This window comes from Callospermophilus lateralis, chromosome 10, assembly GCF_048772815.1.
Source record: "Callospermophilus lateralis isolate mCalLat2 chromosome 10, mCalLat2.hap1, whole genome shotgun sequence".
In the NCBI taxonomy this organism is placed as follows: Eukaryota; Metazoa; Chordata; class Mammalia; order Rodentia; family Sciuridae; genus Callospermophilus; species Callospermophilus lateralis.
In genome coordinates, this window is record NC_135314.1 from 119,471,689 (window position 1) to 119,590,989 (window position 119,301).

At 48.2% G+C, this 119,301-nt stretch overlaps 1 protein-coding gene across 5 annotated transcripts; it reads right to left on the reverse strand.

Moving 5' to 3' along the window:
* Positions 1–9,064: 9,064 nt before the first annotated feature.
* Pxylp1 (2-phosphoxylose phosphatase 1) lies at positions 9,065–66,316 on the reverse strand. Of its 5 annotated transcripts, XM_076867679.2 has the most exons (8): positions 66,244–66,303; positions 65,689–65,938; positions 48,555–48,611; positions 38,762–38,894; positions 26,441–26,599; positions 25,436–25,562; positions 16,574–16,713; positions 9,065–11,766 (listed from the first exon to the last, which is right to left on the reverse strand). In XM_076867679.2, the coding sequence occupies exons 4-8, from the start codon at positions 38,838–38,840 to the stop codon at positions 10,829–10,831; spliced, it is 1,443 nt and encodes a 480-aa protein (XP_076723794.1). In that variant the 5' UTR covers positions 38,841–38,894; positions 48,555–48,611; positions 65,689–65,938; positions 66,244–66,303; the 3' UTR covers positions 9,065–10,828. The 5 variants fall into 5 exon arrangements, with proteins under 5 accessions (XP_076723794.1, XP_076723792.1, XP_076723793.1 ...); XM_076867677.2 differs by lacking the exon at positions 65,689–65,938 and having other exon boundaries at positions 66,244–66,316; XM_076867678.2 differs by lacking the exon at positions 66,244–66,303 and having other exon boundaries at positions 65,689–66,117.
* Positions 66,317–119,301: the final 52,985 nt, after the last annotated feature.

The window sequence follows — 119,301 nt, forward strand, 5'->3', positions numbered from 1 at the left end:
GACCCAGAGAAACTGTCAGATAATAAACCTTGATTGTTTTAAGGTAATTTGTTATGCAACAAAAGATATCTAACACAATGAATTATGCAGATCTTCTAAATACTTGCATGTTTCATTATTCAGTTTCAACTCACTAAACTCATTCGCAAAAAATCTTAATTTTAAGAAGCTGTCAAGCTCATAGTGGCAGATACTTTTCAAAATTCTAATTTTTTTCTTGCAAGCCCAAATTTTGTCTTTGGTATTAAATCATATCATTTGGTTTCCTTCTAGCGATGACCTCACTTTGCTCACTTTTTAGAAAAATTCTACTAAATACATCCAAGACATCTCTTGCCAGTTTTTTAAGTCAAAGGGTCTAGTTTAGCTAGCAACTCAAAACAACAGAATTACTTTACCTCAAGAATAGGACCTTGGTATGCAATGAAATTGCTTTATGAATATTTCCCATTTTGTCATACAGATTATTAAAAAGGCATGTACTCGGTTCAAAATTGAATAAAGTGAATACTCTTTACAGTTTCATTAAAGATGTTCTTAAGTGAAACTGGCTTCCCTATTCCCCACCCTTATAAGTATACCAGTGAAAAATACAGTCACATCATAGTTAGGCGCCACTGTACTGATTGATTCCTGATAAGGTGCCAGCAGTTGTAATTTTACCACCATTTTAAATGTCAATACAGTGAAAAATGCAAATAACTAATATTATTGTGGAAATGATTTTGACATCATAGATGCCCTAGAAGAGTCTTAGGGATCTCCACTCAGGGAGGGATAGTATACTTGCAAGGATGGGGGGTGGTGAAGTCGGTTTCACTTAAGAACATCTTTAATGAAGAGTATCTGTTTTACTCAATGTTGAACCTTGACTATATGTCCTTTAATATTCTATGTGACAAAAGAGGAAATATTCATAAAGCAAGTCCACTGTACACTGGAGGAAAAACCACCTTGTTGTTGCTAACAGAGGAAGTTAACCTCTGGAAAGTCTGAACCTAATGTACCTGTCTGATAGAGTACACTCTTGCTAGTGGTTATCACTCTTTAGGAGGGATTGGATGAGTGCACAGTTTAAAATATTTAGATAGACACTAAATTACTATAGGTTGTCTTTCTCATAAAGAAACATAGTTCTGGGTTCGAACCTCAGAACCACATACAAATAAAATAAAGATGTTGTGTCCGCCTAAAACTAAAATAATAAATATTAAAAAAATTCTCTTTCTCTCTCCCTTTAAAAAACAAACAAACAAACAAAAAAACCTGAGATACAGTGATGGAGAAGATAGGTCTCATTCCCTCTCACTCTCTCACCCCTGTACCTCAACTTTACTATTTCACAATCCAGTACCTTTCTTCTCCCCCCCCTCCCCCCACTTCCTTCCTTCCTTGCCAGAGGCTTTGAGGAAGGAGAAAAGTAAAAATAGCCCAGGGGCCTACTTAGCTTGGAGTCTGAGGAATGAGACTGTGAAACTGGGTCTGGAAGTCTTGGAAGAAGGCTGACAATCTCTAGAACCCGGGCATTTGAGAATATGACCAGAGTGGACCGAGGACACAGGAAATCTGTGTTCTTTGAACAGGAATCACAGATCTGCTTCCTCCCAGTTACTCTCCACACCAGTCTCCTCTGCCTGCAGCCAAGCCGCCTGCAGCCAAGCCTCCTGCAGCCACCGCTACAAGTGGGAAAAAATGCTGTGGGATATGGACGTCTGAGTTAGAAAGACAACAGGAAATGCGTTGGAGCTCAGGGAGGCCCGAAGCCATCGGCCATCGGCCTCTACCCGCTGGAGACGCCTGGGGGTGCGCAGGGAGCATGCACCCGTCGCGGGGAGACACTGGGGCAAGCCTCGTGCGCCAAAAGGCACCGCGACGCCTCGCAGCTAAGATCGGAAGCGGCCAGTCCCTTCCTTCCACAAGTCCGGGTTTCTCTGACTCACGAGCGACCCCTGGAGGTAGACACTCCGCAGAAGCCCGTACTGTTGCAACCCTCCAGAAACCGCCTCCACCGCCAGGTTCGCTCCACCTTCCGTCTACGAAAACGCAGGCCGTTCTGGGGCTGACGCCCCGCGCAGGCTTCTGGGAAATGGAGTCCTGTTCAAGAAGATCCTGGGAGTCGTAGTTCCTACTGTTCCCCGCGCGCAGGCGCGTTTCCGTGGCCTTGCTCCGTGGGCGAGAGACGTGCCCGACTCGGAACCCTGGTCTCTCTGGCTCCTGGTTGGGTGGGGAGGGGTTACCGAGTGGGACTTGACGGACAGTTTTTGCCCGTGATGTGGCCATTACCGCAGCCTGTGCTAATCCCAGCGATGGGGACTTAGGGGCAGGGCGGTAGGTCCCCGAGGACGCGAGGCCTCTGAGGCCAAACTTGAGGCGTAGGATAGGACCAGACCAGACGGAGGGACTGACGCTTCCAGGGCCGGGGCCTTGGGAGCCCCGAGGAGCAGGGCTCAGGCCTCAGTCAGCACCACTGCGACCTTGAAAGAGCCCGCGAGTCGCAGAGCAGATGCCCGGTATCCCCAGGCCGAGGAAAGCCGTTGTTGGTGTCGGAAAGGCAGCTTGTGACCCAAACTTCATTTGACCACCACTTTGGCTTCCCAGAAGGGTTGAGGGGAGGCCATTAGGACTGAGCAGTAGTCTAGGGAGCAGTGATGGAAAGGTGATGATGGGGTGGTATGGACTGAGCGGATGATAAGGGATCAGGGGGAGAGAGGCGTGGAGAATTCCCAGATTTCTGATGTGAGCGACATGTCTGCGGATGTTCTTGTCTAGTGAAATCCTTATTCATAATCTGTCTCAATTCATTAAAAGACCTGAAGGACTCATGGGTGAGCACACATGTGCAAATCATTCACAAAACATTGAGGGTGCACTCATACTGACCCAAACAAAGGCCATTCTTTCACAGCCCACAGCTCACATACCTATACTTACGCTATTGCTTGTGTCCTCCAAATTTCGTGTGTTGGAAATTTAACCCCTAATGCAGTGCTTTTGGGAAGTGGGACTAATCACTGGTGATTAGAATGAATGTCGTTTTCTGTGAAGCAGGTTAGTTATCTCCAGTGGATTTGTTACAAAAGTGAGTTTGACCTCTTCCTCTCTTGCACATGCCTTCTCACCATGTGATGCCTGCCACCATGCTAGGATGCAGGAACAGCCCTTATCAGATGTGGTCCCTCGATCTTGGATTTTCAGCCTCCAGGACCACAAATCAAATAATTTTCTTTCCTTGTAAATCACCCAGTCTCTGCATTCTGTAATAACAGCAGGAAACAGACTAAGACACCTGGTGAACACACTAGTGTGTGAATATACACAACCACATAGCTATTTGTGATCACATACACATACTTCCTGCCCCAAACAAAGGTCCTGATATATGAGTCCATTTCAGCTTAGAGATTTTGTGCCATCTTGGGCTAAGTGTAGCTTCCAGGCAAGAAAAACCCAGGTTAATTTCCTTAGGCCTGTCTAGAAATTTCACACACAAAACAGGCATTTAATCTTTTCTCTCTCTTAGCCACCTTTCTGCCACCCTGGCTTGATGGGAAGGATGGAGAAATGAGGCTTGAATCCAGATGAGGCTTTGCCTATCTGAATGTGTTTGCTGAGATTCTTCCCAGAGCATTCGTTCTTAACACATTTTTTCTGTGCTGGATTCTTTTTGAGAATCCAGTGAAAGCTATTAACTCTTCCTAGGCAAGCAATCATCTTTAAAGCCACACTATAATGAAAGCAAAATTGAGGCCCATCTATGGGGCCCTGGTTAAGAACCTCACTTTAAGTAGATGAGAATGTCCCTTTCTTGGTTGCCATCTGTCTTACCTCATTCAGGCGGCTGTCGCCAAATACCCTCTGCTTTCTCTGTTTACCACTCAAGAAGCAGCTTGTTTCCCAGCAAACTGAAGCTCCCTCTGGTGGCCAGAAGGAGTGAGTTCTTATCTCCACCCGTGTACATGATCTTCAGGCTTAGCAAGGACACACACACACACACACACACACACACACTGGGTCCAGTTGGTCTCACCCCAACTGCCTTTTTAATCCCTCTCATGAGCCAGCACATTAAAACTCAGCAAACGCTGGTTCACCCTGCGTGTCAAACATATCTCTGCTCCACTTCCAGTCCTCTCTGTCTTTCCAGCCACTGCTATGGGTGACCAGTTCCACACAGACCTTAATCTGATAGCATCTAGAGTCTTCTGCTTCCTTCCCTGGGGCTTCTCTGATATGCTGTGGATGGAGCCAGTAGGCAAATGTTTTCCCCTTTCTTCCCCCAGTGAATAGTTCTGAGACATACTTCAGGAGCTCCTCAGGAGGTCCTGGGGCTGAAGCAGCCAGTCACCCATGGGGTGGTCAACTCAATGGCATTCCCTCCAACTCTTCTTCACCCCTGTCCTTCATTCCTGCTCTCTGGGATCATATTCCTTAGGGGATCACCCACACTTAAGCTTTTTTTTCCTCAGACTCTACTTTGAGGGGAGCCCAGACTAAGATAATCCATTGTTAAGATGATCCTACTTTCTTGGAAATGTTGTATTGGGGGTGGGGGGAGTGGAAAAAGTAATGGAGGAGTCATAAATATGAACATCCATAACAAAGCTGCAGGAAAGGGATCTTTCTCTAGAGTGGAATGGACCCTTGACTGTAGCCTCAGTGTCAATTTTCACTTATTTACTTGTGGGGCAGGGGCCATGGAGTCATGGGGGAGAGGAAGTGTGTGCTAGAGGGGCCTGGGAGAGCTTGGTAGTCTGGGATGATCGGATTCTGGCCCTGGGTCTTCCAATTCCTACTGACTGTGTGATCCTGGGTTCCCATCTACCTCTGGGTCTCAGTTTCCTTATTGTAAGATGAGGATAATAAAGGCCTACTTCCAATGGTCACTCATACTGTGAGATGCAAGCTGTATCAGTTGAAGGCTTAGCCAGTGTCCAGTCCATGATGTGTGTTCAATAAGTGGTAAGTCTTGGTATAAAAGCCTCTGTCGTTAGCTGATAACTGGCAGAACAAAATATCTCCTACTGCTTCACATGTGCAGATGGTCACCTCTCAGTATCCACAGGGGATTGGATCTCCTCCACCCCCAGATACCAAATCTGCAGGTACTTGAGTCTCTCATATAAAATGGTGTAGCATTTGCATATAAAATATGCATATCCCCCAACACACTGTAAATTATCTCTGGGTCATTTATAGTATCTACTACAATGAGAGCCGTTGTTATACTGCATTGTTTAAGGAACAGTGACAAGAAAAATCCTACATGTGTTCAGGACATTTTCCCCCCAATAGTTTTGATCCACAGCTGATGGAAGCTGAGGTTGGCAGAATCTGTGGCTGTAGAGGCCAGCTGTACTTAGCTTAGACAATAAAATGGTAGACCTCTTAAAGGCAGTGACAAAAGGAGGAATTTGTCATCAATAGGTACATTAGCCCTTTCCCTGTCATACTGCAGTTTCCTGCCAGGCGAGCAGAGGTGTGTCTCCTAGGATTTGCTTGCCCTCCATGCAGGTCAGTTCCCAGGTGTGTGTGCAGGAAGTTTACCAGGAGTGCTCGGAGCCACCACTGTGGAGGAAGCACCGTGAGGCAGAAGCCTCAGCCCACCCCAGAGAACTCTGATGCTGGGGGTGCTTCAGGTTGTCTCCAGGCCTTTAAATCCCTGCACGCCTCCTTCCGCCGATGGCTCTCTTCACCAGGGCAATTCCCTGAAAGGCTGGCAGCTGCACACTGCCAGCAACTGAGGTGAGAAGTCCTGAAGTGGGCGTCTGGGTGGGACAGCATCTACCACACCTCCAGCTGTCCTGGGTGGCTTTTAAGAGAGGCATTCACTGCCAATTCTCTACCCAGAACTTGCTTTCCCTTTCTTCCTTAGTAAGTGGAGCTGATTTAATTTGGAACAGCATTAATAGTGTTAATACTTCGCAAGACTTCTTTGCCAAGGGACCCCCATTCTGAGCTGTGAGATGTCCTTGGGAATCTGGGTTTCTGATGGTGTCACAGAGCCATGGGAGGAAATGAAAGGCTTTATTTGTTTAAGCCACTGTATTCAGGTGTCTCTGTTGCATGTAACCAAATAGACCCTATTGGTTCAGAGACACATATCATACATCCTGCTTAGGAATATGATCCTTCAAGTTAAGAAGACACAGCTTGAGTCCTCAGCTCTGCTGCCTATGTGCACCTCAGACTAGAGACTTCATCATGCTTCCCTTTTCTATACTGTGGAAATTATAGTAGTACCTTTTAAAAAAAATTTTTTTTTTTTTTTGGTAGTTGTAGATCGACAGCACACCTTTATTTTGTTTATTTTTATGTGGTGCTAAGGATCGAACCCAGTGCCTCGTACATGCTAGGCAAGTACTGTGCCACTGAGCCACAATCCCAGCCCTACAGTAGTACCTGACTCTTGTCTCAACATACAACACTAGAGTCGTCAGCTTTTTCTAGATTGCTTTGGACTTTTTCAGGTGTTAGCACTGAAAATCTTGCATTTGTGCAAACTCCTCAGTGGGGCAAATGGGGACAGCTGGTCAACCTATTTATTACAACACATCCCCAAACCGCCTTTGCAGAGGCAAAAAGGCCCTGAAAACAAAACCAGTCTTTGATTCTTCCCCCTAGTGGTTGAGAAGAATATAACACTACTGCCTAGGTAAGTTTTTACATTATGTAGTTCTTAACAAAATCAGCAAGCCACAGATGGCTTCATGAAGAATTGGAATAATTCTAACCACTTAGACTTAAATCCACTACTGCCATCACCTCACTGTGTTTTAGTGTTCATTGATATGCACCAGAAAATATTCTATCTGGAAGGTCTACTGCAAAGATTAAATGGAATAGTGTAAGTAAAGCGCTTTTCCCAGCCACACCTCTTCCTCATAGAGGCCAGTCTTAGCTGGCAGTTGGGTGTCAGAAACCAGGAAGGCCTGACCAGCCATGCTGATGAATTCAGCTGGTTCCTCTTAAGCAGAAGCTCTTATTACTCATCTGAGCTGGCTCCCGAGAGCCACCAACACAATCCAAACATTCAGTTCAGTGGCCTTGAGCATTGGGAGGGAGCTGGTGTCCAGGCCAGCCTCTGTGCTGGCCTTTATGCTAGTAAAGCCAGGACTTCCAAGTAGAGTCCAGCTGTTTCTGCTGTCTATTTGTGGTTGTGTTTTAACTCTCTAGGGCACCCAGCCTGGTCAGCACTGCTGGCTGGTCAGAGGCTTCCTGAAGAGCCGGAGAAACACAACTGTGCTGCCCTGCTCCCCCTCCATCGGCCTTAGAGTTCCAGGAAAAGGAATCGCTTACATCTTCCGGAAAGTCTAATTCTGCCACACCCACGAAGACCCCCATGTCAGCTTAACTGTCTATTTGAAAGGCTATTAATTATTGATAGCCTATAATTAAGTTCTTCAGTCCTGTTCAAAGGGAAGTTAGAGAAAGAATACTTGTGTCGATCGGTACCTGTAGCTCCACTGAAAACTGCTCAGTTGGGCTAGAAAATCAGTAAGGCTTCTGGCTCCTGCTTCATTTCTATGCAAAGCCTTATGGTCCTGTTTTAATACAATGACTTTAAATTTCAATTTCATGCATTTTTAATGCGACTTAAAAATATGTCTCATTTATATCGTGGCTACTTCAACATAGAAATACCTCTAATACACTGTTAAGGGGAGCAAGTCAATGGGAAAGACTTCTAAGACATACTGTTAAAGGAAACCAGGTAATGAAAAAAAATATATATTTTAACAGAAGCAAGTCATAGAAGACTACAAAATGGTTTTGTTCCTATTTTTAACTTATATATATTTCTGCTTTTATATAGAAATTTCCAGGAAAATATTTGTCAAACAATTTATAGTGTTATCTCTAGAGGTTGAACTAGAGAATGTAATTCTGTGAAATACATATTTGGTCTTTGTCCCCATTTTCTCCTAAAGCCCTTGGAATATTCAAAGCATTAGTTTCTTTTTTGCCTACTTCAGTGAGACAGCTGACGGTGGGCAGCCCCTAGATAGCTTCCGCAGAAAGACAGAGGCATGATTAGAGGGTTGGGACTTTTAGCTCCACTCCCCAACCTCCAGGAAGGGAAGATGAACTGAATGTTAATTGATGACTGGTGCCCAGTGACTTAATCAGTCATGCCTATGCAAAGAAGTTTCCATCAAATTCAAAGGAAGGGAAGGTTGGGGAACTTTCAGGTAGCTGAACACATGGAGTTTCCTGAAGGTGGCAGGCCAGGACAGGGCACAGAAGTTCCTGGCCCCTTCCCCTTACCTCATCCTCTTCATCTGTAACCTTTGTAATGTCCTTAATAATAAATCAGTAAATGTTTCCCTGGATTCTGTGAATCACTTGAGAGTGTTAATTAACTGAACCCAAGAAGGGGATGGTGACAGCCCCAATTTATAGTGGGTCAATCAGAAGCACAGGTAAAACCACCTGAGGTTTGCCATGGGCATCTGCAGTGTGTGTGGGGTGGTCCTGGGGACTGAACCCTCAACCCACAGGATCTGACACCATCGCCAGGTAATAAGTTTGAGGACAGGATTGAACACCCAGCGGCAGAACTGACTGCTTCCTTAGTGTGTGGGAAAACCCTGCACATACCTGGTTTCCACAGTGTGTTGAAAGACCACAGTGGGAGTCTGAGCCTTGTTCTTTCCCCTCTGACAAGTGAAAATGTCACTTCTGCAGTTGCTTTTCAGTATTGTTTGATTATTTTCCAGTATGCATGTATTGATTTTAATCATAAAACCAAGAAAGGTAAATATATACATGTACATACCCAGAGTTGTCATGAATTAAGCCATTAGATTGTGGCCTCAAAATTGAAGATTATGCCCCTCAACCTCAGGTCAGTGTTTTCTGTCTTTGCCATGGAATGACATGGCTCACAACCAAGATTGGGGAGCATATTTTAATGCAGTCACAGGAGATAAAACATTACCTACATTTTTGATATTGTTATAGCCAAAACATATACTTTTACTGACAGATGTTAAGAATTGCTTTTTTTTTTTGTACCAGGGATTGAACCCAGGGGCACTTAACTAGTGAACCACATCCCCAGCCTTTTTTATTTTTCATTTTGCAACAGGGTCTTATTCAGTTGCTTAGGCCCTCATAAACTTGCTGAGGCTGGCTTTGAATTTGCAGTCTCCTACCTCAGCCTCCTGAGTCACTGGGATTGTAGGCGTGTACAACCATGCCTGGCAAGAACTGCTTTTTTTTTTTTTTTAGTCTTCTAAATTTGCTTTTATCTTAAAATCTTCAAGCTGTTTTTTAGCAGTTCTAATTCAGATATATTGCAAGTGGGTGCAAAAAATCTGAAGAGGCTTTAAATGCTCCAGAGAGGATATGATTCTCAGCACTAAACACAGCAGGTAAGATACATTTTAAAAATATTGTTTCTCACTTGGAAAGAACTTGAGTGACTTATGGGTACACATTAGTTGCAAAGGAAAAGTATTCTTCAAAAATTTATTTATAGAAACAGATGTGTTCAAATGCAACATTGGACAAAATCAAGAAGGGGCTGGAATTCTACCGACACTGGAGATCTCACTTGGACTTTACATTTCTTTGAAGAGAACTAGCACCATTATTTCAAAATCACAGATTTAATAATAATTGCTTCTAATATATAAAATACCTTAGAAAGATTAATTATCTAGTAACAAAGTTCTAAAAACGTATTTAAAAATCAATCGGAATTTGCCATTTGAAACTGATGAAAATGGTTTAAAAATTGATCCAATTCTAGGACTTGTCAAAAGGAATGAGCCATCATTAGTCTTTTGGAAAAAAAGTGCTTGAATTCAGCTTCTGGCCTTCTTCCAACCACTAAGCAGATACAGAAAATTGAATATTACTATAGGAATAAGAGCGTGTCTAAAACTGGTCTTAGAAAATATTTTCCCACACTATAAAAATACTAAATGGAATACAAAAATTTCAGCATACACAGCAAATAGACTACAGCAGACAGATATTTCAAACATACTTAAAACTATCTTGTACCACAATCATCATGAACATCAAGTATTATTCTAGTCATTTCTCTATGATTTGTTCGGATTTGATGTTTTGTTATAGTGTCAGACCAGATTCTGTGTTTCTAGCAGAAGTTACTGGAGGAACCATCAAATAATTCTTGGTATTCAGCTGGTTCTCAAAGTGCTGAGAGTGCAATTATAGTACAGCCTGATTTTAAATCAGGGGTCAGCACACTATACCCTGTGAGCCACCCATGGGCCACCGCCTGTTTTATAGGGCCTGTGCCCACAGCCACACTTTACTTCTTTATGTGTTGTCTCTAGTTGCTCTGCATTGCTAGGGCAGAGTTGAGAAGTGACAGAGAAGATGTGTGGCCTTTTGCACGGTGTAAAATATCTACTCTGCCTCTCTCTCTGCCTCTTTATGGAAAAACATTGGCCAACCCCTGTTTTAGACAAATCCCTTCTAGAATTTTTTCAATGGACAAGGACGAGGTAAAAGTGTCCAAGATTAAGAAAATTTGGCTAAGGTTTGCTGGTTCTATGGCAGGCCAAAGGAATACAAACTTTGATTGGCAACTTTGGATAGTGACTATTAACCTGGCATTCTGAGTGGTCTATGAAACACTACCTCCTTCTTCCTGTGTACTGGCCATTGTGTACTGAGTAACTCACGTACCAACTTATAACATGTGCTTAGTGTTCAGCCTGGACCGCCACTGTGGCTCCCAAACACAAGTTTTCACCTTTAAAAATCAATATTCTTGTACCTTTACCAACAGACAGAAGTAGAAGAGAACCCTGCCAGCCCTTGGTACCAATGTAGGCTGTACCATGTATCTTTAGACTCCTTCCCTGTGACAGGCATCGTGATAATTAGTACTACTGCTGTCCAGGGTCACAAACATGTCCCTTTTGACAAAGCGGACCAAGTTCTCAAGAGGACACATGGGCTTGGAAGAACGCTTGTGGTGGTCCTGGCAGAAGAAGGTGTGGAATGTCACGTCGACTCCATTGTAGAGAATCCGCACAGAATGTTCGCTGGGCTTTTCTCTGTCTTGCCAGAGCTCAAAGATGAGCCTGGCGGCAAACCTCGGGAACCTGGCTTCTGAAAGGCCCAAGGCACTGAGAACTGGTGACAGAGTGACGTCGTGGGCAGAGTAGAGGGCAAAGACCTCGTCCTTCCTGCCCTCGGCGATGCGCTGCATCCGATCGATGGTTTGATTGAGGATGGGGTGGGCACCCAGCAGCGAGTACCCTAGGTACAGTCTCTTCTTGCGCCTCTCTTTCTCGTCCTCTATCTGGTGCATCTTGATCACCTTGAAGTGCTCCATGTCGAAACAGCCGCTGCTGGTGCAGGGGAAGCTGACGTTGTGGCAGAAGTGACAAAGCATGGAGTCGATGGGGTTGGCGGCCCGGAGCAGCTTGGTGGGGACGTTCACGATCTTGGCCATCTCCCCGTAGGTCTGCTCCAGCTGGTTGTTCTTCAACCGCAGGAGGTACTGGCGACGCTGCTCCTTTTCCAGATACTGGTTTCTCACGGGGCAATAGCAGTTTCCGGAGCAGAAGAGCACACTTGGCTGGTGCCGGAAATAGATCTTCTTCCAGTCAAAATCTGGGAGGAAGCCATAGAGCAAGGCCAGCCCGCTCTGTAGGGTGCGGCTCCTCCCCGTGGTCTCTAAGTAAAGCTGGTCGGGGGACCAGTCATTTGGCAGGAGTTTGTGTTTCTTTAGGTAGATGTCCCCAAGTAGTTGGCCATTCTGCAAATGCTGCACGACTCCTGAAACACAGGGTGACAAAGGCCTTCCTTACCACCAGCTTAGCAAGGGGAAGGGTGGCGAGGGGAAGATCTGGAATGTAAGACAATGGGACGGAGCATGCTACAATGCAGGGACTGCAGGAACCGGCTCACACCAGCTGGTAATGGGAGTTGGGGGGGGCGTGAGTGGAATGGGCATGGCCTTTGGGGGAGCACAAGACCTTCTGCCTCCCTCCCTCCTCCTGGGCTGGCTCCTTTCCTGAGAACAGCATTGTGACAGTCTGAATCGCCCAGCTGGGGGTCATCTAGGCTGTGACTGGCATGATCCAAGGACAGCTTTCTCCCTCCTGCCTGGGATACAGCAGTCCTGTGTGTGGGGATGGCTCCCCAGAATCTGTCAGGTGGAGACGACTGTTGGTTGTCCCTCGCTGCCAGGAGACATTCCCTCCTTGACTCTTTCCCTCAGACTGCCCAACCAAAGCCTCTCTGCTAACCTGTTGGGGACACTCTGCCAAGATCTGCTCATCAACAAGGATGTGCTCTGTATGATTTGGAATGATCTTTCAGACATCCAGGAGAATATTTTTAAAAAGGAATGCTTATTGTGCTCCTTAAAAAAAAAAAAAGTATGTTTATTGTGCTCCTTAAAGAAAAAAAAAAAAAGAAGGAAAACACAGAGGCTGCATTTTGCATACAGAGACTTTGCAAGGGTGGACGGGACGTGGGTAGAAGCACGGACTTTACGTTGACAGTTGCGTATCATTTTCGTTTTGCAATGCCATGGCACAATAAATTCACTTCAAAGAAAAATGAAAAAGATTTGTTTTCAAGCAGGAGAAGGCAGCCTAAGACAAAAGCAAGCCCTCCTTCCAGTCCGCAGGATGTGAGGGAACTTGATCTCAGTAATGGGTGTAAACCCTTGGAGGGCATGAGCCGCACACGGGCCCCATGACCAGTGACTTCAATATTTAGATGCCAAATAGTTTGGACAGCCCCAGCCAAGACCAGGCAACTTAGGCTGGAAAGCCTGAGATGGGGCAGTGTGTTGGCCTGGAAGGGCATTAGCTCGGCCACAAGCACAAAGGGTTCTGGGTCCCCTTGTGAATGGAGAGCACTGAGAGAAGAATTCCCCCAGAGACCTGAGCTAGGCATCTGCAAAATGATTTGCAAACAAAGACAAACCGTGAATGATGAATATGAAAAATCTGAGTAGATTATATATTCAAAGTGGAGTACTTAACTGTGTGCTGGGACTTTCTCACCTCCACAAAAACCCAATAAAGAAGTCATATTACATCATTACTCCCATTTTCCTTATTTGATAAATGAGGAAATGAAAGTCCTGAGCCACTCAGACAAAAGTCAGGGCCCCATCTGGCCCCAGTTTTGTGCTCTTAACCCTTGCTCTGTGCTTTCCCCTACATTTTCATTCAGAAATATGAAGTTCTAGTCATTTAGGGCTTCTTCTCCCCTCCACATATAACTTTCTTTGCCTAGAGAGGCCCCCAGCCAACACCTGGCTCCATCTACTGCCTTTCTGCCTCTCCCAGCTCCAATTAGTGTTTCCTTTCTGTTCCCTTGTGCTGTGGGACCTCTGTGACAATATCAGCTGCACTTGCAGAGAGCCTGCCACAGGCTAGAACCCTGGGAGGCTCTCGATACACATATTATCTAATTTAATTTACTGCCAGACCTGCTAGGAAGAGACCAGGAGGCCCATTTCACATGTCTGACTTCAAGGCCTGTGTTGATTGCTAGGATCTGCAGCTTCCAGCTGCAGTTCTCTTCCAGCTTCTAGTTCTCTCCATGTGTGTTGTTCTGGAGTGGCCAGACAGACTTGAGTGGTGGGAACACGAGGTTAAGGGAATCATTCTGTGAAATGGGCCCACTGTGCCGACCCCCACATGCTCTCTTTTCCAAGAAGCAATTTACCTGCAGCCTTGCCTGGCCTAAGTGGACAGGATCTGTCACATTCCTCAGCAAACTACCTGTTACCCGCAGGAGAAATGCAGGCCAGAGATAATGTTGATAAAAGAAACCCAAGTTACCTTCAAATCCTGGAATTCAGGAAGATAAGGATAATTGCTCCTAACCAGAAAAATCTGTAAGAATTTATGGTTAATACAATTAGAACTGGTCAGCATGGCCAAAGTGACCTAGAATTGTCATGACAGTGTGACCTGAAAGTCTGATGTCACATGCTGCCAGTTAAAGGTCAAGAGGTGGACCTTGGCAGGACTCTCTGGAAATTTCTCTGGGTCCCCCAATAAAACTGGAGGGCAGGAGAGGCACATTGTCCCTCTCCTCTCTGAGAGGAGCCACGCTCTCCCTTGCCCCTCCCTTCCAATAAATTCTTTCCTGTTTCTCGGAGTGGCATGTCTGAACTCCTTCTGACTTGAATGCAAGAATCAGGGTTTGAAGCGGGACCTTTGTGCGGCTTTAGTTTCCTGAAAGGCCCCAGCCCTGTAACACAGCCCCAGGGATCCCTTTAGGACAGGCACAGAGAGGGCCTTGCTCATACTGGCTTTGCCGGCTCAGCCACCACCAGAGCAGAGCAGGCGCCCAGGAGCCATCTGATGCAGTCACTGTGGGGTGCCACAAGTACGCCAGGAAAAAATGACTCTTATGACAGCCATGCATTTTTAATGACATTTAAAATAGAAGATAAAAGTGACCATTAAAGAGAATGAAGGAACAGGAGTAAATGGTCCTGAAAAAATGATTCCCAGAGTAATGCTCATTGACAGAACAAAGATGAAGATACATCAGTTGAGAAGAAAAGTCCAAATGAATGACTGCCTCTAAGTGTGTGAGCTCCCCCTGCACCTAGCCTGGGCCACAGGCTGGATCCTCAGGCTGGGCCTCCTGCCCCCTCGGCTCGCTGCACAGTTTTTCTGTCATCTTGACCCCCTCGGACCTCAGTGGAGTCTCTCTCTCAAGCTTTTGGCCTTGTACATTCATCCCTGGGTGTGGCTCTTACTGCTACTAGTGGCAGACAACACCCAGCAAAAAGCCACAGTGAGAGGCAGGGGTGAGACAGCCTTTTACTCCCGGTCCCAGTCTCTGGAGGTCTGGCCGCATTCTTGCCCTTGGACTCTTTGAGTCACGCCTGAATTCTTATAATAAATTTCCCTTTTCACTTGACTTGGTTTCTGATGTTCACAACCAGACAGTGTAACCAGCAGTTCTCAGCAAGCGAGGTCCTGTCCTCAGGGAGGGCCACAGGCTAGAATCAGCACAGTATCGGGGAAGGGCCTTCCTGGGACCTCGTGGGTGGGGACAGGGGGCTAGACACCCTTCACGTGGGACAACTGTTCTGTCCCACACAACATCTGAATGTACCACAAGATACTCCCATGGAGAAAACCTGTTCAAACATTTTAGTCTAGAATATAACTCTGGCTTTTTGTGTCTATAAACATAAAATGACTTTTGTGTAACGTTAAACATCCACTGAATTTCCAGAGACGTGAATTAAAGGGATGTCTGTACTTTGTTCTGATTAGAACTTGAAGAGAATCCACAAACTAACATGTGGTGTCAATCATCTGCATTTGTAACAGTCACGGTCACCAAGGCATATTCAGGGAGGACACTTGATTACTCTATTTCCTACTGTAGCAGTTCCCAAGCATTTCTACTGATAGACACGGAGAACCTAGTTTCCTTTTGTTTGGTACAGCTGGGGCCCCGAGAGAACTTTTTTAAAAAATGAGTATCTAGAAGGGCTATATTATTTATACTTTTACTTCAGGATATTTGAGGGAGAATAAAATATTTGTGAAGAAAAGGGAGTGGTGGTCAGGCAGGATGAAAAGCCCTATTCTAAACTCACACAGAGGTCATGCACGTGGTACTGGCTTTGAACCCAACTCTCCAGCTAAAGGCAAGTCCTCCAGAGCCTTGTTTGCCCCTCTGTCACCTGCTGTCACTCCCCCAACAACTGTGGCTTTGAACACCTGGCAAAACCCAGCAGTCCCAACTCTAGGACAAAGATCCTCCTTCCATCTAAACGGAGGCCCCAAGATGCTGACAGAACGAGGGACCAGAGCATGGTGTCGGGCCTCTCCATATCCCCATGGAGGCTGGTGGCTGCACACAGGTCCTTTGAGGTCCCAGACTGAAGAACCAGGACCTTGAACTGCCAGGGAGAGAACCAGTTCCTTTTCTCCTCAGCAAATGTCACCCTGCAGCTAACTGAGTGACCTTCCCTGATGGTGACTCGACTGCACAGTGGTACGACCAGGCCACAGAGGCAGAGATAGGCTTCGTGAGGAGGCCAAACATCCCCCACGTGCAGTGGGATCGCCATACTGTGGCTCCCTGAGGTCTGCTACATTCAAGCAGCAGTTTGGTTTGCAAGACATAAGAACATGAGGCAGGTCAGATAAGCGATGGTCCCTCCTGGGTGGAGCAGTGTGCGGCCATCACGGTCATGGGATGAACATTAAATGACAGGGCAAAATGCTCGTCAAATATTCTGATGTCACAAAGCGGGTCACAGAGTGTGTTAGTGACATACTGCTCTGAGCGTGCGTGCACACACACACCCCCACAGGAAGAAAGGTCACCACTCAGGGTCTGCTTCCTTGGAGACACTCTGGTGCTTTCTTTTGGTTTTAAAGTCTTGTCAGTTCTCTTCCTGAACACGCATCGCTTTTGCAGTAAGAATAGTCATTTGTAATATCAAGAAAGCAGATGTTTATCAGCTACCTGGGAGTCTCGGAGCACCTCGAGGTGTGGGTCGATTCCCCTCTGAACCCTGCAGCACATCACCCAGAGTATCGGCTCTTCATGTGGACAGAGGGGGGGTAGGTGGGTCACATACCTGTCTGCGTGAGCTCCCCCATCTCACACAGGGCGTGGTTGGGGTAGAGCGGCATAGAGTTCAAGGGGCTTTCGAAAGAGGACCCTGATCCCTTGGACATGTGATTCACGAAAGCTTCCAGTTTAGGGTGGTAAGGTTTCCTAAAGAGAGGACATGGAAAACTGACGATCAGAGTGCGTCACACACAGCCCAGACTTCACATCCACACCTTTCTCACCCCCAGTAACAGGGTCTGGTTCAGTCACTTTTCTTTTTCTTTTTGTACTGAGGATTGAACCCAGGGGTGCTTAACCATTGAGCCACATCCCCTGCCCCATGTCCCTTTTACTTAAAAAATATTTTATTTAGAGATAGGGTCTTGCTGAGTGTCTTGCTGAGTTGCTGAGGCTGGCTTTTTACTCATGATCCTCCCACGTCAGCCTCCTGAGCTGCTGGGTCAGTCACTTTTAAATTGCAATTTCATTATGACTCAACCACGGGAACCTTCTCTGGAAGATCAGCCCGAGCCCCTCACTGCACCTAAGGTGGCCCTGTGGGACTTGTCTTTGCCCTGTTCCAGCTTTGTCCCCACCGGGCTGCTCTCGGCCTTCCCTGGAGGCCACTCAAAACTATGCAGCAGCCCTGCCCCAGGCAGGGGGTTGTCCTGTTCTCTCCCTTGTCACCTGCCCTCCAACTTCCCAGATCCTTCCACCTGGTGCTTCTTTGTCTCCTTCTCCTGCATCCCTGGGATCTGGTCTCAGGCAGCTTCCATCTGGATGGCAATGGGCCCTCACCAGCCTTCCTGCAGGTTAACTGTGCCCTTCCACTGTGGCCTTCTCCACGGCCAGAGGGATGGACCTCAAAGGCACCTCTGCCAGGTCACTGCCCTTCCACATTGCCACATTCTGGGAAGAGCTGTGCTCGGGCTGTTCTGGCCCCACCTGAGGCTCATCACTTGCCCAGCTGTCTTCTCTCCAGCAGGGTGCCCTGGCCACATGGGGCCAACTGGTCCCCCCAGCACACAGCACACCCCATCCTTTCCTACTGCACCCTTTCTACAAGTCCTTTCCTCCTAGAAGGTCCACCCAACCTTGACCTAGCTGACCCTAATCTTTACTTTTTCTGACCTCTGGAAACTGAACGAGACATCCAAGGTCTCTGTAGCTCTTTATAGTTCAACATGCATTTTGCACATACGAATGTGGAGTGGTGAGGAAGAGCTAAAAAAGTTTGTATATGAGGTCTGAGATGATCTACATTTCTGTACAGTCAGTGAAGATATATTTTACCTTTCAAAGTCACTTCCCCTGAATAATGAATGACCTATGAGCATATGAACATTTTCTTTGAATAATGAAATGGCCCATGAATGTGTCCACATTTTCCAGCTGAACAAAAATGAACAGAGACGTTCACAACAGAACTACACAGGGACCAGTGAGAAGCCAAGATAAAGCTTTCTAATAGCAAACCCCTGCTGTCTGAAAGCCCAATTAACTTTGGTGATGCTTTAAATATTGCTGCCAAAATGCGTGTATTATCTTTCAAAAACATAAAGCTGAAAAAAAATCCATCTTTTAAAAAACATGTTTTAAAATGAGAGAATATTAATCCTGACATGCAGAAGAGTTTAATAAATCACCCTGCATGGCTTCAGGGAATTATGCCTTTCCATAAAAACACAGAGAGAATTTCATTTTTCCTGAGGTTAAAGCACACAGATGTTTGCAAACTAGGAAATGAAATGCCCAGACTGACAATGAGGGGCATATGCAGATCCACAGGAACAAAGGCTGACCACAGACAGGAGTCAAGTTTCTGCTCCGGTTCACCATTTCAGGTTGGTGATTTCTGAGGATCTGAGACAGTTTTGCTGCCAATTTGAGCAATGGGGGAATTTCACTATTGAATGTTTGCTGAGATGTCCCAGGTTTTCAGGGCCTCTGGTTGCTTAATGATGCTTTGATATCTAATTGCATCCATCACTACTACTTTTATCGTATGGAAAGACAAAGATTCTCGGAGGGGAAAAAACTTCACTTCCAAAACAGATAACAGGTGGCTCAGTGACTTTAATAGAAGAAGGACTAGGTAACTGAGTCCCTGAATGTGTTCCCATCTGACCCCCTGGCCTTGCCTCCCTTTGCTACAGCTCCATGGAGCCCAGAGGACACCGAGCACAAGGTAGATGTGCCAAAAACACATGGGGATGGATTCAACTGTGAAGTGTCTCATCCTCATGCAAACACCAACCCTGAACACAAAGCCCTACGTGATCCGTAGTGACGAATACGACGAGTTCCCCTAGTGTTTATTAAAACATGCAGATTTTGATGGAAATCTTAAAAACAAAGGCCATCGTGGGTGAGAGTGCCAGTGGTACATGAGGATGGTAGAATCAACACCTGGAAGGAAACTAGAGCCCTGATGACCAGGTAGAGTCAAGATACATGACTGGGAACATTTACCTCATATCTTCACCCAAAAAAGAGATGAACTCTTTATTATTTAAGGCAATGCCTTTTTTTTTTTGCAGGGGATGGGGTGGGTACTGGGGATTGATTGAATCTAGGAGCACTCTACCACTGAGCTACATCCCCAGCCCTTTTAATTTTTTGAGACAGGGTCTTGCTAAGTTGTTTAGGACCTCCCTAAGTTGCTGAGGATGGACTTGAACTTGCACTCCTCCTCCCTCGGCTTCCCAAGTTGCTGGGACTATAGGCGTGAGTCACTGAGGCCTGGCTAAGGCAATATATTCTTGAGTCTCTTTGTTACCACGGCCCACACTTGTCCTGAATAATGGAGAAATGATCGTATCTAAGCGGCTGCATTTTCCTTCAGCAAAAATTCATTGCCGTCTCATTGGAAATCTGCTTTCATACTGAAATCTGAAAGAATCCACAGTGCTCTGATTTAAAGCCTTCAAATCATTCACTTCTGAGTCCTTTTCACATTTTTATGTGCCTTGCTCGTCCCTATTCATGCCACAAAGCTCGAGACAGAGCCCCATGGCCAATCTATACTCTCAGGAGGGATCGTGCTCTGCTTCAGTGGATGCTGAGGCATTTCTGAGCCCTGCACAGAATGTTCAAGTGCTCAGAGAGCAGAGTGAGAGCATCAGCACTGTTATCAGAAAGCCACGCCCCAAATCCACCTGGCTGGGGACAGGAATTGGTTCATACCAGATTTTTAACATTTATGCCAGTTTTAAAAATTATTATTTACAATCTCAACAAAATGAAATTCTAAAATAAGCCCCGTGTACCCTTCTGTCTTTGGCTTCCCGGGCCTTTTTGTTCTACTTGATGTGAGTAATGGCCGCACACGCCTCTGCTCTCCTGTGCTCTGCCGACCTCCCCAGTAGGCACACCTCCAGCCTCGCCCCTGGGAGGCCTCTTTCCTCTCAGTGCCAATTACATAATGGTGCTTCCTAGGCCTGCTTCTGGCCCTTTCCCCACTCTGCAGGTTCTCCCTGGGATCTACTCAAGCCCACAGCTTCAGCTGCCACCCACATGTTCAACACTGTCCAGTGAACCCGTCTCACAGCAAGATGATGCTCCCGAGCGCCCAAGTACTGGACGGTGTCACCTGAATGTTGGAAGATGGCTCCCTCGCAGCGCGGACGCCCAAAGTCACAATTTCCCTTCCCTCCGCCCTTCTTCCATGCTCTCTATTCCAGGGAGGGGCGGTGCCACCAGCAGATGACCCATCAGAATCTGGACACAATTCCCCCTGCTAATCCGCCTAACGACCCCGCATGGCCCTTCTCTAAGGCCCGCCCCTCCATCTCTGGGGCCCTTCCCTGAGTTCCAGCCTCCATCATTATTTGTGTAATGTGTGTGTGTCCCGGGGAGAGCTGGGAGTGCTGCAGCCCAGGGAGGGTGAGGGGAGCACCAGGGGAGGTCAGGCGGCAGAAGAGGAGGCCTTGAGGCTGTGTTAGGAAGGCAGGCCCCGCTCCCAGGGACTCCCTCTGGACCACTGTCCCTTAACAGTATTAACCCTGCCACCTGCTTCCAACCCCTGCTGTGCAGCGTGGTCACTTCATGCCTTCTCTCCCCTGCTGGCACTGGGAGCATTGGGGACAGCCTCATTTCCACCCCTTTGCACTCCTCACTTTGAGGACCCCAGCATCCACCCTGTCCTACATCCTCCGATGTGCACTGGTTGGTGTCCCTGCCCCAGGGGCCAGTTCTTGTCAGCTGCTACCTGACCTGCTCCTGCACACCCTTCCAGTTGCTGGCCCAGGGTGGCCTTCCCTGACCTCCCAGCTGTCCTCCTCTCCCTGCCCCTGTGGAGATGGGCCGCCCTCTTTTGGCTCATGCTCCAATATGGGGGCACCCAAACATTTCACTTCTTGCTCTTCTTCCACTTCTTTCTCTTCTTTCCTCGCTGCCTCTGCCACCTGAGCTGGTTGTCATTCAGGGAGGGCCACCAAACACCTGCACTAAGTTGGTCTCTCTGGAGGTGAGCAGACCCCAAGGGCAGAGATGGCCTTCCCACTGTGACTTTAAAGCCCACCCTCCCCTTCCTTCTGGGTCCAGCCTTGGCTCCTTGAACTCCCTCCACCTGCGACCCCCTTCTCCAGATCATCACGGGTTGGCTGCCTTGCTTTGTTTACCTTCCTGTTTATGTGACAGTGCCTGTCGCGTGCTAGGAGCACAGAACTAAAATGTGTTGAATAATTGTAGACTGAAGTGAATGTTTTTCTTCCTTAGATCTACAAAAGCACATTTGGTTTACATTCCTGAATGTAAAAAAAGGAATTAACTAAACATGGCACATGAATAATGAATACTTTCATGCTGGCTAAACACAGTCCTCTGAGGGATGAGATGGGACCCCTGTCATAAAGTGTGTGGCATTCGCAAAGAGGTACAAAACCTCTAAGAGTCACAGATGTGTCCATGTGGGAGGGAACTCTGAGGCACTGGCGTGGACGGGCCACCACCCCTGCCTGCCTGAGCTCCCCGCTGGCCCAGACATTCCCTTCCACGGGTGGGAGTAATGCGCACACTGCAGGCAAGGCTCACTGCCCTCGAGGACGTCACCAAGTCGCTAATTTGTGAGCTGAAATGGCAGCTGTAGAACCAGATCCACAGACCCCGGGCAGTTAGTCGGTGGCTCACTGTGGGTCCCCTGGACTGGGGCTCCTCCTCACACTGTATATGTCTCCAGTGGCGAGCTGGCTTGTCACTCGTATGTGTGTCTTTAAAGATGGAATTGAGTAAAAGACGTTAGGTACAGTAGCACCCCTTGTCTGAGGAGGGCAGGTTCCAGGATAACCAATGAATGCCTGAAACTGTGGATGATATATTTTTCTTTTTTTTCCTGTACAGACCCACTATGATAAGGCTTAATTTATAAGTTAGGCACAGTGAGACATTAACAAGAATAACAATAAAACAGAACAGTCATAACAATATACCCTAATAAATGTTATGTGCATGTGGCCTTTCGTTTATTTCTAGAATTTTCTCTCTAATATTTCTAGATTGCAGTTGACCATGGGTAACGGAAACTCTGGAGAGGGACCTCGGATGAGGGGGGGGCTACTGGAACTAAACATGCACACCCTGCCCTCTTCCACAAAGGACTTAAAATAGCTCCTACAAATAAAGGATGGTCAATAAAATGAAAATAGGCAAAGGGAAATGAAGACAGAGGCAGCTCTGGCAAGTGGTCACAGGAACTGAGCCTTTAAAGTAGGCGCTCCACAAAGGAGCCCCTCTGAGGGCCCTGTCATTGTGGTAATAGCATGAAGGTCCCTGGGACATGGCCTGGTCTGGTGACCAAGCCTACTGCAGAGGAGGAAAGAGGCTGGGCCCAGAAGGCCCCAGGCCGCTGTGGGCAATGACATGTGACCACTCATCAGGCTTAGTGGACTAGCCTAAATGCTTTATCCCATCGTCTCATTGGACTTCACAGGGGCTGTATGGGAGGTATCGTTAACCCTGCTTTTCAGAGTGGAGAATGGAGGTCCAGGGAGCGGAAGGGATTTTTGCCATCGTCAAACACGTTGCAAAGGCCTCCAGGGTTTCCAAGGCTGAGGCTTCAACCCATCGCCAGGAGCACATCACGGGCACCATGCCCTGTGATTCTCACTGAGGTCCTGAACTCATTCTGCAATCCACTCAGTCCAATAACTGCTGCATGCCAAGCTCTGGGCTGGGCCCTGGTGATCCAGGGACAGTCAGGGAGGGCAGAGACGAGCATGCTGGGAAGATGAACTGCACAGTGCCTGGCGCACAGGGGACACCCTGCCCTCTGCCAGGCCGGCCCTGACCAAGGGCACCCTTCTCTGCAGAGCAGTCCCCAGAGACCTTCTAGCAACAGCTAACTGGTCTAGGCACAGACCCCTGGTCTGCGTTGTGCTAATTAAATTCCGCCTTCTGGGAATGCAAAGCCCAGCTAGAGAAAGGGGAAGACCCAGGAATCCCACTCCTTGGTATTTACCCAAAAGAGCTGAAATCAGCACACTACAGTGAGACCTGCATTCCAGGTTTAGAGCAGCCACAGTTCACATCGCCAAGTTACAGAACCCGCCTGGGTGTCTGTCAGCGGGTCAGTGGATGAAGAAAATGTGGTACCTCTACACGGTGGAGCTCTACTCAGCTATAAAGAAGAATGAAGCTACGTCATTGCTGGTAAGAAGATGGGACTGGAGCATCTTGTGAATGGAACAAGCCAGACTCAGGAAGTCAAGGGTTGAGTGTTGTCTCTCATATGTGGAAGCTAGAGAAAAGTAAGAGATAAGAAAAGGTGGGGGCGAGGATCTCATGAACAGAGAAGGGAGACCAGCAGAATAGAGAAAGGAGATGGAGGGGGAGGGAGGGAGGAGGAGCAGGAGAGAAGAGGAACTGTGGAATGAAACCGACCAAACGATGCTAGGTGCATGTGAGACGAGATCACAGTGAATTCTACTTTCATGTGTAATTAAAATGCACAACTAAAAAATTATAAATAAGTAAATAAATAAATAAGAGGGAGAGCAGTAGGGTAAAGGAAGGGATCGGGGAGAGAAGAGGAAGGATAAAGAGAAATATTAGTGATTGACGTGCAGCAAATTATGTTATGTGCATTTATGAATCTGTCAGTGTGAACCCCACTATTGTGTGGAGCTATAATGCGCTCATGAAGGAAAGAAAAAGGAAACGGATGCTAGGAGTGGCTAGGGGAGAAGCTCATTATTATTCACAGTGCCCTCAAGGCTGCCCTGCACAGGCCTGGCCTAGAGGCCTTGTGGTCCACCTCCTTCCTGGCTGATCAAAGGACTGATGTCCAGCCAGTGGGCAAGGGCAGGGCTGTGCCAGCTGCTGACACACAAAAACCCTGCTGTGCCTGATGGAGATAAGCCACTCCCTGTGCCAACTTCCTCCACCCGCCAGAGCTTTGGTGCCAATGCCCAGCACAATGAGTGCCTCCACCTTGCCCCAGCCCGAGGCCAGGCGAGGGACTGGCTTCAGATATTTAACTCTTGCTTTGCTTTTTCTGACACCTATGCCATTTACCCTTCTTTTCAATGTAACCCACCAGGGCCACAGAGCCACCCAAAGGTGAGGGGGAGGCTTCTTGGAGGAGGAAGCATCTCGGAGGAGCTGTCAGAGTGGGCCAAGCGGGGGGGGGGGGGGGGATGGGGATGGGGACCAGGCAGTGAAGTGGCATGAAATGCAAAGGCATGAAGGGAGGGGCTGGGGAGGAGTCGGGGGAGCCCCCTGGGAAAGGGCAAGAGAGTAGGGGCTCAGCGTGGAGGGAACAGCGGCGTCCACTTGTCCTCTGACGTGGTCTGGACTCCCCCAGGGTGTTTTCCAACCCGTGAGACAATGGGATACACTCCCTTTTGCTGGACACAGGGAAGAAGATACGAATAGCCAGGCTGCCAGCCTGTGACCTCCAGGATGACAGAGAAGACCACCCAAGTGCCTCCTGATGCCCATACCTAAAATGGTTCACTTAATCTTCCCCACACTCCAGTGAGAGGGCTTGAGACGCAGAGAGTGAACCTGAATCAAGACCAGGTTCAGGATGCTTTTGAAAAACAGCCCTGCTGCAGGGAGGGGACCCACAGTTCCACCTGGCTGGCCCCACCCCAGAAACCTCCATCTAGATAATGCCTCCCACTCTGCCTGCCTGCCTCCAGCACTCCCCTCTGACCCCATTCAGGGAACCCTGCAAGAGATGCTCTGTGCCCAGACACATTCGCTGGGCGTTATTGCTAACTAGGCTTCTTATTTTAGGCCTCTGCCATTTCCATATATACAATTTCCACTTTCTGTTCAATTGTTTTTTATCTTAAGGGCTTTCAACCAAGACCAGGCTGTCTCTACTCCTGGGAAAAATAAATTGGTGGAAACACAGGGCTGGGATTGTGGCTCAGTGGTAGAGTGCTCGCCTAGGATGCGTGAGGCACTGGGATCGATTCTCAGCCCCGCATAATGAGTAAATGAATAAAAAAAATAAAGGTCCGTCAACATCTAAAAAACATTTTAAAAAATGGTGGAAACACTACCTCACATTCACGTGCCATTGCTCACACTCCCCAGCCCAGCCCGGCAGAGTCGTCCCCATTCCAGAGGTGAGAAGCTGAGCCCCCAGACCAAAGGAGCAACTGGGCTGGGCCAGGATACCTGAGCCACACAGCTCCCTGGGCCCCACCCAGCTCTCTGAAGCATGGCAGGCTGGACTTCAGAACTGGCAGGCTCAGGCCTCAGTGTCCCTGTTGGGCTACCTGAGAGAGATGCACCCTCCTGCTGGCCTCAGTCCTTTCATCTGTACCGTGATGACATTCAATGCAGGGCGGGAGCTCAGGCTCCCTGGTCCTATAACTCTCCACTGAACAGGACAGAGCAGATTGTGGCAAGTGACTTTTGAAAAAGGAGTCTTTACCTGTTAGCCATCAGAGTGCAGTCAATTTCTGGCCGCTTTGTCTTTGGAATGGCATACAGTGGGTACCTGTCCCCATGGCGAATCAGCACGTGCACAGAGACCAGCTTGAAATGATGTGGGGCGTGACCTGTGAGAGAAGCACAGGGTCCAGTCAACGCTTGATGCTTCTAAAAGGTGTCGCTCCTTTTAGAAGAGGACTGGTGGGGGGACCTGGCCAGGCCTGGGCTGGGAATGAGAGGGAGGCGGCAGCGGGGCCACCAAGAGGCTGCAGAGCAGCCATCAAGGGGCCTGAGCTGTGGGAGGGGCTGCTACGTTGGGTGGAGGCTGCTGAAGAGCCCCAGAGGTGGGACAGGGGATGTGGCTGGGGACTGAAGGCCTGTGAGATGTGGGCGTGATATTAACGTGGCCTCACTCACACGCAGAGACAGGGAGGCCTATGGCAATCCTGATAACCAGGCTGGTGCTTTAAATCCTCCATGAAACAGGGCAAACAGATATATATTCCACACCAGCCTGACACACGCTCAGAAAAGCAAAACTTGCTGGAGGAACTGCATTCTCCCACACCTTTATGGCAAGACACCAGCAGGGCATCCGGTGGACATCTGAAGTCCACCCTGGGTATACCCTGAAAAGCAGAGCAGCTGAGAGTGGGTGAAGCCTGGGAGCCTGGTGGGGGCCACTGCTCCATCTTGCCCACTAAAGACCGTGATAATGGCAGACACCTCTGGAGGGTACTCCTGAGCGGTGTGCTGTTCAGAGGTCACTTGCTCTCACCAGCATCTCACGCGCAGATCCCGCTGGCCAGCCTGTCTTATAGGGGGGCAGGCTAAGATTGGGGAACTCGCTACAGGACATGGCCTAGTGGCAACTGCTGGCTACAAGCCCAGGAAGGCCAGCTCCTTACTGCTGCGCTGCCCGCTTGGAGAACTGTCCCCACAGGGTGCCCATGAGGTATCAAGGTCCCGCCTACAGGGGCCAGGTCAGGGGCACAGCCAGGCCCACCTTCCATGCTGCGCTCGGCCACGCGAGGGATGTTGCAGTACAGAAGGGCTTCGTAAACGGGGTCTGTCACCGGGGGCTCCGTCACCGGGTCGGGCATGATTCTCTTTCGACTCTTGCTGCTTGCTCCATTCCTAGCTGCTGACATGGGGATCAGGTGGACTGCGGGGAAAGCAGAGCAGGTCACGGTGACACAGTCACCACGGGGCAAGGCCAGCAGCAGCCCAGGGTGGGGCTGAACTTCACCGTGAGCACCCATCCTCCTCTCAGAATGAGAGCCGTGGTCGGGTGAGGGCCTGCTGAGTGACAGATACTGGCCTCACCTCCTCACTTAATGCCATCTGACTGTCGCAGGCGTCCATCAGGTCTCACCTTGAGACCACTTTACAGGAGGGTGCCGGCGGATGTAGGTGGAAGGTGGAGCCTCGGTTGGGCTCACTCTCCCACCTCCAGACTCACTCTCCCTGATACAGCCTTCCGGTGTCAAGGGGGCAGCCTGTGACCTGTCCTGTCTGTCCACCTCGCTCCCCTCTTTCTGTCAGTGAGCCCCCGCCCCCGGTGGTCTGGTTGAACTGTCAATCACGGGGTCCCCGCCCCCTGGCAGTGTGGACCTGTGACTAGAGTCAGGAACAATAGTGAGAGGGCCCCCGCCTTCCCTTGAGAGGCGAGACAGACACTAGCAGAGGCTCGCTCTTCTCTTCTGGGCGCTGGTCGATGTGAAGGTGACTCGGGGTTCCCTAGCCACCTGTCCCTCCATGAACAGCCTCTGTCTCAGTGGTCCCCAATCCTTCCATGTTTGGGGAACATCCTGTTGCATCACAGATTTTTCTAGAACATCCTGCACAATAACAGTTGTATTTTCAGCATCTACCCTGTGAGGGAAATGAATGCAAATAAGGGCATCCATGGACCTGTTTAGCTTCTGAAAGGTTTATCAATCACTGGAATATACACATATGTCTGAGCAACTGCTGAGGCAGAGACCAACCACGAGTCCAAGTCAGTTTAAATTCCCTAACTTATTTTACATAAATATTTAAGATTTCCCTTTGCAAACATATGCTATAAGCAAAAGTTAAAAGATGGATGACACACTGAGAGGAAAATATTCGAAACATGTATAACAGACAAATCCCTGGTACCGATGATGATGATGATAATAATAATAATAATTTTTTTTTAAAAAGCAGCAAAGTACTTAAAAGCCCCCACAAATCACCAAAAATCATTATAAAAGAAAGAAAGAAAATAAATAAATCAGTATTGCCCTAAAAAATCATTGAAGAATATAGACAGGATAATTACAGGAAAATAAGTACCAATGGCAAATAAACATATGAAAAGATGCACAAGCTTGTTTGTAATTAAAGGATACAAAATGAAACAACCCATGGGATACAATTTTTTCCCCATCAGACTGGAAAGTCAGGTTTTGATGATAAGATGCAGTATCAGTCAGGGCGTGGGGAGCCAGACTCTTGTACACACTGCGGGTGAGAGTGGAAAGGGGAGCCACCCTGCCAAAGGAATTTGGCATATGCTTTACACGTGCACTAGCCCCCATCCTGTTATTCTGTGCCTCGGAATCTATTGCACAAATGTATCAATTCCCATGATCAAGGATGTATGGCCAAAGAAACTCACTGCCCCGGCTACAGAGCAGGGGAAAGCATCCAGGATAAATTAAGTGAATGAGCCACGTCGCTGGGCATCTATAGAATCCTCTTTGTGTAAACAACAACAACAAAACTAAATTTGTGACTATTCAGGCATTTGTTTAGTTTGTAAACGCACAGAAAAATGTCTAGAAGGATGTCCATCCCCACACAGTGACTTCTCTGAGGAATGTAGGGGATGGGGTGTGAAAAGTGTTCCTGGTTTTCTACAAATGTCTGTATTTGTACCTGCCTGCCACACACATACATTCATATTTATGGTAGGTACAGGTGACATGCATTTGTGTATTTTATGTATAGATAGTATTTTTTTTTAAATTAAAAAACCATTTTTTTTAAACTATGGATTTAACCCATGAGCACTTAGCCCTGAGCACATCCCCAGCCTTTTTATTATATATTTTATTTAGAGACAGGGTCTTGCTGAGTTGCTTGGGGCCTCGCTAAATTGCTGAGGCTGGCTTTGGATTGGTGATCCTCCTGCCTTAGTCTCTGGAGCACTGGGATTAAGGTGTACGCCACCTGCCTGGCTTCTGTTATTATTTTTAACATGTCTCCCTATATTGCTAAAGCAACACTCAAGAACTACAGGGTTGTCTTCAGCTCAAAAGTAGAGCCCTGGTTGCTCCTAGGACCCTTTCTTTCCACAGTGGAGGAGCAAGAAAGGCCAACGCAGCTCAGGGTCTGGAGCTCACTATTGAGTGGTCAGTGCCAGAGCTGGGGACTATCGGACAGCAGATGCCAGTGGTGGTCCCTTACTGGCTGCCCTTGTGGAGAGCATGCTTGTCAGCCCTCGCCTCTACTGTCTATGGAATGTGGCACATTCCCTCTGGAGGGTGAGGGACAGCAGAAGAGATCCTGTCAGGTGAATGGCACAGGACAGAGGGGTAAGGACTCCCGGGTGTCCCTGGCTCTCAACCACTCCCTTCTGGCACAAATGCCATGCCTCATTCCGACTCGGCTGTGGCTCTCAGCAGGGCTGTACCAGGGGGCAGGCCGGAGGTGGACCCAGGGCGGAGCTGTGCAATTGCCATCAGTTTTCCCTGACCTTGTGTCTCTCCCTCCTTTTACAAGGGCGTGGGCCAAGGGCAGGCTGCTCAAGATCTCCAGCTGTGCTTTCCAGGTCTCAGCGGCCTGTGGGCGTTTCCTGTAGCACTCAGCACTCCTCTCTCTTCATCCTGAATCCCGACCTCAGTGATCCACGGGGCAGCAGGTATGTTCCAGCCAGGGGTCTGCTGCCAGCCCATTCTCTGGGAGTCATTGTGACCTTCACAAAGACCGGCCAGTGACTTCCCTCCAGAGGGCCAGTCGATGCCTGTGGTCTCAGAGTTCAGGTCCCCATATTAAGGCTCTGGCCCAGAGCAGAGGAGAGGATCCTACCTGCACCCATCTTCCCCCAGTTCTGGCCTTAACCTGCCACACGCTCATCCCTCACAGGTGCCTCAAAACTGACCCAAGTGAAACACCATGGGGTGAGGGGCAGGGGTCAGCTGCTCGCTCCTGTGGACACAGCCCTGTCCTCTTCCCCTTACACCAACCCATGGCTTGGAGGGGACTGTCATGCCGCTTCTCTAGGACCCTGTACTTGCCATGGTCCAGGGATGGGGACCTGACTCTAAGCAGCTACACCAATAAGGGCCCGTTACAGGACAGACAGGCTGCCCCAGGCGGAAGACACCGTGTGGCAGCAGCAGTCAGGTGGCCTGCAGAACCTGCCTCTCTCTGCCCCACAAGGGGGATTCGCCTGTCAGCTCTGCCTCTCATTAGAAAGACCCCTGGTGGATTAAAGTCCAGCATCAGGGACCATTGGTGTCCCAGCGAATGTGAACGTGACAGACTTGAAGCTGGCTCAACTTCGTCTCTGGGACGTGCTGCCCCAAGAGTCACACCACTGACCACGCCAGCCAAGAGAGGTCGGGGTCCAGGCTAGCCCCACTACCTGCTCGGTACCTTCCTGGCTCAGGGCCCACCTTGCTCTTTGTTGGGACCTCAGCCCCAGTCTGGTCACCTCCTTAGGGGGCTCCCACCTCCTCCTTGGGACTCCACTGAACTCAGTGCTGAGCTTCCCTGCTGCCAGGAATCCATGGTCTGACGCCTGGGGCTGTGACTTCCTAGCTGTTGTGACTTGGGGCAGGTACCTCTGCCTCTCTCTGCCTCATTCCCTTAATCTGTAAGACAAGGTGACTAGACCTACCTCAGGGTGGTGGCTGGGATGTCCCGAGAGGTCACCTGTGAATGGAACGTGGTAAGGGACCTAGAAACGCCCTCTCTATGTTTGTCACCTGGAGCACATTATCCCTGTTCCTTGCAGGCTCTTGAAAGGTGCTCCCTTCAACCTGGGATCGGGAAGGAGTGCTGAGCCTGTGTCCCCTTCAGGGAGGCACCATGAGCGGTCCCCCTTCTCTCGGGTACCTCTGTCTTAGCTTTCCTGACTCCCTTAAGTCCATTCAGTTCACCTGAGATTGCACTTCCTCACCAGCTGAAACACACCTTGTCCTGCCACCTCCTGTCCCCCGTTTCCTCCTCACAATACTCCAAAAGGCTGTGGAATTCTCTCCCCCTCATCGGTCTGCCGAGGAATAGCGATGTGTTCCAACAGTCGATTCCCACAATTCCCCTGGTGCTCCTCAGCTCACTAGATTATCTTAAATGCCCACCCTGCCTCCAACCTGGGCTGAATCTAAAAACGGCTGCTGTAATTGCCAGATGAAAACCAGAACCACAACAGAGAGACCACACTCCAGTTACTGCCTCTGCCTCCAGTCATTCACGTTGGGGTGGAATCAGTTACCCAGGCAAAGTGTGAAAGTCAAGTTCACATCTGAAGACTTTGAGATGCTTGGTTTTACAAGATTAATAGAAGATAGCACAGTACACAATTAGCCTTTTTTTTTGACCTGTCCACTTTGGGCCATGATAGAACACCAACCTTTCCTGTTTCCCCATTTTTTTTTTTTTTTTTTTTAAGATGGGGATCTCACTAAGTTGCTGAGGCCAGCCTTAAATCTGCGATCCTCCTGCCTCAGCCTCCCAAGTAGCTGGGATTACAGGCCTGCGCCATTGTTCTTGGCTTCTTCCCTGTTCTTAGTGCTGCTTCAGGGTGAACCAAACTGGGTAAGACTGTAGCAAGGGACTGATGAGCCTGGTAGCAAATGATGAACTGATGAACTGATGAACCCCATGGCAGTTCCATGGCTGGGGACTGAGTACATCCTACCAAGGGTTCCTCACCCCAGCTATCTGCAAGCCTTTATCTCTTGCTTGCCTGATTCCTTGCCCGTCTGTCACTGGGACCTAAGCCTACCTATTGCCAGAGTTGGGGGAAGGGTTCCCCATGGTGGTCTGAGCTTGAGCCCCAGTTGTAGGAGGCTTCTTAGAGGTCAGGAGACCCCATATCCTTCACATTCCCTGTTAACTGGCCTCCACCCAATAGGTCATTGGATTAGATGATGTGAATATTTAAGAATCCAAATCATGACAAAAACTAGAAATGACAGATGTCTAGAACAGGCCTTGAGAAAGAACTAGGAAAGGAACCTGTCACTCACCTGCTTGGGTCCCAAATCCCCTTGCTTTCACCTTTGAGAATCTGATAAAAGCTACTGATCCTTGTCCCTGACAGTGGACTGTGTACAGTCTTTTGAATTTAGTTTCTGGGGGTCACAGGACCCCTGCAACCATAAGGGACAATACAAAAGCCCCTGGGTTCAGCCTAACAACATGATGTACTTGGAAACAGTTTTCTACTTTCAGTTGGCTCTTGAGAATCGACGCCACAAAAATTTCCCTTTTCACACCAAAAAGGGATCTTGACACTTCATTTAAACATGAGTTCATCCTAAAATAGTCAGTGCTAAGGTATAAAAAGAAAAGGAAAATCACCCACAAGCCTGCCCCCAGAGAAACCCACAGTGAACATTTTGGCATCTGGGTGTGGCTGGGTGTCTTGCTGGGGGTTACATGTGTGCCTCTGTCCCTGGTCCGGTGCAATGGTGACAGAGAGTCACTGAGGCCCAAGGACATTGTTCCTCATCCTTCCAAGAGGAGTAAGATTACTCTGGGTCTTGGAGGTCTGTGCCTCACTGAGACTGGCATGCCAACTGCCCCTGAAGGCGGGCTGGGGCTGCCTTCCGGGTAAAGGGTCAAAGGGGAGATGCAGGTGGGTGTGGCCTGCGCCACAAGTCTGGCCACAGGTCTGTGGGGACACAAGCTGCCCCACCCTCTGGTATCTACTTGGGGCTAAGGAGAGGCAGAGCTCTCGCTGGGTTCCAGCCCCTCCGCTGACACAGAGGAAAAGAGGAGACCAAGGAGAGGCAAGAGGTGATGCGGGAGCTGAGCAGCCATCAGAGAGGGGCCACATGACCCCAGGCAGAGGCGGGGTCTGCCAGGCCTGCTACAGCCGCGCCACAGGGGGCCAGGGTGGCAGGACGGCCCCAGAGCACCCTCCTGGCACCCGCCTCATGTGGACTCCTGATGGGGATTCAGACTCTGCCCTCTCCAGACAACCTCGAAGGCCACACAGACCGGGCCCAAGGAATCCTGGGGTTATAGCCGCAGGAGAACTCACCTTTTCCCTCTTTCCTGCTACAAAAGCGTCTCTCCCCTCCCTTGAATTATGAGAGATGTTAAAAGAGAAAGTGGAAGGAGAGGGAGGGGAGGGAGCAAAGGGAAGAAAAGTGAAGCCGGAAATCCAAACAAGAAGACATCTCCATGAAAAGGGGCAAGATGAATACAACTAGCAAATTTAAGCCTTGGTGATAACCATGGATGAGCTCTGACTGGACTCAGGTCAGAAACAGAGCTCTCATTTTCAATTCTCCATTCTTCTTGTCTCAGAGAGAGAGAGAGAGAAAGAGAGAGACAGAGGCAGAGATAGAAAGAGAGACATAGATGGACCTTACTGTGGGTTTTAGGGTAAAGGTCAAATATCTCTGATCTCTGAAAATCTAGAATCCAAAATGCACGAAAATCTGAAACTTTCAGAGCAGACATAATGCCACAGGAAGGAAACGCCACACCAGAAAACTCTGTTTCATGCACAAAATCATTAAAAATACTGTAAGAAATTAGCTTTGGGCTGTATGTAAAAGGTAAACACAAAACATGAGTGAATTTCACGTTAGCCCTGGCTCCCACCCCGAGATATCTCATTATGTGTACACATATATTCCAAAATCCAAAGGCTTCTGTGTCCCAAGAGTTCTGGATAAGGGGCCCTCAGTCGGTACAATGCCCTGGAGAGCCCTGGCCTGCTGAAGCCTTGCCACCCAAACAATCTTGTCTTCATGAGTCTGCAGGTTCACGCGCACCACAAGGGTATGCGCTCTCCTCCGTAAAATAAAAGGCACGCAGGACAGGAGCCAAGGGTGCAGGGCCTTGGGGCTGGTGGCGGGGCCCGGCTCCCTCTGCAGCCAAGGAGCTCACTCTCTGCTGTCGTTATTAAAATTTGTGCCTCAACAAAATTGCTAGAGCCATATATCACAGTCCTTCAGGGTCCCCAGCGGAGAGCACGCCCAGGTGGAGGGAGCCCGGCTGTGTGTGCCAGTGCTCCCCAGCTCAGAGGCGGTTTCCTTTTAAGCTATACGCTGTTCCACCAAATGTCGTTCTTCTCTTTCCTGGTGGACATCAGACCCCAAACACAGTACGAGAGGGACAGGGAATGGGGCTGAAGGCCACAGGGACAGTTTTGGTTCTGTGAGTAAGAGAGGTGCTAGGGAAAACACACACACACACACATTCACACACACTCACTCACTCAGAGCTGGGTATGTTGGGGCTCCTCAGCTGCCCCCTGAGAACTTCTGGAAGGTTACCTACCTCCCTTGTCCTTCTGCCTACTGGCCCCCAGCTGTCTCCCTCCCTAGTGACCTCTCTTCCTCTGTGTCCCAGAGCTTCACCCTTGGCCTCTCCTCTGTTGCCTCTTTCTGTGACTAACCCCACCCTGCCCTTCGGACCTGGCACCACGCAGACCTGGTACCATGGGCGCCAGGTCAGATGCTGACAGGGCCTGGGCAGGACTGCAGGAAAGGGGCAGCTCCTCCTCAGCGGCCAGATCCCCCTGCAAGAGGCAGGGGCCTCCAGTTGCTGGGCAGACTGGTTTTTTAAAGAGAGGTTTGCAAATTTATGTGAAATTGGTAAATAAATTCAAAAACTCTGGAAACACAGGCTGGGCCAAGCCAAGCAAGCTCACAGGCCACTGGGCTGGAGCAGCTTCCTGGGCTTCTCCAGCCTGGTTTGTGAATAGTGAACACGAAGTCCCCAGGGAGTGCTTCCTGCCAGCGTCTCTCCTAGGCCTCAGACCCGAGACCCCCGCCAGGCAGGATGGCCCCATTTGGCCCTGGGTACCTCCAACGACCCCAGGAATCTCACCGACTCCCCAAGCTCACCCTGCTTCCTGGGTGGCCTCAGTCTGCACCACTGCCAGAGCCCTGCCCCGCTGGTCTGTATGTCCTGAGCACTCTCCATCAGCCTCCCAGCCCAGGCCCCAGGCCACCAGCTCTTCATGGTTGACCTCACCCCATGTGCTGGGCATTTCCTTCTGCCCCTGCAGCACCTCCTTGGAGCCACCCTTGGCCTCTCGCTGCAGGAATGAAACAGCCTGGGTCGCATCGCCCCCCATCACCCCCTACCCTGCTCCTCTGGAGTGTTCTCACGCACTCGAGGCACACCAGGGAGCTTGCCCAAAGTGGGGCTCCCCGGGGTCCACTCCCACCAAGATTCTCTAGGGAGGGGTATGACCTGCTTTGGGAACAGACATTTCAAACAAGCTCCTCAGACAGATCTGATCCAGGTGCTCAGGAGGCCAGCTCGGGAAGACACAGAAGTAGGCTGTGGGCCTCCCAAGACACCAGCTGGAGGGGGACTCCCCTGCTGCAGTGACCCGTGAAGCCTCCAGGACACCAGGTGGTGGGACTGGGGGTGGGGGGCCCAGCCTTTGGCCCAGCTTCACAGCCTCACACAGGGGAAGCTCTCCCGCTCTATCTCTGCAGGCCCAGCTCCATCGGCCATGGCCACCCTTCCCCAGCATCACCCTTGGCCAACTCCAACTCTGCTTAAGGAGGAGTGGAGATGCCACCTGACTCCCCAGTCCTTGCTGAGTTCTTGTCCTCCGTCCTCCCAGAACACTCTAACACAGATGATTTCTAATTCATTTGACTCAGCAAACACATACGTTGAGATTACAGGTGCCAGGGGTTTTAAAAACGCTCGTTTGCCAACTCATGGGGTTGGGACAATCACCAGCCCCACTTTGAACGGGAGGGAGTTGAAGCATGAAGGGGGTAAATGACTTGCCCGAGCTCCCACGGCTGATGAATGGCAGGACAGGGACTCCATCTGGGCAGTCTGGGTCCAGAGTTGGTGCTTCTTCCCACCTAGCTGTGCCCCTGCCTCCTATCTGCCCTGGCACCCGGCGTGTGGCCTTCTGAATGTCTGCTCCTGACACTCCAGAGAGCTGTCTATGGCCCCTGAGGGACTTCAGTCCCGGCCCAGGAGGGAAACTCCAGGGATGCACATACTAAACTTCACACAATCTCAGATTTCAGAGACTTGAAATGGGACCGGGTCCTGTGACCTGCCTCATATTGAACCCTTCAGAGCTTGTAGACTCCAGTGATGGAGAACACCGCACCCAGGCCACCTCTGCGTGGCACCCCCTTCGGGAAATTCTACTTCACGCTTAAGAGAAACCTGTCTCCACGTTCACCTGGGCCACGCAGATCAGGTCTGACCCCTTGCAGAGCGGGCACTTCAGATTTTGAAGATATCCTGGTCTTTCACTTCTGTAGGCTAGCCTCGCCTCCTCCACTTGGGATCTGAATCTCTTGTCCACCTCCAATCGTTCCTTCTGAACCTGCTCTGATCAATCAGGCCCCTGCCCCAGAGGACCACCCCCAGATACGTACACCATGTGCTCCGTACAGATTAACCCCCATCATGGCCAATGTGCTCTAATAAAATATAAATAAATGGATGACATATTTCAAAAGCTTCCCCCTCCATCTCGTGGCTGAAGGAACAGAAGCTCTGGCAGCCTTCTGGAACACCAAGAGCCCTAGTTTCTGATGACAGCGCATTATGATGGGAGTGTGGTTTGCTTAAAAGATTTATGTTGGCTAGGCTTCCATGAGCCAAGGGTTTTTCCAAAATTCTCCATTCTCATACGGATCCTGCAAAACAGCAATCGTTAACTCTATTTTACGGGAAGGAAATGAGGTACCCAGATGCTTAGCGGGGAAGCTGAGCTTCCAACCCAAGGCTGGAATTCAAGAGCCAGTGTGCTCCTGTCACACCGCCATTTTGGGAATGCCAGTTGGAACATGGAGCACCAAGCACAAAATAAGCATCAAGGAAATGCTGGGGCAGAGGAGGGAAGTGGGGAGACTATAAATGAGCAGAAGAAGCAGAAACATAACTAATGATTCACGAGTCTTCACAGCCTGACCGTCTTTCCCTGCTGTGATGAAGGAGCCCCGCGATCCAAGAAGTCATTTTTCTACTTGTGGGAATTTTAACTACGATAACATCAAGAACTTGGAAACACAGAACAAATAAGGTCTGTTAGCATATAATGGACCTACTTCAAGAGACTATAAACTGTAGCTTAATCTTTTTTGTGTCCCTTCTCTACTAACCTCACCGCCCCCCCACAACATCAAACCCACGTAAGCACTTAATAAATGCATGTGGGCTCACTGCATTCCTTCCGTACCCAGAGGAAGAAGCACTTATTTAAGCAACCTAACTTCTGAATCATAACCTGGGTCTTAACGTTCTTGTATTCAAAACACCAGAAAAGAAAAACTACCAACCAGAGGAAATAAAATAGACGATCATTTCAGAAAACAAAACCATACTGCTTACTTCAGGCAATGAGAAGACCAAGTTAGAGTTTATGGCCTCAAGTATATTATTTAAGATTACTATATGGGCTAGTTTAAAATTCAAAAATTAGTCAAAAGGAATTATAAAGCAAAAGTTCCCTACATTTTATGGTAAGAATAAAAAAAAAGACAGTCTTACTCAAGTAAAATCTTCATAGTATGAATTAGTGCAGTTTCTTATACTGAAATAATAAGCAAGCAATAAAGCAATCAAATAAATAAAGCAACTGAACTTCATTTCTATAGAAACGAGAAAATTCCAGTTACACTTTACCTAGGAGTAGAAGAGAGGCAAGAACGTCCATTTCTTAATATCTTTCTGAACTCCGACGTACCCCAGAATAAAGAACTTAGAACCAGCCAGGCTAATTTACCCTGCAAAAATTTTCCTTAAAAAAGCGTGGCTGAAAATTGGCTCTCCTGAAACAGAGGTACTTTCAGAAGAGTTATATAAGCAAGACACACACAGGCCCATTCAGTGACGTGAGGACCAGCGCATGCCAGAGAACACAAGTCACCCACAGTCACCTCTCAGAACCTATTGGGTCTCGGGGTAAAACTCTGGGTTGACTGTAACATCCCACTTCTCTGACCAAAGGGTGGAAACTTTTTAATGAGAAATTATAAACAATTAAACTACTGAAAATCAAACCACCCTTTTTTTGGAAAGGATTCATAGTTTGCAGCTCATTAACCATCTGGAGTATTTTTAAACTTCTTGCGCCCACATTCTCTTGACCTCCTTTCCAATTCTGGAAGGATGAAATAAGTTATTTTAAATTTTCTTTACTATTAGAAATAGCTTGTCACGTGTCCCCAAGGTGCGCCTGGCACAGAGTCACGCTGGAGGTGAATCGGGAAGACCTGCTCCGAGCCTCCTCTTTGCTAAACCTCCTACTCCCGATGCCAACTCTCCCCACAGGAACTCACCACATCCCACCCACTGGCTCCTCTTTCTGTCACTGAAAATGAGACGAAATGCCACCTCCCCACAAACATGTTCTGGGTGGTGACAGGTGCCAAAAGGACAGGTCCTCTGTTCTATAGGGTGAGGTGGTAAAACAGACAGAAGTCAGGTGGCGGCAAAAGCACAATTCCCAGCATAGACAGACGCTTGCTCTGCTTTTAGTTCAGAAAGGGAATGAGGGCCAGCCTCGTTCCCAGAGTGGGCTTGGATTCATCCAGCCAACCTACGTTCACCTACTATGTGCCTGGCAAAGCTGGTTCCTGGGATATGGAGGCAAACGTGACAGGGTCCCTGCTATCAAGAACGGACAATCTTATAGAAGGAAATGACACAAGAATGGAAAATGCCGGGCTGGGGTGGTGGATCGGTGGCAGAGCACTTGCTTTGCACACGTGAGGTACTGGGTTCGATCCTCAGCACCACATACAATAAATAAATTTGTAAAACAAAGGTATTGTGTCCATGATTGCTGAGGATAGAGAGAGTGGGCACACAGGGAGGCTGGCACTTGTAGAGAACAGCAAGCACAGACAGGCCCCTGCAGGGCCACCGTCAAGGAGGTGGCAGGGCCAGGTCTGTGCTTGAGGACGTCTGCTTGTGGGGAGCTGTAGTGTGCACAGTTTGGGGCACAGACTGGACACAGGGATGCCACCAAAGGACGTGGAGGTTGGTGGACTGGCCTCACCAACGACGTCCTGTCACACAGAATTGCCCACGCCCAGCCCCCGCTGCCCAGGAGCCTGAGTTTGATGACCTCATGGCCCTCACCCTCCCACACTGGGCCTTGCCCTATACTCACAGAACTGCAGGCTGAGGCTCAGGAAGGCCAGCAGTGCAGCCAGGGCCAGCAGCAGCAAGAAGCGATTGCGGAAAAGCATTATTATTTGTTCTATTTTCTCTTCATGGTTTCACCTCTTCATGGAGCACCAGTCCTGGGGGAAAAAGCAGAGGCGATCGCTAAACAGGTGTCGAGCGTGGAAAACCAGGCCTGTAGCTGAAAACCAGTTAGCCCTGTCCCCTGACAGGGAGGTCAATGCCCTGGCTGGAGAACAACCACATGTTCTATCATAAGTTCTGGTCGCCAGATAAGACCAAGAGAATATTCCTGTCAAGTTGGTAAGAGGTGGCCAGTTCATGAATGCTTATCTGACAGCAATAGGGAGAGAGATATTTTTGGAAATGGAAAGACAAATCTAGGGTATGCTTGTTGAGTATTTACAATGTGCTAGACAATGCCACATCACCCCATAACAACCACTAACCTTTAAACCTCAACCTCTTTGGATGACCATTTGGCTAATCTGACCTTGGTCTTTAAATGAAATCATCAATTTGAACGTCAATCATTGAAATGTGTCTCACAGTAAAGCTTTCAGGGGTGGCTGGGATGTGCTGAAGGATTTGCTTCACACTAACGACCCCCATCTGCCAATCAGAGACCTCCCTCATCCTGGACCATGGAGACCACTGAGGAGGGGTCTTCCTGCAGCCCTAACCCACCCATTCTAATTTTCTCTGACCACATTAGAACTGTGCAAAGGGAAATTAAAAATTTTAAAAAAGTAGCTAAACGAGATCCTTAGTGTCCTGCCTGGGAAAACAGTGAAGGGCACTGTGGTCTTACCCTATTGGTCTTATACATCATGTTTATTTTCTGGTTCTCACAGTAGAACTTGAAAACCACAGTCTCTTTAGAAAAGATTCTGAAACCACAGTAAGGTTCTAACAGTTATTCAGTGTCCCTCAGAGCCCTGACCGTCAAGATGGGATAAGAGCTTATCTGCCAATGTGGCAAGGACTTCACACACTCCACGAATATACTAAAGGCCACTGAATGGCACAGGGGGGTGGCCTGTGTGGCGTGGACATTTGTTAAGCTGCTTTCTTAACAAGCTCATCTGCCGGATTGAATCAGGAGCCAGAGCCTCTCCCCACGGGCCCTGCATGGGAGTTTGAAAAACACCTCATTTAAAAAGGGACCTGTCAAAGTTTGTACCAAAAGAGAACATTTGCTAAGAGTTTGAAGAAAATGCATTTGTACCTCATCATTGGGCCGCTATGGCCAGCATCTGGCAACTCTGTTACCAACAGATCCTGCTTTACATCTTTAAATAGGGACTGCCTCTGTCCCTTTAGTTACCACCCCTGACCAAGAATCAAGTGCCCCAGCACCCAGACTGATTGGCAACTCCTTCTGGGGACAGTCCCCTCTAGGCCTGGGAGGGGACTCATTTGCCTCATGAGCTCTTTGACATTTCAGGCTTAAAAAAAAAAAAACAAAAAAACAAAAAAACTTCCCTGGCTATTCTGCCCATGATTTAATGTATTGGGGACCCCAAATAAAGTTTTCTGTTTCTGAAATTTGAACTCCCATTAGCTGCCTCCTGGAGGTGCTGGTAAGGACATCCACAGATCCAGAGGGCAGCTGGGCAGAGTCTAGGCTCAGTGAGGGCCAAGGCCAGGGTGTCTGCACTGCACCCCGAGAGGCTGAGATCACAGTAAAGAAACAGAATACGGGTTCATCTGACCATGGTTTCCTCCTGTGGTCACTCAGAGGGTGAGCCCTTGGTGCCCACGAACCCCAATTTCAGATAGCGTCAACCCCGGGGGACTCTGGCTCCTAATCCAGCCTGGTAGGTTCCTCATGCCTGGTCTCTGCCCCCTACCCTGGGCAGGCTTCACTGACCACAAGCTCCCAGAGGATAGATATGGAAGTGGCGCATGGGCCTGCAAACATCCATCTGCAGGGTTTTCAAAGCTACTCAAGAAAGGGTGGTGTAGTCGCTCGCCACCTTCCCCCCAGGGGTAGGAGCCCCTTGCCCTCTCTGGCCAGAGAGCCTACAGCTCAAAGCCCTACATTTCCATTCACTGAGCACTGTGGGAGGCAGCGGCCGCGTGGCCTGGGTATTGCCTGGCTCACCCCTTGCAGGGTGGGCCTGCACATATCATCCATCTGCAGATAGAAAACAGGAACCCAAGGGCACAAGGCAGAGTGGTGGTGCCAGGGCACAAAAGGAGCTCCCGATGCCCCTAGAGCTCCCCTGTATGGGTTACAATGTCCTTCTCACACACCATCGACTCTGGCCACAATCTGCTAATCAACACAGATTGAGTTCACCCTGGACATGCCCAGCTCAGCTTCTCACGCTCTTGAAGGGGCAGCAGCTTCTTCAAATGCCATCAATGACCTCCTGACACAGTGATCCTTTTAATGTGAAGAATGGGGAGAGAGAAGACTAGGGAAAAGGCTCAGAGCAAATTTAACCCTTTTGGTGTCTCTGCATCACCACCACAAACAAGTATGTTGGCTTTTCTTCATGGTTTCCTCTGCCACCTTCTTTTTGAATGTCCACCTTTGGTCATTCTCATTCTCCTTGGCATGAACATCTCCTAGAGTTGCTGCCTGGGAACTGGCCTTTGGGGCCTTTCTAAGTTCTACCCCTAGGATGGACCTATAGGCCTGGCTGTCCCTTGCTGCTATATATTTGGGGACCCTACAGGCAGCCAGAGGCAGAGAAAGGGCAAGGTCCAGGACTTCAGTCAATTATTCATCCTCTCTAAGGCTGTTTCCTCGTCTAGAAAAGTGGACTAATTACCTCAGGGGACTACATTTCAGGCTGGGTACAGTCCCCACCATAGCAAAGATATTCCAGAGACAGTGGGTGTGACCACTTTGTCTTGAGTCCTCAGGTCATTGCTCTTGCTTCCTTCCTCCTGGGAAATAAAGTTTAGAGTGGAAGTTTCTCAGCTCTTGTGGTCCCTCTGGGTGTGTGAACACTCAATATTTGCACGTTCCTGTCCACATCCCTCCTTCTGCAGCGATGGCTCAAGTCTTACCTGGGAGTCACTGTGGGAAATCACCCACCCAGATTTCTGAGTCTAGGTGGGGTCTCTTGCATTGTCACCTCAGAGGCCACACCTGCCTCCTGGTTGCTCTGTTTGCCCACAGGAGTTTGAGCACCTCTCTTCTGCTGCTGGGCCACGTCTGGCCTTTCAGTGACTTTCTGCCTCTAGTTCCTGGGGGATTACCACCTCTGTGACTGGCTGGAGCTAGTCAGCTAGGGTTCGACTTGCTATCCCTTTTCATGTGGGTTTAACCACAATGTGGTTCAGCCTTGTCTCCAGGTCGGTGTTGAGAGCCACAGCGGAAGGGGCCCCAGCAAACTTTCAGACTGCCAGCTGATGATTGGCTCACAGCGGCCCCAGCAACATCCAGCTGATTGGCTCCTCTGCGGTGAAGCTCATTGGGCTGTTTCCCTGCCCTTTCAGGCCACGGAGCTGCTCATTGGGGGACTTTTTGGCTCCGCCCATGCGACCCAGCCAATCAGCCTCAAGAGCAAGAGGATTGGGGGAGGTGTGGAGGCTGGTGGTGGGAGAGTGTGGCTTGTGGGAAGCCGGTGGTGGCAGTTGGGCTCTGAGGGTTTTTTCCTGAGGAGCTGTTTTGTTTGGCTTGTGTGGTTCTAAAAATAAAGTCAGTTTCTTTTGACAAGTGGCTCCTGAATTGTGCCCAGCCAGACTGCGGCAGGTAGGCATCAGGCAGAATGTTTTTATTTATTTATGTTTTTCTGAGTTAAATCTTAGGCTTATTGCATGGTGGATTTGTTATAGTAATGGCCTCTGGCTGTTTATGCTTTTCTACATCTATGGCCTTCCATAGTTTCCTCCTACACCTACTCTCAGTTTGGCCTATGGAACAATACCAGAAGCTTGAAGTGTACATATGCCTGAGGGCTTGTCTTCCTTTGCTACTTCTGGAACTCGGAGACCACCATATGAGGATGCCTAAGCTCCTCTACTGGAGGGTGGGGGACCATGTGGAGTGTGGGCAAGCACTCCAAGCTGAGGCTTTCTTCAAACAACCAGCCTGTCAATCATCACACACACACATGAGTGAGGCCATCCCCGACCACCCAGCTCCGCCTAAGCCATAGTAGACTGTTATCCAGAGAGTCTGCCCAGACTAGGAGGACTTCACAAAGCAAACACGATGGTTGCTGCTATAAGCCAATAGATTTTGGGAACTTGATACATCGGCTAGCAAAAGCTAGCTGATGTGATAGGGAGGAAATGCCTCACGTCTTCACCAGGAAATTCACAGTGGGGATCTCCAACTCCGTGACCTCATCTGTGGCCACCACGTGCAAATCTCCACCTTAATGACATTCTTTAACCTGCAGAGTGCTTTTGGGGAAAGAGGCTGTATTTAGTCTAGATGTAAAATACTTAGGGTATGTTGGGATGACCAGATGGCTGGGATCATGTAACTACTGCTTCTAGTCTTTGGAAAATGTCAGAGGAGAGTCAGAAGAGGAGCGAGCAGAAATCCAGAGAGTGTTGAGGGGAGGATGTCCGTGTGCGCACACGCGTGTGCACATATGCGTGTCCAGCACAGGAGCCAGAGTGCATGGGTATTTCCCCACTGGGGATGCTTCTTCATGAATGTGACTCCCCGGAGCCCTAATGTGGTGGAAACCACGAGACTCCAGAGACCCGCAGATCTGTTCAATCCCGGCTCATTGCCTATTTTCCATGCGCCTTCTTGACACACGGTTGACTTTGCTTCTCTGAGTCGTGGGATTCGGACTTTTAAATAAGATTGGAGACAAGAATATGAAAGGTGGGAGGAGCAGACATGGAGACAGGCAGAGCTGCGGCACGGCGTGGGGAAGACTGTGTGGGCCTCAAGCTCTGCAGCAGCCACACAGACCGCGTGCCTCTCTTTCTCCTCAACTGTGGGTTCTGCTCCATGCTGGGGTTCCTCTCCCAAACCCTGGCCACTTCCCTGTCACCAGCCCCATCTCTCAAGGAAGGCAGACAAACCTGCAGCCACACTGGTGGCCCTGCTCCATTCAGGTCTCTCCTGGGGTGACTCAGCTGTCCTGTCTCACCTTGCCCTGGGTTTTCTAGCCCGGAACATCTGTCTCAGTGTGTTGGGCCCCACCGCCCCCCCAAATCAACAGTCACCAGCCCACTGTCTCTCTCCAGATCTGCAGTCCCAGCTTGGCGATGAAGGTCATGATTTTCCTTAGTTACTTTCCCCCCCAAGACAAAATAACTATGATAGAATGCAAACTTCCCATGGAGTTGAAGGAGGCTGTGTTGATAGCGGGAGCTGAGACCCCAAGGGGGAGGGTGTGCACATGCCTATGTGCCTGTGTGCTTGTCTACTGTGGTTACCAGAGTGCAGGCCCTGCGGCTGGGACTATTTCTCCACGGGGAAATACCCACAGGGAAGCGCACATAGTTCCCAGAGCTCCTTCCCCTTTCCCACGCCAGGAGGACACTCACAACAGCCACGCAATCCTTGGTTTCCCTGCCTGCCATCTTCCTGCAGTCTCTGCTGGGGAGCTCTGTGCCCACCCCGGGGGTGGACTGCAGCTTCTCCAGGTCCCCACCACACGCAGGCAGGCCATACCAGTCACAGCCAGGACTCTAGGTCCAGCCAGGCCTGATGTCTACCCATTCACAGCCCAGAAAAAATAAGTTGTGGGACAATTCAGGGCTGCATCTGCAGCAGGAGGTACTGAGCTATTACAACTCCCTCGTCTCCTCATCCCCAAACAGCTATGAGCCTCATCACCTTCCATGGAAAGGATTCTCTTGGTTCAACAGGCACCATGTCCCCGTTCCCATAAAGACCTCTGTGGGAAAGACCGTTTTGTGTCCGGCTGAACATGTAACAGTGGCTCATGGTCAGTACCTATGGATGCAGGTTTAGTCCCCCGTACTAAACCCACATGGTAAAAATATCTGAAACTTAGAAATGGAGTAATTACTTTGAATTCCTAATTAGACAGCAAACAAACAAACAGAAAACTCAGCTCACTCAATCCCACCTCCCTACAAATCTGAGTAGCAAAAGAAATCTGAGTAGCAAAAGAAAAGATTTTAGAATATAATTCCAGAAACAGTAAGAGTTAATAAGCAGTTCCCATTATGTTATGGTAAATACCACTTCTGAGTTAAAAAGAAAAAGAAATGTGTCAAAGGCACTTTTATAAGCTACTACTCCACCACCCGAGGTTTCCACAGGCCAAGTTCTGGCCTTCCCCCCAACCCCAGTTTTTTCAACCTTTTAAGAACTGGAAATGCCACATCAGGCAACAGACCCCGATCTCAGGGTCCCCTTCAAAGGGACAGAACTGAGGGTTTCAAACATGACCACAACTGCTTGAAAGAAAATATGCACTCAATTATCTTTCATTTGTACAGTAAAAATACCATTACTGGGAATAGAAAGATGGTTTTTAATAAAGAAAATGCACCGGATGTCTTCTATGCTTTGATTTGGGGGGGGGAATAATCATTTGGGCCTAAATAAATATAACATTATAATAATGTTTTTATAATGCGATTGTGATCTAAATATGAACCAAGTGAAGGTAAAAGCATCATCTTATTAGTCCTCTCTCTTCAAGGTCACCCCAGAGTGGAGTTTAATTGCAAAATCAAAGATGCTTGGCTAAGAATAAACCAACCTTGAAGTTGGATGAAGATGGATGGATTTCAGAGCTTCCTGGAAATCCCAGGCAGTGGGATGGGCACCTGGGACGGAGGGGATGTAGTGGCACCCCCTTCTCCACAGAAAATCTTAACTGGGATTCTCCAGAAATCTTCACCATGGCTGATTTTAGGACTGTCAGCAAAAGAGTCTCTACAAAAGAGTTCAATGTAGTTAAACTCCCTATTTTTCTGTCGCTCTATTTTACTTGGCCACTGGCCTGGAAGAAATCATCACTCCACGTGCTGAACACCTCCTTACTAGTTTTTCACAAAATTTATCCAGTAGAGTAGTTTGTAAAAGTGTGTTTGCAATGCAAAGTGTGATTAAAAAAAAAAAAAAAAAGACAAATCCTTTAACAAGGCCTCTGGCCTTGAGCTGGGCTTCACAGGGATGCCTACATTTCTAAGATAAGAGAAGTTACCCATTGGGCTCCATGGTAACAGCTGGCAGGGGGAGGAAAGAAAGGGGAGAAGAAGTTCTCCCCTTCTCAAGTGCTGTCCTTGAAGGGTTAACTTGCCCAGACAGTGAAAGAAAAAGCTGCTTTTATGTGAACTTCTGAGCCCCTCCCCTTACATGCTGGGTATACAGTTCTGAAACTTCCTGAACTTGGGGTTCAGGGGATTAATTGATTACAGTGAAAGCTGTGCCCTCTGAACCTGGCTGCAGCCAAATAAAACTGTTTTCTGCTGTCTTTGGTGCCCTGCCTTGTCTGTCCCCTACAAGAGGGACATGAACTCACAGCATTCACGTTCCAGGGTCTCCAGCCAATGTGCAGGCTTGGTTCTAAAAGTAAAAGCCAATTCATTCATTCATTCATTCATTCACTCGATTCAAGATCACATGGTGTCAGAAACCATCGCAAGTGACCCAGGACACACAACAGGGGACATTTTTTTTTTTTTTTTTTTTTTTGCCATCTTGCAGGTCATAGCTGAAATCCAGTAAAGTATTTGTGGAAGAGTGATACAAGATCTAGGATGTGCTTTAAAGTATTCCAAGGGCAGGGGGTGTTGCAGGGAGACAAAAAGATTGAGGGGCACAGACCCAGGATGTGGGCAGCTGCTGAAGCTGCCTGAGGGATCCGACGTTCACCACGTGCTCCTCTCTGCTTCCATGGGTCTGGAGTTAAAAAGCTATTTATTTTATTCCTTTTTTTTTTTTTTTTTACAGTTTTAAAAGGTTAAGCGACTGGAAAAAAAAAAGGGAAGTTCACAGTCTGGTCAGTGAAGAAATGGGCAAGATGATCATTAGGCACTTGAGAGCAGAGGCCAAAGGGGAAGCAGGTCAGGATGCAGCAGGAGGTTTCCTGAAGAGGTGAGGCCACAACTGTCCAGCCACACATGCAGGGCAGTGCTGGGCCTGGGGACAGCCAGCTGCCCAGAGTCCCCACAGGGCTGGCCTGGGAGCCTCTGTCTTATGTGGGTGAGCTCCTGCAAGGCCGGGGCTCGCCTGTGGCCCAGCACCCACCCGTGTGTGGGCTGCAAGGGCCTCACTCCCTCTACCCAGGCCATTTGACCCACTGACCCCAAGGAGTCCTGCCATCCGTGGGACCAGACAACATTCTCACCGATTCGCTTTGCCTCCCAGGAGTCCCCTCTAGGCCCAAAGCTGACTCATCTGTAGGCTTGAGCAAGAGGAGGGGTCTCAGCAGTCATGCCACCGAGTAGTGTCAGATGGAGGGACTGACCTTCATGTCCTAGGGCCAGGGTTCTTCTGTCTCTTCCCAGCACCTGGCCTCCTCCAGGAAGCCTGGAGAGGAGCAGCCCTGAGCCTCCTGCAGCTCCCAGCAACAACAGCTTCTTAGAGGAGGCTCAGGAGCCTCGAGCACACCCCCCTCCACACTGCACTTGGCACCACAACTGACCTTCCCGGTGCCTCCCCCACCTGGGCACTCTGAGAGGTGGTACAACCCAAGTCACCGTCCCATGTAAAACAAAGTGGTGATGGCCACCTCTAGGGTAGGAAGGAACCAGTGTGGGAGGGCGCTTCCACTCATTGCTGCAGACTGATCCCCAAGCAGCCCCTGGGCCCCGGTGCTCTGGGCCCTGCTTTCAGGACCTGCTGGGACCCAACCACACTCCACAAATCCCTCCTCACTTCCCAGTCCTTCCCACTCAGCTTTGAGGGCGAGCCCAGAGATCGGGGGGGGGGGGCATGATGGAGTCCTGCTCTGCCCCGTCATGGGCTACAGTGGCCCTTCTATGACATGGGCACCATCACGGGGCCCTTCAGAGGCTGTGTGAGGGCAAGTGGGGTCAACACGTGTAAGGCACACGGCAGGGAACCCAGCTGCTAACGGGCTCTTCGTTAAGTGTCAGCAGTGACTTCTCTAGGGGTCAAGTGCCCCCCTCTCCCCCAGCTCCAGCAACAGAACGTCCCCTGGAAATGCCAGAGAGGGTCAGAGCTGGAAGAATTTTAAACATCACCTGGCTCAAGTCCTTGACCTGAAGGGGGACCAGGACAGGTGGGCGCTGGCTCAAGGCCCCAGACTATGCAGGGAACCTGGGCCGCAAGGCTCACACCACCCACCGTGTCCTTTCCTCAGACACACTATGTGGCCATGCCACTGTCCCCATTGTCTAGTGTCCTTCCTCTCACGGGCAGAATCCTCTGGGCTTTAACGAGAGGGCAATGACGAGTCCTCTGCCTCGTGCAGCTCATCATATGTGTCACTTCTTTTCACCACAGGTACGGACAGAGCTGTGAAGGGGACCTGTGGGCTAGAGATGATGTTTCCTAGATTCTTTGGCAACTAATTGTGGGCAAATGATCAAGTTCTGGCCAATGAGTTGTGATCGGAAGCTCCTTGGCGATGCCAGATGGAGAGGCGGCTGTCCGCCCACCCTGACCTTTCTTCTCCCCGCTTTGCACACTCTGCAACACTGAAATGGAGTTGAGCCAGCTCTAAACAACAGGGATGGAGATGGCACCCTAGGGCACCACAGAGAAGAACCCTGCAGGCCCAACACCACCCTTCTCCTCGACTGCCCACCAGCTGCAACTGTTCTACGAGAAAAAAAAGCCATTTCACAAGTTGTCAAAGGGGTCGCTGTCTCATGTCTCGGAAGCAGCCCAACCCACATTGTACCTAGAGCTCGCCATCAGCACCACGGCACATGGGTCCCCTTCACAGCTCTGTCCGTACCTGTGATGAAAAAAAGTGACACATATGATGAGCTGCACGAGGCAGAGGACTCGTCACTGCCCAGGCTGAATGTCCCTTTCAGATCTGATAAAAAGGTGACGTGATCATGGACACCTTTGTTCTCTTGGAACTTCACTTTTCATTGTAATTTAGTAATTCACACACCCATGAAGACTCTTGGCTCAGACCACAGAGCACCCCAGCTAACCCAGAGAGGCCCATCGACGTTCTCCAGGCGCACAGAAGCCCCAGGCTTGGTACCTGAGCAACTCCAGGGCATCATCAGGAAGCCAAGACCCTTCTCTCTCTGTGCCCTTGGCAACCCTCTGTGCTTGTCCAGCCCCCAGGCTGGCTTCTCTTAGGGTCACAAGATGGTGGCCATGCTCCTAGGCAACGCAGCCATACCTGGAGGCAGAAGGGGTAGTCCCGTGCATCTCCTCTCTCCTAGAAGCCCCTCCACCAGATTTCCCTGGCAGAAGAGGGTCACGTGCCCAGGCCCAAACCTAGCACTGGGAAAGGACCACATCAATGGGTGAAACCAAGATTCACCTCTTGATGGAGGTCTGAACGGAATCGGGCTCTGTTAGGATCAAGGGAGGAAAGGGATTTCTGTGACAACCCGCAATAAGGGAAGATGTGACAATGCGCACAATTACTCAAAAAAAAAAAAAAAAATCATTCTGAAGCTCACTGATCTGATGAAGGCCCTGGCACTAGCAATCTAGCAACCAACACGTACACAGTCATAATTATATGTCTGAAAAGCAGCGGAGCCGCCGGCTCAGGTGTGGTCAGGGCCCAGTCCAGAGCGGCCCCTGGCAACCTGCACCCGTTCTCCAGACGAGACCGTTCATCCCACGTCCTACATGTTTCAAAATATGCACCCTGAATTATTTAGCTACGACTCCTTGCCAGAAAGGATTTGAGGCCAATAATCTGCAGATTTAGCAATTTTAAGTTCATGGAATATCAAAGGTTTTTTCTACCCCCTTTTATTTGTGAACTACACATTCCAACCACGCTCTCCCTTGTGGCTTCTTTTTTTTTTTTTTTTTTTCCAGAAGAAACTGGTGGTTTCTTGGGGCCAGAAGAGACCTAACACGGCTTCCACACGCCAGCGTTTTCACACCCGCGTTCCCTTGGGTTATTTTTTTCTGACATTTTGGAAGAAGTCTGCGTGGGTCCCGCCTCACTGCCTTTCTTAAGTTATAGAAGCGTTCTTAATTTAGAATGTCAAGAGCAACTCCGAGTGCCTCAGCGAAGAGGGGGACACACAGTTGGCATGACTTACTCCCCACAAAGCCACTTTAAAAATATAACTTTTTTTTTTTTTTTAAGATTTTATTTTGCAAGCAAAACTGTGTCAATTAAAAGTTTCTTCAAATGTCAAGGAAAGCACAAAGGGATTAAATAGGCAGGCTGTAAAATTGGAAACGCAAAGTGGGATGTAATAAAGGTTTGGGTGATAAAAGTCACATTTTTTTTCAAAGCCAAAAAAAAAAAAAATTAACAATTCCTCAGAATCACAGATGTACAGTGCCAATCAGGGACACTCGAGTGCATGGGTTGGCAAGGCCACTTAGGTTTTCTGACGCCTGAGGGTCTATGTTGACAGTACCTCAGAGATGGGGGTTTTGCTCTGGGTGGACACAGGGGTGGCGGAGCCGTGGACAGGAGAGCTCGTGTTGGCCACTGCAAGGTGTTTTGTCTGATGAAGTCTTTTCCAAGTGAGGAGCTCACTTGTAGAGCTCTGGCAAACCCCTGTGCTCACTGCACATGGCCCAGTCGTGACAGGGAGCCGGCACCAGCATCTCCCTGGGTCCTTATCATTGCCAGTGCCCATGAGCAGGAACTCTGTGCCCTTAAAATGTTCTGGAATGCTGCTGCCTCACGGGCAGTGTGGTCAGCACAGGACGAGCCCTCCCATGCCCCTGGAGGTGATCAACAGGCAGCCAGCTGCTGGGGAGGCAGGGGGGGTGGGCTGAGGCAGGGACCTCTAGGGGCTCTCCCCATGCTGACACCTGAGGAGGCCCTGACCCTCTCCGGACTATCTGTGGCTCCTCTGCACTTAACCAAACGAGGAGGAGAGCCTGAACAGAGCTATGCGCTGGGCCCTGGAGTCACAGCCACTTAGTTTGGAATCTGAACTGTTACCTAGTCCCTGTCAGGGAAGCAATTACACTGTTCTGAGTTCCAGCTGAGGTCAAAGTGGCAATGAAACACAAGCTTCAAGGTCAATGACACTTAATGAGAAAGAAGCCGTCGACACAAGTAATGTCCAGAATGCAAAGCGATGGGCAGCTGTGATCCTTGTTAAGTCACCGGCTTCCACAAACCCGAGATAAACGAGCAAGTACTTGTTCTCATAAATTGAGTTTCTAAGTGTTCACAGTGAACCCCACAAAGAGCTCTCCTACTGAGTCAGTCACGGGGGGCGGGGGCACTACTAGGTGCAGTGCAGGAAGCCACAGCGGGAGGTCGGCTTGGACTGTGTTGGGTGACTGACTGAACTGTGCAGGTCACAGGGGGGTGTCTCTGCCCACAAACTCTGTGATCTCTGTGATACTCGACCACAGACTGCCACTGCGCTGATCCTGGCATAAGTGACTCAATCCGGTGGAGAGCTCAGCTTCCTCCCTTAGAGCCGGGAATATTCTTTTGTAAGACAAACCATTCTAACAGGTGGATTTTAAAACATAACACAAACTCTTCTTCCCCAAAGAAATGTCTTCCTCACTCTTCCCTGGGCCTCTAGAAGTCGCCCCCCATGCTCCAGCGATGACAACCAACCACTCACTGCCCACAGCCTCCAAGGGCCCCTGCTGGTCCAGCCTCACCCCCACTACCGACAGCTCCCGGCTTCACAGGAGAGCTTTGCTCCTTGGGGACTTGGAGCCTGTGTCCACGCGTGTCCACCCAGTCAGGGCAGACAGTCTGCTGGGCCGGTACTTGGGGAGTCAGCCCACAGGGGCGTCAACCCCCACGAGAAAGAATCCAGGATGGAGAATCTGTGACCCTCTGGAACTGCCTGGAAGAGGGATGGAGGGGAGAGCCCCTCCCTTAAGGGACATGCTGCAGCCACCTCACAGGTCACTTGGTGTTCTGAAGCCACCACACTGGAGAGCCACATGGGAGGCCACCCAGAGACAGGGATGCCCACGTGGCCCCAGCTGTCCCATCTCCAAGGCTGTGTGTCTCCCCAGCCCAGCCATCATCATGTGAGTGACCAAACCAGAGCAGCTATGGCTTGAGTATCTGGGTGAGACACCTGCAGGGCACCAGCGGCTGGGCCTAGTCCACCTCCAGACGACGAGGATGGTAGTGAAATGACACCAGGGTGATCTGCTATGTCGAGGCTCTCTGCCACTCTCTTCGGGGACTTTGTCAGGGGCTCAATCACAACTTGTGGAGGGAAGAGACGAACACTTCCGCCATCCTGCCTTCCTTGGCCGGCACACGCCTCTCCTCTGTCCCTCCAATCCCACCTTACTGCTCCTGGATCATCTTTCAATCACTTCCTCGGGGAAGCTGCACTGGCTCTTCCCTGACGAGAGCCGCATCCTGTCTCACCCTCTCTAGTCACCCTGTATCTCCTTCATGACACTTCTAGGGACTGTCATTACATAATGGAGTGACCACCCTGGAATACCTGACCCGCTGGCTGCTTCTTGCAATGGATCTGGAGGCATGTGACAGCAGGGCTGGCGCCTGTCTGTTCAGGAGCAAGTCCCCGCTGCTGTGCAAAGCTCGGCCCAGAGCGGCCGACTGCCTGTGGGAGCATTTTTGAAAACTGGCAGCTGCCGATCTCACTGTTAGAAGGTGCTAATTCTTAGGGACTCTTTAATACTGAGCTGGACCTGACCTGTACCCACGAGCCCATGCTCCACCATGCTCTCCAAAGCCCTGGTCCTCTGCACCACGCAAGCCCCAGGGGACCCAAGAAGCTGAGTGTCTTTTCCAGCTTTACACAGTCATTCTGCAGAAAAGTGAGAAGTTTGGAGTGGGCTCTGGGACACAGAGCCAGCTCAACACGACTTCCACAATCCCACGCAGCCTCCCGGATGCTCCCACCAATATTAAATGCTCTGAAACAATTGGAATCCCTCCATCCAAAGAAGAGCAAGGAGAGCCAGGCATGATCCACAGGGGCGCCTAGGGAGCAGGCCGCGCTTCCCAACAGTCCACAGAGGGGGTCCACATACAGCAAGAGCTCTTGGTGATGTCTGGGGGAACCCCCCTTTCTCCAATCAGGTGAGGGATGAACCCCAAGCAAACTTCTACTTCAGACGTTAACTGGGTTCCTGTTCACTGTACCAATTCTCTGCGCAGGGTGTTCCTTCGCTTTCCTTTCTTTCCCATTACTTATCATCCCCAGGACCTCTGGAGACAAGGAACATCAGTTAAGGTTAGGAGCACCCCAGGTGATCTGCTGGAGCTCAGCAGGATGGTGACGCTGAACGACCAAGCTTCTAAGCTTCTGAAAACGATGCAATAGCCAGGGAAAACGCATCTGACCTGTCGCCAGAGGACAAAGGAGAGAGAACCAGGCACGTGGCTGAGTTTTTCTTCAATGCATTTATGTACGTGTGTGTCAGAAAACTAGAGGCAGGGGATTGCAAATTTAAAACTGAGATGGCATTTCTCTCTCTCTCTCTCTTTTTTTCCCCCCCAGTACTACAGATTGAACCAGTAGTTCTTAACCCCTGAGACGCATCCTCAGCCCTTGTTACATTTTATTAATTTTTTTACTTTATTTTTTTAAATATATATTTTTTGTTGTAGGTGAACACAATACCTTTATTTTACTTTTACATGGTGCTGATGATTGAACCCAGTGTCTCACACGTGATAGGCAAAGACGCTCTACCACTGAGCTACAACCACAGCCCCTATATTTTATTTTGAGACAGGGTCTTGCTAAATTACCTAGGGCCTCCCTAAGTTGTTGAGGCTGGCTTTGAACTCAGGATCCTCCAGCCTCAACCTCCTGAGCCACTGGGATTATAGGTATGTGCCACCGCACCCCCTGCAAGAGATGGCATTTCTCATTTATCACCCTTTGGATTGGCAAAAAATTAAAAAGCTCACTCATCTCTAGTGAAAGTTAGTCACTAGGGGAAGATTTCTCTCACTCACTCTCCACGACAGATGGTTAACTGGAATGGCCTCTGCATCCAGGAAAGTCAACTCCATTAAAACAATAAACAAACACACCTGGTGCCCCAGGAGCTCGTATTCTGGGATCTGCCCTACAAAAAAATGCTCCCTTGTGTGCACAAAGCATTAGGAGTCACTGTAAAACCTGTAAACAACTGAAATGCTCACCCTTTGGAGAACTGTCAGAAAAGTGCAGTGTGTTGATGCAACAGAACATGATTTGGCCTTAAAAAGAAAGAGGTGGGCTTATGACCTTCCATGAAATACAGCCCCAATAAAAACAACAGAGAGTAAAACAGCAACGTAATAACAGATACAGAGCCAGCTCACTTAGGTAAAACCTACATTGTCTTTTTTTTTTTTTTGGTACTGGGAACTGAACCCCAGAGTGCTTAACCACTGAGCCACATCCCTAGACCTTTTTTGTAGTTTATTTAGAGATGGTCTCACTGAGTTGCTTAGGGCCTAGCTTTTGTTGAGGCTGACTTTGAACTTGCAATCCTCCTGCCTTCGCCTCCTGAGCTGCTGGGATTACAGGTGTGCACCACCAAGCCCAAGCCCTACATTGTCTATCTTAACATGTGTAAGAAAACAGGTAAACTTACAGAAAAAGATCTAGCAGAATTAAAAGATGGCCAGATTAATAGTGGCCATCTCTGTGAAGAGTAAAGGACTTACTATTTTTAATGCTCTGCTTGTATAATAAATTGTACACGACAAACAACATTGTATTACAACATCAAAAAGGCAAGCTATAACACTTTGCACAGTTTGATCTCAATTATTTTATAAAGGACATATGTCGCAAAATTTGGCTGAGCAATTTGAGGTAGAGGAGGGAGTGGGACTTCATATTTGAGTATTCTGTAGAATTTTGGAGCTAGTGTTATTTTGAAAAAAATGAATTTAAATAACTGCTACTTTAAGAAGGAACAATTGGGGGAGGAAAAGGAAAAAAGGAAAAATCACTGGAAAGAGAAAATTCGCACTAAGTATCATGAGTGGTTATGGCTGTGATTTCAGGTAATCTTGATTTTCTCCAAAACAAATTGCAAGACGGAAGCTGGCGGACCACACTTTAAAAAGGTGGTGGAGACTAGAAGACTTATTTTCTCACTTACGTGTTTCTGCATGTTCTGGATTTTCTTAAACATGTAGTAAGTTTTAAATTGGGGAAGACAATGCTGTCAACTTTATGATCATTATTAGTTTGTGATACTGGGGGTTGAACCCAGTGGCACTCTACCACATAGCTACATCTCCATTCCTTTTATTTCTTATTTTGAGACAGGGTCTTGCCCAGGCTGGCCTTGAAGTTGGCAATTCTCTTGCCCCAGCAGTCTCTTGCCGCTGAGATCACAGGCAAGAGCCGCCATGCCTGACTTAAATAATAATTTTTCACAAGGTAGTTCGGCAAGATCTTACAAGGAGGGCAAAGGACAAGCTGTAAAGAGACCAGTCGTTTGGAAAAAGTACCCCCTTTCAAAACTCAAAGCAACGTGGAGCCTGACGTGTCATTCAGATAACTGCAGAACAGCTGGGGTTCGCAGGGAGGGGATGGTGCAGAAGCCCCGTCCACCTGAGGACCCAGGGCTCCAGGGACGCCAGAAGAAAATGCAATACACAGACTACCAGCTCTGGGGCCTGCAGGGAGGGCCTAGGGGCACTTGGGACTGGGAAGACCAGGAAGGGCTGTTGGGAAGAGCAGAAACTGGGAGACCAACAGGGTGACGGCTGTCGGGCCCACCTGACACGCACAGGCGACAAACACAGGTGTTCCAAGGAGGGTCAACACATACAGTGGCACAGAGGTAGGGCCCAAAGCCCCCCTGTGCTATTTATTGGTGACAGTCCCCATGCACTGAAGCATCAGAGAGCAGGGTAGAGGGTGGCTGGGAGCACCAACCGTCTCTGAGCACATGCCCGACAGGACAAAGGTGGTTCTGTGGAAATGTCACCCTCCAGCTATCGAGAGATCTGCTCCCATGTGTTCTTCCCACCCTTGGGATGGCACCCTTCAACATCCTGGGCCCTGACATTCGGGGGTCACACTGGTTACACTAGTTGTTATACACCTGACAGGCCTGGCAAGACTGTGCAGAGCCCTCCTACACCGCTATCCTCCAAGCAACCCATATCCCGGGGCTGAGTGGCTGGGGTCCCTGAGTTGCGGTTTATGGGACCTCCCTGGGACCGAGGTCCAAGCCTTTTACTCTACCACTTTCCAGCTTGGGCAAGTTCCTTCCTGTTTCTGAGCTGCAGCTGCTTTTTCTGTACAGGGTGGTTTTACTTATTCAATCAACAAATATTTACTGAGCACCTACAAGAAGCTGGGGATTAGTAGCCCAAATTGGCTCGATGGGGGTTATATTCTGGTGGATATCACCTACCTCATGGAGCTGGCAGTAGGGGGCGGGGATTTAACAGAGGTACCTGGAAAACACTCAGGATGGTAATGATGCGCCTCTTCTTCAGAGTTATTCACATTCCCACAGCACTTGGACCAAGAAGACCCTCCAGGAACACCACTGGACGGGCCAGTCTCTGTCTATGGACTCAGATTAACCGACCTTGAAGCAAAGAGCTGTTCACTGAGCCCCTGGCTTAGACAAGCAGAAGCTCCCCATCCCCATGCTAGGTCAAGTTCACGATAATAAACAGAACTGGGAGGAAGAGGGCAGGAGGCCACCCTCGGGGCCACTCATCACCACAGGGGCAGTTGACAGCTTTGCTAAACTCTGGCTCAGCCCTCAGGTCCCTGGGGAAGGGGAGGGCAACACCAATCCCTGGCCCTGTTGGGAACTGTGAATGCCTCAGGAGGCGCTGACCACAGTGCTGGCCAAGTCACCCATTGGGTACAGGATGTAGGTACCTGAGGGACTGCAGGCCAACACCCCAGGGAGATGACTGGCCTCTCCACGCAGGCCAATCTATGGCCAGGTGAGCCCTACATGGCAGGTTTCAGGGTTAAGTGTCCATTTCAATGTGCTCGCGGTGGGGGGTGGACTCTGGGGCAGGGATGGGCAACAGCACCATCAGGACACATTCTGGGCGAGTGGTAAGAAGTGCTGGCATGAGTCCAAGTGAGAAAAACACCGTAAGCCAACTTAGAACCTCGTCCCTGGGGCTCCAGGAAAGAGCTCCATCAAAACCCTCCCTGGCAAGGCCCTTGATGTGTGGTGACAGTTCCAGCTCTCCTCTCCAACTTCACGCTGGTGCTCTGGTGCCAGACTCTATTTTTACAGCTTGAGTAATGCCTGGGCAAAGGACCAGACAGGAATTCGAGACACAGGGACGGGGCATGAGAGGTGATGGCACAAGCCACAGGGCCCACATCCTCCTCAGCTTCCCCCAGCAAACCCTTCAGAGCAGGGTCCACGATCCGCCCTCAGGCTCTGGTCCTGTCCCTCCACAGCCTCGCCCCCTGCAGCCTAGGCCTGAGTTCCGCTGGGGCTGGGTCCTCACCTGCCTTGTCCTCCACTGCTGCCCGCCCAGGCCCTGGAGCACAGTGTCACTGGATGAGTGGCCCCATCAGCCACTCAGCTGTGTGCTCCTTTTCGTGATTCAGGGCTTGTGCCTCGTTTACTCTCCTGGCCCCCAAGCTTTTCTGACCTGGTTAATTCCAGCTCATCCTTAAACTCAGGTCAACTTGGAACCAAGCCTGGGCAATGTCCTCCAATGTCGGGTAGCCTCAGTCCCCCAGAGCCTACCCATGCCACAAAACTCATCAACACTACAGAGGCTCAGGGGACCGTCCCCACCTGCCTGCCCCAGGGCTGGAGTGGGTGGGGGGTGGCAGATGACACAGAGCAGAGTAAGCCTCAGAGCTCAGCAAGTGTGTGTAGGAAAAAGGGGAGGTATGGAGGGGATCAGGTATCAGGGATACTGTGGACGGAGGAACACCTGTCACGGTAACCTACAGCAACTGAAGAAGGAGAAGGCACCAAAACCCAAGAGATGACACATATTAGCGGGAAGTAGTGGGAGATATTTCTCAATGAATGAGAATGGGCATTCATCCCCTCCAGTTATAAGCTGGGTCGGGGGCTGGAGAGAAACTCAGGAAGGTCGGGAGAGGGCGCTTGACAGGGGCTGAAGGCCACTTCCCCTGGGTTAACCTCCAACCACTGAGGTCACTCAACCGGGACCTGTTCTCACAAAGATGCTTGTACGTGAGCACGGCAGCCTAGGAGCCTCCACCTGCCCATGAGGAACAGCCATTCTGGAATTTGTATGAGCAAAGAGCAGATGCCTACAGGGTTGGGCCACGACACATATTTGTCTAGGCAGGGAGCCTTCCTTGGTGTGCCTGCTGACTGTTTACATGGCCCTTTTAACTGGGAGAAACGTGATGGGGTTCTGGCCAGGAAACACGGGGGACTATTGGGGAGGATCTGATTCCTGAGAAAAGGAGCCAATGTGTCCGGCATCGCCTCCTTTCTGAACCAGACATTTGCACCATGAAGGAAGGGCTGAGAGCATAACAGAAGAGTCAGTCTGTCCAGACATGAGCCGCTGAAACCAACACCAGCAGCCTCTGGCCTTCAGACACCTGTCACAGGAGAAAAGCAAACACCTACTGGTGTTAAGCTCGGAGGCAGAACTTTCAGTTACTTGCAGCCAAACACACTGTGCTAGTCAGCTTTGGGTTGCCGTGACCAAAACACCTGGCAAGAACAACTTAGAGAAGGAAAAGCTTATTTTGACTCATGGTTTCTAAGGTTCAATCGGTGGTAGGCCCACACCATTGCTCTGGGCCTGAGGCAAGGCAGACAGATCATCATAGCAGAAGGTGGGTAGAGGAAAGCTGCTCACCTCATGGTGGCCAGGAAGCACAGAGACTATGAGGCACCAGGAACAAAAATATCAATCCCAAAGGCACACCCCAGTGACCCACTTCCAGTAGCCACGCCCCACCTGCCCACCGTTACCACCCCATGAGTCCGTTCAAATGATGAATCCATCAAATGGACTAATCTGCTGATTAGGGTATGGCTCTCATAATGCGATCATTCCACCTCTGAACATTCCTGCATTGACACGGGAGCTTTGGGAAGACACCTTATGACACACATAATGTCATAATGACATAACGGACATGCCCTCCCACCACCCATCACTTATTTTATTCACCAGCCTTTACTGAAGCTATTTACTGCTCTAAGGGCGAAGCTTCTGAGAAGTGCTGGGTGTGGCCACGGCCCTCCAGGGCACCCCAGCTTGACTGGAGAGAGCTGCATGAGCCAGAGGGCCGTGGCACTGGGCAGAGGGCCAGCACCAAGGTGAGGAGTTCCAATCCCCCTTTCTGGCATTTGCTGCCTATAAAAAGGCTAGGCGAGTTGGTGTACACCTGTGATCCCAGAGGCTTGGGAGGCTGAGGCAGGAGGATGGCAAGTTCAAAGCCAGCCTTGGCAACAGCAAAGCGCTAAGCAACTCAGTGAGACCCTGTCTCTAAATAAAATACAAAATAGGGCTGGAGATGTGGCTCAGGGGTCAACTGCCCCTGAGTTCAATCCCTGGCATCCCTGCCCCCCCAAAAAAGCAAATAAAAAGAATTCGCTGTCCTCAGTCCAGTCAACTGCAATTACTTTCTCTAAGTAGAGTGTTAAACACCACCAATGAATGCAGCTGCTTCTAGATAATCAGCGGTCACGAGAGCAAGATGCACAAAAGAAAATCAAAATTCATATGCTGCTAACTTAGAAATGCTAGAGATCCTATGAGCTGGCTTGCTTAGATTCTCCTGCCTGCTGACGTTAGTGATCTCCTAAAATATACTTAGTTTCTCAGAAAGACAGTAATTTTTCACCTTGAAGATGGAGCCCAAAGGGAAAAAAAAAAATCAACTCTCTATGCCATGACCTTCAGCCATAAATGCCCAAGCTTTGATTTTTTCAGGTCTGTTTCCTAATGGAGAGGCAGACAGACAGACTGGCGACGAAAATGGTCAGGGCCTAGGATATCAAGGGGCTGAATAGAACTACAGAAGCGAGGGCACCCAGGGAACTAGACAAAAGGAGCCCCCTTTAACTCAACTCCCCCTGACAAACCAACCACTGGCATCATTTGCCATTCTCTATTTCCAAGCCTGGGGCGAGTATCAAAATGTAGAATACCATCTCATTCATTGTGAGTCCCAGTAGTTTAAAAATGAATAAAAAATAACCAGGCTGCCCACTAAGAGATTTGACCCTCAGTTTCCCAGGGACAGGGCAAAGGGTGCGTGAGCCATGCCCAACGAGGCGTGGAAGCGCTCAAGCAGCCACCACAGGCGGGTTCTCTGGTCCACAGCCCTCGGCTGCAGGCCCTGTGCCAACTCTGTTGTGGCAGGTGCCGGCCGGGCAGGCTGCCATGCCAACTCCTGAAGGATGCATGGAGCCAGAGCAGGGAAGGTCTGCCAAGGAAGGGCCTCCCCTTCCAGGACCCGCACCAATCAACACAGCCTTTTGGGCCAAGGAGGTTCCAGCTACAGCAGACACAGAAGCCTGGTGGTCGGCTCCTCCCCAGTCTACCCTTGGGAGCTGCTACTATCACCATTCCTTGCTCTAAAAGCTGGGTCTCTGTTGAGACGGTGGCTCATGGAACTGCAGAAGGGCCCCTGTAAAACAGCCACCAGGGCAACATTCTGTCAATGGGGACCAATAATAGCACTGTCACACCAGGTGAGGAAACACTGAGTCTATGGTCTCTTGTCATGCTTCCTGCTAACAACTTGTGGCCCAGAGTGACAGTTGAAACATTAACCACCAGCAGTGCCAGACACACACCAATCAAAATGAGTACCTGACTTAAACAGTTGGCAAGGTCATATGATACGGGTATGTACCAGCTAAAGATCACGCCCCCGCTCCCATCCCAATAATGGTCAGCACCTTCCAGGCCATACCCCAGCCTCGCCAGCCAGAGCACGAGGCCCAGAGCCAGGTGAGTGCCTGGAAATGCTCCCGCACTGTCACGCCTGCACTGTCACAAATGCCTGCACTGTGGAATACTCTGCACTGTCATATACGTCCTTCCCTGGGAACACAAGAGATCCTGTGCTTTGTATCATCATAAACTCATCATCTCAGTGTGCTCATCCGGCACCTAGGATGTATTTGTAAGGAGCTAACAGTGTTTAAGCATGGACCATATGCTGGGTGCTGTTCTAAGTTCTGTCACACACGATCTCATTTCAGTTTCACAATACCAGATAGCAGGAAGCAGGTATTACCATCACCCCAGTTTTACAAATAAAGAAACAGAGTCACAAGGTACAAGGATACAAGCTAGACATGGCAGGTCCAGGATTCAAGGCCAATCTAGCTTTGGAGTTCACACTCTTAACCGCTGTGCTGAAGACACAAGCAAACCTAGGCCCTGTAGCATCAAGAGAACCAGAAACCCAGGAACCCAGGAAACCCTTCCAGGGGGTTTCTGGGGGTACAGCACATGCATTGGTTTTGTTTGTGTGACTGGCAGAGTACCCTAAAGAAAACCAATACCTACTCTGACCCCTAAGCAGGAGACCATTTTCAAGTAATTATGTAACCACATCTGGTTATCAGGCAACTGTAGCAACAATATCCAAGTTTACATACTGATTCTCTGCTGAAGCGATCTCACTTCTAGGGAGAAGGATTTAACCACTCTGAGGTCCCATTTCCCTATTTCTAGGTAGATCCAGACTTGCCAGAATCCAAAGAGATCGCGGATTCCATCTCATAATGAACTCATACAGTTGCCTCTATGGTCAGATAGTATATAAACACAATGTATGACAACTGATTTATTTCAATAAAGCCAAATTTCTATACTTACTAATCTATACTTTAAAAATTTCTATATTTGTCTATACTTTTTAAAAAAGTCCTAATTAATATATTTGTATTCTATTCACAATATTAAAAAAATGATGGTTTATTTCTGTAAGACCTTTCCATTCTTATTTCTGAGCTTCCAAGCATTTCTGCTATAATTTGATAACCTTTCTCTGTTCCCCTGGATCCAAATGCCTCTTTCATTTTAGAAGCATAAAGAGTTAACAAGACTCGTTGGACCTAATGGTACTTCTGAATCCAGGAGTAAATGTTTTATTCTAATTCTTGTATTTGCTGATGACATATTTAGCAAGCAATAGCCTCATTTTATTTAGTAGTTAAAATGCTCGAAAGGAGACGGTTGTATCTCTGATGGCCGGTGCTGGATGCAAGAATGGTGCAGGCTGAGGAAAGCAAGCTTGTGTGGTTTTGTTGGTTGGAAAGACACAAGTCTCCAAGTAATTGAGGGGTAGGACAAATCGTGTTCAAACTACTTGTATATTTGGTAGAGATGATGGCTGTGCCCACAAAGAGAAGTGGAGGAGGGGAGGGGAGAGGAGGGGATGGGGAGGTCAAAACCAGATGAAGTAATTTTTACCTCACCCCGTTTTCTGAAGCTCTGATTTCTATGCTGTTGATGATAGTTCTCCCTAAAGAAGTTGGTAGCACCTAGAGACAGAGAGGGTGGCAACCAGATGACAAAGGGATGCCCTGCAAACAGGAATATGAAGGTCCACGTAGGAGGTGACCGCGAATATAAAGAGAAGTTTTGAGTTCCCACAGTCTCCATTACTAGATGGAACTCTTTCCGGCCAAGTGCCCAGCCCAGGTGGTTTTGCTGGTGGGAAACCCATGTGCTGATGGGTAGGCATGGGAAGGAGGGGATGCAGGGATGGACAGGTGTGGATGGACAACCCAGCCAAGAGGAAGTGGTGAAGACTGCTCCTCGCTGCAGCAGGAGCTCTTCCAGAAGGCCGGGCCACATTCTTTTCTCAGGCCCGTTAATCATTAACGTCCTCCACCATCCTGAGGTTCCTCCCCCCTTCACTAGGGATTGATCTTTTTACCAAAGCCAAGGACTTCCCCAACCAAAATCCAAGAAAGGGCAGAGCAGCCTGCAGGCTCTAGGGGTGCAGTGCAGAGTGGGGAGCATGTGGTCCAGTGAGGTGACCATGGCTCTCCTGCCTTCTTGAGTAGAGCAGACCCTGCAGTTCCTTCTGGGCTCCCAGATGCCTCCTCATGCAGCCCTGCAGTGGCTGCAAGTGAGCAGCTGCACTGATCCCTATGCTACCAGTGAGGCTGTCTCACAGCTCCAAGAAGGGTCCTTAGCAAGCTGCTTCTATCAAAAGTCGACCCACCCACCCCCCATCCTACTAGAAGGCTGTGTCTTCTTTACCCACCAAGTGCAGGTGCACAGAGCCTCTGAGCTGCTTCTTTTGACACTCCCCTGGGCTTTCTCCTCAGCATCTCAAGTGCAAGGTGGCTCCCCCAGGTCAGACCCCAGGCCACCCAAGCGCCACACCCCTCACAGACACTTAAAACTGCCCAGCACCCTCCTACCCGGTCAAGCTCAACTCTCTGCTGGCTTTGAACAGGGGCTCAGCACTTTGGGCCATTTAGTCTATCTCAGTGACTGCTCCTAATGGTAATCCTGACACCAGAATGTGGGCACACTTCCGTACCCACCAAGTAAGATCCTTGTCCCAGAAAGATCCTGGGGCTGAATCTCCCCTTCTGGATTTTCAGGACCTCAAACATTCTCTCATCCTTTCTCCTGCCCTTGAGATAGTAGTCTCTCTCTCTCTCTCTCCTCTCTCTCTTCCCCTCCCTTTCTCTCTCACTCACGAACTGCAGGCATCAATTAAACCTCTTCTAGAAAACAGATTTGTGCCAGCTGCAGGAATTCTGGGTAAAAGCCAGGCCTAAAGACAGAGGCAGTCTGGGTAAGAAAGATAAGCTCATGTCAGCCTGGGGCAGTGCAGGTTCCCACATCCAAATGGCACTCTGAATTCTAGTCCCTCCCAGATTCCTGAACAAAGGGGGTCTGGCCCGCCCTGGCCCAAGCTCTGACTGTACTCCCTCACTGCTGACCTTTCACACAGACAGAGAGATGGACTTTGCTCCATCTGCCCGTGAAGCACAGCCACTCCTGACAGACCAAAGCAGTCCCCAGGTATCAGCCTCTGCCCACCCCTATTATGCTACAAGCTACACTGACAGAAGTGTGCAAGGAGGGGCACTCTCCCAGCCCTCCAGAGGAAGCAACTTTGGGGTAGGGAGCACCCACTGGAGTGAGTGGGTGAGTTATACTCATATACCCTAGCCTAAAGTGGACAGTGGGGCTCTGTAAGTGACCCGTTCTCCTGAGAGTGTCCTCCCAGTGGGCAGGAATGGGGGATGCCCAAGAGAGCTAAGGCTGCAGCTCAGGTCCTTTAGGTTACACTGCGGTGGACTCACCTCTCAGCAAGAGGCCTCAGTAGCTCCTCAGGGTGCCCATGGCCCTCCCGACTCCACTTCTGGGATGAGGGCAACTGATTTCCTTCCTGGAAATTCTGGAGGCCCATTGAGGTTATAGACAGCTGTCAAAGACTCATATGGAGATTGAGCTCCTTGTCCACCCCCTCCAACACACAAATGAGTTTGTCTCTAGGGAGCCTGTGTGTGCGCAGAGGCGCACGCATGTCTGTATTTAAATCTGTTGAATTGAAGGATAACATTTTGAAAACAGCTCAGCACAATGGAAAAACACGGATCTTGGACTCAAGACACATTCAATTCGTTTCTTAACAAACACTGAGTAAAATACCAGGCAGGGGGTGCCAGGCAAGGCCCTGGGGCCACAGAGATGGGTCTATCTCATCCCTGAAGGTGCTCCTAGCCAGTAGGGCTCCTGACAGTCCGCAGCTCATCACAGTAAAGGACAAGAGGATGCCTACAGGAATTTGTGGACACTCAGAGGGAAACCTACTGAACCCCAGTGAGCCCTTGGTTGATTTTCTATTCAGTGGTAAAGGAATATTGAGTTAATTACTATTCAAGCAGATCAATAGAAAAAAACAAAAAGTTACAGATAGGGTAGTTCCACATTGCTCAGAGTGCTGGTGTTCTGAAATCCAGATGGTTGCCCTGTCCTGGCACCCAAATGTGGCCTCCCAATGTGGCCTCTGTGAGGGAGGGCTGGCCAGGAGCCAATACCTAAAAGAGAAGTACCCCTGACATGTCTCTTCTCTGAAAATGGGCAATTAATTTAATCCAAGACTTAATGAAAGCCTCCAAAAGGGATGGGGCGGATGCACACACTGGCTTCCAGGCTGTCACCATGCATCTCCACCTCTCTCCAGGGACGACAAGGCTTTCCAAGCCATCTGTTTTAAACCCTCTTCCCACAGATGTCGGACTGGGCACCAACACCTTTGAGGAGGATGAGCTGCTGCCAAGCCCCACTGCAGTCACGTCTCATTTGAAAGAGTGGGCTGGGTTCAGCACTGTCTTCTCCACACTCGGGGTCCACCCTCCTGCCTTCTGCGAACAGCAACAAATGCCCGCAAGTTGCTTAACTCTCACAGACCGCCCGCCCCTGGGCCATCCATCCCACATTTCCCCACTCACACCCCGATCTATTCCATGCCCCTCATGATTTTACTTGTTGCATGTTTCGAAAGCATCCTTGCCTTACCACGAACAGTGGCCACCCTGGCGGGGACAGCCTCGTTGCCCACAGTGCCCTTTGCAACCCCATAGCTGAAGCGGAAAAATATGGCTCCACGTTCTCCTGCATCGCTAATCCTTTCCCATCCACAGGTATAACTTGAAAGCCAGCTACAGCCGCAAAGAAAAGCAACCTGCTCTGAGCAAATCTAATTTTTTTTTTTTTTTTTGCATGTGACAAAACCGGTTTCTTTAAAAAATCGCGATATATTCAAGTTCTCCTGCAAAAGCAATGTGGGGTCTACACACACAGTCCCAACCTGAGCATGCAGGGAGGTTAACCTGCGCGCGCGGAGCGATCCCTCGGCGGGGCCGTGACTCCCGGAGCTGCCGCGCGGGCGGCAGGTAGCTGCCCGGAGGTGCCAGCCCCACAACCCAGAAAGGCCGACGAGAAGTTGCGGTCGCCTTCTTACCTGGACTCGAGCGGGTTCGGGACTGACGGGGAAAGGGAATCCCGGGAGCTCGAATTCTGGCTGAAGCGGGCGGCAGGAGTGCGGGGGCCGAGCAGGAGCGGGCTGGGGGACGGGGACCCGGAGGAGGCAGGCTCGGCAGGAGAGGCGCGGAGCAGGGGTGGGAGAAGCCGGAGGCTCCGGGTAGGCGAAGGCGGAGGCGAGGGCTCGGGCGCGAGCGGGGGATTTGCAGGCAGGTTAGACGGCGCCGGGGCTGGAAGAAGGGGCGCCGGGCCGGAGGGGGAGGGCTGGGACAAGGGGCGCGCGGGGGAGTGGCTTGGGGAGGGGGCGCGAGTCTGCGGCTGGGACTTGGGGAGGGCGTAGGGACAGGGGAGGGAGCTTCGTCGCTGGGCTCAGACCCGATGCTTGGAAACCCTCGCCAGTGTCCCCACCTCTGTCCTACCCGCGCGCTGCCCCTCAGTCTCCCAACCCTGGACCGTGGACGCCCGCCCGCCTCGCGCCTCCGCGCCGCTCAGCGCCAACGGCAACTGCCCCGGCCTGGGCGCGCGCCGCACTCACCGCCCATGGTCCCGGCCCGGCCCGGGCTCCGCCGCCGCGCGCCCGGCTCGTCGCCGGCTGCCAGCTCCTCGAAGCGGGAGGGGAGGCTAGGGCGGCGCGCATCGGCCTCGGGGCAGCGCGGGCTGCCGCAGCGCCCCCTACCGACCCCGCCGCGCCCCAGGCCCGGCCCGCCGTGCGCCGGGCACCCTCGAGCTCCGCCCCGCAGGCAGCGGTGCAGTGCAGGCGGGCAGAATCGTCGGGCGGGCGCAGAGGGATTTGGGAAAGGACGCTGCCTGGGAAAGGCTAAGCAGTCTCCAGGGGCCGGCCGGTCGTCAGAGCTCCAATGCGAAAGCACACGCAGTACCAGCGCGCAGACACCGCGGCCACCGACTCGCTGGGTCCTGCGCGTCTCGCAACGCTCGACTTGACATCAGGGAGTGCTCTGACGCGCGCCAAGGCCTGGAGACCGACCTGGCCCAGCCCTGGGCCCTGATGTGGGTGCTTTTGAGCTATATCTGGCCTGTCCCTGCCGATCTCATTGCCGAGGGGGGCGTGAGTGTTTGGGGTCCTCCGGGTGCCGCGCGGACCCAAACTGTCAGGATCCTTACCATGGTGACCCCGCGCCCCGCCCCAAGCCTATCCACGCTTCTCTTCCGGCGCGGACCACATCCGGCCTGTGTCAACTCTAGACCTCACTGCTACTCGGTCCCCAACAGTGTTCGGCCACTCCAGAGCGTTGCGCGCTCACGCACATACACGTATACACAGCTTCTCGGCCCAGCGGGGTCAGCTACTGAAGATCCATCTGAGTAGCACTTGCCGATGTGTGCAATCTCTTGTTGGACCTCGTCTTTCACTCAAATCCACATAGGTGACCCGATATTTTACCCATATTTCTACTTCTGATTTTCTGCGTAGAACTTTCCACCTCAAATCAGCATGTCCCACACCAAATTAAACCTCTTCTCAGCCCCCAGCTCTTTTTACGTCTTCCGTCTTGCCGTCCACTAGCCACGTGGGATGTCTTCCTCATTCTGAAAACTTCATAGCTAACCCGCCCCTTTCACCCTATTCCCTGGATGCAACGCTGCCCTCAGCCTTCTTACTGTCTTGAATACTGACATCCTGTCCCAATTCAGGAGCACGAAATCTCACTGCCTCCTTAAGTGTCAACGCAGTCTCCCACCTGGCTTTCAAGGGTGGAGGGAGGAGTCCTGATTGTCCTGTACTAATTCCAAGTTCTACCCTTTGGTTCGCTGTCTTCCTCTTTCCTAAGCAGGTTAGTCAGGATACTTTCTGCTGTAAATGACAGACAACCCTATTCACACCAGCATAGAGAAACCAACCTTTGGCAGCGATCCCAGCGACTTGGAAGGCTGAGGCAGGAGGATCACAAGTTCACCACACATCTAAACCCTAACGTCTGGTCTTAGTCCCGGAGTCTCAGGGACCCTGGGTCTCAGTTTTGCTTTCACCCATGAGTGCTGCTACCTCTTCTGGCCCACACCAGACTGCAGCAGATCCAGGCTTTCAGGCTATAATTCCAGCAGATAAACAGCTTCTCTCTGCCCACCTTGGGACTGGCGCTGGTGTGACAGAATTGACCTGCTATCCATGTGGTTCCCCAGCCACTGACCCATGATGGGTTGGTTCACTCTCTCTTGGCTAATTTCTCACCCTTTCACCCTCCACAGAGAACCATGGGGCACCCCTAGACTGCATAAGCACCACCTCTAACCATTTCTCTGCCAAATTTGCCATGCCGCCACCATTTTACCTTGCTACATCCTCCTGTGAAGACCCAGATGGGAAGTGGGGGAAGGCCCTCTCTGCTTTCGGCTTCCTCCTCACCTGTCCAGGATTCCTGTCTGTGCCTCCCCCCCAACAAGTTAAGACTAGGTAACAGATGGCCCTGGGGGATCCATTGGATACGGCATCATAGTCTCCAGAATCCTCCCCACCAGTCCCACCTCCCATTCTATATTCCCCCAGAATAGAGAGAACTCCTAGGACCCCTTCTCTTTTAGACTGTTCTCTTTCCCTCTTTGGTTTCTCAGTGGTACCCATAAACCTTACAGTGGGCAGGAGAGGCAGTGAAGAGCTTCCCATAGGAACAGTTATTCGGGGAAGCACCTCAAGACCATTGTCTCCACTAAATCTCCTTCCTCTGCAGTTGTTGAAGTAGGATGTCACCAAGCAGCTGGGGTCACCTGGCTGTACCTGGAGAGGCTGTGCCAGACAGCATAACTGACAGAGGAAGGCAGAGTGGAGAGAGGTAGCTTAGCTTCCTGTCATGCTTGATGCTGTTTTTTACAAGCACATGTTCCAGTGAATTCCCTACTTTCCCCCTAAGCAAATTAAAGTCAGATTTTTCTGTACTTTGCAACCAAGAGAGTCCTGACTAGTACAAACGTGTGTAGCACAGTGCCAGGCACACTAGGTCCTGCAAAACAATAGCAGTCACCATCATTAGTCATCTGGTAGAGCAGCAAGCTTTGCCCACGGGTGATTGCAGAACAGAACAGAGATGGGGAAGTGCAGGGCCACTGGCTCACGACCTTCCTTCCGTCTCCTACTGTCTTCAACCTGTTCCTTTGTCCTTTCCATGCTTGCTTCTTGGCTTCCAGGGAAACCCTTAAAGTCATTGAAAGCTAAACCCACTCATCTTATAAAAAAACAGTCCCAGCTCACCCAAGGCATGATTAGTCTGCTAGGTGGCACTTGCTTCCACTTTACACAAAAGATCCTTGCCTGGACTGGGAGCAGCTAGGATCGGGTGCCCATCTTCAAGTCAGTTCTAACCCACTGAGCAAAAAATGTGCAAATATTTGCACAGCCTCCTTTTTCCTCCTTTGTAGACTGAGAGAACAATGGATTCTGCTCACCCTTCCCCCTGCCTTGGGGGAGGATAAAGAGTCTAGGAAAGATACTGAGGTAACAGATGACAATTCTACGGATCCCTCCAGAAGAGGAATGGAGTGATTTATTCAAACTAGTTTCTAAGTTCCAAAGACCGTGCTGCGTGCTGCCCTTACAACAGGATTTCCGCACCTGCCCATGGTTATGCTGTTGTGTCTGGAATACCTGGATTGTAAGTATTATTTAGAGATTCCATTTACCAAGGGTTTCATTTCTACGATTAAAGGAGGAGTACTCATTCATTGCAGAAACCTGGGGAGATACAAAGTACACAAAAATAAAGATTAAAAATTATCCACAATAATCTTGTGTCAATTCATGTAGTAGAGAACATTAAACTAAGATATAAAAAAATTGTCCTGTCCACATGTCTACCCTATTCCTAGTCACCGCAATGCTGCAAGAAGATAAGTACCTTGCAAAAGGCTAAAGATCATTTTTAGAAATATTGCACTCTTTCTATCATATGTATATTTTTAAAACCCCACAAGCCAGGCCTCCCAGCTCCAGGGTGGTCTGTTCTCTATTATTTATGCATGCATAATTCATTTTACCTACTCCCAGCTGTGATCCATTCTCCCCACCCCCACCAGGCTTATTATACAAGCCCCTTCCCTCTCCTGAGAGCAACAAGGGAGGGCAAACTCATTTCCCCATCTATCTGGGTGAAATTTAATTAGAAAGGCAAATCTGGAAGAACAGAACACAAAAATAACCACATTAAATAAAAATAAAAGATGGCTCTGAACCTGACCTTGAGCCAAAAAAATCACAAAAACTGCAGTAATTCGATGAATCATGGGTTTAAATATTCACTTTTGTTATCTAAAGTCTGAGCCCTACTTAAAGATATTTCTAAGAAAATAAAGAAGAAGAAAGAAGCACTGGGGCTGGGGATGTGGCTCAAGCAGTAGCGCACTTGCCTGGCATGCGTGCGGCCCGGGTTCGATCCTCAGCACCACATACAAACAAAGATGTTGTGTTCGCCGAGAACTAAAATAAAATAAATATTAAAAAAAAATTCTCTCTCTCTCTCTTTCTCTCACTCTCTCTTTAAAAAAGAAAAAGAAAAAGAAAGAAGCACTGGATGAACTCACACTAATCACATTTAATAATCATAAAAGGAAAATGAGGGCAGTGGCTGCTTCAACTAAAACATTGTCCGGCACATAGTAGGTATTTTATAAAAACTGGATGAATGGCTGGATGGACCGAGTGACCAACCAGCCAATCAGAAAGGGATGAGAGGAGGTTGGGAACCAGGCAGAGATTTCTGTAGTCTCATGTCCTCTTGGAAGATATCAACTGGAGGTCAGGGTCCATGAGAAAGATGTGACCCAGAGAACCACCCAGATTTCCAGTTAGGACCCCAAGCAGAAAAGATGGAAGCTAGAAAACAGCTTTAAAGTGCTGAAAGTCATTGCCAACTTATGAGACATTTACACCCAGAGATTATAGGAGCAAAGAATAATCTACATGCCCCAGATTCGTGTGAGATAGTAGAAGACTCCCCGTTAGAATTCAGGCCTCCTGGACATTTCAGAGACCCTTGCTCAGCATCTCCAAAGAGAAGCCAAACAAACTTATCTTACAGTCAGTTTGAATTTTTCAGAAATTGCATTCCAAAGCCATTGGGGGTAGCTATTTCTCTCAGCATTTCCAGGCCACTTAATATTCATGGGAACTGGCTGAGTTGGGTTCTGACATCCAGCGTAGGCCTCCCTGCCAAGTATGGAACCAGAACATCCCGTTGCTGACTCAGTAGCCCCACTTGGACCTCCCACAGCACCACACACTCTGTCATGTCCCCAGTCCACTTGGTGTTCCCTGTCTTTTAGACAATTAACACCTCTGTCACTTTTTTCTACTCTGCAACCCAGAAACCTAGGAGACATTTAAGACACTGCTCTCTCCCTCCTTCCCTGTGTCTGCTCTTTTCCTTTTTCCTTCAATTTGCCCACTCTGGTCCTCTCTACCAACACTACAACCTAAACCACAAATGTGCTTTCTATCACTGTAGAGTCATTTTCTAGAATTTTCTATAAATGAAATCATATAGTATGTACAACGATATATGTGTGCGTGTGTGTGTGTGTGTGTGTGTGTGTGTGTGTGTCTGTGTGTGTGTCTGTGTATAATGCTGGCTTTCTTCACTTAGGGTAATTATTTTGTGATTTATTCACACTGATGCCTGTATCAATACTCATTCACTTTCATTGCTGGGCATTATTCCATCATAAGGGTGTACCTCAATTTGTTTCTTCATTCACCTGTTGATAGATGTTTTGGTTGTTTCAAGTTTGGACTATCACAAACAAAGCTACTGTGAACTTATACCAACTGTATACACTTGCATACTTCCATCAACAAGCGCATACTCTCTTTGCTTTTGTGTAACTATCTAGGAACGGCATGGCAGGGTCATGTGGTAGGCATATGCTTAATTTCTTTCTTTTTTTTTTAAAGAGAGAGAGAAGAGAGAGAGAGAATTTTTTAATACTTATTTTTTAGTGGATATGATGTGTCGGTGGACACAACATCTTTATTTTATTTTTATGTGGTGCTGAGGATCGAACCCAGCGCCTCGTGCATGCCAGGCGAACGCGTTACCGCTTGAGCCACATCCCCAGCCCAATGCTTAATTTCTTAACAGACTAACAAACTGTTTTCCAGAGTGATTATTCCATGTGACACTCTCACCAGCAATGTCTGGGAATTCCTGTTACTCCATGTCCTCACTGAAATTTGGGTGTGGTCAATGTTAGCTATTCTGGTAGGCATAAAGCAATATCTCATTAATTTGCATTTCATCAACATTTAATGATGCTAAATATTCTTTCATGGCCTATTTGCCATCTGTTCATCTTCCTTGCCAAAGTGGCTGTTCGATTTTTCTGACTAGTTAATTAGGTTAACTGTCATATTTTGGAGTTGTGAACATTTTTTTATATATTCTAGACACAGGTTTTTGTCAGATATACATTTTACAAATATTTTCTTTCCAGTCTGGGGCTTGCCATTTTTGTCTTCAATGTGTTTGGAAGAACAAGTTTTAAATTTTGATGAAATTCAATTTATTGATTTTTTTTTTTCATTTGCAGCTCTTGATTTTTGTGTGCTCTTTAAGAAACATTTGTCAAACCCAATGCCACTAAGATCTTCTCCTAACTTCTTCTGAAAGTTTTAAAGTTTTCGCTCTTACTCTCAGGTCATCTCTTACACTCAAGTTATTTTGTGTGCAGGGCATGAGATTAGGGTGGAGATTCAAATTTTTGTATTTGATTTCCAATTGTTCTCACATGTAAGCATTATTCTTCCCCTATTGATTTTTTTTAGAGAGAGAGAGAGATAATTTTAATATTTATTTTTTAGTTCTTGGCGGACACAACATCTTTGTATGTGGTGCTGAGTATCAAACCCAGGTCACACGCATGCCAGGCGATCGCAATACCGCTTAAGCCACATCCCCAGCCCCTCCCCTATTGATTTGCTGGGAAATGTTTGTGGGAAATTGATTGGCTTATATTTGTGGGTCTATTTCTGAAATCCATTCTGTTCTATTGATGTATGTGTTTATCTGTATGGTAAACTATACCATACAGATAAACACACATATCTATCTTGATTATAGTGGGGTTTTAATAAGTCTTGATATCAAGGAGCATAAATTCTGAAATTTTATCTTTTTTTAAGACTAGTTTTAATTCTTCTAGGTTTACAAATCTCCATACAAAGTTTAAAACCAGCTTGTAAATCTCTACAAAATACTTTTAATTTGATGGAGACTGCATAGACTACATAGGCATGTTGGTAAGTTTGGACATCTTAATAATATTGAGCCTTCTGATACACATAATTTTCTATTTGTTCAGGCCTTTTTTTTTTCCCTCTTAGCAGTGTTTGAGGGTTTTTATTTTAATGAGCCTTACAACATATTTTTTTGGTTGAATTTACTTATGAGGATTCTGTATTTTGGATGCTGTTATAAGTGGTGGTGTTCTAAAATTTCAATGTCCACTTGCCTGTTGGTAGTAGATAGGAATACAATTGATTTTTGCATATTGACCTGGTGTCCTGCAACCTTGATAAACTCATTTGTCACTTCTAATAGCTTTTTACAGATTCCTTAAGATTTTCTACAGAGATGATTGTATGGCCTGTGATAAAGCTGGTTTTATTTCCTCCTTTTCAATTTGGATGTCTTTTATTTCTTGCTCTTGCTACACCAGCTAAAACCTAATACAATGCTAATCTGGCATGCTGACAGTGACATCCTTGCCTTGCTCCTGACCATAGCAGGGTCTTTGAGTTTTTCACCAGTAAGTGTGACATTAGTTTGGGACTTTTCATAGATCCCTTTTGGTCAGGCTGGGGATGTTCCCTTCTAGTCCTAATTTGCTGAGAATTTTTTTATCACTAATGGATGTTGGATGCAGTCAGAACTCTTTACCCAGCTCAAGAGATGGCCCACATGTTTTTATTTGAGATCATGCAGTTGAGATCATCACATACTTCTTTCTCTCTTATATGTTAATATGATGAAATATGCTAATTATTTTAAAATATTAAACCAGCCTTGGATTCCTGGGCTAATCTCCACTTGGTCATGGTACATTATTCTCTTAATATACTGCTGTATTTGATTTGTTGGAATATTGTTAAGAATGTTTGCCTCTATGTTTATAAGTGGTATTGATCTATAGTTTTCTGGTTTTTTTTTTTTTTTTGGTACTGGGGATTGAACTCAGGGGTGCTTAACCCCTGAGCCATATTCCCAGTTCTTTTTAAAAAATTTGAGACAGGGTCTTGCTAAGTTGCTTTTGATTTCTCCTTGCTAAGTTGCTGAGACTGGCTTTGAACTCATGATCCTCCTGCTTTGGCCTCCCAAATTGCTGGGATTACAGGTGTAATGTATGTAGCAAAGATGTTATTTCTTCATTAAACATTTAGCAGAAATCACAATTAAGACCATTTGCATGTGGAGCTTTCTCTATGAAAATGCTTTTTTCTCTTTAACTGTTAGTTAAATTTCATTATTAGATATAAGACTATTCTAAAGTATTTGTTTCTTCTTCAAGCGCTTTGGTAGTTTGTATCCAGGATAATTTGTTATTTTCTACTTGTTATGGTGCTATTCCAAAATCATCCCAAATAAAACTCTGGGTCTTTTTGAAGTAAAGACAAAGGATTTATTCTGGCTAGGCCCAAGGGAGCAGAAATCAGACAGTTCTGCAGCCCAAGACACTGAACACTGGTGGGGAAGAGCTTCAAAAACAGAAAAACCACAAAGAAGTATGTGTGGGGCAGGGCAGAAGCAAGTACAATCACAAGACACACTTCTCAGAAATTTGTATCTTTTGTACATACTCAGGAAACAAGCTTGCATTAGCTTCATAGTTTAAAGACATTGTGGTCAGGGTACAAGTGGGGTTGTCAGCTTCTATGCAAGCGGGCTCATGAGAAAAGGGGGTTCAATTCTGCACAGGGTGAGATGTCTGAGCAGAATGGGGGAGAGCCTGCCTTAATTTCAAATCAGCCCATAACATACCAAATTGTCAAATTGGCATAACATTGTCTGTCACACTCCCTTTCTATCTTTTTAATGTCTATAGGATCATAATGATTCCTCCATAATGAATCCTCTCTTTCATTCCTGATATCAGTAATAACCTGCATCTACTGTCTGATTTTCTCTGTCTTCTAAAGACTTACCAGTTTTATACAGTATTTTAAGAACAAGCACTTAGTCTATTATTGGTTTTCTCTGTTGTTGTTTTATATTTCTTTTATTTCTTCTCTTACCTTTATTATTGACTTTCTTCTGCTTACTTAGTTCATCCCATCCCATCCCTCCAAAAGTTCTTCGAATACATGTTTAGGTCGTTCATTTCAGACCTTTCTTATTTTCAAGTATAGTCAGTTATGGCTACAAATTTCCCTTTAACCACTAATCTAGCTGTAACCCACAAATTCCAATATTGTTTGTTTTCATTCATATCCAGTGAAAATTACATTCCAGTTTCTCTTTTGATTTCTCCTGTGAGCCATGGGTTATTTAATAATGTGTTTACTTAGTTTCCAAATATGTGGGGATTTGCCACCTATCTTTCTGTTATAGATTTCTAGTTTAATTCAGTTGTGGTCAGAGAACATACTTTGTATGATTTGATTCCTATTGAGATTTATTTTATGGTCCATTCTTATAGTTTAGTTTGATAAATGGTCTGTGCACCTCTGAAAAGAATGTATTTTCTGTTGTTATTATATGGAGTGTTGCGTATATAATGAACTGACTAGCAAATAGGATTGAGAGTTTTTCAATTTTTCCAAATCCTCACTGATTTTCTATTTGTTCTAGCATTTACCAAGTGAGGAATTGGTATCGCTTATGGTCATTGTAGCTCTGTTTTCTCTTTTTCACTGTGCTCAGCTTTTGCTTCGAGAATTTTTGAGCTCTATTATTAGTCCATAAATGTTTAGTAGTATGTACATCTGATGAATTTCCCCTTATCATGATGAATTATGTCTTTATCATTTTCAATACTTTGTGATCTGAATATAGATTTTGATTAGAGTTCCATGGTACATCCTTTCCCAGACTTTCTCCTTTCATCTATCTTTATATTTTAAGTCTTTTTGATGAGCATAATATAATTGTGAATTGCTTTCTTATTCCATTTCACCTTTGAGTATTCCTGTATCAACACAGAAGCTCTGGGGGACCCTCATATCCAAACCATAACAGTCCCCCTTGTTGGGCCTGTCCAGCTGTTGCCCTGCTGCTGAGTGACCCCTCCTCTCTCCTGGTTCTGAATCCCTGGCAGAGTTTGGACAGGCCCCACCAGCACACATAGAGGACAGCAGGTGACAAATACTACCTATACTCCTGATGAGGCTAATCACTGCCTCCAGACGTGTTGGCTGAAACGCTCATTCCAAGCCCACACCCAGAGACCTCTGCCTGGAAGTTGGGCAGAGACATAGTGCAAGTTTTTTTTTTGTTGTTGTTGTTTGTTTGTTTTTTAATATTTATTTTTTAGTTTTCGGTGGACACAACATCTTTATTTTATTTTTATGCGGTGCTGAGGATCGAACCCAGTGCCCTGCGCATGCCAGGCGAGCCAGCGCGCTACCGCTTGAGCCACAACCCCAGCTCTAGTGCAAGTTTTAAGAAGCCTTTTCATCAGAGGCAGAGCCTGAGAGTGAGGCTGTGGAACCCTGGCTGATTCACTCTGGTGAAGTCCTGGCCCTGTTCAGGAGTCTAGGAATGACTCCTCTGGCCAGCCCAACTGGGGACCATCACTCCCCACAAAATGAAGGATCAGAGCACAGGCAGGGTGACAGGCCTAGCCAGTGGGGCTCCCTCCACTCTTAGCCATGGCAAAGGAGGGGTGGGCTGAGTCAGTGGGAAGCTGGAATGGTCTGCGGCTGGGAGGGGACATGGAGAGAGGACGGGGCGGTGGCAGATAGGAAGGAGGAAGAGAGAGGAGGTAATGGAAGTGCCCACTCGGTTAACTTAAAATCCCCCCTGCCTCACCCCTCCCATCACACTGCCTGTCTTACTCCAGGGGGAGGCCGGAAGGTACAGTGCCATGGAGCCCCATGTGGTGGAGGGGCACTGGGCTTCTGGACCTTTCCTGACAGCCGAGCAGCCACAGAGGAGCAGGTCTGAGGATCACTGACAAAAGCAGGGCTCCTTTCAGAAATGCTCCCCACAGCAGGGCCTCCTTCCCAAGCTCCTGTGCCCACTGTCGACCATGTTCCTCTACCCTGGGAAGGCCCTTTTGCCTCTTCCTCCTGCCCATCCTGGTGGGACCCACCCTGAGGTCCACCCCTTGGTCTTCCTCTGTAGATGCTGAGAAGGGAGCCTGTCTTTCCCCAGTCCACTCCTTTGCTTTCTGGTTTACCGTGAACCCCAGGGGCTCAGCATTTCAAGTAGGAGTTAAAAGTAAAGGCTGAAGAGGTTAAGTGACATGCCCAAGGTGACCCAGCAGTTTGTGGGTTGAGTTTGCATAAAATTAAGGGCCACGACAGTTCTTCCTGACCCTGTCTTGGGCCTGCCTGTCATCTGGCATCTGTGGGGACCGATCAGAACTATGGAGCCTGCATAGCAGGACATCGTGATTCTTCACCAGTGTTCTTTGTGCAGGTCTCAGGTCCCCTGTGCAGGTTGGCTCTATGCAGCTCCTGTCTTCTTGAGTGGCTGTGACTTGTCACCACAGTGATCTTATCAACTCAGATAGCGATGTCTCCGAAAGCCCCAGAGCACCTTGCACTCTGTGATCAATAGACATCTGCTGATCGAGTTTCTGTTAATGAATGGCGAAGGCTTCAGCGGTGAATATTGATGGATTGGGACTCCTATTTACTCCGCACAAGAAGCCAGGGCTTTTTGCACAAAGAGGCAAAGAAGAATGTCCAATAAATTGGATGCATTCTAATCCCCTATGTAGACAAGTCTGTAATTGACTCAGGCCAGAGGATGGGGTATCTCTCTGTTGTCATGGTGACTCTTAAAAAAAAAGATAGTTCTTTAACAGCATCCCAGACATCAGGACTCTGAAGTAATAGCCCTTTTAAAATTGAATCATATTAATAAGGTCTACCCTACTGCACAATGTCTTTTTTCTTCAGATGCATTATTAACTTGGCCAGCAACAAGACCTCATAAATGCAAAGTGCTCATTCAATAAGAACATCACTTCCAGCGTGGAATAAGTAAGGGTGTAACTCACCAGCTCAGAAGATCCTGATGTGTAAGGAACAAGCTCTGAAAAGTGGTCCTTGTAGGATTTTTTGTTTGTTTGTTTTAGTACCAGGGATTGAGCCCAGAGGTGCTCAACCACTGAGCCACATCTCCAGCCCCTTTTTATATTTTATTCAGAGGTAGGGTCTTGCTAAGTTGCTTAGGGCTTCACTAAGTTGCTGAGGCTGGCTTTGAACTCAGAGATCTTCCTCCTCAGCTTCCTGAGCCCCTGGGATTATAGGCATGCTCAAGCACTCCTGGCTGGGTTATAGGTTCTTTTTTATTGGCGGCGGGGGGGGGGTCTTTCTGGGAATTGAACCAGGGTCTTTTGCGTGCTAAACAAGCACTCTACCAACTGAGCTATATCCCCAGCCCTGATTGTAGGTTCTTGATGGACCTGAATTGTGTGAAGGGGTCACATCTTGTGGGGAATCCCTGAAGCCTGGGACAGCTCATGCAGGTATGCAGACCAGTCTGGTCACAAAGCTTCAAAGAGAAGTTGGGAAAAGAGCAAAGTAAATTTCACATTGTACAAGAAAGCTGGATTGCAAGAATTTTGAATCTCACAGCTCACCCACCTCAGTGTCAACTTTTGCTATTGGGTTTGATATTCACTAAATACCTACTAAGAACTGAGGTGATAGACTCTAATATGGCTCCCAATGATCTCACTTCATCTTTGTGTACTCCTCTTCCTTTGAGAGTGGCCAGGACCTAGGACTTGTTTCTAACCAAAAGAACATGGCAAAGATGATGAGATGACAGTTCTTTACAATATAGGATGTGACTTCTGTCTTGCCAGAGGACTCTGTGCTTGTTGGCTTGATGCAGCAAGATGCCATAATGTGCGCTATGTTATGGAGAGAGCCTCTGACAATTGACTGGGGGTGGGCTGTGTCCAACAACCAGCCTCAGTCCGACTCAGAGAGTTAGTGTGTGATGGCAGCCCTGCAGGTCCCAGGGAAGACTTTGGTCCTATTGGCCCTGTGAGGGGAGACTCCTGGCCTTCTGAGCAGATGAATGTTGTGCCCTGGGCTGGGCATGAGAGTTTTTATCTTCTTCTAGTAGTCACAGTGTGGATTACTACACAAGGCCTGGTAAAATGACAAAGAGCCTCCCCATCCGTTTTTCTCCAGCGATTCTTCCAAAAGATCTGTCAGGTGGATGGGGCGAGTCTAGGAGTTCCTCCCCAACATTACATCCCTCTAGTTTCAATGGCTTGTCTGTGTGGCTTGACCTCTGGGTCCTTTTTCCATACTCAGGAGCCACCAGAATGGAGTCAGGACACATGGTGAGTCACTCTAGTCCTGACTTGGGGAACCTTGAGTTACGTCATATGAACTTTGAGTCACCATGTAGGGGATGAAGCAGATGAAAAACAGTGCTTCTCCGATGCACATTATCTGCAGTAAAGGCAAACGGATGTACAGGAATCTTTTTTTTGCCCCCCATTTACAGGCACCTATTTGAAATTTCAAAGAAGATCCTAAAAATATTCTTATGAATTAATTATATAGGGACCATTATTAGTAACATGTTTCAAAGGCCATTTAAATGGCAGAGTTTGTCTTTTGATTTTACTTTTATTGTTGTATTCTTTTCGAGGCTGTATAAATACATATTAGAAGTTTTACATGTTTATATACATTATTAATCTCTCAACCTTATTTTTAATCTGTAATATTTGAGTCCCATATCTGTGTATTTTTTGTTACAGTAACATAAACCTCATTGTTAAAAAATAAATCTGTATTACTGTCCCTGAAGTTCAAGAGATTAAATAAAGGGCTTCTATGTTTTTCTAGTGGATTCTGCTGGCTTGGGCTACAGGAGAGGGCATGACAACAATCCTACCCATGCTGGAAGACAGGCCACTGATACTTCTCTCTGTCCTTCATCCATCCCCTCATCCATCCAGTCATTTATCACCCATCCAGCCATTCAGCCATCTTGCTACTGCTCATCCATCAATCCATCCATTGATAAATCCATCCATCCATCCACACATTAATTCATTCATTCAATACATATTTACAATATGTATTGAATACATTGGCCAGATGTTGCAATAGGAAGCTAGATACGAGGCAGATATAGCTTTCTATCAATGTAGACTAATCTCTGTTCTTCAAAGCTTGATTGCTTTCTTAAGACGCCATCTCCATCACTGTTCTTGAGCTATCATTTGGACAATCACACATTGGAGTCTTGTGGCAGGATGTCCAGGTAAACTTTGCTGCTCATTCTTGAGTGGAATCAAACAACTCCCTCAAAGCTCTCCCATTCTACAGGCTCTGCCCTAACATCTCTGAGATGGATGTGGTCAGGGCTGACAAACCAAGACCTCCATATCTGATCTGAAGTCCTTCTGGAACATAATTCAAAGGGAAGTTCTTCAAGATTCCAATACCATCTTTCACCCATCCATCCATTCAGCCATCTCACTGCTGCTCATCTATCAATGAATCCATCCATTGATTGGTTGATCCATCCATCTGTCTGTCCATCCATCCATCCATCCATCCATCCATCCATGCATCCATCCATCATCCTACAAGCTCAAAGATTTCTGAAACAAATTTCAAATGTGTCAAATAATTACTACATACTGGTAAGATTGACAAGTGTGTTTTTATATTCAAATGTACAAGATCCTTTCTGTCTTTCTCCTCTACCTCTTCAGCCCTAACATTTTTATATGTCCCCAAGGTTAACTTTATGTACCCTGAATGATCTTCCTTCCTTTTGCTATTCAATCAGAATCCTCACCTACCAAATTCCCTCAGCTCTTGACTTCTGCATCTGCTTTTTTTGCTGTGATGACCCAAAGAGCACTGAATATTTACCTCCACCTGTTGATAGTGTTGGGAAGTAGATCAGGTCATGAAGGTGAAGCCCTCATATGAATGGAATTATTGTCTTTATTGGAGTTGCAGAGACTCAAGTTCTCCCTTCTTGCCAAGAGAAGACACTGTGAAAATAGGACTGTCTAGGAACTTGGAAGCAGACCCTCACAAGTCATCAAATCTGCTAAGGTCTTGATCTTGGACTTCCCATCTCCAAAGCTGTAAGGAATACAGCTTTTATTCTTGGTTGTTTATAAGCCACCCAACTTATGGTAATTTGTTACAGCAGCTCAGATGGACAAGACAGGGCTGGAAACTAAATCCCTCTTAAAGCAAGCTCTCACCACAGCTACACGAGCAAGGGCCCCAGAACTCAAAGATCTGATGAATGGAATCCCCAAAGGATGACTCCTGGTGTGACTCGAGTAGCACCGGAGGCTGTAGCTAGTTTAGGGACATGAATCCAACTCAACAAGTGCACAGTAGAGAGGAGATGGGCAGAGAGGAAACCCAGAGTCCAGAGAGACAACATCTTTGTTCAAGGAGGAGTGACCCTGCTTGGTGGTTCTGCCACTAGAGAGGGACCTCAGCCATCAGATGGAGATTATTTTAGGACTCTCTGGTTCTGAGCCCATGTTTCCTAAGGAGCCAGATGGCTACAACTTCACCTTCTCAGCATATTGTCCCCAGGAAGGGGATTATTTGAGAAGGAACAGAAGACATTGGTTGCAGGTCAAGATCCCACTGCTGAGAATATATCTCCACCTAAAGGAAAGGGTACAGGGGTCTCCTGTGAGTGTGGGTAGTGTGAGCCAAGCACTAAGATACATCAGTCTGAGTGACCTGAGGACCCCGCCCAGCTCAGGCCTGGATTCCTCAGGCTCTGGTGGCCCGGAAAGGCATTGTCTATTTTATATCATTAATGACATCGAGTTAGTCCACATTCATACCAAGTTGGCAAATCCACCTCCTTGCCATGATCTCCAGATATATGGATTCTGGAACTTTCCTCAATTGTTCAGTAATGTGGGATAGTGCACCTTCAGGACACATCACTCCACTACCTCAGGTTTCCATGTTTTGCTGATGGGGTGTGTATTTGTCAGTTTTCCATGTCTGTGACAAATACCCGAGGAAATCAATTTAGAGTAAGAAAGAACTCTTTAGGCTCATGGTTTGAGCCATTGGTCAGCAGCTTCACTGCTCTGGGCCTGAGGTAAGGCAGGACATCATGGTGGGGGGCATGGAGGAGGAAAGCTGCTCGATTCATAGAAGCCAGGAAGGAGTGGCGGGAGGAGGAAGAGAGGGGGAGAGGAGGGAGGGAGGGAGGAAAGGGCGTTTCAAGGCAAGCCCACAGAAGGAGGCCCCACCTCCTACAGTTCACACTACCTTCCAGCAGTCCAGTCCATTAGGAACCCATCAATAGGTCAATCCACTGAAGAGATCAGAACCCTGACGATCCTGTCACTTCCCCCAAGCCCCCAAATATTGCTAAATATTGCTGCATTGGGGGACCAAGAACCTTTGGGGGACATTCAGATCCAAACCCTGACAGGGTGTGAGTTGGTACAACTTTGGAAAAGTGTTTGACAGTTTGACAAACATTGGTTCTGTGATCCACAACTTCCATTTCCAGGTATATTCTCATGAGAAATGAGAAGATACATCTAGTAAAAGACATGTATAAAAGTGTTATCAACAACTTTTCCATTATAACCCAAACTGACAACAACCAGCTGCCCTTCAGTAGGAGAGTAGATTTAAAAAAGTGTGTGTGGATATCCACACAATGGAACCTATAGAGGAGGAATCTCCTGGATGGAAGATGAGTGGAAGAAGTTAGACGCACTAAGCGATGCACAGTATATACAGAATTCTCTCCATATGAAGCTCAGGAACTGGCAAAAATAACTGATAGAGTACAGGTAGCTTCAGAGTGGGGCTATTTACTGGGGAGAGGCAGAAGGGAAACTTCTGGGGCTCTATTAGGATCCGGGCGGTGGCTACCTAATATATTCACATGTGAGAAGCCATTGGCTGTATGTTCATTCTTAGTGTTCCTTTTGAATCAACTGTGAATTATGCTTTTTCAACATTAAAAAAGAAACAAAAGTAAATTAAAAAAAATACTTTTAGTTCAGAGTAGGACATTACTCTCCCCCGGGAGAGCAAGTGTGCCTAATCTCTCATATAGAATTGAATCAAGCAATTTTTTTTTTTTTTTTTGTAAAGGCCATAAAATTTATTAGGCTACACCAACTACTGCTCAACTCTGCCCCTATGGCATGAAAGCTCTCGTGGATGAAAAGTAAACGAACGGCTGCGGCTGTGGCTGTGTTCCAAGAAAGCTGTGTTTACAAAAACAGGCAGTGGGTTGGCCTTGGCCCATTGAGTCCACTGGTGACGACTTCCAGGGAAAACTGTTGAGGCTCGAGAGGCCCCCTGGCTCATCAGGGGCCAGTGCAAAATCCATTAGTTATGTCTGGCTTGTGGGAGGGACGGAGCCCTGCCATGCTGGATCTTGGCCCCTCTGGCTAGGTGTTTCTGGTCCCTTTCGCAGAGCCCTCTGGAGCCCTTGTTTCATGGAAAACAAACTCCCTCTCTTCTCTCACTGAGGCCTCCTCTGTCCGCTGCCTTCACTGAGCAGCCCCAGGACACAGTTGCCTGCAGATTCGCCAGCATAGGCCACAGAGCATCCTCCTGCATGCTTCGTACCTTGGGTCTCTATGCCTCATGTCACCTTTCCAAAGTACCTGGCATGATGCTCCTTCTCCTTTGGGAGTCCTGCCATAGGGCCCTGTCACCTCTCCTCCTGCTCAGTGCCGACATGACCCTCCTCCTGGGCTCCTTCCTCTTGCTGCCTCTGTCTCTCTCCCATGCACCATCCTCACCCTGGGGCCTCTACTGCCCGCAGGGCCAACCGACCCCACACCTTAGCCTCTTGGGCGCTCAGTGGCCCCTTTTCTGGGAATGGTCACCTCTTTTCTGCCTGAGGCCACTCACTCCCACAGCCACACTGCAGACGTCCCCATGGCCAGCATCTCTGACCCACACTGCCTGTGGCCTTCCACCTTGCCCCTGGGACCATTATGCCTGCCCCTCACCCGCTGAGGACACTTGAAAAGAAGCAGATCCATGAACAGCTCCCTCTCCTCCTCCTATTCTCCCCAAAGCAGGACATACCTTTGAAAAGGGGTCTCCTTCCCCCTCTACCAGGAAGCACAGGAGTCAATCCCCACAGACAACCCCAGGCCCTGCAGACGGAACCCGAGGAAGCGCCATAACATACCTGGCCGAAGCTGCTCCTTGTCTACCTCTAGTTTCCCCATTTTTTTTTTTGTCTTCCTACAATTTGCCATCCTGAAGCTTCGAGTTCTTTCCTTTGACTTGTCCCTTCTCTGCACAGTCTTTGTTCTTTGCGAAGATGTTCTACAGGCCCCTTGGAGTGACTGTCACAAGGGCTGCCGTGTGTTTGTGTGAAATGGACTTCGGCTTGCTTTTCTCTTGTGAATCTGTATTTTGTTAGTCTAATTTGCAGAGACCCAACCAATGGCTGGAGGAAAAGGAAGCTTCTCTTCCCCTACAGCCTCTTTAGATCTCTTCCTTTATCGTCAGCTACCGCTCCACCTTTCTCCTGTCACTCCGAGTCAAGATCTGCAAAACCTGACTCTGCTGGGGACCCAGGTGCTCTCAGTTCCGACTCTCCCGTCGGATCCCTGCTCCAGAGAAACCTGCTCCTTCCTCGTCACAGGAGACCTCTCTGGCAAAATCCAGCAGACACTCTGAAGCTCCTGCTTCTTTATCTCTCTGTGGCATCCTCTGTGGCCCTGCCCTTCTTCCCCAGAAGGGCAGAGACCTTGCACTTGATGTCCCTTCCTCATCTCAGGCTCCCTTCCCTACTCACGCCTGAGTGTTACTTCTGCAGGGCTCTGACTTCAGCCATCTCCGCTCTAAGCGTGCTCTCACGAGCAAAGTAGCTCTTGATGATCATTCATTTTTCCAAGTCCAACTTCCTTCTGGATTGTTCTGGGCATCTTTGGAGTGGTGATTACAGCAAGAGCTGCTGACTGCCTTCCTGTGTCTGTTCTCCCCTTTTTACCTAGTCACAGATCCCTGATTTCTTTTTAAGAGAGAGAGAGAGAGAGAGAGAGAGAGAGAGAGAGAGAATTTTTTTTTAATATTTATTTTTCAGTTTTCGGTGGACACAACATCTTTATTTTATTTTTATGTGGAGCTGAGGATCGAACCCAGCACCCCACTCATGCCAGGCGAGCGTGCTACCGCTTGAGCCACATCCTCAACCCAGATCCCTGATTCTTAGCTGGGCATGTGACTGTCCACCATACAGATCCTCTCTCCCAGCATCCCTTGTGAGTTGTTGTGGTCATGTGATCTGCTGCTGGCCAATGAGAAGTAAAAATGTCATGTGGGACTTCTCAGAGGGCTCCTTAAATAAGCTTCCTTAACTTGGAGTCACATCTGGTTTACCTTTCCCCTTCCTCTTTCCCATCACCTGGAATGAGAGGCAACGCCTGTCTCCACTGCCATCTTGGATCATGCTGAGGTTTTGAGGATGGCTGCCACACGTGGTGGGGTGGAAAGATGGAGATATGTGGATCCTTAATATGTCCTAGAGCCACAAGACCCACCTTGGATGTCTACCTGGGCTTCTTCAGTGGGAGAAGAAAAACAAAACAGAATGTGAACAAGGAGCTGAAACAGATAATTTGGATACATCTCTTCTCCAATTGCTGAAAGAAATTGATGATCTTCCCCCCATCCCAATCTACTCCTCCTTTTTGTCCTATTGTCCCCAACCTTCTTTCTTTTCATCCCTTGTCCAAACCAGGAGGAACCAGGAGTCAACTCTGAGTCCTCCATACCCAATAATGATCAAATCCTGTCATTCCTATCTCAGGGCCTTGATTCAGGCCACCATAAACCATCACCCTCAACCCCTGGACTTCGCTGCACTTTAATAAAACATTTCCATGGACATACACCTTTCCTGCTACTACATGCTGACAACAGTCACTAGGTGGCATCTGGAGGTGGCCATGAGTTCTCTTTTACTGAATGGAATGCTGATGGGATGCTGAGCCTGCCAGTCCACATTCACCACTAGGGGGCAGGCTGGGGAAAGAAATGGCACACAGGGCTGATCAGGGGAGGCAGAGCAGCCAGGGACTGGGGAACCTCATTACCCTGGGTTGAGGAAGGCCGCAACAGCTCTGGGATTATTTCAGTGATTCTAAACATTACAGGCTCCAAAATGTATCATTGAAATCTTCCTTACATATCCCAAGAATAACTGTCATCATTCCTGTTAATTAGCTCAAGAGCATCAACATGGCTGGTAGAAACAACAGAATCCAATCTGCAACCTGGCTTGGACAACCAAGAGAACCCCTGTTAATGCCCCCTGGGTGCCGGGTGTTTACATGACTTATTTCATCTTTATCTCTGACAGGTTCAGAGGGTGAAGCAACCCGTTCAAGTTTACAAGCAGAGCCAGGATTTTGACCCTAATCTGTCTGACTTCAAAGTTGTTTTGCCTCTCAGATCCTTAGTAGCCTCATCTGTCAAATGGGCATTGTCTCAACAATGCCTACCCTGCATTGAATAGGCCATGTACTTGGAGTTCAGGGACCTGCCTCAGGGAGTGGAGGGACAGAGATGCTGGTCCCCAAGACCTGTCACGCAGTGAGGTCTGAAGCAGGCTCCCAAGCACAATCCCCTTTTGCAGCACCAATACCATTTTAAATCCCCATGACATAGGTCTTCATGTTCCATTTACACAGGGAGACACTGAAGCCCAGTCAGGGGAAGAGATTTGGCTGAGTTTTCTGAACTGCCTGGTGCTCATTAATTCTCACTGATTTTCATAGTCAACAAACATTTACTGAACATTGACTTCGGGTGCTGGAACACAAGGACGATGTAGCTACTGTCTCTACCTTCAGATGCTTGCAGTCTAGGGGAAGGACGATCACCCCAATCAGGACCCTGTCCTCATTCCCCACAGCTTTCTGTGATGTTGCTTCAATCATCCATCTACTTACTGTCCCGCTCATCAATTTGTCCATCCATCCAATCACCCATCCACCCGCCTATTCATGCATCCATCCACCTGCCTATCCACGCACGAACCCATCCATGCATTCATCCATGCATTCATGTGGTTAATCCACCTGCCTATTCATCCATCCATCCATCCATCCATCCATCCATCCATTCATCCATCCACCCATACAGCTGCCTGGCCATGCATGCATGCATGCATTTATCCATCCATGCATGCATTCACCCATTTCCAATGCATCCATCCATCCACACATTCATGCATCCATCCACCTGCCTATCCTTACATGCATACATCTGCCTAACCATGCATCCACCCATCCACACATTCATGCATCCATCCACCTGCCTATCCTTACATGCATACATCTGCCTATCCATGCATCCACCTGCCTGTCCATACATGCATCCATCCATCTATGCATCCATCCACCCATCTACTCATGCATCCATCCACCCATCCATCCATGCATACATGCATCCATCTGCCCATCTATCCATGCATCCATCCATGCATGCATCCATCCATCTGTCCACCTGCCTGTCCATTCATCCACGAATGCATCCATCCATTCACCTATCCATCCATCCATCCATCCATTCATGCATCCATCCATCCATCCACCTACCTACCTATCCATCCATCCATCCATCCATGATCCATTCACCTTCCTATCCATGCATGCATCCATCCATGATCCATCCACCTGCCCATCCATCCATCCATCCACCCATTCACCCATCTATTCATCCATCCATTTATCCATCCATCTCTCCATCCATCCACCTGCCTATCCATGCATCCATCCATCCATCCACCTGACTACCATGCATCCATGCACTATGTATGTCCATCTAGACAATTGTCTAGACATTCCTTCCTCTGTTATTTCTCCTAGAGTCATTTGTGCTTTGATCTCATCATGATCGCTCTGATTGTAAGGTCTATTCTCTTGTCTGATCCCCTTTCTGCTATATCCTGTAATAACTTTCATGTCTGTGTCCTACCAGCACGAGCAGAGGTCACTCCTTAACAGAGAGCTTCCTGTGTAAAGGATCAGGGGCCCAGGAGACTCAGTAAGTACTTGTTGAATAAAGCAATGGTGCCCAAAGTGGGAGCTGGGCACTTTAGGACTCCCGTGAGACTGGGATGTGGGGTGGGGGTGTTTTTAAAACTTCTGTTTGCATTTAAGATTTGAATAAATAACAGGCACACAATTAATCATCTACCAGCTTGATAATGGTGCAGCTGACATATTGTAGGTCCTGCATCACCCCTGGTACATGAAGCATCCTGAGAGGAGGACGGGAGTTCTGGTCTGTGAATGCAGTACTGTGACCCCCTCTCTGGTTTGAAGACTTTTAGGCAGTTGCAACACAAAACTTCCTTACCTACAAGACTCACCAATGTTGATTTTATTAAAGTGAGATTTTCAAGTGTCAGAATCTCTGTGTAACTTGATAACATGGTCCCCAGTGATTTTGAATGAATTCTTGGTTAAATGTGTTTAATATCATACCCTGACTTGAATGCCAAATGGCACACGGAGTGTTGTGCTTAGCAAAGAATGAATCCTGGGATGTAGGGCGGGGGTGGGGGGGGTCCCTGACAGCACAGCAGGACAGAGAGCTTGCAGGGCAGCAGAGAGCAATCAGTTCACCTGGAGCTGTTAGAGGGAGGACTGGGGAGCGGCTTGCAGCAGGCCTGAAGTATAGTCAGGATGTGCCAACTGAAGCACTTGAATTGGCTGGCAAATAGCAGCTAATGGGAGCCCCCCCCTTCTTCCACTGCTCAGTCCCTTCTTGGGATCCCCTCCTCCTCGTCCAGACCCAGACTCTAAGGAATTAATGGCTGGCACAGCAGGGGGCTTCCAGCATGACTAGTGCCTTGTCTATTTTGATTGTTCTCTGCTTTATAAATCATCCCCACACATTTGATTAAATTGGGTCAGTTGCTAATTAAATATTTTAGTATGATTTCCTACTCATTAGAATATGTGATAAGATGCAATTTTGAAAAATCTGAGGATATGATGTAAACAAATAGGATAAGAGAAAAAAAAAAAAAGGCAAATAGAAACTCCAGGAGAAACAGAAAGCTTACAAGAAAGGGGCTAAGCTCATAGTACATTACAGGGGCTGGCTAACCTGCCATCAATATTTGCCTTTTAATGTGATTCAAGTTTTAGATTAAGCCTGTATACAAAGAAAAGAAACCTTACTTGTAGTTAGGGTACAAAATATTAATTTTGAAAACACAAAGTTAATAAGGGTTCCAAGGAAGGGAGAAACATTGTAACTCCTAACCAACAGAGTTAATAGACTCTTTGGAAGGAGAGTGGGCCTAGGGGAAGAAGAAAAAAAGATAGTATTTATACTTACAAAGGCATCTGAATGAGGAGTCTGAAATATGGGTATGATTATCTAAACTCTGGTTAAGCAGGAAGTTAACATAGTGCCTAACATCATTAAGTCTAGAAGATATGTTCAAGTTCCCTTGTCTTGAGGTATGGAATGAGCAGAGTGACTTTTGGCCAGTCACTCACTGCATGTCCTCTGTGGATCGACACCAGTCATTTGATTATCCAGTGAGAACACAGGTGCAAATCCCTGAGGAAACACAGAGCACCCGGCCTGTAGCAGCTGCATCCCGCCTCCGTGCCAGACTCTGGGGATGCAGAGTTTGGAGATGAGGCTGTGCCCTCTGCAGTCTCAGAGCTGGGGCTGGGATTCATCATCAGATAGCACAGTGTGGTCCTTAGGACAGGGAGGCACGGGAGGCTGCGGGGAGGGCAGAGGAGGGTCACAGCCCAGCCTGTGGGGGTGGAAACGCTTCCCAAGAGCAGGTGCTGCCTAAGGGACTGGGGAAGACAGTTCCTGCAACACGAGGCAGGCAGGGAAGGGCCAGTGGTGGATCAGAGAGCAAATGGACAGGTTTCCTGCTTTTTGGGAATGTGGGATCCCCAGAGCTTCACCATTGAACCCATGTGATGCTCTTGTGCTTCTCCTTCCAGGCTGACAACTGTGCACCAAAGTTCACAGAAAAGCAAATGAGTGCTGACTGGCTGGGCCCCTTTAGTCAGGGCCTTTGTGCAGTGCTCAACCTGCACAACCATCCATGGTGATCCCCGATGCTTAAGACCCAGCTCCACTCTCTGCTCAGAATATTGCCTTGCTCATCTCTAATAGGATCTGGCACTCATTGAGATGGGAGGCCTCACATCCATGGCCTCTCGCCCAGTTGACAAAGTGAGAGAAAAGGAATCCAGGGACTGCGGTGCTAGGTGGCTAGGTGGTGCCAGGACTAAAATGGTTGTCCCCAGCTTGGGCTCAAAGTCCACGGAGGACCCCCCTATCTGGTCTCCAGTGGGACCCAGTCTGGGCAGCGTGTCTGAGGCTTGAGAGGTGAGCGGGGTCTTCAGAACCTTCTGCACAAAGAAAGGTTGAGGAGGCTGGAGGGGCCGGTTCCTGCCCTAAGCAGTTATAACCAGGATCGGGTTTATAAAAAGGGCAAAGAATGAACATTTAAACAGGCAGATCATTTCAGACTGCGGGACACGGGCTTCCCAGATCTACCGGCGACGGCACTGGGCTCCCTCTGAGGGTCCTGCTGCTGCGGCAAGCTGGGGGGCTCTTTGAATTACCTGCTTCATCTTCATGATAATTAAAAAAAAAATTAGGTGTAATTGGACACAATGCCTTTATATTATTTATTTGTTTTTATGCAGTGCTGAGGATCGAACCCAGGGCCTCACACGCGCTAGGCGAGCACTCTACCACTGAGCCACAACCCCAGTCCATTAAAAACTCCTGATGATTTTGTACCCCACTTCCGGGCTTGTTTCCATGTCACATCGATGTCTTAAAATGACTTCCCATGAGTGGAATGGAGACTGCAGGCTAAGGCCTGGGTTTACCTGTGACTTTGCACAATGCTGGCCCTGTGAGGTCAGGAGATTCTGTTCTGCTGTTCCCCTGTCCCTTTCTGGGATCAGTGGCTCCATTTCCTTTGGGAGAACCAGCCCTCTCCACTCTCTGTCCGCAGTTAAGCCCTACCCTGTCCTGGGTGCACCCACACCTACCCCAGGTTGCATCCCTCTGAGCACAGTGGTCTCTTCAGGAATGAACGTGAGATTCAAGCAGAACCAGGGAGTCTTGAGATTTCTGCAGTTACTGCTGGGACACAGAAGGTTGTTTTCCACCAGGATGTAGCCTAGAAACTTTGAGGCCACCTGGTAGAGAAAGACTGGGAAGGCATGACCTAACCCAAAGGTTAGAGCTGGAAGATGATGGAAAGAGATAGAATCCGAATGACATCATCTTAGTCCCTGCCCGGATCTAGCTATTCCTGAAGCCCTGCCGTTTTTGCTTCAACAGACTTACATTTAGTTGCTGGCACTTGTAACAGAGTCCTGATGGGTTCAGTTTGGAGACACACCCTTAGGGCAAAGAGCTTGGGGGCTTGGGCATGGGAGTTAGCCAACTGAATTTGAGTCTTAGTGTGTCCTTCAATTTTGCTGTGTGCTTTTAGAGGGTTGGATTAGGTCATCTCTAGGGTTTCTTCCAATTAAGCTTCTATGCTGTAGAATCTTGCAGAAATTTAAGGAAAGGTAAATTTCTTGTGGAACTTGGGGTGAGATTCCTGAGCTACAAATCTGCAGTCTGAGTGAAGCTTGGAAATCTATGTTTTTAGCACAACATCCAGGTGAATTTGATGCCTGGCCAGGTCCAGGAGCCACTCCGATTCTTCAGTTCTTCTTCCCAAGGGAGCCATGTGGACTCCACCAACAAGGATTTATTGAGCACCTACTATGTGTTGGTGGCACCCTCCTCTGACAATGGCCTCCTTGTAGGGTGGTGAGACTGACCTCTGTCCTCATGCTAGACTTTCTGTAAAATCCTGAAGCTGGTTCCAAGAAAAAAAAAAAAACACAAAACCTACACTGCTGGGGAACACACTTCCTCCAGTCATCGAATTGCTTCATAAACAGCATTTAAAACTTTTATTGATGAATAAGCCATTCACTGTCCAGTTGGTGCCATATAAGCGGCAAGCAGATGAACGTGCGTATTTATGGGTCCGTTCCTGTTGATGTCTCATTTAAGACTTTAACAAGGCTGCGCCGTGGCAACCGTAACTCATGCGTTCCTAGAATTCAAATAGCTTATTATCGAGATAAGCATTTATGATATTAAGGTACGCAATAGGAGTGTCATATTTTATACATGGTTCCTTATAGCATAGTTCAGCTCGGGGCCAACACCATATTGAATTATTTAAAGCCATTTCTCCCTGGGTTATTAAAAAGTTCAGTAAAATATATATTAGTGTATAAAATTTTAATGCATGGTTCACTTCACAGTGTTTGTAAGCTCTTGGCCTTGAGCACAGGGAGCCAGAGACGCAGAGCTGCAAACAGACAGTGGCTTTGAGAAGGGGCCTTGGCACGGACAGACACAGCCCTCAGTGCCTCATTTATGATCTCTGTCCACAAGTCCCAGCCAAGAAGGCCAGAATGACACGAAGAGTCCAGTGACTGTGACTCCTGCTGACGTGAACATGGCGGCAGCCGGCGGAGGTGGTGTCTCTCCCTTCTCTCTTCTATCTAGGACCCTTACATACTCTGGTGGGCAATGCCAGGTGTTGGCCACAGTGTTGTTGATCCATTTCTTGAGTGTCCCTTTCTCTTCTCTGAGTCACACCTTTCCTAGGAGGACCCGGTGGGGCTGCAGGCGAGGAAGGCTCACTCCAGTTCTGCTAAGGTCCCCCTCCTCCTAGCTGCCCAGAGCTGCTGTAGTGGGCACAGGCCTTGCTGGTCACCATTAGGTCACACCAAGTTTGGCCTGGGTGACCTGCAGCTTGAGCAGGCTACTGCACTCCTGTTTCCCCAACAAGTACCCGAGGCTGGGAATGACAGGTGGCCAGACAAGGAGTGCCAGGAACATTGCCTCCTGGAATATTGATTTCCCTCGCCTGGGATTGGACCGTCAGCACCGTCTCGTTCTTCTCTGTCCCTAGATGGCGGTGCATTAGGCTGGGTCTGCAGGAGGTGTTCGGGAAGTCGCAGCTCTATGCAGGAAGACATCCTGTGCTGTTGGTGTCTCTCCTTCTCCGTGGGAGGAGGCTCTGTGGAGGGCAGGCTGGGGCCTGCTCTCAGCAGGGCCGGAGGTACTCCATTTTATAAAGCAGGACTGTGTCCTGAGCTCCTCCATTGGTAACTTATCTGGGCAAATTGATAAGCACTGAACTCACTGAAGAGAATAACCCTCAGCTGCATAGCCCAGTCGATGAATAAGTCATTCATGCTGATCAAAGGTGACCACCTGGGAAATTATCACATTAAATCAGAAGCACATAGATGCAGAGAGGGTTTCAAACCCAAATCGGAGAACCCAGGCCTGTGAGCTCATCAAACACACCAGGTCACCGAGTGACACAGCCCCTGCAACCTGAAACACACTGAAGAAGAGACACCTGAGACCTCGGTACAGCGGCACATGCCCGGCATCTTGTCAGACCACCTGGTGCACATACATTGGGGTCACGGGCACCTAACTCCTGACTGTCGCTGGAGCTTCTGCTCAGCTTCATCTCCCTGCTTGAGGTGGCCCATTTCAAAACTGCCCGCCACCTGGACCCTCCTCTAGAACATGTTCTGGGCCCTGAACAAGTTCTTTGGCTCGTTTGTCATCTGATCTGACCACCTGTGTGACTTGAATAGTATCACTTTTCTGCCTTTGCTTTCAGTTCTGTCTCTGTAAATCTTGTGGGCACTGTTGACCCTTTCTTAGCCCTTCTGGAACCTATATGTCACTACGTGTGACGTGTGACTTGAGAATTCCAGATACTATGGATACTGTCAATGGCATAATGTTATAACTATTAGTAATTACCTGTTAAAGATATTAGTAATGAAGACTGAAATGGAATAAAAGATCCTGCCTTTGCCCTGCTCATGGCTGCAAGTGAGCCATGACTATTTGGTGAGTTGATGCCAATGAAAGTGACGCTGAGTAATGAGATGAACTTCCGGGCACTTCTCGTCTGTGACATCGACCTCCCACACTCCACACAGCATGGAAGTCCAAGGGCCTGCAGGAAGCTGTCCTGGGCTTCCCCAGAAAAGTGAGTTCTGGGGTCAGGGGCGTTTAGTTACACTGACTGCTACAGTGAGCTGCAGATGGAGAGTGACCCCCAAGGCCCATGTGTTGAAGGCTTGGTCACTGGCCAGTGGAGCTGGAGCCTTTAAAAGGTGGAGCCTAATGGGAGGAAGTTAGGTCTTTGGGGAAGTGCCCTTGGAGGGAACATTGGGATCCCAGTTCTATCCCTGCTCTTTTTGCTTCTGGTCACCATGAGGTGAGCAGATTTGCTTCACTCCCACACACTTGCCGCCATGATGTTCTGCTTCATTACTGACCTGAAAGCAATGGAGTCAACTGACCATGGACTGAAGCCTCTGAAGTGATAAACCAAAAAAATAAACCTTTCCTTCTTCTCAGTTGTTTATCTCAAATGTTTTGTTATGGTATTGGAAAGTTGACTAACACAACCTAGCACCCAGGAGTCCCTCTCCATTGGGGCTTACTTCTTCATGATTGGGAGGAGTAGAGCTTGGCGTCTTGGGTGACTCCTGGGGGTGGAGGGGAAGGTGATGGTGACGAGGCCCATGTATGATCAGAGCGGCATCTCAGACTCACATCAGGACCTCTGAGGCTGGTACACAGTTATTGGTGGCTGGACTCTCTGGGATGAGATATTAGGGAGCAGGAGGAGATGATACTATGCATTTCAAATGGATAGCTTCCACCATGGGAATCTCAAGATGCAATGAAGACCAGAGATGCTTCACCAAGTTTTCAGAACTGTGCAAGTTCCACTGTCTCCTGGGTGACCCTAAGGAGAGTGTCCCCAATAATGAGTCATGTTGGGCATTTCATTGCCCTGACAAATCAGATCGAATGCGAATTAGGAAGAAAGAAAGTAACGTCATGCTTCTTGTCATGGAGAAAACACAAACCTGCTCCAGTGTTTGGGGTGAGGAGTTTTGAAATCAGACGCAAAGAAAACTTAAAACTTGACCACAAGGCTGAGCAGTTGTGTGGAGATCCTGAGGGTCCGGCACATGCACATGAAAAGAGGGGTCTCTTCTTCAGGCACAGAAACTAGCACAAAGCAGAGGGCGATTTCTAAGTAATAGTGGGGGAAAAAAATAAACGAAGGCATCTCTTCCTCCCTGAAGGACACACAAAGTGTGCCAAGTCGTGGAGAAGACGAAGAAGAGGACTCAGAGCTCATGACAGATTTCTAGACGCTCAGAGGAGCAGGAAATCCTGTGTTCCCCAGTGCAGCCGGCTACTTGGAGAGAGGGCAGAGGTTGGAAGGGAAGGCCAGGGGGATTAGCAAGGGCAGGCAAGTTACTTGGGGAATTAAAAGTTTGGGGCACTCATCTCCGTTTGTAAAACCACTATAGCCAGTGGAGCCATAGGTGTTGAGAGCCACAGCCAAAGGGGCCCCAGCAAACTTCCAGCTGCCAGTTGATGATTGGCTCACAGCGCCCCAGCAAACTTCCAGCTGCCAGCTGATTGGCTCCTCTGTGGTGATGCTCATTGGGCTGTTCCCCACCCCCTTTCAGACCACGGAGCTGCTCATTGGGGGACTTTTTTGGCTCCGCCCACACGACTCAGCCAATCAGACTCAAGAGCAGGAGGATGGGTAGGGGGGGTGTTGAGAGGCTTGTGGGAAGCCGGTGGTGGCAGTTGGGCTCTGAGGGAATTCCTGAAGAGCTCCTGTGGTGCTGCGTGTGTTCTAAAAATAAAGTTCATTTGTGCTTGATAAGTGGCTCCTGAATTGTGCCCAGCCAGACTGCGGCACATAGGAAAGGGAAGGCTAGGGGGCCTGGGGTCAGTTAATAAGGGCCACTGAGATAGCAGCAGAATACGTGGAAAACATGCTACACTTAACTCAGATGCCGGCCCTTGGCCCACACGTGGCGACATGTCCTGGGGTTTGCTCCTGGGAAGAGGCTGGGGAGCTCCACCGCAGCAGGGAGACCAGCAAGTTTCTACAGTCTGACTGTGGAAAGGAAGCCAACGGCGGCTAGGCCTTCGCCTGATTTTGATGGGAGGTCCCTGGTTATGTGCCCAACCAGCTCATTATGGGCTGGCTGAGGTTGGTGGGAGCTCAGCTTTTTATTTTTTAAGTGCATTATGAGAATGTCTTCAAGTTGAGCTCCCGTGTGCTGATGCGGGGCTCTGAGCGCACAGTCTCAAGCTCATGGCTCCTTCTTATTTGCATAAAACAACAAGTAAACACTCAACCCCGGGGATCCTTTCATCACCGTTACTGAGACTTTTCTTGGCAGTTCCTTGGCTCTCCTCTTCCTCTCGCCTACTCTTACCAGCCTGACTGACTCCACCCTGGGTGTGGTGGAGGTGAGCATGAAGGGGTGGTGGATGTCAGGAAGCTGGGAGAGGACATGCCATCCCAGGGTGCTGTGTGTACAGAGAAAACAGGAGCATTTTCCAACAGAGGCCTGGGCCAGATGCTCAGCTCCACCTTAGCCACATTTCCAAGCCTCCATTTTGTTTCAGGACAGGCTCCAAGCCTCCGTGGGGGGATATTGTGAAGAATAAGGGAGGTAACTGTGTATATAGTGCCCAGTCCCTGTCAGATGCTCAGCCAAGAGAGCTCTTAGCACTGGACCGGCGGAGGCAGTATTGAAGCAGTAACCCAGGTGTGTTGCCCTCCTGCCTGATCGCCTGCAGGGAAGAGAGGCAGGGAGACCCTGGGAGGAGGAGGGGGCCCTGAACCCTGCTGCCTTGAAATGCAACCTATGGGGCCATTTGTCTGGGTATACGTCTCATTTATATGCATTTCCTCCTGTTTGGGTCAGCTTTGGTGTTGCTGTGACCAAAGGACCCGACAAGAACAACGGAGAGGAGGAAAGTTTATTTTGGCTCACAGTTTCCGAGGTTCAGTCCCTGGTCAGCTGACTCCATAGCTCTGGGCCCCAGGTGAGGCAGAGCATCTCGAAGGGCATGGTGGAAGGAACAGCTCAGGACATGGACACCAGGAGGCAGAGAGAGACACGCCCCAGGGACAAAATATAGATCCCAAAGTCACATCCCCAGTGACCTACTTCCTTCAGCCACACCCCACCTGCCCACAGTTACTGCTCAGTTAATCTCTATCAGGGGATTAATCCACCGATCAGGTTACACCTCTCCTAATCTAATCATTTCACCGCTTACGTTGTCTTGCACCTGAGCTCCTGGGGGGGAAGGCTTCACATCTAAACCACATTCCACACACACACACACACACACACAGCCCTCTGCACACCAGTTCCCACACCCAAGAACCCACAGATATGCACCATGGGGTCCCCTGGCCCTGGGCCTGGTGGGTGGGGGGTCTAGGGACTTGGCCTCGCCAGTGTCCTGCAGGCAGTGTAGCTGTCTCGGGAGCTCGGGGTGCAGTGGTTCTTGGTTCATTACTCTTCGCAAGGTGCCCCTAGGCTCCCAGCCCCAGGATTTGCTCAAATGCTGCAGAAGTGTCCACAGGCCTGGTCTAAATGAGCTTGAATTTATTGAAAAATAAAACAACTGGTTGGGAGGGTTTAAAGAGTCATTAACTCTCATTTAAGTTCCCTCCATTCATTCACCTAAGCTCAAGGAGATGTGCTTCCAACCTTTGGTAAAAAGAGAAGCCAAGAGAATGTTCGACAAGTCCAAGAGCCAATTTCCTGTACGGATGCTGATTATTCACACCCCCCCGCCCCCCAGGGCTGGGGCTGAGGGAGGCAACGGGGCCTGTCCTCACAGGAGCAGAATTTTCCAGCAAATGCAAACTTGAAAAGCACTTCTTCATCCTGCAGAGGGGCTGGATCCACTTCAGGCCCCTGGTATCACAGCTGCCCCCGAAAGGCAGCGTGTCTTGGTGGTTAAGACGGGATCTCAGCTCTGTCACTCCCTGTGTGACCTTAGGCAAGTTGCTACGCCTTTAAAATGAGTATAAAATAGTATCTACTTCATGGGGTTATTGTGAAGATTAGATAAAACACCATGGAGCATTTAGAATCATATTTGGGGAAAAGTAAGTGCTCATCAAATATTGAATATCATCATCGTCACCGTGGTCACATCCTCCTCTGGATCTCAGGGTGACGGCTGACTTGACTTGATAGAAACTGGAAATTGAGCTGAGAGCGACTTCAGAGAAGGCTGAGGGTCCACACATGCACTGGAGGAAGCACTTGGGGGTCTAATGCTAGGGACAACGAATCCACTTCCCACACCTGTTGTTCCTGAATGACAGAGATGGGGGCATTCTGTGTTCTGTGTGCTTTTCGGTATTTCAGTAAATGTTCTCCTTTTTTTTTTTTTTTTTTTTTTTGGTTACCCAATATCGGAACCCGCTTTCTGTCTGCAGGGAATCCTCCAGTACGTAACTGGTGGGAGAGAGGGCTCTGCCTGCCTGTGGAGGACTGGAGGACCCTCTTGCAGCCCCTACAAGCTGAGGCTTGAGCCTGTCACTGGGATTCAGCCAACTGGATATTCCTGCATACATTGTTTATTTTTCTTGGTGCTGGGGGCTGCACCCAGGGCATTCTTGCATGGTGGGCAAACACTCTACCCCTGAGTTGTATCTCCAGCCCTCTGCAAAGACTTTTTAAAAAGTTGTAGATAGACACAATATTTTATTTATTTATTTTTATGTGGTGTTGAGGATGGAACCCAGGGCCTCATGCATGCAAGGCAAGCGCTCTACCACTGAGCCACAACCCCAGCCCCAACAAACAGGGTTAGGCAGGGCAATTGGGCCCAGTGGTGGTGGCATCCAGAGACAGCACAATAACAACTGGCCTTGCCAGTGAGGATCACCTGAGCCCAACTCCACAGCAGTTTTCCTGTAGCTATTGAGGAGACAGGGTCTCCTAAGTTGCTGAGGCTGGCTTTGAACTCATGATCCTCCTGCTTCAGCCTCCCAAGCTGCTAGGATTACAAGCGGGTGCCACCTTACCTGGCCAATTTAAACTTTTAATTTTGAGTTAAATTTTGAGTTGTAGTTAATTTTGAGTTGTAGATTTATGTGTAAGAAATCATATAGAGAGAACCTATGTGCTCTTCATTCCATTTTCCCACCTGACAGAGCCTTAGGACAGCATCATAACCCAGACATTGACTCCAACAGGTCAAGGTCAGGATGCTCCGTCACAGAGATCCTGCATGCTCCCTTTTTCACAGCTCCCCCTCTTCCCAGCCGCTGCTTAATCCCTGGCAACCATTAATCTCTTCTCTATTTCTATAATTTTGTCATTTAAAAAATATCATGTAGCTGGGCATGGTGTCACACATCTGTAATCACAGCTGCTCGGGAGGCTGAGGTAGGAGAGTGGCATGTTCAGCTTGGGCAACTTAGCAAGACCCTGTACCAAAATAAAATAAAAAGGGCTGGGGATGTGGCTCAATGGTAGAGCACTTGCATAGCATGCACGAGGATCTGGGTTCAATTCCCAGCTCCACAAAATGAAACAATGTTATATATAAACTATGTTATATCACCAAAGTCATATGTTATGCAACTGTCAGAGCTGGCTTTTCCCATGTGGCTTAATGTGCTGGAGATTCATCCAGGTTGTTGCATGTATCAACAGTCCGTTCCTTTGTAGTGCTGGGTGATATTCTATGCTATGGATGCATCACAGTTTATTCAACCACTTACTACTGAAGAAACTCTGGGTTCTTTCCAGGTTTGGGCTATAATGACTAACGCTTACTATAAATATTCATGTGTGGATTTTTGTGTGAACATGTCTTCATTTTTCTGGAACTGATGCTCATTGATGCTCAAGAGTGCAATCACTCTATGTGGTAGTTTCATGCTTAGCTTTTTTTCTTGGTACCAGGGATTGAACCCAGGGGTGCTCAAACACTAAGCCACATCCCCTTTCTATATATTTTATTTAGAAACAGGGTTTAAGTTGCTTAGGGCCTTGCTAAATTGCTAAGGCTGGCCTTGAACTTGCAATCCTGCCTTAGCATCCTGAGCAGCTGGGATTACGGGTGTGTGCTGCTGCACGTGGCTTCATGCTTAACTTTTTTAGAGATTGCCAAATCTCAAAGAAGCCTGATCATTTTACATTGAAACCAGCAACACGTGAGTGATCCAGTTCTCTACGCCCTCCCACTTTTGATATTTTCCCTGTTGCAAACACTCCCATTCTGAAACCTGTGTAGTGATTCCTCCTTTGGTTTTCTTTTGCACTTACCCCTCACTTATCCTCTTCAGTGAAACATCCATGTCTTTTGTCCATCTTCTTTTTATTTTTTAGTTGTAAATGGACACAATGCCTTTATTTTGTGTATTTGTTTTTATGTGGTGCTGAGGATTGAACCCAGTACCTCACATGTGCTAGGCAAGTGCTCCCCCACTGAGCCACAGCCCCAGCCCTATTTTGTCCATTTCTAATCGATTATTTTTATGGAGTTTTGAGAGCTCTTTATATTTTCCAAATACCAGTCCTTTGTCAAATGCGTGGTCTGCAGGTATTTCTCTCATTCCATACTTGTCTTTTTATCCTCTTAACAGGGTGTTTAATTGGAGTAAATGTTTTAAATTCTGCAGAAGTCCAGTTTATTATTTTTTTCCTTTTAAGGATCATGGTTAAGGATCAAGTCCAAGAATCCTTTGCTTTTCCCTGGATCTGACTGAGACACTCTGAGAGCAAGTGGGTATGGACCCCCCTGGGCCGGCAGATCAGGGCGTGGGGTGCCACTAGCGCAACGCCTGTGCAATCCTCTTGTGCTGGGGCCTTTATGCAATGCGGAGGAACAAGCTGGGATTTAGGTGAAGAGCACAGTGGCAGAAGCCAAGCCCCTGTGGCCTAAGTCTGGGATCCCGGCCACTCGGGAGGCTGAGGCAGGGGAATTGCAAATTCGAAGCCAGCCTCAGGAACTTAGGGAGACCCTCAGCAACTTAGAGAGAACCTGTCTCAAAATTATAAATAAAAAAATAAATAAATAAATAATAGGACTGGTTAAACCCTTTGGGGTTGTGGACTCCGCTCTTCTCAATTCACCAGTTTTCCTTCCTGTGTTTCAGAGCTCCGGGGTTAGGTAGGTGCACATCTCGTGCACCACACCTGTCTGAGGAACTGGCCATTTCATCCTATGAAGTGTTCATATTTATCTCTGGTTACACTCTTGGGTTAGGAATTTGTTTTATAGGATATTGACACACCCAAAGTAGCTCCCCTGAACCTCCTGCATCCGTGGTTTGTCTTCTGTTATCATTTTACTTTCACACGGTTGCTTTAAATGTATGAATTTGGTTCAATTACTGGCAGACCCCTTCTTATGTGAGATATATATATACTGTAAAAGACACTTTGCCTTCTTTTATGTGCATTTTCTTTGTTTTCGCATTTCTTTCTGGCAGATCCTTTTAATCTTGGTCAGTTTTCATCTTGTATATAAATCTGTAGACATTGCTTTGGTTCCATTCCTTCTCTGGTGCATTCTTGTGGGTGTACTTCTGTTGGTAGTCCAACATCTCATTTTTATAGTTCGAGGTACCTTGTCTTGCAACTTTCGATATCCTGAATGAGAACTACCGTGTACAACGAAGTGCATCCATTTAAAGTGTGCACACCAGTGGCGCCAGCACCTCATTCAAGACGCAGGGCTTCCTACCACCCCCACCTCCAATTTCTTCATGCTCTTGGCAATCCATCCACCAGCCCCAGGTGAGGACTGAACTGTAATTATAGGTTAGTTGATGCTTTCTAGAATTTCATGTAAATGGAGTGATACAGAATAGACTCTCTAAGCATGACTTTTCACTTCACATTTTGAGGTTCATCTGTATTTTCGTATTATCAGTAGTTCATTCATTTTTACTGCTGAGTAAATCTCGCTGAATAGAAACACCATATTTTGCTTATGCATTCATTCGCTTATTGATGGATGTTTTTAATAAAGCTGCTATAAATATGTGTAGCATGTCTTTCTGTGGACATGCTTTCATTTCTCTTGGGAAAATATCTGGGAGTTGAATGACTCAATTGTATGGTAAGGGGACACTCAGTTATTAAACATTCATACGGACTTTGTAAGGTAGTTTGGCCAGGGTACATCTTACCAGTGGAGTTTAAATTTCAAATGATCCACATCCTTACTAACACTGGGGTCTTGTTAGCATTTTTAACTTGCTTGTTAAACTTTAGCTGTTCTCCTTGTACTTTAAATTTACATTCCCTGGAAGCTAATGGTATTAAGCATCTTTTTGTGTGTTTACTGCTTATTTGTAAATTGTTGTGGAAGCTTCTTTTAAAATACCTTATTCATTTTGATATTGGTTTGCTTAACTTTATACTAAGTTGTATAAGTTCGTTGTATATTCTGGATATAAATTTCAGGTACACAGATAGTAAATTCAACCTTCTTCTTCTTCTTCTTTATTTTTTTTTAAACCATGCCTTTTGGGGAGAAAAGATTCTGGTTTTGATCAAGTCCAATTCATCAACATTTTGCTTCATGGTTCATGCTTTTCTTGCCCTAAGTAATCTTTGCTTATCTCAAGGTAGCAAATTTTTTCATGAGTTTTCTAATAGAAGTAAATTTTTGTGTATGGTGCAAGGTAAGCATTGTTTTTTTCACCTTGTTTGCTGAAAAAAAAAAATCTTCCCTTACTCTATTTAATTGCCATGGCAATGTTGTAAATGGGTTGACGAAGAATTGCTTTTTTGGGAACAGTGGAAGGCTGGGACTAGATTCGCCTTCCTATGTAAAGCCAAAAAAAAAAAAAAAAAAAGAGAGAAAGAAAAAAAGAAAGAGAGAGGACAAAAAAAAGACAAAATATATGAATTTAGACATCATATATCTGGCAACAAAGGACAGTGACATCTGAATAGCAGGAGGCAAACAATGGCTGTGGCTCACTGCCTTAGGAGAGTCTGCAGGCCATGGTGCAGAGAGAAGAATCAAGGGGAGCCGGGGGTCTCTCTGAGCTGAGGACCTGGAGCAGAGTCCAGAGACCCTAAGGTTCCTGAAGGAGAACCTGGTGACCCCCAGAGGGTGCACCCCAAGGCCTGGGAAAGAGCCACCTACAGCCTAAGAGAGACCAGCACCGCACTCCCACAGGGCAGGGCAGGAGCCTGCTCCCACAGCAAGACTGGGGGAAAAAAACCTCATAATTCATGAATCACTGAGTAGATCTCAGAAAGGTCTTGCCTCAGGCATGGGAAATAATTAACCTCAGAATAAATGCTGCTGTGGTACCACTTACCAAATCTTAAGGAAAAACCAAAAGGATTGAACTTTTCCCACTTAACTGCATCCCAGAACAAATCCCCCAAATATTTATTGGAATACAGAAATACAAATGCTCCTCAGTGGGTCACATCCCATGAACCCATTGTAAGTCGAAAACATGGTAAGTAGAAAATGTGTCCATACACCCAACCCACCCAATATGGCAGCTCAGGCTAGCCTACCTGAAATGGCTCAGAGCGCTTACATTGGCCTAAAATCATATAACTTGGGCAAAATAATATAACTCAAAGTCTTTTTTATAACAAAGTGTTGAATATAGCATGTAATTTATGGACTACTGCCCTGAGAATGGAAAAATGAATGGTTATATGAGTACAATTTCACACCACCAGAGAGTTGGAAACCATTGAGTTGAACAATTGTTAGGTCAGGCCCCTTCTGTATTCTTGAATGTAGCTCTCTGGTGTGCAATCAAAGATGACCAGGCATGCAAAGGAGTAGGAAATCACAGCCACCATGAGGAGAAAAATTTTCAAAAATCAATCAACCAAAATTGACCACAACTGACACCCCATGTTAGAATTAGCAGACAAAATATTGACATATAAAGAAGCTTTACTAACTGCATTACACATATTCAAAAAGCTAAGAAGGAAGATTTTATGTGTCCTTATATATACACACACAATGACACATTCATTCATTGTTTCAGTCATGTATATTATGATGGTCCCATAAGATGATGTCACCTTGTGATGGAGCCATCTTAGTTTGTAAGTGTACTTTATAATGTTCACAGGTTAACAAAATTACTAAATGGCACATTTCTCAGAGTATATCCCCATCATTAAGAGATGTGTGACATATATAGGATAAAGCACAAATAACAGATGTAAAATACAATATGGATGTATATTTAGATATGCATAGGTAGTTTGAAGGAGCAAACAATATTTCTGGGATTAAGAGTTAACTGTATTAAACACTGAAGAAAAAAGGATTAGTGAACTTGAACACAAGGCAATAGGAACTATTCAAAATGAAAATCAAAGAGAAAGATAATTTATGAAAATAAAATGAACATTAGTGAACTGTGTGGTGATTTCAATCAGCCTAAATATATGTGTAATTATAGCTCTTGAAGAGAGAGGGAGACAGAAAAAATAAAAATAAATGACCAAAAAATAAGCAAAAGAAACATGAAGGAAGCAATGCTAAGGCACATAACAGTCATATTGTTCAGAATTAGGAATAAAGAGAAAATCTTAACAGTAACCAGGGGGAAAAGGCATGTCACGTGAAGAAGAACGAAGAGGGCTGGAGCTGTGGCTCAGTGGTAGAGCGCTCACCTCGAGTGTGTGGGACCCTGGGTTCGATCCTCAGCACCACATAAAAATAAATAAGTGAAATAAAGGTATTGTGTCCAACTATAACTAAAAAATAAATATTAAAAAAAGAAGAACAAAGATAAACGCAATAGATTTCTTGTTTGAAACAATGCAAGCCATTAAAGAGTGGGAGAACATCTTCAAAATACTGTAAGAAGACACCACAGATCTAGAATCCTTTACCTCTGAATGAACATATCGCCTAAAAATAGAAGCAAAACCAAGAGCATTTTCAGATACACAAAAGCTGAAAGAATTAATATCACTGGACCCAAACTGCAAGAAATGCTAAGGGAAGTCCTTTGGATGGTAGACTGAAACCTAACCAGTTCAATAGTCACACTAAATGTAAATGGTATGAAACCCCAATGTAAAGGTCGAGAGATTGTCAGAGTGAACAAAAAAGCATAGAGAGAGATAGAAAGATATTTTTTTTAAATATGGAAAAAGTTATCTATGCAAATGCTGACCAAAAAGAAGCTGAAAATTCTCTAAAAATAAAATCTATAATAACAATAACGAAAGTCAGGAGTAGCTATATTAACATCACATAAAGCAGATTAAAGAGCAATGACTATTACCATGGTTAAAGAAGGGTCTTTTATAAAGAAACATAACAATCCTAAATACTTATGCATCTCATAAAAGAACTTCAATGCAAACTGATCCATAAATTTGATGAGTCCATAATAATTGATAGAATAAGCAGAGAGTGGGCAAGGGTGGAGAAGACATATGCGATCAACTAACTCCGCCTCATTGACATTTAAAGCTCATTCCATAAAAACCAACATAATAATCATCCTTCTGATGTGCCCATGGAATATTTATTACAGTCCATCATATTTCAAGTGCAGAATAATTCTCAATTTATTTGAAGAGATTCAAGTTTTAAAACGTCCGTTTCTCCTCTGCTGGTAGCACGATCAACCCACACGCTTTCTGACCCCAGGTGTGTGGGGACTTCTCCCCACCAGCCATTGAGCAGTTCTGTGGCAGACCCCAGCTGCGCCCTGTAAGTCAGTTCTGTTCAGACTCCATCTACTTGGAGACCGTTTCAGATCCTACAGGTTCAATCCCCAAGACAGTCCTCCTCCCCCACCACTGTAGATGCCAGTCCCGAGCCCTGGGCTGTTTCATCCATGCTCCTGATGGACAGGCTATAGATTAGGGGTTCCACCTTTCTCACTTTGGGTTTGATTAGTTTGCTTGAGCAGCTCACAGAAGTCAGGGAAAACCAGCTAATTATAAAGGATATTACGAAGGCTGCAGATGAAGAGATGCATAGGGTGAGGGTGGGGGACGAGGCCCGGAGCTCTCATGTCCCCCCCCCCCCCAGCATGACACCCTCCAGGGGACTCCATGGGTTTAGCTGCCCCAGAGTTCTCTGAGTCCCATCCTCCTGGGTGCTTATGGAGACCATTGCCTGGGCGGGTGGGGAAGCCCACAGGTGCTGTCTCTTTAGGTGTTGTTGGTGCTCTGCACAGTTTCCTCCCTCCAGGGGATGGGGCAGGACCCCTCTGGGTTGAGGAGGGTCTTATGACCTACTCTAGAGGGTGGATCAGAAGAAGTCTTTATGGCCAGCTCCAAGACAGAAAGGTGGGGGAGACTGGGGTGTGTATGGCCCACCCTGAGAAATTCTGGGTCCTACAGTCTGCTTTGGGGAGGGAGTTAGGAGCCCAGGACCCAAAATATTCTATGATATCACAATCATGTTCTCTGACCACAGTGGAATTAAATCAGAACTCAACACACGGAAAGATTTCTGGAAAATTCCCAAATAATGAGAGAGTAAATGTGCTTCAAGGACACATCCCCATGACCCACTTCCTCCCCCTATACCCCCACCTCTTGGCGGTGCCAAGGTTGGGTGACTAAGTCTTTGCACATGAGCTTTGGGGACATGTCAGATTCAAACCATAATAATGTTAAAACTGGACCCCCCCCCAAAAAAATTCAAATAACGGAAACTTCCAGGATAATATTTCCTCCAAACATAACTGTAAAAATTCAAAACAAAATGTTAGTATAATCAATAAAAAATGTGTGAAAGGGGTAATCCATCATTGCTAGGTAGAGTTTTTCCCAGGAATGGGATGACACTGGTTGGTTTAACATGTCACAGTTGATCAGTGCAATCCATCACATTAATAAACAAAACAACCATCTCAACGCATTCAGAAAAACATGATAAAATCCAACATCCACTCCTGAGAAAAAGTCACAGCAAACAGCAGTTCTTCTTCTTCTTTTTTTTAATACATATATATTTTTTTAGATGTAGATGGACACGACACAATGCCTTTATTTTTATGTGGCCCTGAGGATCAAACCCAGGTCCTGCCTATGCTAGGCGAGCACTCTACCACTGAGCCACGACTCCAGCCCCAAACAGCAGTTCTTCTAAAGTGCATTTTTTCAATCTGTTAAAAGACGTCTGTGAGGCAGGGGATGATGGCAAGCACCTGTAAGCCCAGCGGCTCGGGAGGCTGAGGCAGGAGGATCACAAGTTCAAAGCCAGTCTTGGCGACTCAGCGAGGCCCTGAGCAACTCAGAGAGACCCCGTTTGTAAATAATATACAAAAAAGGGCTGAAGATGTGGCTCAGTGGTTAAGCACCCTGGGTTCAATCCTCAGTGCCAAAAAGACTAAACAACAACAAAAAGACCTCTATTAAAAGTCTAAAGCAAACATCTTAGATCAGGAGAAAAGCAAGAACTTGGTCTCTCCCTGCTTCTATTCAACAGTGCACTGCAGGGTCTCACCAGTGCAATAAAGCAAGGGGGAGAAAAGGCATCCAGATGGGTGATGGAGAGCAGGGTTATTTTTATTGGCAGAGAGCATGATTATTCATGTGGAAAAACCAATGAAATCTACAAAAAGACACTGGAAGTGAGTGTGACCATGTTAAAAGACATAAAATCTTACATAAAAATCAACTGTGCTTCTGCATACTAGTGACCAGTGACCCAGAGGAGCAAATTGTTTAAAAATTTTACAAGAGCACCAACAAATATGAAATGCTTAGAGCTGAATCTTACAAAAGATGTGAAAGACTTGTCCACTAAAATGACTAAACCCTTCTGAAAGAAAAATTAGAGAAGAACAGAGTGAACGCCGACCTAAACCTCCTTTTCCCACAAGTCAAAAGACTCAATATTCTTAAGACGTTGACTCTTGCTAAATTGATCTATCAATTCAAGGCAGTCCCTACAGAAATCTAAGTGAGTTCTTTTTTTCTTTTTTTCTTTTTGCAGGGGTCGGGGCGGAGGAGAAATTGACAAACTGATTCTAAAGTTTACACAGAAAACAGGTGACCTAGAATAGTCTGGATGACTTTTATAAAGAAGAACAAAGTTGGGGTTCAATCCTCAGCACCACATAAAAAAAAAAAAAGAAAAAGAAAGATTCACAGTAGAGAAGACAGCAAAGTCCTGGCTTCAGGATGGAGAGACAGAGCAGAGGAATAGGCAACCAAGAGTCCAGAAGGAGGCTCCGCCCGCGGTCCAATCAAGATTTCACCAAGATGCAAAAGCGACTGGGTGGAGAAAGGCTAAGTCTTTTCAGCTGCTGGAAGTATTCCAGATACCCAAACGTCGAATATCCACATGCAATAAAATAGCCCTGACCAATGCCTGTAAGGCAAAATACAAAAATCAACTTAAAGTAGATTAAGAACCTAAGTGTAAAACCCCAAATTAGAAACTTCTAGAAGAAAACAGATGGAAATTTTTAGGATCATGGGTAAGGCAATGATTTCTTTCACATGACACCCAAAATATATAGTTCATAAAAAAACAAATTAGCTAAGTATGGTGGTGCACAACTGTAAATCCCGGCAACTTGGGAAGCCAAAGCAGGAGGATCACAAGTTCAAAGCCAGTCTCAGCCATTTAGTGAGACTCTGTCTCTAAATAAAAAATATACAAGAGGATGTGGCTCAGGACTGAAACACCCCCGGGTCAATCCCTGGTACCAAAACAACAACAACAAGAAAAAAAAACAAAAATAAACAAACAAATTAATGACCTGGACTTTATTAAAGCTAAAGAAAGTGCATCCAAAATATGTAAAGAGCCCTCAAAAGTTAATAAACAACAAACAACCCCATTAAAAATAGACCAAGGATTCAAATAGATGTTTCAGCAAAGAAGCTATATGGTTGCAAATAAGCATATGAAAAGATACCCAACATCATTCATCATCAAACCTCAATGAACACTACCTCACACCTAAAATGACAAAGGCTGATCACAGCACCAGGTGTCGACAAGGGTGTGAACAAACTAGAACTCTCATGTGCTACTGGGGTGGGGCGTGGGGTGTAAAATGACACAATTTGGCCCAACAATTTGGCAGTTTCTTAAAAAGTTCAAAATATACCTACCATGTTATGCAGTATTCTACTCCTAGGTATTTACACAAGAGGAAAGTAAGCCTGTGTCTTGACAAAAAAGATCCTAGCAATATTATTATTATTATTATTATTTTTTGTAATAGCACCAAACCAGAATCAAGCCAAACTTCCATCATTGGTAAATGGATAAACACATCCTTGGCGCATCTGTCCAGTGAACTACTACTCAGCAATGAAAAGGGAATCGACTATTGCTACACATTAAAAACATGAAAGAATCTTGAAACACTGACACTGAATTATTTATATGAAAGAATCCAGATTAAAAAAATAATACATAAAAACCAAATATGGGGGCTGGGGATGTGGCTCAAGTGGTAGCACACTCACCTGGCATGCGTGCGGCCAGGGTTCGATCCTCAGCACCACATACAAACAAAGATGTTGTGTCCGCTGAAAACTAAAAAATAAATATTAAAAAATTCTCTCTCTCTCTCTCTCTTTAAAAAAAAATATGTTCTTTAGCAATCAAAACCAGAAATAAAACACGATTTAACTTTAAGCCTGGATACCTGTCAGTCAAGAACACATTGACGACAGAGAAAATTGACTCAGAGATCAAATCAGGGGGTTTGAGCTTTATTCTCAAAGCTTGATGAGAAGTGGCAAGTTGATTTCAACAGACAGAATCTCCCTGATTATCACATGATCACTCATGTGATCAGATGTAAATATTCCTCCTTCCAAAGAAATACATCTGCAGGTGATCTGTTCCCGTTTTATTACAGACAACTTCAAACTATAAAAGCAGGAGGAACAGCCTGATAAAGGGAGCATCCTGTCACCCAGCTACGACTGCTTTCAGCCCTTGCCCATCCTGTTCTATCGATTCATCACCATCCCTGTCCCTTGCCCCCAACCCCAATATCACGTCATTCATCTGAAAATATTGGTTTGCTTTTCTACAAGAAAAGGATTCTTTTCAGCTCTGTTTTAAATTTCTAATAATTTGAAGCCAGTCCTGGCAAGTTCATCTGGAAATCTTGGAGGAGCTGGCGAGGGACGTGGTGGGACAGCTTCCACCCGGAGAAAGAAAAAGCCATTGACCTGCCAAGAGATTTTCTGAGAAGGAAAAAGAGAGAGCTTATCTCCTCTGTTTCCAAAGAAAGAGGCTGAGGTTTCTGTAGCGAGGGGCAGCGGTGTCCTTTTGACTCTCTGTGGAAGCCCCAGAGGCTGTTGTGTAACGTGACCGTCATCCTTGGAAGGAATGTACATTTTGGATGGAAATGTGCAATCCTAGAACCCACGGCCAGCACGGCGGGCTTTGCGGGAGGCCACTTGATCCGGTGGCACCGAGCAGATGTTGCTCTGTGAGTGGTTCCAGGACACAGCCCTGGGGAGGTGTCTCCAGCAGACAACCGGATGCTTTGTTCTTGAAAGCCCTCACATCTTTTTTTCTGCTGTAGAACCAATTCCCCTGCTCCATGACCTGTGGAGGGAGACACTGCACTGCATCCAAAGCATTTCTAGTAAGAAGGAAATAACTTGGGAAAAACAGAAGTTTGGAGATCCTACTCTCTCCTTCCTCCTCCTGCTTCTTTTTAAAATGTGGGTATACTGGGCTGGGGATGTAGCTCAATGGTAAAGTGCTTGCCTAGCATGCATGAGGCCCTGGGTTTGGTTTCCAGCACCCTCCTTCCACACACACAATCATAATTTGTGTATGTGAACACACACACAAAACTCCCACATGAATTCTAAGCATATAGTTGGATAAATTTTTCCATATGTTTTTATTCATGAAAAAAAAAATCACCAAATGTTAGACAACTTTCTGACACTATAACACAATACTGGAGAAAATTCACTTATAAAGAGAAAGGGTTTGGCTCACAGTTTCGGTAGTTCCAGCCCATGATCAACCGGCCCCATTGTTCTTGGGCCCGGTGGCAAAGCAGCGCATCATGGCGGGAGGACATGGTGGAGCAAAACTCCTTCCGCCATGATGTCATGGTTCAGGGAGCAGAAACAGAAAAGGGAAAGGTGCTGGGTCATGCAATCCCTTTGAGGGCAGAGTCCTAATGACCTCTCTCTGGGCGACCCCTCCTCAGTCTCCACCACTTCCTGATGGACCTTCCCGGGGGATCAAGCCTGTGACACATGGACTTTTGGGGATACTTATCCAAACCCTAACACCAAGATTTTTTTAAAAAGTGGAACTTTTTTAGCAATCCCTTTCATGCTCTTCCCCAAATCAAGACAGCCTTCTCTCCTCTGAGGTGACACTCCTCTGGCATGGACCGACTTTTGCCTGTTCCTGAATTCCCCCCGAGTGGAATCCCGCATTCTGTGGCGTCCAGTTCCTCTCATTCCCAGCCTTGCCTCGAGATCCGTCCACGCTGTGCACAGCAGCGGTTTGTTTCTTTTGTTAAATTATTATTCTATTTTTGTCCCTGTTGCACAAATATGCCACCATTTATTTCTTCTCCCGTGCTCTTGATCCTATTTGGGTTGTTTCAATTGGGCCTATTAAAAATAGTAATGCGGGGCTGGGGATGTGGCTCAAGCGGTAGCACCACATATAAATAAAATAAAGATGTTGTGTGCACCAAAAACTAAAAAATAAATATTAAAAAGTTCTCTCTCTCTCTCAAAAAAAAATAGTAGTGCTACCCTGGTCCAGTTATGTGTACTTTAACTCTGCTCCCACATTGGTGCCCGACTCTCCCCTCTTAGTGTGTTCTTTGATGGACAGGAAGTATCCGTTTTGATGACGTTCAATATGTTCATCTGTGCTCTGTGGTTTGAGTTCTCTTTAAGAAAGGGTTGCTAACCTGAGGCCCTGAAGGCTTTGCTTGTGTGTTCTGGGAGGTCGATCATTATTGCTGTTTTGTCTTTCAGGCTTATGTTCAAAGCCACTGCAGACTGGAGTTTTGTCTGTGCTGTGAGGTCAAGGTGAAGATTCTTGTTTTCTCTACAGGGTGATGGAGCACCATATATGGAAAAGACCATCTTTCCCCTACTGAACTGCAGGAGCGCAATTCATTGACCACAAAAATAGTTCTGTTTCTAGGCTCTATTCCATTCCTGGTCTGTTTGTTTGTGCTTCACCCAATACTGCACTTTCTTGATCATGATGTCCTTAGTAGATCTCCAGTCATGAAGGCTCCCTGTGGGAGACCAACCTTGCACGTGCCTGGGTCATACTCCCCGGCTGGGAGGTGCCCAGTCGCAGAAATGTGGCAGCGCTTTCCCCACCCTTCTTGGGTGCGAGGGTCGCTGTCTCCTGCATGGGTGTGTCTTGCTACAGCCCCATGGGTGAAGCTAGGCTCACCAGTTCCTTTGTAATATAGCCCCTTGCCCTGTTTAGGATAGAATCTTCCATGGAAGTGCCTTGTGTGTGTCCCCTTCTCTTACTGTGCCCTTGGGTGTGGCCTACCCAGGTGTCAGTCAACCTGCTGACAGTGGACATCATGAAGATAGACTCAGCCCCCTGAAACCTGACCCCTTGCCTCATTTGAATAGCTTCTCCTCAATAAAAGGGGTCAGCACATGCTCTCTCGCTCTCTCTCTTCCTGTGGACCCTTAAGGTCAGAGGAGCCGTCACAGTGACCCCAAAGAAAAAGGTATTTGTGTCTCTTGTGTGGTTAGTTTGTGCAGCCCAGTCAGCCCAGTTCAACTGGAGTGACCCCTGAGCCTTTTAGTCTCGAGAACAGAAACCTGGCAGCTCCCTATTCTGTTTTTATTTTCTCAGATAGTTGTAGATATTTTAGGTGCTTTGTATTCTCAAATGAATTTAGACTCCACTTGCAGTTTGCAAAGGAAAACAAAAAAAAAATCTTTATTATTATTGCATTAGCTTTATAGCTATTTTTGGAGAGAAGTGACACCTTAACTCTGTGGGTTTTCCCACCGACGTGGTATATCCCCATTTGCTGGGGTTTTCTTCAGTGTAGGATCTTGCATAGTCTTCATCAGATCGTCCTGTTTTTTTGTGACTACAAAGGGCATTTTTTAAATTAATTTTTAAACTATCACTCATATGTGCACATACCACTTTTTAAATGTTGACCTTGGTGTCAGTGAGCTTTCTAAATTCCTTATTAGTGCACCCACTTTTCTAGATTCTTCTCTCTGTGTCCGATGGTGTCATCTACAAGTAATGATGGGGTTATTTCTTCTATTCCAGTTTTCATAACTTTTCAGTGCGCCTGTGTGTCTTATGACACTGCCTAGGACCTCCGGCATGAGCTTGGGTGGAAGAGGTCACGGTAGACAGACTTTCTCCTTCCTCGTCTGAAAAGGAAGACGTCGGACACTTCATCATTAAATATGATGTTAGCTGTACATATCTTTTTTAAAATTTTTTAATATTTATTTTTTAGTTTTCGGCGGACACAACATCTTTGTTTGTATGTGGTGCTGAGGATCGAACCCGGGCCGCCCGCATGCCAGGCAAGCGCGCTACCGCTTGAGCCACATCCCCAGCCCAGCTGTACGTATCTTTTAGATGTCTTTTACTAGATTAAGAAAGGTTACCTCTTCCTGGTTTATCAAAGTGTTTTAATAATCATCCACCAGCGTTGACTTGTGGCCAGTGCTTTTTCTACATCTATGGATACTATGGCTCCGGTATGGTTTGTCCCCACCAAAACTCATGTTGAGGCTTGGTTCAATGATGTGGGGAGCTGGGGCCTGGTGGAGACAGCTGGTGTGTCTGGCCCCAGGGTGGAGTCCTCCTGAGTGGATTCATGCCTTCCTCATGAGTGAGTTCTTGCTCTCACAGGACTAGATTAGTTACCACGAGAGCGGGTTGTTTTAAAATGAGGCTGCCCCTCATATCTTGCTTCATATGGTGGGCTCAGGACCATCCCACCCAGTTTGGAGCATGTCTGGGTGCTCTCCTAAGCTTGAACACATCACATGCAAGTCTGCCCTTTCTCTGCCAGGAGTTGAAGCAGCCTAAGGTCTTCACGAGATTCAGACACCCAATCTTGAACTTCCCAGACTCTAGAACTGTGAGCCTAAAGAAACCTTTCTTGTTTATAAATTATCCAGCCTGTGATATTCTCTTCCAGCACCAGAAAGTAAATAAGGTAAATGGGATGCTGTTTTAAACCCTTTGATGAAATTCTGTCACTTCTTGGTTATTAAGCCAAACTTGAACTCATAAAATAAATCTACAAGGGTTGTGATAAACCTTTTTACATTCACCTGAATTTGATTTGCTAGCATCTTAATATATATATTTTTTTGCATCTATTTTTGAGTAGTGTCTGGCAATGTGGTGTGTGCTGTGGGCACTCAGGAGTAGTCAGACAGTTAGACTTCTGATTGTACATGGGTCCAGCTCTGTGTAGGTCACCGTTCACTGAGGACTGGTTTCCCTCACTCCCCTCTGCTCTAATTCAGCTTCTCTTCATCTCTTGTCAGGGGCACTGTAGAAAAGAGGCCACTTTCACGTTAGGCCCAGTGAAATGTGTTCAAGCTTAGGAGAACTTTTTTTTTGGGGGGGTGGGCACTAGAGATTGAATCCAGAGGTACTTTATCACTAAGCCACACACCCCCATCCTTTTTATTTTTTATTTTAAGGCAGGATCTCACTAAGTTGCTGGGAGCCTCACTAAATTGCTGAGGTTGGCTTTGAACTTGTGATCCTCCTGCCTCAGCCTCCCAAGCTGCTAGGATTACAGGCGTGCGCCACTACACCCAGCTGTGACTTCTAAGCCCCCATCCTTCATCACTGTGTCCTTGCTCCATGCAGCTGGTCCCCAGAGACACCCCCCACCAACATTCCCTCCATGTGCTAAGCCCTCCCCCCCCCCCAGCCTTTGCTTCTCCTCTGCCTTTTCTGCTCTGGCCTCGTCCCTCAGGTCATCAGCAGGCAAAGGGCACCAAATGGCCCTGTGTGCACGTCAGTCTCCCACCGAGGTGTGTGGGGGCCCTCGGGTCAGGGACAGAGCTTGGTAGAGCCATTTGTTGAATCCAAGTGATGGCTAAGAAGTAGCTCTTCTCTTCCAATAAGATCCTTGTGCATCGGTCACCAATGTCTTATCTCCCTTGGATGGAAAGGTCCCCAGGTCCAGGGACAGTGCTCCCAAAGCCCCTGCGCTGCTTGACATGGAGAGAAATAACCTACCGTGACCCTCCTGCCTAGGCAGACTGCCCCAGGGTCCTCAGAGGGAAAGAGTCCTGCTGGTTGGGCAGACAGAGCCAGTGGGGACCCTGCTGTCACATCACGGTTGGCTGGCTTGTCACTCACTGGCTTACCTTATTTGCATCAGGGAAGTGGAGGCTGATGTGGTCCTGATTGTGCGTTCTCCTGCTTAAGGAAGGGAGGTTTGGAAATGCTAGCAATCAAGCTCTTGCCAGCTCAAATTCTTTTATTTGAAACAGCCTATTCAAGACCAAGCCATTCCCAGTCTCCTCTTTACTTACTATGCTGACGTTATTCCAGTTGCTCATCACAGTGGCCTCCGGGAAGCTCTCTACAGAGACCTGTGATCTCAAGGTCAAGAACTGTGGTCTCAAGGTCAGGGAGCAGGTGGGCCATGCTCAGTGCATCAAGATCTTTGTAGCATTGGGACAGAAGTGGCTGGTGTCCTCCCCCCTCCCTGAAATCGAAAGGCTTGGCATCACTGGAAAGAAGGAAGAGGGGCTGGCAGGATTCCTTGGCTTTGGACTTGAGCATGCTGGTGATCGGACCGCGCTGGGTCCTCCCTCCTCTGGAAATGCTGGGTGGGCTGGGCCCGGGTCCCTGGTCTAGGTTGTGCATTCTCACCATTATCAACCACCTCTCCACGGAGACCCCTTAACCAGGCGACTGGTGCAGCGGTTCTTGGCCCTCCCTGCAGGTTGGAATCCCCAGAGGAGGTTGAAAAACAACCCTGCCCCCTCCCCTGCTGGAAATCCTGATTTAATTGGAAGGGCCTGTGCACTGGGGGCTTCGTACAATGTGACTCTGATGTCTAATCATATTGTGCAGTCCATTAAAAAGGGGCTTGAGAATTCTGGTCCTTGGCCTCTAGGAGTTCACAGTCTAACAGGGACATGCCTATTGTCTCTGGTGGCTGAGTCAAGACCGGGGCCTCTGTGAGCTCCTTGAACTTCAGGGCCTGTGAGACACTTCAAGGTCAAGTGCAGAGCCCTCCCTCCCTCAGGGCGTGGGCCTGTGTGTGAACACGTGGGTGAGTGTGTATTTACTCTTGCTGATGAGCTTTAGAAGCTCTTAGGGGAGTTAACACCCTAAAGCAGTGCTGGGTGGGTGAACCACAGAACAGAGGCTCCTCTGCTCCGGAGGGGCCGTCACTGCTCAGCGGTGGCCAACATCACCATGAAGGAATGCAGCCTGGCTTTGCCACCTCTCCCTGTTTTCCAAGAGAAGTCGGACATCTGGACTTCTTTTAAATGGCTTGAGTTTTCTTTGTCGGGATCAATTTTATTAAAATGTGCACACACACACAAAGCAGGACAGCAGATCACACCCGCAGACTGGAAGGAGCCTGGGGCCCTAGGACCCGAGGGAACCCGAGACCAGCCCCTTGTGTTTGCAGCTAAATCTGGGCATTTCCACCCTGTCGGGCACCAGAAGAGGAGTCAACATGGTCCCCTGTCAGTTCAGGGGCTGTGGCTGGGGGTGAGGCCTGGGGAGCAGAATCAGCTGCCCTGACACAAATCAATCACCTTAGAACCGGGCTTCCTGTTACCTGCTGCTGCTGCTGTGTGTGTGTGTGTGTGTGTGTCATTGTGAGGGGTTGGAGTCCTCATTTCTTAGTGAAAGATGGCCCACAAAGGGGCCAGTCCTGCATGCAGATGACACATGGGAAAAGCAAGGAGAAGAGGGATGGCTTTTACCCAGAAAGAGGAAGCATTAGATGGGTAAAGAGTGAACCAGGAACTCACCAGGGACAGGGCGAGGAGGAGACCGTGCCCCCTGGTGCCCGCCATATGCATTCTGGAACACCTGCCAGAAATGGGTCACAAAGAGGGGGCCAATCCAAGAACATGCCCTGGATGGGAGGTGGCTGGGTTAGAATGGAAGGTGCTCGTGAAGCTCCTGGATGCCTTCCACACCCTGGGAGCCTGGTGCACTTGTGTGAGAGCTCACGTGTGCGTGCACACACGGGGCGCTGATCCACAGGAACCCGGCAGGTGTGGCTCACATCCACAGTGCGCTGAGCTGGGCCCGGGCTGGACAGCAGCCTCAGCTCTGCGCAGCTCACTGGGGTGCGGGGCCTCCTGCCTTGAGGAGGTTGGTGGATCCCAAGTTCCCCCCACTGGAGAGCCCCCTCCCCTCTCCCCTGCCTGATGACTGGGCAGGACTCAGAGCTCCCAAGCCCTCCCTGATCAGGGTCAGGAGCAGGGGCCCTTCTGCAGCCCAGCCCTCGCTGGGCCATCTCCTCCCAACATCATGGCCTTTGCTGTGGTCTTGGGTCTCCCCAGCTGTGATCTGACAGGGCAGGGCCTGATGCCCCTCTTCATGTTCCCAGGACAGTGCTGGGGGCTTGCAAATGCTCAATGAGTACCTGAGGCCATGAAAGGGCAGGAGACCCAAGGGATCTCAAGGCCAGGCCCTGGGCTTTGGGCCCCTCCCCTTGGGGACTTCCCTGGGGCTCAGGCACCCTCACATTCCTGCTCCACGGGCCTTCCTGAGTCTGAGTGTCTGGTCCAGGGCCATGTGGGAGGTACAGGCAGGACCCCTGCTCTCCTGAGGCACTGGGCTTGCTGTGCAGAGGAAGCCATAGGGCAGAGAGGGGCTCCAGCCCAAGTGCTCAGCACAGTCCTGGGTACTTGGAAAGGCATCCTTGGGCTGGAAGCAGGAGCTCACTGCTTAGAGCAGGCAACAGTTGGTGGGTAATCAAGGAGGGCTTCCTGGAAGAGGGCCGATTCAAGTCAGATCCTGGAGTGGGTGAAGGAGATGGGGACATTGTTGGGATGAGGGAAATGGCATCAATGAGGCTAGGAAACAAAACCAAGACCCATACATGTAGGTTGGAAAGTGGTATTGAGATGGGACTCCATGAGTTGGAACAGGATGGGTCCTCAGTCATTGGCTACCTGGTCCACCTCCCTATGCAGAGGACAAAACAACCTACCAAGGTCACTTGGACTCCAATCCAAGCTTCCTGACCTCAAAGACTGAGGCCCTGCCTCTGCATGCAACTCCTCCTACAAGGAGCTACCCCAAGCTACCCCAAGACGGAGACCAAGCCCAGGCTGAGGGTAGGCGGGGAAAGAATACTGCCCCTGGGGGCAGGTGCCGCAAGTCTGGTTCTTTCCCCTTGTCCCCAGGAGGGGTGTCATCCCTTAAAATAGCAGTCTGAAAATGGCCTCTTCCTCCAGGAAGCCTTCCTTCACACCCCTACCCCAACCCAGGGTTGAGCTGTCTCGCCTTCTGATGCTGCACTAAGATGTCTCCCTGGGGATGGGATCCACAGGCTGGAGCATGGCTCCTGGAGGCTGGCACAGTGCACGTTGTGGCTGCTGTTACTAAATGAATGCTGAGCTAGTCTTGACCCTGACCCTTGCCTGACCCCGACTCCAGCCTGACCTTGATTCCTAACCTGCAGAGCCTGGTGCTGCCTCACACTTGCCCTTCAGCAACTTGCACGGCTTCTTGGTGAGGATGAGCCACATCCAGTCCCATCTCCAGATCTACAGGTGGCGGATCGGGTTTGCCCTGCCTGCCCCTGGACCCCTTGGGCATCGCAGCCCTGGTATTGGGAGCCTGAGTTGGTCTTCTATGGTCATGGCCAGCTATGCGAGGGCTACCCACGCCCTCCTCCAGGGCAGGCCTGGGATGGCTGGGGTCTGGGAGCAGCAGGGACCATACCCAGAAGAGATGAGGGGCTCCTGGAGAAGCTTGTCACGCCTGGCTTCTGTGGTGGGACTGAGGACAGACCAGCCAGAGCACCCAGAGGGGCGCTCTCCTGCCCCTCCCCACAGAGCACTTCACAGCTGAAGGACTGAACTGCAAACTTTATTAGAAACGCTCCTCATTCATGGTCAAGTTCACATTGACGTGGGTGGTGGGGAGGCAGTGCCGACTGGGGCTCTGGTGTCCCACTGCTGTGACAATTTCCAGTTACCAAGGAGTCTGGGTGCAGAGCGTCTGAAACACACCAGAGACGCCGGACAGTGGCGGCAGCAGCAGCAGCAGCACGGCTTTGCAGGGGGACCAGACACCCATGGGTGGCCGAGCAGGGCCTCCCCACATCCACCCTCCAGGTACCCGCTAGGTCCCAGACTGATAAATAAACAGCGCGCCACACACGGTTGAAACAGGAAACAAGCCTGTGGGCTTCTTCTAAAGTGAAAAAATAACTCGCTCACGGATGGCTTTGCTACAGCGACAGCCAGGCTGCACCGGGAAGGGTGGGCAGCCCAGAGGTCCTGGGAGGGCAGCTCAGCCCCAGGACCTCATCAGACTTGGGTGTCACAATGCCTCTGTCCCCTTTAGCACCTGTAG

Excerpts from the sequence above, each read along its gene's own strand:
- Pxylp1 (XM_076867677.2), bottom strand. The coding sequence starts at position 38,840 with ATGCTTTTCCGCAATCGCTTCTTGCTGCTGCTGGCCCTGGCTGCACTG. Across the intron at positions 26,600-38,761 it reads GAGCCTCAGCCTGCAGTTCT|TCCACCTGATCCCCATGTCA; the intron begins GTGAGTATAGGG and ends CTTTCCCCGCAG. Across the intron at positions 11,767-16,573 it reads GGGGGAGCTCACGCAGACAG|GAGTCGTGCAGCATTTGCAG; the intron begins GTATGTGACCCA and ends CCTGTGTTTCAG.